General features: G+C 32.3%; 9 protein-coding genes, 1 long non-coding RNA gene and 2 pseudogenes across 14 annotated transcripts; 6 read left to right on the top strand and 6 right to left on the bottom strand.

Moving 5' to 3' along the window:
* Positions 1–11,482: 11,482 nt before the first annotated feature.
* On the top strand, positions 11,483–14,312 carry LOC137826168 (transcription factor NAI1-like). Of its 4 annotated transcripts, none has more exons than XM_068632037.1 (4): positions 11,483–11,684; positions 11,785–12,300; positions 13,407–13,772; positions 13,882–14,312. In XM_068632037.1, exons 1-4 carry the CDS (start codon positions 11,649–11,651, stop codon positions 13,966–13,968), a joined length of 1,005 nt encoding a protein of 334 aa, XP_068488138.1. In that variant the 5' UTR covers positions 11,483–11,648; the 3' UTR covers positions 13,969–14,312. The 4 variants fall into 4 exon arrangements, with proteins under 4 accessions (XP_068488138.1, XP_068488139.1, XP_068488141.1 ...); XM_068632038.1 differs by having other exon boundaries at positions 11,542–11,684; positions 11,794–12,300; XM_068632040.1 differs by having other exon boundaries at positions 11,542–11,684; positions 11,794–12,300; positions 13,807–14,312.
* Positions 14,313–23,585: 9,273 nt separating this feature from the next.
* On the top strand, positions 23,586–24,572 carry LOC137825771 (uncharacterized). Of its 2 annotated transcripts, none has more exons than XR_011083343.1 (4): positions 23,586–23,909; positions 23,991–24,140; positions 24,240–24,447; positions 24,531–24,572. It is a non-coding gene; the product is annotated as an uncharacterized lncRNA (long non-coding RNA). The 2 variants fall into 2 exon arrangements; XR_011083344.1 differs by having other exon boundaries at positions 24,221–24,447.
* Positions 24,573–27,349: 2,777 nt separating this feature from the next.
* Positions 27,350–27,455, bottom strand: LOC137827394 (small nucleolar RNA R71; annotated as a pseudogene).
* A 12,782-nt stretch (positions 27,456–40,237) lies between these two features.
* LOC137826538 (cytochrome c) lies at positions 40,238–42,595 on the top strand. The gene is made up of 3 exons (XM_068632536.1): positions 40,238–40,539; positions 41,696–41,829; positions 42,218–42,595. The coding sequence occupies exons 1-3, from the start codon at positions 40,428–40,430 to the stop codon at positions 42,308–42,310; spliced, it is 339 nt and encodes a 112-aa protein (XP_068488637.1). The 5' UTR covers positions 40,238–40,427; the 3' UTR covers positions 42,311–42,595.
* A 4,335-nt stretch (positions 42,596–46,930) lies between these two features.
* LOC137826118 (probably inactive leucine-rich repeat receptor-like protein kinase At5g48380) lies at positions 46,931–49,939 on the bottom strand. Its single transcript, XM_068631978.1, has 3 exons — positions 49,613–49,939; positions 48,384–49,343; positions 46,931–48,134 (listed from the first exon to the last, which is right to left on the bottom strand). The coding sequence occupies exons 2-3, from the start codon at positions 49,218–49,220 to the stop codon at positions 47,127–47,129; spliced, it is 1,845 nt and encodes a 614-aa protein (XP_068488079.1). The 5' UTR covers positions 49,221–49,343; positions 49,613–49,939; the 3' UTR covers positions 46,931–47,126.
* A 6,921-nt stretch (positions 49,940–56,860) lies between these two features.
* On the bottom strand, positions 56,861–61,587 carry LOC137825746 (DNA-directed RNA polymerase I subunit rpa43). The gene is made up of 7 exons (XM_068631502.1): positions 61,385–61,587; positions 61,148–61,299; positions 60,941–61,050; positions 60,215–60,300; positions 59,466–59,570; positions 59,208–59,386; positions 56,861–57,282 (listed from the first exon to the last, which is right to left on the bottom strand). The coding sequence occupies exons 1-6, from the start codon at positions 61,492–61,494 to the stop codon at positions 59,251–59,253; spliced, it is 699 nt and encodes a 232-aa protein (XP_068487603.1). The 5' UTR covers positions 61,495–61,587; the 3' UTR covers positions 56,861–57,282; positions 59,208–59,250.
* Positions 61,588–65,589: 4,002 nt separating this feature from the next.
* Positions 65,590–70,053, top strand: LOC137827120 (TPR repeat-containing protein ZIP4). Its single transcript, XM_068633334.1, has 5 exons — positions 65,590–66,998; positions 67,616–67,805; positions 67,892–67,924; positions 68,439–69,056; positions 69,213–70,053. Exons 1-5 carry the CDS (start codon positions 65,683–65,685, stop codon positions 69,834–69,836), a joined length of 2,781 nt encoding a protein of 926 aa, XP_068489435.1. The 5' UTR covers positions 65,590–65,682; the 3' UTR covers positions 69,837–70,053.
* A 1,069-nt stretch (positions 70,054–71,122) lies between these two features.
* On the top strand, positions 71,123–76,277 carry LOC137824464 (rhodanese-like domain-containing protein 4A, chloroplastic). The gene is made up of 4 exons (XM_068630115.1): positions 71,123–71,790; positions 72,959–73,061; positions 73,392–73,637; positions 76,126–76,277. Exons 1-4 carry the CDS (start codon positions 71,180–71,182, stop codon positions 76,174–76,176), a joined length of 1,011 nt encoding a protein of 336 aa, XP_068486216.1. The 5' UTR covers positions 71,123–71,179; the 3' UTR covers positions 76,177–76,277.
* A 2,565-nt stretch (positions 76,278–78,842) lies between these two features.
* On the top strand, positions 78,843–83,117 carry LOC137824560 (formin-like protein 1). The gene is made up of 4 exons (XM_068630227.1): positions 78,843–80,918; positions 81,145–81,344; positions 81,600–81,844; positions 82,176–83,117. Exons 1-4 carry the CDS (start codon positions 79,099–79,101, stop codon positions 82,914–82,916), a joined length of 3,006 nt encoding a protein of 1,001 aa, XP_068486328.1. The 5' UTR covers positions 78,843–79,098; the 3' UTR covers positions 82,917–83,117.
* Positions 83,118–83,867: 750 nt separating this feature from the next.
* Positions 83,868–87,061, bottom strand: LOC137826117 (acyl-coenzyme A thioesterase 2, chloroplastic). Its single transcript, XM_068631977.1, has 5 exons — positions 86,523–87,061; positions 85,642–85,819; positions 84,946–85,412; positions 84,441–84,569; positions 83,868–84,325 (listed from the first exon to the last, which is right to left on the bottom strand). The coding sequence occupies exons 1-5, from the start codon at positions 86,931–86,933 to the stop codon at positions 84,113–84,115; spliced, it is 1,398 nt and encodes a 465-aa protein (XP_068488078.1). The 5' UTR covers positions 86,934–87,061; the 3' UTR covers positions 83,868–84,112.
* A 5,583-nt stretch (positions 87,062–92,644) lies between these two features.
* LOC137826024 (uncharacterized) lies at positions 92,645–98,845 on the bottom strand. Its single transcript, XM_068631868.1, has 2 exons — positions 94,514–98,845; positions 92,645–94,205 (listed from the first exon to the last, which is right to left on the bottom strand). Exons 1-2 carry the CDS (start codon positions 95,097–95,099, stop codon positions 93,517–93,519), a joined length of 1,275 nt encoding a protein of 424 aa, XP_068487969.1. The 5' UTR covers positions 95,100–98,845; the 3' UTR covers positions 92,645–93,516.
* Positions 98,846–98,989: 144 nt separating this feature from the next.
* On the bottom strand, positions 98,990–100,391 carry LOC137826025 (AT-hook motif nuclear-localized protein 23-like; annotated as a pseudogene).
* Positions 100,392–101,710: the final 1,319 nt, after the last annotated feature.

Below are 101,710 nucleotides of genomic sequence, written 5' to 3'. Positions count from 1 at the left end.
AGTGTCGACTTCCGATGGCCCGGCTGCCGCATGCACCAAAAGGCCCGGGCGAGCGTGTCACTGCTCGGCAATCACTCGCCGAGAAGGAGGGGGCGTCGGCATGGACCCGGGCGATCGGGTGGTGGTGGCAATATTGCTAACGTCTGTCGGACGTTTCTTGGACCTGTGGGTGGCAATATTGCTAACGTCCCTTGGACGTTTCTTCGACTTATGAGAAGGACCAGCCGCCCCTGTAGTCGCTCGGCGGCGGGATCACCTCTAAACTCCGACGGCCCTTGCGATCGGCCTTTTGGCGGTGCTTGTCGAGTACGCTAACGGCCGTCGGTCGTTCGTTAACCATGATTTCTCGCAAAAACAAAAAAATGAGGAGGTAGAAGAAGAGGAAAAAGAGGAAGAGGAAGATGACGACGACTTTTTGAAGCGAGGAGGGCAACCGAGAGAAGGAGAAGAATGACCGGATGAAGAAGACGTTGGCCGAGACACGGTCGACATCACTAACCTTGTAAATAAATGGATGAGGTCGAACCTAGTAAAATGGGCGAGAAGTCGCTCGGATCTCAGAGCTGGGGGCGAAAGAACACTCAACTATCAGACAAAGCTCATAAATGAAGACACAGCGTCACGGCACCATGGAGACCCCTATTTATAAGGCCCATTGGGCCTCGGAATGCGAAACGTCAATCCAATCTCAACCGTTGGATCTTGCAGATCTAACGGCCCATAAACTCCCCCGTCCAAAAAACCTCTCATCAATGCACGTCACGTCACACCGTCTGAGGTCATGTCACGCCGCCTAGTCAAGTCATACCTCGAGAAATGAAACGCCCGTGCTACCAAGGGAGGTCGACCGACTCCCATCATTAAAGACTCATCGGGCATAACTTACACATATGCCCTAGAACCCCCAACTCGTCCTCACCCTCTGTCGGCCTCGGTCACTCCTTGAAATCACAGGGATTCCGAGTCCAGTATAGAGGGAACCTCGACCGACCGGCCGAGTCAAAAAAGAAGGGGGTCGCCTCGGGACTAATGACGACCTTCACAAACCTCTCCTTGAAACGTTTATACGAGAGGGCGAAGGAGTCAAACAATACCAAACCCGGCCGCCCGGCCAAAGAATGTCAAGCAGCCTTTTGGGCGGGGTGAGACTTATAATAAGAAAGGAAACAAGAGGGGGTGGGATGAAGGCACATAACATCACACAACAGGCGAAAGGCCTGAAGGGAAGCCCAGGTATTCGGGTGAACCTAGGTAGGAGCCACGTTAAGCGTCCGAAGGACGCCCATCGTAAACTCGTCGAAAGGGAGAGAAACATAAAGGTCTTTGAAAAAACAGGCATACATATAAAAAAATGGGGGACCAACACCTGGCCGCCCCATACACACGCTTTCGGCCACCCCACAAGGCAAGACGTCGAAGTAACTCGAGTACTCTTCCGCCTTTAAGATCAGATGACGGGCCAAGAACTTGGCCACAGACAACTCGGTCTCATAGAGGGACGAGATCTCGACTACTCGAGGATCCACCTACCTAAGGTCCTCCAAAGGAATAGCCGCCAGGGGAGAGCCCGGCCGACCAACAACGTCAGCCGGGATATCCATCAGAAGAGAATCTGATCGATCAACAGCGTTGGCCGAGACATCCCCCTTACAACCTCTACCCGGGGCGACACCTCGGCCACCCCAACCGAGGTAGGCTCGGCAGAGGAGGTAGAAGAAGAGGAAAAAGAGGAAGAGGAAGATGACGACGACTTTTTGAAGCGAGGAGGGCAACCGAGAGAAGGAGAAGAATGACCGGATGAAGAAGACGTTGGCCGAGACACGGTCGACATCACTAACCTTGTAAATAAATGGATGAGGTCGAACCTAGTAAAATGGGCGAGAAGTCGCTCGGATCTCAGAGCTGGGGGCGAAAGAACACTCAACTATCAGACAAAGCTCATAAATGAAGACACAGCGTCACGGCACCATGGAGACCCCTATTTATAAGGCCCATTGGGCCTCGGAATGCGAAACGTCAATCCAATCTCAACCGTTGGATCTTGCAGATCTAACGGCCCATAAACTCCCCCGTCCAAAAAACCTCTCATCAATGCACGTCACGTCACACCGTCTGAGGTCATGTCACGCCGCCTAGTCAAGTCATACCTCGAGAAATGAAACGCCCGTGCTACCAAGGGAGGTCGACCGACTCCCATCATTAAAGACTCATCAGGCATAACTTACACATATGCCCTAGAACCCCCAACTCGTCCTCACCCTCTGTCGGCCTCGGTCACTCCTTGAAATCACAGGGATTCCGAGTCCAGTATAGAGGGAACCTCGACCGACCGGCCGAGTCAAAAAAGAAGGGGGTCGCCTCGGGACTAATGACGACCTTCACAAACCTCTCCTTGAAACGTTTATACGAGAGGGCGAAGGAGTCAAACAATACCAAACCCGGCCGCCCGGCCAAAGAATGTCAAGCAGCCTTTTGGGCGGGGTGAGACTTATAATAAGAAAGGAAACAAGAGGGGGTGGGATGAAGGCACATAACATCACACAACAGGCGAAAGGCCTGAAGGGAAGCCCAGGTATTCGGGTGAACCTAGGTAGGAGCCACGTTAAGCGTCCGAAGGACGCCCATCGTAAACTCGTCGAAAGGGAGAGAAACATAAAGGTCTTTGAAAAAACAGGCATACATATAAAAAAATGGGGGACCAACACCTGGCCGCCCCATACACACGCTTTCGGCCACCCCACAAGGCAAGACGTCGAAGTAACTCGAGTACTCTTCCGCCTTTAAGATCAGATGACGGGCCAAGAACTTGGCCACAGACAACTCGGTCTCATAGAGGGACGAGATCTCGACTACTCGAGGATCCACCTACCTAAGGTCCTCCAAAGGAATAGCCGCCAGGGGAGAGCCCGGCCGACCAACAACGTCAGCCGGGATATCCATCAGAAGAGAATCTGATCGATCAACAGCGTTGGCCGAGACATCCCCCCTTACAACCTCTACCCGGGGCGACACCTCGGCCACCCCAACCGAGGTAGGCTCGGCAGAGGAGGTAGAAGAAGAGGAAAAAGAGGAAGAGGAAGATGACGACGACTTTTGAAGCGAGGAGGGCAACCGAGAGAGGAGAAGAATGACGGATGAAGAAGACGTTGGCCGAGACACGGTCGACATCACTAACCTTGTAAATAAATGGATGAGGTCGAACCTAGTAAAATGGGCGAGAAGTCGCTCGGATCTCAGAGCTGGGGGCGAAAGAACACTCAACTATCAGACAAAGCTCATAAATGAAGACACAGCGTCACGGCACCATGGAGACCCCTATTTATAAGCCCATGGGCCTCGGAATGCGAAACGTCAATCCAATCTCAACCGTGGATCTTGCAGATCTAACGGCCCATAAACTCCCCCGTCCAAAAACCTCTCATCAATGCACGTCACGTCACACCGCTGAGGTCATGTCACGCCGCCTAGTCAAGTCATACCTCGAGAAATGAAACGCCCGTGCTACCAAGGGAGTCGACCGCTCCCATCATTAAAGACTCATCGGCATAACTTACACATATGCCCTTGAGCCTGGGGGCAAGTGTAACCGGCACTGGCGAGGTTGGACCCACCTGCCTGCCGATGCCTAGTCAACCTGACCGAGAGACCAAGAGGTCAAGACCTTTGGAGACTTGGCCGAAGACCAGGAGGCCGAGACCTTTGGAACTTGGCCGAACGACCGAGAGGTCGAGACCTTTGGAGACTTGGCCGAGAGGCCGAGACCTTAGAAGACTTAACTTAGACGGCCGAAGACCACAGGTATTTGGCCGATGACCGACCTCACCATGGGAATTGGCCGATGGCCGAACCCATTACAATTAACGCTCAAACCGAGATCAGTGAAGCTAATCCATCATCAAGAATTAGGTATGCAACCCTAAGCGGTATCCACCTCGATAAACGGGCCCAACAAGGTAGGCCTACTGAATAATATAAATAGCACGCATTCAAGGAGTAAGGTATGCATTATTACTGTTCACCTACCTAAGAGCTAACCACCCGCTTTACTGACTTGAGCGTCGAAGTGCCTCGCAGGTACCCCCACCATCCGATGTTCACCCGACGACCTAGTTCCGCATGCCGAAGGATAAGCAGGTGACGAGAAGAATTCCAGCTCATCACCCAGTCACCTGCTCCCGACCGAAAGAAGAAGAAGACTTCAACAAGTTCTTTAGGTCTCATCTCCCTAGCAGGAAAAAACGTATTCTGAAAAAAAAGAAATTCAGATGCATACCTTCTTTTATGATATTTTTGTTATTTTACATAAAAATCGAGTGCAGGTTGAATTCCTTTATATATATAAAAAAGTATTTGATTGATGTAATATGATTATGTAAGTGACTTTATTAAGTAGGGTAAGAATATTGTGTTTTCGGAAAAGGTGTTAAGTTTTCACCACTTATTTGATGTTTATCCACAATATCTGAGAATAAACAACTATTTTTATCGTAATAACGTGATATCAATTATTTATAATGATTTTTTATATATGATAAGAGAATATCAGCCTCACAGTATTTAAAATTACAAAGTGATTAACCTAAATTGAATTCAGTGAGAATTCTTACTTTACTCTTTGATGGATACTTTAAAATTCTGCCTATTTATGGCATTTCTTTATGGTAGCTCTATGCATTCTTTGTTTTTCATAAAGCAAATGTTTTAAGCAAAATGAACCAATCCAATAATTCAAACTGAACTTTCTTTGATTTGCTACAGAAAAAAATTGAAGTCATTAAGCACTTTAATAACTATTTACATTAATTAAAGTAAAATTCAATGAAACCAAATTAAAATAATATAAGAAACACAAAAAGTAAAAAATGTTACTTTTTTCTCCAGACATTTATTGTATAGTTTTTGTTTTATTTAACATAAGTCGTGAAATAGATTGCGATCTTATATTAGAAAATTCCAATTGAAACACAAATTCTGTGTTGTAGTTGTTTAATCATTAATTGAAATGTTTATGTTGTGGTTTAATTTTTTTAAAAGGTTATTTATAATTTAAAAAACTGAACCAACTACAATTATTGCCGAGCAAGGTGGAAAAAAACTAAAAAAAAACTGAAGTGCATTGAATGAATAATGCTGGTGACGTAGTGAAACATGCAGAAAAAGTACTAACATGTTGGTCAAAACATTTATTGCTCCAAAACGTGTTCAAAATCATGAGTAATGATGAAAAATATTGGAATATTTAATCTTTTCAAAACAAATTAAATATAACTAAAATTCTAAAATAGTTTTTTTAAAGAAATCAATATAGAGTTTACATTCCTAAAAAAACTAAATGCAAACACTACTTGCTTACATGGATGTTCCTGAACATTTCACACAATGATTATTGTTTGATACATGTTTTATTGTTGACGTATAATTGATAGTTTGGCTTAAAAATTACTTAAATTTTTATATTGTTCTCTTAATTTATTTTAATAAATATTGAAATTGAATAATTTATAACTATTTTATTTATTGTAGACATTGAAGGTTGAAAGTGATGCTCTATCACTAAATGAATTAGAGGATCAACTAAATGACATTAGAGGATCAAGTGGAGAAAGTAAGATTAATAGTAAAAGTGACATAAATTTTTAAAAAATCTGTTATGATATCAGAACTTTTGTAATATTGTGGTTTTTTTTTTATATTTTAACTTTTCTGGGATGTTGATGTAATTGTTGGATGCATTCTTTTGTTTAAACCATGAAAACAAACTCTATGTTTTATTTTATTATAATTTTTATTGGTAATTATGAAAAACATGTTTCATTAAATTATGAGATTATAAATACTGGTAGATAATTATAAATAATTTAATATTTTAATTACAACAGCAAAAAAAAATCACATGTTATATTAATTCATATAATTATTATTGAAAATTTCATATGATAATGAGAATAATGATGTCAATATAGATTACTATTATATTAAAATTGTATTTAATTAAAATTATTACCATAATTTTACTGACATTATCTATAATTTTAAAGTATTTATTTGCATAATGTATTAGATGATGGATGTTATAATAATTTAAATAACACTGTTATTTTATACTTTATGATATGAGATGTGGAATATATTTATGTAATGCATACTCTATTATGGAATATATATTTATATTTTTTATATATTTAATATATTTTTATAATTATATAGGAAAAAATGCCACAATATTTTTAATTAGGGTTTTACTTTTTATTTTGGCATTTTTTTTACCTTTCTTTATTCATATTCATCCACACACACATATATATATATGTGTGTGGTTGGAAACAAAAGAACCCTTAATGATTAAAAGGGCACAGATCATTTTGTTTTTTACTCCATCTTCATTTTTTACTTTCAGCTATTTTTGTTCTTTTTCTCTGTTTTTGTCTTTTAATTCTTTCAATGTTTTTATCTTCTTTTCCTTTTCTTTTACATTTGTCGGTTTGTCGTGTTTCGTATTATTCATGCTTCAAAAATGTTTTTTAAAATATTGAGGTGATGCTAAATATTTAATCTATTTTTCTCTTATCTTTTTTGTCTTTTGCTTGTTTTGTTTGTTTTGCTTTTTTTTTTCTTTTTTCTCTAGACTCAATATTAACGTTTTCAAATTTTTGAGCCAATTAAACTGTCTTATTATGGTACAATTATTCTAATTCCCTACCTAATCTTCACTATTAAAATTTTTAGAGTTTGACAATTGTGATTATGGTAATGATTTGATGCAGACACAAAGTAATCCCACCCAAAGGTAAAATTAAAATGATTTTGAGATACTTAATTAATTATGTACTCTTCTATCTATCGAATATTTTAATTATACTTGGCACGGAATAAAAAATAAAGTTTTGATAATAATATTTAACATGTTAAAACCAATTTTCATTGAAAAATTATTAATATTATCTTATACTTTTATATATTAATAGATGATGTAAAATCCCACTCAAGTCCAAGTAAAATGGGTTAGTGCTTGCTTATACTTTACCATACATTTATGTAAATGTGTTTTAATTATTTTTTGGACAAGTGTGTGAAAAGTAGATGATTAAAAAGTGAAATAATTCAATTTTAAAAAATATATTAAATTTGATTAAAAGTTTGAGTGGTGTGCAATACTATAATTAGTTTAATAAAAAAATCCTAAGTTATTTTTTAGTGTAATACTATAATTAATTTATGTGTATTTTTAAAATATAAATGTTATTTTGTTAAAAAATGATATTTTAATTATTTAACATAAATGACAAATGACCCATACCAAACAAATCTCATTTTTTCTATTGTTAAAGTCTAGTCAAACATTTACGAATATTAATCATATCATACTTATTAATAGATAGTTTTGTCTTATTTATTATTTAAGAATTTAAAGAACGGTTTCACTTGAAAAGGTATTGGGTTAAGACGTACATTACACAAACAGAGCATTAAGAGAATATGTGATTAATACATGATAAAAAAATGTGCAAAATATTATTAGTCTAAAAAAAATTAGAAAAGTGTAATCATTCACCTTTGCCAAATTACCATAGTCACTAGAAAAGTCCTTTTCCCAAACACATGATATGCATGCTTTTTAAAAAAAATATTATTTTATTGCAAACCATGACATTTGATGTTTGTGTTATACATATTTTATTTTCTTTTTTATTGATGTGTGACAAATACTGGATATATGCTGTATCATTTGAAAACTACCAATATATTAATATTAAAATTATTAAATAAAAATTAATTTTAAAAATAATTAATACTATATTAATTAAACTATTTATAAATTAAAAAATTATTAATATTTAAAATAATTTCAAAATTTACACACTAATTTTAAATTGGTATTTAATTTACTTATCAAACTTTTAGTTACTAATTTTAGTACCTAATTAACTATCAATTTTGGAATTAAAATTAATTAGTAGTTAAAATTTAAATAATTAATTAGATACTAATTTGAAAATTAATTTATAAATTTTAAACTAATTTATATCAATTTTATTTAATTTTTAAATTAGTGTTTAATTTTTGTAATGAATATACTAATTAATTATTTTATATCTTTAAAATTAATTTTTATTTAATAATTTTTTAGTATATAACAGTACTGAAAAATCATTATCATCATATAAATAGAGAAATAAATGTGATAGACATCAATTACAAAATGTTTGTTGATTGAAGGTATGATATTTGAGTTTTTAATGATTTATAACTTCAGAAAAAAATGTTTGGAACTATGCCTGATAAATATAAATTATTTTATTAATTTAGAATTAGAAAAAGCAGTAGAATTTAGATGTAGAATTCATCATTAGTGAACATATATTTCATATTGTTTGAGTATATTAAAAAAAAGTGAAAAATTTAGTGGTTTTTAAGGAGGGATTTTTTTTTAAATTTTGTAAAGATCCTTTTAAATTCTTTACTTGAACTCCCCCACTTATAAAAAAATTAATTTCAATAAATAAAAGTAAATAAAAGATTATTTTTAAAATAAAAAACTCTTAAAGTAAATTATTCTACAAATCTAATTAAAAGAAAACTAAAATTTATTAAACAATATTACAAGTATATAGGTTGATTTAATAGTTTAAGTTTGGGCTATATTCATCCACAAATTTAATGTACATTAGTATTTAATAGAAATGGTTCTATTCAAATGTATACATAGAATGAATTTAAATTCAGATGTAAATAGTAAAAAATAGACCACATAACTCAAATATTGAAAAATTTAATAAATATTTCGTTATAAAAATTATAAACGATTCAAAATTATCATAATTTATCTTTGTCCGCATTATTAAAATTGTGATATAATTTGATAATGAATTTTGTTCGATTTCTATTATCTCAATTGTTATACATAAACATATTTTCGATTGAATCCTAATAAATATACTCCAAATAACTGATAAATGTTGCTCATCAGATTGCCAAAAATAAAAACATCCTAAGAATTTCGCTCAACCAAAAACTCTTGCTATATAATCACAATATACTGTAATTAACATATCTGTAAATAATAATTAAGCATAATAAAAAAATTATATATATTACTATCTATCAAGCTCAGACATTTCTTTTAAATGACGTGTCGGTGTCGGATACACATATCGGACACCGACACTCGTATGACACTCGTAAGACACATATCCGTGAAGTTTCAATTCAAAAATATTTGTTGAATTTTTGACAATTCTAACACGATTTTAACACATTTTTAAACAAGAAAAATACATTAATTTTATAAAATCAAACTTATTGTATGAATTTTTATTATGATTATAAAAATAAGAAACAAATTCTTTTAAATTAGTCATGAAAAACATCTTTTTCCTCCAAAAAGTATATGAACATACTTGTACATAAATCTTTATTGTCAATTTATATAATTCATAATTATACAATATATAGATCCATGTTTCTGTGTCCTATATTTTAGAAATTATACGTATTTTCGTATTCATATCCATGTCGTATCAGTATGTTACTATCACTCAAAAACTCCACATGCTCATATAAATATATAAATATATATATATACTAAAATTCATTCCATGACCTTTTAAGACTCATGAAACATGCTGAACTATTTTCAAAATAAAATATTCACTACTTAGGGTTTTGGCACTAAGGACACAATAATTGTATCCAACAAGATCCATTTTTGGCTACTAATGTCTTGTTATCACCGATTTGCTTAGACACTCTCTGGTCCTTACCAAACTGCACTGCCATTGATCTTTTTTTTTATCTAAAAGTTATATAAGATTTTAAAAGATGAAAAATGACTAATTTAATAGAAAAATAATGAAAAAGTATTTTTATAAATTCTAACTCAATTGCTTTTTACTATAACGATGAGACTATACATTATATAAATATCATTGAGATTATAAAAAAACGGACAACATTTAAAAAGAAAATATACAATAAGTGACAAGTCAATATTTAAAAATGAATAAATTATTAAAATATTAACATGTGAAATATTTACATATGTCCACTAGTATTATAGTTTTTTGGTTATCAAATACATGATGAGATGATGAAAAAAAAAACTAACATTTACATTTATTTTATTCAAAAAATAAAAAATGAGTTAAAATATATAAAAACAATACAATAAACTTTACAAATTTTTAATTTTTTTTTATTGCGTGTCAAACAATTAAACTATTTTTTTTTTCACAACCAAACAGGATACATAGATATAAAGATGGTAAAATGTTTACATTAACAAAAATAGTCACTTAAATAACCAATAAATAGTTAACATTATGCACGTACTTTGATCCCACGTTTTTTGTGAATTTTATGTCCCTATTTCACTTGTGATTATATTGGTGTTCCTTTTTTATATAAATTTTCTATATCAACAATATCTAAGTTTTCTAAAATGTTAAGAGTTGTATAAGTGTTTTTGTATAAATGTTTAGAGACTATTATTAATGATAGGATGGTTATTTTTTTAGATTATACATAAATTATAGTTGTTCTTACTTGTAAAAACAAATAACTTTTTTTCTTTCACTTCTCGTTTTTTTGGATCTTCTAGTTTGAGGTGGGCTTTCAGTTACACTTTTCAATGATTGAGTTTGGACTTAGATATAAATTATGGATTTTCATTTGTTGGACTAGATCAACTAGAACTCTCAAGTCTCTAGTCTCAGTATCAGCTTTTGGGTAGATATGTGTATCTGCAAGAGACGACTCCGATGATAAAGTCAGAATCGATTTTAGTTAATTCTCAGATAAAATCCACTTTACTTACCTCTTGGGTTGATAACCTATTTATAGTACTTTCTTATCAGGTTTTAGACCTAATTGAACTTTTATTTTTTAAACCTTATATTTATTAAACATATTACCCGTATTTAAACTTATTTAATGGACTTTAATTTAATTTTTATATTATTTCCACCTTTCAACCTTCTAATCACTCAGGTTAGACAACACAATAATTAATTAGTTATTATAATTGGAGTATCTTAAAACATTATTTATTTATTTATTGATAAAAAAAACTGTATTAAAAGGATTTCATTATATTGATATAATTTTTTGATGGGTAATAAATATGATACATCTAACTAAATCACTATACGTTTATAAATCTTGTTTCAATAATAATGTTCATAACTTGACACTTTTATAAAAAAATATATTTCAACTTTTTACAACTTAAAATTTAATTTAATTATTAAAATACTTTTTTTAAGATTCAATCTCTTGTATAATATTTAATTTTAATTTTAGAGCTTTTTCTCACATGAAAATGATGCAAAAATTATATAGTGCACAGTTTTTGTTTTTTTTTTTGTTAACAAGAGTTTGCTGGAAAGTAGTACTAATTTCCCATGACTAATAATTGCATGAAAGGTGTCTGTCCGAGAGAGAGAAAAAATAGTATTTATTTCTCATAAGCTAATAATTGCATGAAAGGTGAGAGAGAGAGAAAAAAACACCCCCCTAAAATACAAAAATTATCATATATAAAAGCTGAAACTTGTTCCATTATATACAATGCAATTTCCTATAGAAGTTGCAAGTGCTACTCTCTATCAGATTCACACAACCAACCACAAGAGTTCTCATATCCATAAAACATGGAGGATTCATTGGAGAATTGGATTTCCAATTTGGTAAAACCTCCCTTAAACCACATTCAATTTCATTTTCTGGATTTCTCAGTATGCACATCTTACTATCCATGAACAAACCAGAACTTATTTTTCTTCTTAGTTGTCACAGGAAATGGAAGATTATGATGCTGTGTTGAGTGATAGCAATGGTTCATTTGATGAACAACAGTTCCTAAGAGAGATCCTTGAGGAGCCACAAAATTTGTCACCTGAAGCAGAGAATCTCAGTCCCACCAACAGCAGTGTGTCCTTTGATGAGCCAATTGGTGACACTCTCCACAAAAGCTACAGTTCCAACTCCATCAAGTCCTTGAAAACATTGCCACCATCATCACACACCACATACCTTCTCTCCTTTGATACTTCATCTGCTGAACCAATCATACCTCATAAGCCTTCCCCAAAGCTTGGTTCATCACTGCAGGGATCTTCCAGCAAAAGGGGTGCTGTGGTGAAAGATGGAGCTGATGAATTTGAACCATTCATGGATCAGCCAAGAAAGAGGGTCAGAAGGCCCTCTGAGACACAACATCACATCATTGCTGAGAGGAAAAGGAGACAGGAACTGACAGGGAGCATCATAGCACTTTCAGCAACCATTCCTGGACTCAAGAGGGTCAATTACCATACACTGAACTTATTCATATTTTTTTCCACAAGTGTCATTCAGTATTATAAAAAAATTTAAAATGATTTCCTTTCATCAAATGCATAAAAATATGTTTTTTTATGACTATTTAATGGGTTTTTATATGAATGTTTTATAAAGATTTCTGTGTTTTTATTTGCTATAACTTGTGTTGGTCAGAAGGATATTTTTTTCAATCCATGAAAGACACAGTTTTTATTATGTTAAGAATTATATGGTTTCATCAATCTTGCATTTTCATTTATATATATATATATATATATATATATATATATATATGAAGTCAACTCATTTAAGAAGAAGTCTAGCTAGTAGTTATTTTTATATAAAAAAAAGTAAGATAATTTTTATTTTTCATGTTTGTTTCTTGGCATTTGCTTTCTCACCTTTATCTCCCTCATTATTCTCTTTTGCATGAACTAAACTTGCTCTCTTGAAATAATATAAAGTGATAAAATATGATGATATCGATTTATTTTATATATTTTCAATACACCTTTTGGATAGAAAAATGTTGAACTTTAGAATTAGAAAACATATTTTTTACCCTAAATCCTAAACACATAATTGACACATCTTATTATTTAATATTAAAACAGTTTTCCTGTATTATCAGTTAACTTTTGAATTAATAAAAATATTTGGTGTTTTTTGCTTATGCTTGATTAGGTTTAAGAATCCCTTAACATGTTGTCCTACTTTTTCATTTGATATTTTAAAATAAGATTTTAGACTTATAAAGCAGTGAACCACTGAAGCATTATTTTGCTAATAATGGGAAATATTATAGTATTCAAAAAGATGACACCAGCAAACTAATCATCACACAGGAAGAAAATATTAAAGAAAAAATTTCATGGTCCACTCCCCATGAAGTACTATTATAATTAGAATCTCCAATGCATTATTGTTGTTTTTGTAATGTATAACACTTAAATTTGAAAAGGATTATCAAGTATTAATTTGAATATTTCAATTTTTTATAGATGAGGGTAGCAACTTTCTTTTAGAACAAAAAAAAGTTGTATTAGTTATTTTCAATCAACTAAGATTTTTTCTGGGTAACTTTGCAGATGGACAAGGCTTATGTGCTTCGTGAAGCTGTGAATTACACAAGGCAACTTCAAGAGAGAGTAAAAGAGTTGGAAAATCAAAACAATGACACAAGAGTAGTGCATCATTCATCAACATTGGTAATGAAATCTCAAGCCTCCTCAGATAAAAACAGCAGCAATATTAGTGAAAGCAACAAAGAATCACTGTTTGAGGTTGAAGCAAGAGTTCTTGATGAGGAAGTACTCATCAGAATCCATTGTGAGAAGCAAAAGGACATAATCTGCAACATACTTGTCTTGCTTGAAAAGTTCCATCTTTCTCCAACCAGTAGCAGCGTGTTACCATTTGGCACTTCTACTCTTATAATCCACATCATTGCTCAGGTATATATATATCAAACACAGTCCATGAACCCAGATAATTATTCATTAGAATGCACTCATATGTGAAATTATGCAAATGCATGGTTTGTGATGTTCTGCTATGATGCAGATGGATGAGGAATGCAGAATGAGCACGGATGAGCTAGTGAAGAATCTGAGAGAATATCTTTTGGATGTGTATGGCATGCAACAGTGAGTTTGTGATCTGTGCTAGTGCATCAAACAAGTTATGGGATTGTACACTATTGAGAAAAAAAAAATATATCAAGTTTTTGGATTCTACTGTATGATTGACTGATGAGAAGATGAGATTTGGTGGTTTGGTTTGGTTTGTTTTTGCCTATAAAACAATAGAAACCTGTGAACATGTTTTTTAATATTCATGTCCCATAGTGTAAAGAGATCTTTAGGTTTGTGCACATAAAAATAATGCTGTCTTCAACTATGACTGCTATGAATTAGAGAAAACAACTAGGGGAAGGTTCGTCTAGTGTGTAATTTGGTGCTGATGTAAATTAATAAAAAAAACAAATTTGGGCATACTTTATTCAAAATACTTCCTTTGATCCATAATTATGTAATTTTAGTTATTTAAAATAAATTTTAAATTAACCGATGTTAAGACCTCAATGAAGTATTATTTTTAATTTTTCTGATTTATTTTTTGTTTCGATATTCTTTTATTTAAGAAATAAAAACTATTTTAGAACGAATATTCTTAATAATATACTTAAAAAGTCTTAATGGGTGTAATCGTTACCAGTAGGAACATAGACGCGTAATATGATTAAAAAACAATTAACAAATTTATTAAAATAAAAAGTATTATTAAATTATTAAATGTAATGTTTATGATTTAAGTATGAAATGTTTAGATGCCTGGAAAATGGTTTTGTTAAAAGGAAAAAGAAGAAGGAATAATTGTAACAGTGAAGGAAGAAGAAAATGGATGTGGTGTAGAAAAAAATCAAAACGTTACTATAAAAAATATCTAACTCATTGTTTGATATATGTGGAATATGGAAAATGATGGAGGTGAGAAGAAATAAAGGGAAGTGAGGAAAACAAATATTATATATATATTTTTGATAGAGAATAAATGAATTAAATTCAAAGAAGTGGTGGATTAAAGATGTTAAAATTTGTCTCGTTATAAGAGACAAATAGACAAAGGAAACTTCAAATATAAAAAAAATATAATACAAAAACTAATTTAAAGATAAAAAAATAATTAATAATTATTAAATATTATTTTATAAATTAAAATATTATGAATATTTAAAATAATTTTTAAATTAGTATTTAATACTATTAATTATTAATTATTTTTTAAATTTTAAATTTTAAAGTAATCACTAATTTAATTAAAAATTAATTTAAAATCTAAAATAATTAGTAATTGAAACATTAATAGTTACTAATTAAAAATAATATATATATATAATAAAAAAATTATGTTTTTTTAAATTTTAAAAGTAAAAATATTTCCAACAAAACATTTGAAAAAGAAAAGAGGGTATTTGATTATCTTGTGACCCTCAATCTTGCATTTAATCTTTACATGAAAATTAGATAAACTTTAGGATATGTCCAATTTATATATAAGTTGATAAAGAAAGTTTGTTTTCACTTGTTAACGGTTCTTCTTGTAATAGGGAACCAAGTTCCACAACAATGTAATCACGCTAATTTCTATAGCAAAATTACAAATTTCTTACTTCTTGTAACTATTAAAACTATAAGCATTTAAAATATTTTATATTCTTCGTTCACTTGCAACACAATCGGTCGGAACCATACAAATTTTAAATACTTCGATATTCGGTTGTGTTAATCAATAAACTCTAAATCATAAATCTTAAAGTCTAAATTCTTATAAGAAAATTAACGAGCCTAAGCAGCAAGTAAATATTATGTAATATGTTTTTAATGACGATTCAAAACACAAATCTGACCCAATAATATATAATGGTCCATAATAATAATATAAATAATCACAAAAGTTTCGAGAAAAATATACAAATTATCACATATTAATTGCACCAAACGCTTACTTGATCAATAGAACATTTTTGCAGGTGTTATCCCGACTGAGAGCCTACGAAGAAAGGAAGAGTTTGACTGAAGTAAATGATTGATGATTGACTAAGATGAGGTGAAAGTTGTTGAGTTAAGTGGAAGGAAGAAAAGTGACCGACCGATTGAAAATAATAAAGAATAGTTATCTGAATCTTGTTTTAGACAAAAACAAATACAAATAAAAAAAATCATAACAAAATTGCAACAAGTTTCTCTATAATTAAAAAGATAAATCAATTTTTTATATATTAAGATTAATTTATAAACAAGATAAAAATAAAAATTTAAAAAATATTAATATAAAAGATAATGTTAATTATTCTTCTATAGTTGTTAAATCATATATAAATGTTTTGATGTTAAATACTATTATTAAAATTAATCATTTAGGTATTCTGTACTTTAGAACTTTATAATTTTATTTTCTAAAAACATTTTAAATAATTAAAGAATATTAATTAAATTTTCTTTTGATTTTATTTCTAAATAATAATAAACTTGCATCACAATTATTTAAGATTCAAATCTCAAAAACAATTTAAATATAATTTTCTTAAGTCTTTCACATGTGTATTAAAAATAAAATTGTAACTAATCTACCAAAATTCAGAACAATTGTATTTTGGTATGAAGGTGGAAACTACTAATGTCATAAGATGGCTTGATAAGTGAAGATTTATAACTAAAATTAAAAAGTGTTATAAATAAGTTATTTGTTGGGTTTGTAATGAATAATTAATGTGGTAGAAGTTCTTAGTTCTTAAATGTGTTCCCATCTTAAAACCATCAATAGATGTACAAATAGTTGGTAAAATGTCTAATAAAATGTCTTAAATGCATTATGTTCTATATAAGACAGGTGTTTTATGGATAGCATGTGAGCAGTGGGAACTCACAGTGTGAACAAAGATGATATGACACATTGACACATATGCTTCCAAAATTAAATGCTATGTATCTTAGCAATAATGTAACTTTAAATGTTCAAATTCCAAATGCTTTTTATTTTGGAAAGTAGTTCAATTTAAAATCAATTTTCTTAAAAATTGGTATATTTTTTTTAATTTCAGAATTGGTTAATTGAAAGTAAATTACTAATATGATATACTATTTTATAAAATTAGAAGAAATTGTATTTATCATATACGAATTTGTCACAAATGATTTACATTGAACTCGAATAAAAAAATACGATTTTAATTATATTTTGTATAATTCAAAAACGAAATTTAAAAAATCAATTTATTAAAAAATCACATATATATATATAATAAGAATTTTAAATAAAATTCCTACACATCATGTATTTTTTTTAATTTATCAGGACTATTTTTATTTGTTGAACTTGATCCATGATGTCATATCCGAAATTATTATCTTCAATTAAGAAATAATAAAGATTTTCTATTATTTCAAGAAATCAATGTTAAGATAGTTTTCTTTTGATCATTGCCTAAATTTATGTGACGACTGAAATTCTTTAATTTATGTCACGACTTGTCTTTGTAATTTTTTTAAACGAACTCCATTTTAGTAAAAACAAAAAAAATAAAATTCCATCATGGTCAATCCTAATATATCTTATGATATTTGTTATCATAAAAACTTCATAAACTTAATTATTCTCATAAAATCATCTAATGGGATATTAAACTGTTTAAAGGTGATACATTAGACTATCTAACATATCTAATAGGGATTACATAATTTATCATCTTATCAATTTATAAAATTATCATGTAAAAAATTTGAAGTCTACGTCATTATAATAACTATAATATAATAGTTAACTCTGCTTATAAAATTCTTTGCCACTAAAATATCTTGCAGCCATATTCATGCTCTGCATTCAATTTTGATGTTTTTTTGGAGACTAAAAGCTCTTCCATCAGCACATTACTTTGCCTGACGTGTTTTAATTGGTAAAATTGCAACATATGATAATTTAATACATAAAGGAATTCAGGCTGGAGGGGGGATGTGTGCCATGTGTGGATCTGAGTTTGAAACGGTAAATCATCTTTGTTTCACATGTAAAGTGACTTCTAAAGTGTGGTATATGTCTGATACTTGGGCTGGTAGAGCTTTTTTACATGGTGATAATGTTATTCAACATTTCAACAAATAGATTTTACGGGTCTAAACTACTTGGAAAATTGTGTTTGGAAATGTATGTGGATTTCTATTATTTGGGCAATATGGAATCATAGGAATATGATAATTTTCAATAATGCTGTGGTGGATCCTGTTGAAATTTTTTCTTTGGCCAAAGTAAAGGCGTGGGCATGGGTAAGTTATAAATTTCCAAAGTCAAATTTCTCTTATTCTGATTGGTGTATTAATGTATATGAATGTTTAAAATCACTAAATTGATGATTAACGTCTTTTCTCTACTTTTGGCTAGAATATTGGTTTGCATGAGAGGAATTTCTTGGGGTACAATTATAGTCATAATGGATAATGGATGCTTGGAAACTGCACTAAATAGCAAAGAGACAAAGTCTTTCTTTTTAGCTGATATGCCTATATTATGGATTTGGACTAAGTTGCTAGATTCCTTAATAGATAATTTGATTTATGTATTGACATCATGATGTTTTTTAAAGAGGTGTAAGCTTATCATAATTATATATGCAGAATATGGCTATGTTTTGGAATATGGCTATGTTTTAGTATTTTATCTGTAAACCTCATTTCTCTAGCATAGAAAAATTTTGTACATGGGTTGGAGTATCCCTAGTACTTCTATTTATTAAATTTTTATTGTTGATTAAAAAAAACTATAATATAATAGTGAGTTTCTTTGGCCATTGACAAACCAAATTATATCATGAATCCTCCATTATTAACAAGAGGTTAAGGCTTTAAGCACAACCAAGAGAGTGGTTAATGGAATGATATAGTCAATGGGATGGTAGATAGTAATTTTGCATTGTAACTCAAATAACAATTTTGTAGATATCAAATAATGAAATGAAATAAAAGGGATTTTAATAGGGTTTATAAGATGATAATAATAATAAAATTATAAAATAAAAATATTGATAATAATAAAAGTGAAAATAATGAATTAAAAAAATCAATAGTAGTAACATTAAATTTATAAAATTATAATTTAATATTTAATTAAAGTTAGTTGATAATAATAAGAATAAATTATTTTTTACTTTTTGGCGATTGTTGAATTTACACACTCCTCTCTCTCTCTCTCTCTCTTTGGATTTGTAGCTCTTTCACTAGTTCTTGAATTCCTTTCACATGATTCACAGCTTCACCAACTACACTGGCCTTGTCTGTCTGAAAACATTTTTAATTCATGAATCATTGAAAAAGTCTCATCATAGAAAGTTCTAGTGCTACATGATTGTCAACTACATTTGTTTGCACATAAACATTTTTTATAATTTTTTAAAAAGTTTTGATAAGGTGGAGATGAGTTGAGAATTGTTCATTTATTTTATGTAATTGTTGCAGATCCACAACTTTTAGATGGTGTAGGTTTAGACTTTATGTTGTGAATGAAAAATAAATTTATTATTTTTATTGAAAGTAACATTTATGAAAATATTATTAAATTAAATGGATGAGAGTAATGATTTAATTAGTATAAATTATCAGTTTAAAAATCTGACATTTCAAACTAATTAATTGAAAGCCATCTTTGATATATTATATTTTTAGGAGAAAGCAAGATATATACCCATTCTTATCACGTGAATGAAAACAGAATAATTAATGAAGAAACTGACAATTGTTTTAAAAAATCAAGAATAATGTCCACGCGTGTATCCTTTGAAATATTATAAACTAAAATGTCAAGTGATCTTAAATTTTATTCCTCGAAATTATTTTGGCAAGAAACATACCCTTGAGGATGTTATGTTAGAAACTCAAATGGAAAAAAAAAACCTTACCTTTTTAACAAAGTAAATGATGGCTGAAAGATCTATAATGTTAATGTTAGTAGTCAATTTTTTTTTTCCTTTTTCTCTGTGTCATTATTTTTAGTCTTAGTCGATTTAAGATTTTCAACACACTTCTCTCACGGTAAGGTTGTTAACTTGTGTATAAGACTATATATTTATGAATGGTTTTATAGCGGATGACCTAATATGGTCAACAAACTCTTGTTAAGATAGACTCTAAATGACTTTAACATATTAAAAAGTGAACTTTAAGCTTAACTCAATTTTACAAAATTAACTCATAAGGTAAAGTTTGCACCCACTTATATATTATGAAATGTTTTTACCTTTAGTTAATGCGGAATCTTCAACAGGGAAGGAAGAAGATGGACTGTTTTCGGGAGAGAAAACTAGTTGTCAAAGAATCATGTATTTCAGGGACCCTTCTTCATTGCAATGCATCATGTGGCCCTAGTTGAAGAAATAATCCATTTTCTATCATTAACAACTGAAAAAAAATTGTGAATAATGTATTTAAGAGCCACACTAAATTGTGTTTATAAATTAATTCATGTAAGAATATTTGGTTCAAGAAGACAGTTGAATGAAGTTTGAACTCAAATAATAGATAATACAGAATAAACACAACGTCTAACCGTACAAGAAAAGCAATAGTAAAGTAGATTTTGTATTGGTTCACCCAAAACCTTGAGCTACATCCAATTTTCCATTAATTTCTCAAGAGGTTTCACTAATCAACAAGTTGATTACAAAGAATACACCAACATCTAAATTACACGAGTACACAAACTTCTCTAGATTACAAGGAGTACACAGACCTTTAGAGGTTTAACTAATCTTAATCTCCTTTTGAGAACAAGACCTCTCAAAATACAAGAAAACACTCTTAAAAATAGTACAATATAAGTTCAATGCGTAAAGATCTAAAAAATAACCTTAAAGTGAAAGTGATATATTTTAAATGATATACAAATATTTTATTATTAAAATAAAAAGAACATATAAATAAAATTTTCAGCTATTCATATTTCATTTTTAAAAAAACCACTATCTCTCTAGAATTTTTTTTTTTCTTTTCTCTTCTTTCAAACATAGCATAGTATCAAAAGGCCTCTAAAAAACAATAGTATCAAATTCTTATAAGAGCACAAGAAAACATAAATTAAGATAAACCAATTATACGAAGTTTGATGACGGTGGTGGCAGCACAAAGCTTTGAAAATGGTGGCACGAGTATTTACTGGTTAGCGAGCAACAACATACCTCCAATGCTCATCCACCATGGCAATGGTGACTCAAGCACACTGAAGGACAAGCAATGATAGAGGCAAGTGGGAGAAGAGAAAGAAAATAAAAGGAGAAAAAAAAAACAAGTGTTTTTGACAAATACATTTAATATTAAAAATAATAATTAAATAATAACTAAATTTAAAGATAAAAAATAATTAATTAATATATTAGTTAAATTAAATATTTTTAAAAAAATTAAAAATAATTATTGGTATCTAAAATAATTTGTATTATTAATAAAAATTTGTAAAATAATTTTTAAATTAGTATTTAAACTAGTTATTAAGATTTTAGTTATTAATATTTTATATTTTAAATAATCTCTAAAAAAATAATACGTAGTAAGTGAAATAGTTTAAATCTTTGTAGTTAATAATTTAATACTAATTTAGAAACTATTTTATAAATTTTTATTAATAATATAAACTATCTTAGATATCAATAAATTTTTTAGTTTATAAAATGATCTTTAATCAAATAGTAACCAATAATTTTGGTTAATAAAATTGATTTTTATTTAGTGATTTTATTTAGTGTAATGTTTAAAATGGTTATATTATATAAATTAAAATAAAATATATTTTATAATTTCTGCTGTTAAGTTAAGTTCTCTATTCATAAATTTTAGATAATTATTGATTGTTGTTACTTGAGGTGTCAGCCTAGCTGAGATCTCAAATTGCATAGTGATACCTAACATGAAAGTTTTTATTTAAAAAAAATAGATAATTATTTAAAAAAAAATGAACTGAGTACAGAGTAAATGGTTACTAGACAAGTATAAAAATTTAAAATTGATAAATGAAGTTGTGGTGGATGAACATTGATAAGTGTCTAATTTATGTAATATTTCATATTAAAATATAGACACTTATGAGGATTTATTGTTAATTTACATATAAAATAATCCTTAATTTATGAATTTATACATTCTTACATTTTTATGAGTTTTATTTGAATAAAAGCATTTTATTCCCAAATTTGGTGTTAATTGCAAATTTCTAGGGAAGATTGAAGATTTGGAATAAAAGAGAATAATTTGAGCTAAAAAGATAAAGTCGGAAGGTCCCAGAATGGAAAAAGAGGCAAAGAAAGATTGAGTCTTTTTTATGTTTTATCATTTAGCCCATTAGCGCAACACAGGAAGCAACCTAACCCTAGAAAAATAGGATAAATAACGGGCTAGAGGCTCAACCCTAGTGTGCTAGATTGAGAGAAAAACACCATAGAGTGAATTGTAACCCAATTGGGAGAATGAAAGGTGTTAGAAGTATGTGTGACTAATTCTACCCTTTGGAATTGGGAGTAATATGCTCAAACTCTTATGTATTGAGGTGATATATTATATATTAATATTCAGTTCTTGATTGATTATTGGTATTGTTGTTTTATTTTAACTTTCAGTGACAAATTGAGAATCTTAAATCTGACCAATAGGTATTTGTAGGGTTCTAACCTAAACAACAATACTTAACATATTTGAGTGTTAGGGATAGACTTGAAATGTTAATTGTCATTAACGTCTGAGTGTGATTCTAAGTTGTTTTTATAAATATGTGAGGGATCGATATTTAGGAAACATTCTTAAGGATTTTATATGCGAGAGATCGATATAAATGAATTTTCTACGGGCATCAATTTCAATCAAAGAACTCAATATTAACATACTAATCAAAATACATTAGAGTGGGAGAGATGAAACTTAATCCCTATTTTTCCAATTGAAACAACGAATTCTTTGTTTGTTTTGTTATTGATCAGTGCCAACACCATCACTTTTAAACTCTTTTTATTGTTCTGTTGTTATATTTAGCGAATATTGTACTTGATAATTCAGTGTTCCTTGTGGCATGGTGATAGATAAAAGGGGACAGCTACAATAACTACCTTGACTAACTAATATTAGGGTAAAAATACTCTTGCTTTATTTCTCATAGTGCTCACTTATATATGTGAGTTTTTAGGTTAAGAGTTATAGGCTAACAGAGGCCCAATTACATTCATATTGATTAACTGCACTCCCCTAGTTTAGTATGTAATCATTTATCCATGTGGGTTGTTTTGGTTGTCTCTTGGGTCTTTCTATAGTGTTGGGCCCTTCTCTATCAATACCATCCGCTGGAAAATTCACTTTGTCCGCAAAGTGTGAGGAAGTACTGTTGGGAATGGAGCTTGCCTCTGGTGGACCGCTAATGAGGTGGAGGGTAGCGTTATCAGCAATTGAGAAGGGGGAAACGCCAATTGGGCTAGCCAAATGTGGGCCGCTATTAGGGTTTTGGGGAGAGCCAGGAGTAACGGAATTGTGAGGCATGGGCTTTGGGCTTGTGCAGGATGGGTCACTTTTAGGGACTGAGTGATCGTGAGTAGATGCAAGTTTCTGGATGCTAGGTTGCATGTCATTAGGGACGACAGCTGGTAGCAGAGTCACGTGACCCTGAGTAAATGCGATGCCAGGCGACATGTCCTGATTGGTGGACGCTTGCGGTGGTGTCAGATAGTTTGGTGAAGTAGAGTTAGTGGAAGATGGTGAGTTCAGTAACTGGTTAACATTAGATACTGTCTCAGGAGCATTCCCTTTGAACTGGCGCAAGAGGGAAACATGAAAGACTGGGTGGACCCTTGACGACGATGGCAACCGGAGCTCGTAAGCCACTGCTCCGATGCGGCGTTCCACGCGATAGGGACCGGAGTAGCGTGGTGATAGCTTCGGAGAGGGGCGCCGCTGGACGGAGTGTTGCCGGTGTGGTTGAAGACGAAGCCAAACCCAGTCACCGACGACGAAGGAGCGGTCGGTGCGGTGGCTATTCGCTTGATCGCGCATGCGCTGGCGGTTGCGGAGGAGGTTCTGTTTCAAGTGATGAATGACCAAAGTATGCTCTTTTAAAATTTTTGAGACTGTGGTTTCTGATCGTGGTGTGTGCAGCATGTCTAGGGTGGTCGACGGTGGACGCCCATACACAGCGTGGAATGGGGAGGTGCCAATGGATGAGTGGTATGATGTATTGTACCATAACTCTGCGAGGTGGAGAAACTTGTACCATGAGTGGGGATGGGTGCTGGCGAAACACCGAAGGTAAGCTTCTAATACTCTATTCAAAACTTCTGTCTGGCCATCGGTTTGAGGGTGGTAGGATGAACTAAACTGCAATTTAGTTCCTTGATCTTTGAATAGGGTACGCCAGAATGTGCTAGTGAAGAGCGAATCACGGTCAGATACTATGCTAGCGGGCACTCCATGGAGACGACAGATTTCTGTGGAGAATCTGTGGGCAAGACTCTGAGCTGTGTAATGGGTTGGTAGTGCTAAGAAGTGGGTGTATTTGGAGAGACGGTCGCAGATTACCCAGATCACCGTATGGCCTGCCGAAACCAGTAAATGGGTAATAAAGTCCATAGAAATGTCTTCCCACACTCGGTTGGGAATAGGAAGTGGTTGTAGTAATCCTTGTGGTTTTTGTGGCAGGTATTTGTTTTGTTTGCAGATGGAGCAGTTTTGGATGAAAGCTTTAATATCTCTAGTCAAACAGGTCCGGTAGAAGGAAGCAGCGACTTTTGTCAGGGTGGGCTTGAAACCCGAATGCCCCCCTGACGGGGAGTCATGAAATTCCTGAATGATCCGAGTGCGAAAGTCATGAGCTGAGGGAACAAAAATCCGGTTGCGGAAGAAGAGCAAACCCTGTTTGGTGAAGAACTCATTTGGCAATGGTTGGTTTTGAGTGTGTAACGTCATCAAGTGGCAACCTTCCTCTGTAGTGAAATATTGATGCAGCTCTTTGAAAATGGTGGGCAGCGGGGTGGAGATGGCTAGCAACAGGGCTGGGGATGATGACTCTTGGCGAGAGAGCGAATCAGCCACCACGTTCGTTTTCCCAGGTTTGTAAATTATTTGGAAATCATACCCTTGAAGCTTTGCTGTCCATTTCTGTTGGTCTGGGGTTTGAATGGTTTGGGACAAGAGTGTGTTGAGGCTTTTTTGTCTGTATAAATTTTAAACTGGTTGCCTAATGATAAGTGTCTAATTTCAGTAATATTTCATATTAAAATATAGGCACTTATGAGGATTTATTGCTAATTTACATATAAAATAATCCCTAATTTATGAATTTATACCTTTTTACATTTTTTATGATCTTTATTTGAATAAGAGTATTTTATTCCCAAATTTGGTGTTAATTGCAGATTTCTGAGGAAGATTGGAGATTTGGATTAAAGATGAATGATTTGAGCTAAAAAGGATAAAGATAGAAGGTCCCAGAATGGAAAAGATGCAAAGAAAGATTGGGCCTTTTTTATGTTTTATCATTTAGCCCATTAGCGCGACACAATAAACCTAACCCTAGAAAACTAGGATAAATAGAGGGCTAGAGGCTCAACCTTAGTGTGCCAGATTGAGAGGAAAACACCATAGAGTGAATTGTAACCCAATTGGGAGAATGGAAGGTGATAGAAGTATGCGTGGCTAATTCTACCCTTTGGGATTGGGAGTAATCTGCTCAAACTCTTATGTATTGAGGTGATATTTTATATATTAATATTCAGTTCTTGATTGATTATTGGTATTGTTGTTTTACTTTTAATTTTCCGTGACAAATTGAGAATCTTAAATTTGACCGGGAGGTATTTTTAGGGTTCGGACCTAAACAACAATACTTAACATATTTGAGTGCTGGGAATAGACTTAAAATGTTAATTGCTATTAAACGTCTGAGCTTCGTTCTAAGTTGTTCTTATAATTATGCGAGGGATCGATAGTTAGGGAACATTCTTAAGGATTTTATATGCGAGGAATCGATATAAATGATTTTTATACGGGCATCAATTTCAATCAAAAACTTAATATTGACATGCTAATCAAAATACTTGAGAGTGAGAGAGATGAAACTAATCCTTATTTTTCCAATTGAAACAACTAATTCTTTGTTTGTTTTCTTATTGATCAGTGCCAACACAATTAATTTAAAACTCTTTTAATTGTTCTGTTTTTATATTTAGCGATTATTGTACTTGATAATTCACTGTTCCTTGTGGGATCGATATCCGTCCTTAGGGACAATTATTACTTTTGACAAACGCGGTGCACTTGCCGTAAAAAGTCATCAAGTTTTTGGCGCCGTTGCCGGGGAACAGGTTTGAATTGTTGAGTATAATTTCCTAAATATTGTAAATATTTTAAGTGTTTTGATTTGTTTTGATTTTGTTTATTTTAGATTTGATTTGATTTTAATAGATTTGCTTTTTTAAAAAAGAAAGTTGTTGTTTTTATTCGTTTATTTTCTTTACGTTATTTGTTTTAGTTTGTTTTTATTTTTATTTTTATCTTATTTTTATTTTATTCTAATTTTTCTTTTGATTTTCTTTTATTTTAGTTCTTTTTAGGTTTAGTTACGTAGTTTTATTTAGGTTTAGGTAGTTTTTATTTATTTGTTTTAATTATTTATCATTTCTAGTTTTAGTTTTTATTTTTACGTTAGGTAGTATCTTTTAAATAAGTTGGTTAGTTTTTTACAATTATAATCTTCTATTTTATTTTTATTTTATTCATATTATTTATTTGTTATTTTAAGTACGTTAGTATATTGTATTTTTAAGTTTTTATTTATTTTTGTTTTATATTTTTTATTTATTCATTTTTTTTTAGTTTTTATTTTATGTAAGTTTTATTTTTATTTTTATTTTTTTCTGTATATTTTTGTTATTTTTCTCTTAGGGTTATTTTAGTGTTTTATTTTATTTTGTTTGTGTTATTTTTATTTTCTTTTGCAGATTTATTTTAATTTGTTTTTATTTTTATCTTCAAATTTATTTTGGTTTTTATTTTGATATTTTTTTAAAAAAAGGAAAAATATACTCTATTTTTTTTTCTTCACTAATATGTTTTAGGTGAAAGCAACATGACAGAAGAACAAACACCACCTCCTAAGCGGACACTTGGAGATTATGTCATGTACCAAGGACCAAGGCATTATTCTAGTATTGCAATACCTGCTACCGCTAAGACCTTGAAAATAAATCCCAATTTTCTCACTCTCATCATTACCCATCAATTCAAAGCAATGGATCATGAGGATCCATGTTCACATTTGTCTACATTTTATGAATTGGTGGGAACAATGGGCTTTCAATCAGGTGATCTTGAAAATGTTTATATGCGCTTGTTTTCTTTGTCATTGGCAGGAAAGGCTAAGGATTGGCTCAGATCACTTCCAAATCAAAGTCTCACTAGTTGGAAGGATGTAGAGGAAAAATTTCTACAAAGATTTTTTCCAATTTCTCGCTACATCAAAGCAAAGTCTGAAATTTCTATGTTCAGACAGGGAGCAGATGAATCATTCTGTGAGACATGGGAAAGATTTAAAATGATGCTTAGAAAATACCCAAATCATGGGTTTGAAGATATTGCTCAACTGAGCATATTTCTCACCGGTCTCAGATCTGACACAAAGATACTCCTAGATGTTGCAGCTGGCGGCACAATGATGGCTCTTGATGTAGAACAAGCAACAAGGATTATTGTTGCATTGGTGTCAACTGATTATCAAGCCCAACATGATAGACAAAATACTCAGAAGGAAGGGTCGTTAGAAGATGCACTCTTGGCTCAAAATAAAATTCTGACACAGCAGATTGGGCAACTAACCGCACAAATGGCTAAATTACCCCAACAGTTATATGTCGTGCATTCATCTCAAAGCCATAGTCAATCAATCATGTGTGATTTTTGTGGAGGTTATCATCCTAATGGTCACTGTTCTTATCTGAACAATGCACCTGAAGTTGAGGATCCATTCATGCTTGAAAGAATGAGTAAAGTTGAAGAAGCCCTAACAAAGCTTGTGATAATGGAAGAAAATAGCATGGCAACGATCAGGAATATAGAGATCCAAATGGGAAAAGTGGCCAAACAATTTGAAGAAATACAAAGTGGTCAGTTTTCAGTTGACAACCAAACCAACCCAAAAGAGCATTGCAATAAGGTAATAGCTGAAAAAGAAGATGAGACTGAAGAGTTAGAGAGAGAAATGAAACGAAGTGAGGAAGAACAAAATAAAAATAAGGAGAGAAGTGTTCTTGAAAAAGATTTATCATATCCTCATCCTCCTTCAAAAACAGAGAAGGACATAAAGTTCTTTGACAAATTGCTCCCTAGGAATTATTTTGCAGGAAATCTGAAGCAAGATTCAACATTTGAAAGATTTCTAAAGAATAGGAGCTATATTGAAGAGAGAAATAGAGAGATGGAGGCTAGATGCAGTGTCATTACTCAAAGGGACTTGCTTCAAAATACCAAGAACGTAGGAGGTTTTAATCTTCCCGTGTCTATAGGTTCTTTATCTGTGGACAAGGTTGCACTGTATTTAGGCGATTTGGAGGTTCAACCCACCAAGATGCAGTTGGCAAAAAGATCCATCAAAGATCCTTATGGTGTGGTTGAAGATGTTCTTGTAACGAGGAAGAATGCATACAACATGATGCAACAAAGAAAGTTGTCCATCTTGAAATAAACAGGCGTCAAGCTAGATGACGTTAAACGAGCGCTTACTGGGAGGCAACCCAGTCCACATTTTAGTTTTATGTTGTTTTATTACCTTTGCTGATTTTATAAAAAATAAAAAATAAAAAAGTAAATAATATAAAAAAAAATCCTATATGCCTCCTAATCATTTTGCAGGTTATGTATTTTTGACCTGGGGACAGGTTCTATTATTCAGGGGGCAGATCCAGCAAATGAAGCAAGACTGAAGATAAAGATTTTAACAAAAAGCTGGATGACTTCTTAAGAAGAGAAGATTGAGCAAAAATATGGTTTTATCTTTCTAATTATCTTTTCTTTTCAATTATTTGAATTTTGTCTTATTTTATTTATTTTTTTTCGGTTATTTTGTTTTCTGTTTATTTGCTTATTTGTTAGTTTGTTTTTATTGCTTATTTTGAATAAATTTCATGTTTTGTTAGTTTGGTAATTTTAAGTCTTGAATTATCTTTCTTGACTAAATTTCAGTTTTAATTTGTTTGTTTTCTAGTTTATTTTTTTTTTCAAATAAAAAATAACTAGAATATTAATTTTGAATTGTGGAAAAAAGAATTTGTGTTTAAATATTAAATAGTGAGATGAATTAGACACAGGTTAGAAAAGAAAATATGATTGAATCCTTATTCAAATGTTGTTAAAATTATGATACATGAAAATTTAATAGGATGATTGATTAGGACAGATAATGACAAGACAAAAAGGAATGAGACCATTTAAACCAAGTGAGTATGTGAACCTGAAACATTTTTTGAGAGTTTTACTGATGAATTGACAATTGTGGTTGCTTAATTTTTATTTTTGTTGCATCATAAAAGAGCATGAAGATGATTGAGGCATTTGTTTGTGTTAATTAGGAGCCAGGGCCAAAAAGCCAACCTTTATATTAAAATTCCATTTTTTTAATATCCCCTTTGGGCCAAGAATTTTTTTGTTAATACTGCACCTTAACCTTTATTGATATAATTTCCTACCCTTTAGCATGTCTAAGGAAGGAGAGCATAGATGCAATACATATAGAAAATGAATGGTTGGTTATGATTGTGAAAGTTCAAAAAGTTGAAAATAGGAAGAATTTTCTCCTATTATTGAAAACAAAAACAATAAAAGAAAAAAGAAAGAAAGAGAAACAGAAGAAGAAAAAGAAATAGAAAAGAAAGATAGAAAAATTTCATGAAAATCATGAAAAGAAAGAAAATGAGGAAAAAGGTGATATTGAAAGAAAGTGGTAATTAGATAACATATATGTTCTCTATAATTGAATTGTAGGTATGTTCTTCTTCTTTAAGATGTGCATTTTGTTATCTAAGAAAAACAAATATTTTTTTTTGGAAGCCCAACCTCATTACAACCCTGTAAAAGACCTCAAGATTCATGTTTCTAATATGTTTGTGATTTGAAGATGAAATGAAAAGCAACTGTGATTTGTTATGATTCAGTGAAAATAGAGAGAAACACTTAGCCGTGAGCATATGAGAAGGTACTCCTTGATGAATTGTCATTTATTTGTTTTGATTTGATCCTGGAAATTGATTGTGTCTATAATTTTCTATATTTGAATTTGGAAGCATCATAAGTTTCTAATTTGATCTGTTGTTTAGTGAATTAAGCTGTTTGATATTTAAATTCAAATATATTCATTTACTTTGCTTGAGGACAAGCAAGATTCTAAGTTGGGGAGAGTGATAAGTGTCTAATTTCAGTAATATTTCATATTAAAATATAGGCACTTATGAGGATTTATTGCTAATTTACATATAAAATAATCCCTAATTTATGAATTTATACCTTTTTACATTTTTTATGATCTTTATTTGAATAAGAGTATTTTATTCCCAAATTTGGTGTTAATTGCAGATTTCTGAGGAAGATTGGAGATTTGGATTAAAGATGAATGATTTGAGCTAAAAAGGATAAAGATAGAAGGTCCCAGAATGGAAAAGATGCAAAGAAAGATTGGGCCTTTTTTATGTTTTATCATTTAGCCCATTAGCGCGACACAATAAACCTAACCCTAGAAAACTAGGATAAATAGAGGGCTAGAGGCTCAACCTTAGTGTGCCAGATTGAGAGGAAAACACCATAGAGTGAATTGTAACCCAATTGGGAGAATGGAAGGTGATAGAAGTATGCGTGGCTAATTCTACCCTTTGGGATTGGGAGTAATCTGCTCAAACTCTTATGTATTGAGGTGATATTTTATATATTAATATTCAGTTCTTGATTGATTATTGGTATTGTTGTTTTACTTTTAATTTTCCGTGACAAATTGAGAATCTTAAATTTGACCGGGAGGTATTTTTAGGGTTCGGACCTAAACAACAATACTTAACATATTTGAGTGCTGGGAATAGACTTAAAATGTTAATTGCTATTAAACGTCTGAGCTTCGTTCTAAGTTGTTCTTATAATTATGCGAGGGATCGATAGTTAGGGAACATTCTTAAGGATTTTATATGCGAGGAATCGATATAAATGATTTTTATACGGGCATCAATTTCAATCAAAAACTTAATATTGACATGCTAATCAAAATACTTGAGAGTGAGAGAGATGAAACTAATCCTTATTTTTCCAATTGAAACAACTAATTCTTTGTTTGTTTTCTTATTGATCAGTGCCAACACAATTAATTTAAAACTCTTTTAATTGTTCTGTTTTTATATTTAGCGATTATTGTACTTGATAATTCACTGTTCCTTGTGGGATCGATATCCGTCCTTAGGGACAATTATTACTTTTGACAAACGCGGTGCACTTGCCGTAAAAAGTCATCACCTAACAAGTACTTACGCCACTTTTTTATGGCCTCTGTAATAGCATACATCTCCCTCACATATACTGATTCTGCTTGGAGGCGGGGACACATTTTTTTGTTGAAAAACGCGATGGGATGATTTGCTTGGCTAAGGACTGCTCCAATGGCAACCGCGGATGCGTCAGTGTCAATGACGAATGGTTGGGAGAAATCAGGAAGACGTAGATTAGGGACCTTGGCTATTTGTTCTTTCATTGTTGTAAAAGCCTCTTGTGCTGTATTTGGCCATGTAAACCTTGGATAATGTAATAAATCCGTGAGAGGAGCGGCGAGAGTGGCGTAATTGCAAATGAACTTTCTATAGAATCCAGTGAAGCCGAGGAAAGCTCTTAAAGTCATGAGGGAATGTGGCTCAGGCCATTCTTTGATTGCTATTATTTTTTCTGGGTCTGGGGCCACGCCCGATGGGGAAATGATGTGGCCTGAGTAGCTTACTGTTGTGGTGGCAAAACTGCATTTAGAAAGCTTAACAAAAAAAGATTTGGTTTCTAACAATTTAAGAATAAGCTCTAAATGGTTGATGTGGTCTTGAAATGTGGGACTGTAAATCAGAATGTCATAAAAAAAAACTAAAACAAACCGTCTAAGAAAGGGTCTGAGGAGGTCGTTCATTGCTGTCTGAAATGTTGAAGGCGCATTAGTCAAGCCAAAAGGCATGACCAGGAATTCATAGTGACCATCTATAGTTCTGAAGGTTGTTCTGGCCGTGTCTGCTGGGTTGAGTCTAATTTGGTGATACCCTGAATACAAGTCAATCTTAGTAAAAATTGTAGCCGATCCCAATTCATCTAAAAGTTCGTCAATGGTGGGAATGGGAAAGCGGTCACGTATGGTGACTGCATTGAGTGCTCTGTAGTCTTCACAGAAACGCTAGGTGCCGTCTTTTTTTTTAATGAGGAGGGCCGGGGAGGAAAAAGGGCTAGTACTGGGTTTAATGAACCCTTCTCTCAACATTTCTTCAATCAAGTGAGTGATAGTGTTTTTCTGAGAGTGCGGATAACGGTATGGGCGCACATTAACAAGAGCTGTGTTGGGTAAAAGGGGAATATGGTGATCGTGGGGTCTCTATGGGGGTAGACCGTGGGGTATTTTGAATATGGATTGATGTTTGTGAAGGATAGCTTGAATGGATTGGGGTAACTGGTAGAGTGGAGATGAGGGTGTTTGGAAACTGTCTTTTATAGATATGGTAGTTGGTGACGGTGTGTCGACTGATAATAAGTGGAAAGAGGCTATGGTGTTAGTAGCAATGCTATGGCAAACTTGGTGGTAAGTGTCTTGGGTTGGGGTTGGTGGGGTTGTAGCGGTGAGGGTTATGTGTTTACTAAGATGGGTAAAGGCAATGCTAGGGATAGCAAAATCCGCTTGAATAGGTCCCAATGTGCGCAACCACTCAATGCCAAGAACTACATCTGCACCTTTTATAGGTAGAAGATAAAAGGGGATAGTAAACAGTGAGGTCTGGAGAGATATTTGTACTGATGGAGAAATGCCTTGACATGTTATGAAGGCACCATTTCCGACCATGACTCTAAAGGGAGGACTGGGTTGAATGGGGAGGTGTAGGTGTTTTGCAATGCGAGGTTGTAGGATGTTGTGGGAGCTTCCTGAATCTATAAGGACCATGACAGGCAAATTGTGGATGAGGCCTTGGAATTTTAAGGTTTTCGGAGAAAAAGTTCCAGTAATGGCGTGGGGGGGTAAATGAAAATGGACCATCTCTGTTGTGTCAGTGGGGTCATTAGGGTCATCTAGAGCCTCAAGAGGTGATTCAGTATCATCTAAAAGTAACAGGAAACGGGATGTGGAGCATTTGTGACCGGGAATAAATTTTTCCTCACAGTTATAACAGAGGCCTAGGGCGCGACGCTCCTGCATTTGGGTTTGGCTGAGGCGTTTTATGGGGAGGTTTGGGGTTGGTGAGGGCGTTGTCTGGTAACAGGGCGTGGGTGTAGCATTGGGGTTAGGAACAATGATATAAGAGGGTGGGCGAGTTGGTCGTGTTTTGGAATCTTTGATTTTGTCTTCAATGAGTTTTGCTAGGCCAATAGCTTGGGAGATGGAGTATGGGTTGAGAATGGTAAGTTCTCTACGAATTTCTGGGGTAAGACCAGAGATGAAACAGTTGAGAATAGTGTCTGGTGTCAAACCTTGAACACAGTTACACAGTTTTTCAAATCTGGTTTGGTAGTCCGTGACAGTGGAGTGTTGGTGAAGCTTGAATAGCTCGGCTTGGTGGTTGATATATGAGGAAGGGCCAAATCGGAGTTCTAAGGAACGAGTAAATGAAGGCCAATCAGTAATGAGGTGGTTGTGATGCAGCCACTTAAACCAGCTGAGTGCTTCTCCTTTCATGTGAAAAGGAATGATGGATAACCTATTTTCGGGTGGAATCTGGTAAAAATCAAAATACTGATCTGCTTGAAATAACCAATCCAGTGGGTCTGGTCCCTCAAAAAAATTGAGTTGGAGTTTAGGTGGTCTTAGTGTTTGGGTAGGGGGTGTTACGGTGTGTGGGGGCTCATACGAAGTAGTAAAAGGTGAAGATTGTTGTGGAGTTAAAGCAGAAACCTGGTTTTGTAACTGAGACAGGGATGACTGGATGAGGTCATTGCGGCCATCCAGATTGTTCTGGCGAGCTTCTGTAACCTCCATTTGAGATTGGATGGCTGTGAGGCGGTCCTGAATGACCTGCAGAATCTCCTCCATATCTTTGGATTGTGGTTTGCGAGCCATAGAGCAAGCTCAGTGAAAGCACCAATGATAGATAAAAGGGGACAGCTACAATAACTACCTTGACTAACTAATATTAGGGTAAAAATACTCTTGCTTTATTTCTCATAGTGCTCACTTATATATGTGAGTTTTTAGGTTAAGAGTTATAGGCTAACATAGGCCCAATTACATTCATATTGATTAACTGCACTCCCCTAGTTTAGTATGTAATCCTTCGTCCATGTGGGTTGTTTTGGTTGTCTCTTGGGTCTTTCTGTAGTGTTGGACCCTTCTCTATCATATCGATATCCTTTAGAAACAATTATTACTTTTGACAAACGCGATGCACTAAGTCATCTAACATGCCATGAGTTTATAACTATTTATTTAAGACACTTTAACTACATGAGGAGTTGTTGTCTAATTTTAATCCCATCATATGCAAGTTTTTTTTTTCTACACTAAACCAATAAAAAAAATCAATAGATATAACTTTTGGAAAAGTTTACTTTGACACTCACACAGTAAACCACACACGTCTGAAAACCAATTATAATAATATAATAATATTTTAAATTAAAAATAAAATAAATATAATTAAAATAATAATTTATTAATGTAAAGAGTGTATGTATTTTACTACGGGTCCTTAATTTTTTTTAGCAATAGTTGAACTATTTATGCCATAACAAATGAAAAAAACAATAGATGTAACTTCGAAACCCTAATTGTTTTAGCCTGGTATTATTATATATGGTGACTTTCTGAAAACAAAATGTACTAAGGTAATAGTTGGGTCTTGTCATAAAAAAACATAGTACTAAAATTATAATGAATAATCAGCTGATTGATTTGAAATGATTATTAAGGTTCCTTGGAGTGAAACATGCAATTGTCATGAACTGAAGAAGATCCCATTAAAAATTATTTTGAGGTACACTTAGTAGGGACCCTTAAAAAAGTTTCACTCGCCATACACAGAGTACTAGGTAACTTAGCATCATCAAACTTATAAAAAAATTATTCAATTATATTTAAAGTAACTCTAACTTTCTGCATTTTAATTAGAATAATGATGATACATATTCTATAGATACATTTATAATTTTATTGTAGAGTGAATGCAATTTCCATAAGTTTTATTTTAGTTTTCGATTCATTTTCTTTAAATAGTAATAAATTGGAATCATGGATAGTAATCTTAATTTTGTATTTTCAACTTATGTGCCTTTCTTTATTGTTGTAGTGTAATGTTTTTTTTTAAATATTAATTTGATTAATTTCAGTTACATTATATTCTAATTTTTAGGCTATTATAATTTGTTGTATTTGAAATTCTCAACTTTTTTTTAAAAAAAAAAAAACTAAGCAGATTTGCTGAAATTTTGTCTAAGAATCTATGTATATTAATTTTTTTTTATATTAGCTTAAATTTTTTAATTGTACTTAAAGATTTATTTATTGCTCAAATTTAGATTTGAGAGTATATACTCTAATCCTTCATACCATTTGTTTAGTTTTTATGTTTTAGAATTGTTATTTAATTTTTTTCTTCTCAATTTTCGTTTTGACTTTTTCTCGTTTTCTCTTGTTTTCTTTTTTTATAAATAGATAACTAATCAATGACATCAATTCATAAAATTAAGATTAAATTAGTGAAATTAAGTTTTGCACCATTTATCGACCACTTGTGAGTTTGTTCTTCTCTTATTTAATTTTGATTTTGCACTTTATACTTATAATTTTGTGGGTTTGAATATTGAATTTTGATTTGATTTTTATCTAATTTTGATTTTACACTTTATAATTATAATTTTGTGTCTTGGAATATTAAATTTTGATTTGATAATTATCTAATTTTGATTTTGCACTTTATAATTATAATTTTATCTTTATAATTATAATTTTGTGTGTTTTGATATTAAATTTTGGTTTGATAATTATATACGGATTAGATTTAATAATATACTTTAATTTTATAATTTTATGTTGTTATTAAATGTATATGAAGTGTTAAGAACTCATAGAATTAGAGATTGTCTAAGTATGTATTTGAAGAAAGGATATTAAATGTATGAGAGTTCCTTTATAACTTTGAACTCTATGAAAGTTTATTTTGATGCTCTGAAAATTACAAAACCAAACACAATCCAACTTATAAATTAAAATTAAAAAAACATAGTTATAGTATTTTTGGCATTTTTAGTATTTTGTTCATTTAAAATTTATTCACTTATTAAAAATATGTCATAATAGAATGAAATTGATAAGTTACTTAACCTATACAAATGAATTTAATTATTTATATGATTGGTGTCAACTTGATGAGTCAAATAATAAGTTATACTAGGTTAATTTATTATTTGTTTATATTTTAATAAATTGTTAGGGGAAATAGTGTTTTATTGAATATTTTGTAGATTATTATGAATTTCATGTTGTTTTTATTTTGCACTATATTTATTTAACTTGTGGGGTTAGCTTGCCAAAGAGCATATATGTCAATGCAATATAGTATCTTGGCATTCTTATGACTTTATTTTATATTTCTGTTTGAATTTTCTTTAGGCAGTTTCTTCGTGCACTCCTATATTTTTCTTCCTTCACCCCATTATTTTGTAAATTCCGAAACTGACCTTCACCTGTTATTTGAATTTGGGATCTGGGAGTGTGCTACGGATTCATCAATCCAGAAGTGAATCATGTTGGGTTCCGAATGAGGGGGTGTTCAAGAAGCAAAGTTTGCATAAATTGTTGATTTTCGGATTACTGAGTCCAAAAGCCTAATGTCTATTACGGATTGGTGGATCCAGAATTATTTTTTTCAATTAAGGATTTCTGAATCCGGAATGCATATTTTGAATTACGGATTGGCAGATCCGGAATAGTTTTTTAATTATGGATGTTTTGCATTTTTTTATTTTGGATTAACACTGTCATTCATGTACTACCGAAAGCACCAATCCAGGAGATTACCGGATGCGTCAATCCGAAATTTTACTAGAAGCGTCAATCTGAAAATTTACCGAATTTCATAATCCGGAACCAAAAATGAACAGTTTTATATAGGGACAACGCAACCTTGTGGGGGTGCAGGGTGAAAAATGTAGGGGTGCAAGAAGAAACTGCCTTTTCTTTATCAGTGGACTAATCTGGCCCAAATTACAATTCACCGTGAGGCAAATGCTCCCTGCACCATATCAATTCCAACATGCACCCAACCTTTTATTGAAAATGACAAAAAGAACCATTCAAAATAATGAAAATAACCTTAAATAAATGGAGGTATAAATAAAAATTACTTCCGGAACCTTTTATCTGGAAATATTCCAGATTTAGATAATACATTTTTATTTTTTGTTCCAAACTTTTTTATTCGGAATGTATTTTTTTTATTTTTGAATTATATTTATTATTCTGGATTTTTAAATTCGGAATAAGGGTAATTTTGAAAATTTAAAAAAATGATAGAGTGCAGGTTATAATTGATATGGTGCAGGAAGAAATTGCCTCACTATGATTAGATTGCTTCTGATTTTGGGTTTTGCATTCTGCAACTCCCTAAAACTCAATTGCACCTCTTATTCCTTCTGAAAAGCCAAAAATACCCCTACTTATATTTATATTTAAGCTACTTTTCTTTTCTCCTCCCCTCGTCTCTTCTTCTTATTTCGTTCACGTTGCACCACCTACACTCACACTCCTTGAGATTTTTCTTCCTCCATTTATGAGATGCTTAACATCGAGTTGTTGTCACTATGCAACTTTAGTATGAGACCATTGATAAAAGTCTCATATTAGTCTTTATTCAGAGGTGACATCGCGACACCAACATTTTCGACCTCCCTATTTATGAGATGACCATAATTTTAGATGATGTGTTCACATTGCTCCATCTTCATATTGTGGGTATGTATGTGACATTGAATTTTGGTGACGTATGACCGAGCTAGCTAACTATACCACAAATGGGGTTCATAGGTCGAGCTTATTTGTTACATTTGGTTCAGTAAACAATTTTTGCTGATAAAAGTGCAACATCAATTAACGTGTTATACTTATCACTATTAAACAATTTGAGAATGTGTGGTGGGTATGCATGAGAAGTTATCACACTCATCCACATGTACAACCAACTAAGTAAAACTTATTCTGCACAAACAAAATAGTTAAAAGGTTATGTCACGTTGTTACATGTAAATAACACACATAATTTGAACAATTTAGTTTTTTTTCAATTAAATATATGAATAATATTTAGTTCATAATAGATAAGACGTGCATATATAAATACTTCCCAATGGTGGACATCAAAGATATCACTCCCACATATTATAATCTCCTCCATCGGGCATGATGTTATGTCATCAAACGCCATATATGTACTGTTGGGGTTGTGGAGTGCAAATTGACGATATTATCCATGGTACAGTGCTCTGAACTCTTTACGATGGTCACCTAGTTTACTGGTTGAGGATACCCTTGTTTCGAATATATATGACTCGGATACGCCCAAAAACAACATTTGCTTGAGGGTGTGTTGCACCAGTTTCGAAGGAAGTGACGTTGATGATTGGTCATATTCCTCAACATGTGTAGTCAGATACATGGACTGATTCACATCAGTGTTCAGTGGCGAATGAAGATTGACCATATGTACTACCGTGTCATCAAGCACATAGTTTGGATGATGGCCAAACACAATCATTGTCACAACACAAGCATGCTTGTTTGGTGAATTATTTCTATTATTATGGTTTTTTTATTTTTTATTTTTTCAAGTGGTTAATGCATTAGTTTAATGAATGTAGCGTATATTTAGAATAATGGTTAGCATTCTGGATTGCATGATTGAATTTGGACATGTGGGGGTACTCCAATGTGGGACGAAACTCATGTTGCATGGTAGCTAGCATTGGATGTGACAAATGATAAAATTGTTTTTACCACCAATCCTATAAGAGACAAACAATAAGAATTGTTATCCAGTACTTAAGTTTTATATTTTTAAATAATATTGTACACAACTTTTTTATTATTAATATATGGCATTATTGTCATCATTCATAATGACTATTTTTGTTAAATATTATTTCTATTAAAGAAAATATTTTTTGTTTTAAAATTAAAAATAATTTTAAAATAAATAAATTATGTTTGAAATTAATTCAAATAAAATGTAAATATATTTTTAAAAATTAAAAAATAATGTATTCCAAAATGTCGAACCAGATATATAATTCCAAAAAAGTAAAAATGAATTTTCAATTGAGTTTTATTAGGTGCAGAATGTAAAACCCTCTGAGTTTTTTTATCCAATTTAAAAATGGGTCCAGCCCATTTTTAGCATGTTGAAGATGCAGTGAATCCATTTTGACCTTACTGAATTCATTTTGATAACCCACACAAAAAAGTGTCATCTAATAATCATATGAAGCTAAATTTAATATAAAAATTAAATATTTAACTCAATAAGATAAGTTTATCAAAATACAGACACATATGAGCACTAGCCTTTTATATTTATAATAATAATAATAATAATATATTTAACCTTGCGAGTATTATATAGTTATAATTATAGACTACTAATTATTAACATTTATATAATATTTTTGTAAATAGTGGTAATACAATGGTCTTTAACACAGTATAAACAAATTTAAGAAAAAGGTTTGACTGAATTTTTCCGTAAAAAGAATATGTTTTGAACGTAATTGTAATTTTGAAATGCAATAAAGAAATTTTATTTGACTTTATAGATTGATTTCCATAACTTAAGTTATTTGTATTTGAAAATTAAGTAGAATTTATTTCATCCATAACTATACATAAAAAATATTATTTTATTTAACCGTAATTATCTCTTTTCATGTCTTTAAAAATGTAGAGGCAAATACCTCTATTTCAGCGTTGTCACCTTTTTAATTTTTTTTATTAGGTGAGATTAACTACTTTTAAACTGAATATTCAAGAATAAATTATTTAAAGGATATAAATAAACTTCACCTAGTATTTTAAATTTATGGAACTAATTAAGAAATTCAAATAATTTAAAAACTTTTTACCTACGTTTTTATTTTATTTAAGATTTAGATAATTTAGTTTTGAGAAAGCTACTACTGTATTCGAGAAAGGGGTTAGGTGGGAAGTGAAAAGTGAGGTTTTAAAAAGATTTTATGTGACCGCCTTGTGGTGTAGTGTGGTGGCGTGGTGCTATAATCTCATTTCAACTTCATTTGGTTTCATTTGCATTTCATTTGGCGTTTTGCTTCTCGAAGCTTCTGTAGCACAGATCCATGGCGTCTTTCGATGAAGCTCCTCCCGGAAACTCCAAGAACGGCGAGAAGATCTTCAAGACTAAGTGTGCTCAGTGCCACACCGTCGATAAGGGTGCCGGTCACAAACAAGGTATCGTATTCGATTCGTCTCTTTTTACCCTGATTAACTCTCAGATCTGTCGCTCCACTGTTACTTTTTCATCACCTTTTCCTTCACTCTCAACGCTCCATGCTATCAGGTCTTCAATTTTAGCCATTCGCGCCTTTTCATTCAATAAAAGGGAATTCTAGTTTTTTTTTTCATTTTCTAGGTTCAGAGTTCCTCTGTATTGACGTTGACTCGATCGTTCTATTGTATGTTTGGCTTTCAGTTGGAAGAGTTCAAAAGTAATTTTGCCCTCAAAGCAACTTCGTTTTGTGGTTGGAATTCGCAGATTACTCTGTTAACTTCAATCCGAACATAGCCTTATGTGTTATTAATTTGTTATCAAGTCTGAAGCTTATTTTGATGCCTGATTGGTTTTTTGGAAACTTGAAATTGTTTGTTTGAAACCTGATCTGTCAACCTGTGTCAAGTATTTTTCTTCTAATTGGGTGGTTTGTTTATTTGAGATTTAACCGGAGAGAAGTAATAGGCGAATGAATTGGTTATGTTAGAAATTATTGGGAAAGCAATGAGGGTTTAATTTCTGTGCGTTGTCGGTGAAACAATTTTATAATTTCAACCGATAAGAAATCATAGACTTTGAAGGTTCTATAGAGAAGATTTCCTTGATCTAATGTTCCTTTTCTATCGGAATTATTATTTTTTTAATTTTGTTTTGTAATGATGCTGCTAAGGATATATAGTTTTACACACCTTTGTTTTTTTAGAAAAGGTAGGGGGAGACCTAGAAGCACAATGGATGTAAAAATTAAAAATTTAGAAGGGATATGGTGGTGTCTCTAAGAATTTGGTCTGTAAACCTAATGAAGCGTGTAAGGTTGTTGTTGTTGCCATTTCTTTATGATACTTTTATTTTTTAAATATTTATCCAAATAATTGTGATTTTAGAATAAATCTATGTTGAATTTCTTTCTTGCTTTTCCTTGATACTTGGTCAATAATTTTTACATTTCATCTTTGGTCCCGTGTGATTAGTTTATAAGTCCAATTATGGTTCCACTTATCTGATCGCACTCGACAGTTAATTCTTTAATCTTCTGTTATTTGTCTCCCCTCCATGAATAATGTCATTATGCAATATTCTGAAGATCAACTTATTTACTCTTGTTGATAACTTTAGGACCCAATCTGAATGGTTTGTTTGGAAGGCAATCTGGCACAACCGCTGGATATTCCTATTCTTCTGCTAACAAAAACAGGGCTGTGACTTGGGAGGAAAATACCTTGTATGATTACTTGCTCAATCCCAAAAAGGTAAAGCGTAAATTAATGTTTAAATTTCAAATCTACTTCACTAACCCTGCATAGTTATCACTTCATGCTACTTGTATAACCTTCATTTTGATATATATACATTTTTTCTATTATAATTCGGGTATTGTGCTGTTGAGTAATATGGTAATGTTGCAAGGTGACATACAGAGATAATTGATCACCCAAGTGTGAAATTTGCTCATGTAACCTGTTTGTGAATCATTTCATGTCACCTTTTATATAATTTTCATTTTGATTGAGATTGTTTTCTTATGTAGTCAGGATTGTGCTGTTAGATTTTATGGTAATAATATTGATGCTCGGCGACAATGAGAACTTGTTTCCACCACCATGTTACTGATTTGTCTTTTATTATCCTCTTCTGCAGTACATTCCAGGGACGAAGATGGTATTTCCTGGTCTTAAGAAACCTCAGGATCGTGCAGATCTTATTGCTTATCTTAAGGAATCCACTGCGTAATGATTAAACTTTCATACATACAACGCACTGTTCATTCGAAGTTTCCGAGATTTAAATTTTCAGACATTTAATTACGTGGTGCAGTGAGTACTGTATCAACAAATAAAGTAGACTTGATTGGTTTGCAATGCTATTTTGTTCATTTTGCATTGCTTCTTAAGAAGTTGCAATATATGGGCTAATGCCCTATTGATGTAGCAGTTGAAAGTTTAAACATTGTTGTTGATATTTAATTTGCTAGAACCACAATTTGGTCTACCTTTGCTGGACAAGCAAATTTTCAAATCTTATAATTTCTTACTTTGGTTTGCTTAGCTGAATGCAACGCAAGGGAAGTAGAAAAGTAGAGAAGTAGTTGAATATTTTTAGAATACTTGAGCAGGAGGAGGAAAGCTTATTTTCCATTATGATAGGTAGTGTTTTCCTGGATATTTTTTTTCTTTCTGGATTTTAAAACCTTAACATCTAATGATTTGGATGGTTCATTGAACGCATAGTTCTTGGTAAGATGAAACAATAGATATGTTTTGGACATGAATTTAGGATTTCAAAGAGTGTAGTGGGAGGGGAATGGTTAGAGCATTCAGATACTATGCTGGTGTTGTGCTGGAAGATTAAAATTGAGTGAGAATGGTTAATAATTCTATCTGAGCGAATTCTGTATAGAGGTGTTGAATTCAGCTGTATTATTTACATATATGCACACACACATACATGTATACCATATTCATATTAAAAATCTAGTAAGTTTGCATGAAAGGATTGCATTTATGGACTTTATAATAATTTCTTTGAAATTATGTTATGGTTTGTGATTGGTTGGTTAATGATGTAATTTGCATTATTGGTGTTTTATTATAAAATTTTATTTGTTAATTTTTTCATTTGAGAACGTTTATTTTGAAATGACATTTAGGTGAATTTTTATAAAATTTTACTGGCAAATAGAATGGCTATCATTGAGTATGTTGATTTATACCTTACTCTGTACTACATCATAAATGAATGACCAAAATAAATAATTTTATTGAAAATTATTCAGCAAATTTTTGAAATATCTTTCTCGAATTGTTATTGCATCAATTTTTTTATCATCCAAGAGAAATTTTTTTAGAATGAGTTATTTTAATATTATAGATAAGCAGGTGGAAATCAATGTTTTAAGGATCAATTGATTTGAGTTAAATTTCTGGGTTTTGATATGTTAATAAAAAAATATTAAGAATGAGTTAGATATAATATAATATAATATATTTATGAATATTTTAAAATAAATTGTGGATCTATATAGAAGTGATTTGTCAGATAAAGAAAAAGTAATGTATAGAAGAAGTTTATTATTAGAAAGATTCTAAGAAAGTGGTTTCATTACTAATGGAAGGGGTGTTACAAAATGTATGGAAAATATTAAATATAGATAAATAGATATGTTCATAAAAAAATAAAATAAGAATAATTCAACTTTTTTTTAAAATGTTTTAAATAATCTTAAATAAAGTATAATTTTAATTTTTTAAATAATCTCAATTGTATTTTTTCACCACATACTTCTCTTTTTTTTAGTTGTAATAGTTTTTTTTTTTTAATATCAGTGAAAGCACTTTCCATTTAAGTGTATGTGAGGATTGATGAAAAAATATTTTTTTTGGTTTTATGAAAAACTAAAAAAGCACAGTCAATATTATAAAAAATCACAAAATTTATCTTAATCATCAATATTTATCAGGCATCACAAAAAACTACCATCACAACTTTGAAAAAAAATCACTCTTCATCATAATCAAAGTATGGTTAGAATTAAAAGAAAATATATGAAAATACATGGAGAAGGTACGAAAGTTAGGAAGAATTTGCCAAAATAATTATGTAAGTGTTTGAAAGTTTATTTATGAATTGGATTTGAAAAACGGAACATTACTTACGTCCTTGTTCACTGATTTTTCTCGATTTCTTGATTAGATTTAGTTTCTTTTTTATTTTATTTCTAATTGCTCGTATAGAATTCGTGAACCATTCTTATTCTTTCATTTAGTTTCAAATATTACCTTTAATGTTCATATTATATAATACTTAAATAATTTTAATTTATTTTGTTTTTGCTCAATTTTTTTCTTTAAAAGCTTTTTACTAGAAAGAACTTTGAAATTATATTTTAATTCCGTTTTTTAGGTTTAAATTATTTTATGTGATATCATTGTTCAAACATTTTTCTAAATATCACGAGTGAAGTTTATGGTGTTTTGTATTTTAAAGATAAAATATTATCTTTAAAAATAATTATACTTTTTTCAGTAGATTCAATTTTTTATATGGATTTAATATTTTCACATTGAAGATTACTAGTCTAACCCTACAAACATCTTTATTTTTTTGAAATTTGAAAACTTTCGAAATTGCTCATTTTGGAAAGTATTTCGGTAACAGTTAGTCACCAAAAAATACACAGACACCATTTTTTGTTTGTTTTTGAAAAGAAACTAATTATGTACCTTAATAATGTAAGAAACCAGGAGCAAGTGTTTCAAACTAGGCAGGTGCAACTGATGTTTTAAAATTGTGATTATTAATTAATTTTCACAACCAGCTATTTATAGAGTGCAATCCAATTATTGAAGGGTCATTGGCATTTTTTAATCCCTGGAAACACCACCTTTTCAGTGGATATTCCTCACAACTTCTTTATTCATGCATCTTTTTAATCCACCTTCATTGAGCATTATGTTTATTATTGGTTGAGAGGGCCCCACCAAAAGTAGAATTAGCTATTAAGCACCCAATCAAACTTTCATTAAACAACCTCAACAACTTTAATGCAGATAATTAAGGGTACTTCTCAGATTCCATAAACATATGTTAAACTAAAACGTTTTTAATGAAAGTCAAATAGTAGTTGCTTGCACCCAATTTTCAGATCACTGTCATGCACCAGATTGCTTGTTTTGGCTTCAATTTATCTCTTTCTAGTCTGAAATAGGTGTCTACAAATTCAACCTTCACAAACATCTTTATAGTAAAAGTTGTAAATAAAACATAACAATTGAAGCCTTTGGACTTTTTGTTTGGTTGAGGAAAATGGTGTGAAGGATTAAGACCAATATTCATTTTTTTATTTTTATGTTACAAGAATATATTATTCTTATTTCAATCAAAGCACAGTGGTTACTTGACCTTCTTTTCAAAAACAGTGTTAAGTTAGGAACATGACTCAATTTCAAAAGTGCATTTGTAACTTCTGTCTCTTTCAATTTTCAAACATTTATGAAATCCATACATGCCCGTTAGGCTCAAATTGGTACAGTTAAATTTGAATCCCTACAAACATAAAAGTGGTTTGAAGAATCTCTTAAAATTAGAAATTTCTTCGAAATGTGTACATGAGATCAACTTTGCACTGACACGTATTGTTTGCAACTATGATTAACTTTGTAGCAAGGAAACTTTTTATACAAAGTGTATGTTTATCCACTATAAATTCACTGTTGTTTTGAAGACTTTTGCAATAGCTTTAAGCAATGGTGGGGAATGTTCAAGATATGATTGAGATTTGCCTTATAGAATGTAGCAAAAATTAACCAGTAGCACGTGATTTTTGTTACTGAAGATTTAAAGTTATGGGGAAATAGCTTGGAAGACGCAAGAGAAGTTTGGTTAGGTCCCAGACAGAAATGAACCTGTCTCCTTTTTCTTTCTTTCTTCTGACTGCAATATCTACAAATTCTAGATAAAGATTATTTATTTCTTCTATTTCCATGATTGCCAATTCAGAATTTAGTTGTTTTTAAGGCCTTTTATGTGTGTGTGTTTTATCAGAATTCAACTAATGCTTAAGGAACTGTCTGAGAACTCCAGCAAACTCTTTTTAATCTATTTCAATACATTATTTTGTGAAACTTGTCAAAATAAACTGTTTAAACAGCTTAATTAATTGCTTATCATTAAGCTCTCATCATTATGAGACTTTATGTCATAAATTTAACCATGAAACTCAGTACAATAAGCCAAAAAAAGCTTATTTTGATAACTTATACCAATAAGCTTAAGGAAACAAGTTAAAAAAAACTTATGAAAGTTATAAAGCATTTTCACCAACTCAAATCTAAGTTCTTCCAAACACTCCCGTATGCTTAATCAAGTTGGTTAGAATTTGTAGTCTCAAAGAAACAAACAGTGCAAGTTTGGCACAATCTTTTTTCCTTCTGATTTTACCTCACCATAATAACTGAATCCACACACATTTAATTCTTTACATTTCCAAGCACTGTAGTATCTATGTATCCATGCTTCAACGGGCCAAAACATAATGTGACCAAGAATGTACCTATTGGCCCACGTCCTACACGAAAATCCACCCATCACATGGGATTGTGGAACCAACTGAAAGGGTATTAAATGCATACTTGGTCAACTAAGCATACATAATGCAATCTAAAATGAAATTTAGCATGATGACCCTCTTATGGTTTGCATGTTTAAACCACATGAGGGGAAAGTTAATAATGACAGTAACTCACTACTCAAAATAAGGATATGCAAGGGGAAAAGCTAAATCTGCCAACATGTTGATATGCAAGGGGAAGAACAAGGAAATTAGAGCAAAATAAGGATTATAACAACGTGACCTATATATAACGAGCATTCATGATTGATGATATTAAATTGATGTTTCAATATTGATAGCACACAAATGGATCTAGACCATAAAACCTATATATTTTATATATAAAAGACTAACATTTATTCTAGGGCCACAATGAAAGAGATACTTACATATTAAAATTGATTGCATACCCTAATAAGATCTCACATACAAACCTTTTCAATCATGTCCCTCTCGAGCTACAATAAGTTCTTCTAAGTTATCAGCGTCACCAGAGTCTACAGGCAGCATTATCTCATCCTCAGCTGTGAAATTATAATTTATGCCAATGGCTCTTAGAAGCTGGTATACTTCAAACATGGTAGGCCTCTCCTTTGGCATTTCCGAAACACAATTGCATGCAACCTTCAGAAATTGGAAAAGCTCCTGGTCTACTCCATTCCCAACTAATGATTCCTCAATGACATCATGGAGTTTTGCATTGCTAGATTGCTGTGAAATCCATTCAACCAAATTTCCTTTAAAAGTTTCTGGAGCTTTAGCCACATGAGTTGCTCTTTCACCTGTGACCAACTCAAGAAGCACGATCCCGAAGCTATAAATATCCCCTTTAGGAGTAGCCACCAAAGTTTTTGCATATTCAGGAGCAACATAACCCAAATCCCCAAACTCCCCATTCACAAAAGTACTCAAATGTGTATCAATTGGGTTCATCAATCTAGCAAGACCAAAATCAGAAATTCTGGGCTCAAAATCAGTGTCCAACAAGATGCACTTAGAGCTTATGTTTCGATGGATAATACGGGGATTGCAGCTATGATGGAGCCATGCTAACCCTTTGGCTGCCCCAATTGCAATTTTGAGCCTTAGAGCCCAATCCATGGTGCACACGCCTTCATCAGGATGCAGTTGATCATGGAGGGTACCATTTGGCATATTTTTATAGACCAAAAGCCTCTCCCGTTTTGCCAGACAAAAACCTAAAAGAGGAACCAGGTTACCATGTTTGACAGTCCCTAGTATAGCCATCTCAGACATAAATTCTTTCTCTGAGTGTTGAGATTCCTGCAATCTCTTAACCATGAGTGATGTGCCATCAGGAAGGACGGCTTTGTAAACAGTTCCTGATCTTCCAGACCCAATAATATTGCTTTTACTGAAGTTATTAGTTGCCTTCATGAGATCATTCAAGTTCATTTTTGAAATTGCCTTCTCAAACATAGAAACCTGGTGTACAAATTCAGCACAGTTACATTACACATAATACCTAAGAGTTCAAATTACATGAACTATGGCTGCATAAATTTAAATGGAAATATATAGACAGATTGTTTTGGTTTCTGATTGGTTGTCAGTGAAAAAAAATCCAATCTCAAAATATTATCCAAGAAACTTTCCATAACTAAGCAATTTTCTAAAACATCGATCAATCTAAGAAATAAAAGGAATATCAGCTCCATGTATAATGTAGCTTACCTTTATTGTTTTGGTTCCCTTTAGACTTCTTGCCCACTTGTTTCCTTCAGGGTCCTCTTCCCTTTTCCTATAAGAAATACGGCGCACGTAGAAGAACATTCCAATGCCCAAACCTAATGCTGCAACAGTCACACCACCAACAGCTGCTCCAGCTATAACAGCAGTGTTTCTCGCTTGACTCTTGGCCTGGCAAGGATCCAAGGGAGCACCACACAAACCAGAATTGTTTGCATAACTTGCTGCATCAACCACACCTGCTTTAAAGGATGGAACCTGCCCTGTCAAAAGATTATTGGAAACACTAAACATCTTAAGCCGCGGGAGCTGGCTCAAGTTTGCAGGAATTTGACCAGAGAGTTGGTTTTGGTCAAGTCTAAGAGTATTAAGATAGGTACAGTTTGAGAGGGAAGCAGGTATTTCCCCAGTAAAATCATTTGAGGATAGGTCAATAGATGTCACAAATGTAAGAAGTGTGGATATATCGGCTGGAATGGTTTTAGAGAGTCTGTTAAGTGAAAAATCTAATCCTGTCATGCTTGAGCAATTTTCAACGCCGCGAGGAAACTCACCCTTGAGTCCCATGTTCGACAGTTTGAGATTCAAGACCCTATTCTCATCAGGGTGCCAACACTCAACCCCAGTGAACTTGCATATATACCCTTCTGTTTTGTTGTTGAAATCCCAGGATTGCAAATAATTGTAAGGGTCCTGAAGTGCCGCCTTTACACTTCTCAAGCAGGATATATCATTATCAGTCCCACAAACCATGCCACAGAGAACCAGCAGAAAGAAACTAACAATAACATGAGCACTGAAAATTTGGCTACCCTCTACCATCTTTACCCAAAAGCCAAAAACAACCTATTGAGATAATTCACCAAAATTTGTAACTAATGAAGCTGTGGCATTAAATCTATAGACTCCATAGCACTGCAACCCTCACATGAGCACATACACACCCTGAAACACAATAACACAAACACCATCAACTCAATTCAGCACTCCACAATTCACACCGACCAAATCAACCAACCCATGAACAAAAAACAGGGCAACTACTTCTCCCCCTTTAAGAACAAAATTCACAGTCTACGCCGAAACCCACTGAACTTACATAAAAAATATCTTTTTAAAAAAACCCTTTTGACACAAATCAACACAAACATAAACAGAAGGAACCCAGATTCAGAAATCACGTGAATTTTGCCCAGGAGCACTAAAATACCCACCTGGATATTGAGCGAGTCAACTCAGAAATAACAAGGAATAATCACTTTGCCCAAAGGAAAGGGCAAGGCACATGGAACAGAAGAAAAGGAAGACTAGACTAAGAATTGTGTAGAGAGAAAGAATCGCTGTATAGTGATTATGGGAAAGAAGAGAGTGAGTATGCGTTTCATGAATTCTGATGAGAACTCAAAAGAGAAGATATTCACGAGTCAACAAATAACACGCTTAGCTTTTTTTTTTTTTTGGACAAGTTCAGAGAGGTGTGGACTACTGATGAAGACGAAGACTTAACAAGTTTGTTTCTTTGACTAATTCTCAGCCTTTTTGCTGAAAATGAGGGGCAGAAAATATTAAAGGACAAAACTTTATTCATTTTCTTTTTAATTTTACCTTTTCAAAAATAGGGAAAAAAACAACCTATATCCTTCCAAAGAGAGAGATCTAATGCGGTGTGGAGTTATATATCACAGACACGACATGGATACGGACGGATATAGAGATAAGTAAAATCTAAAAAATATAGGATACGAAAATACGGATCTATATATTATATAATTAAAAATTATATAAATTGAAAATAAAGATTTATGTACACAAATATGTTTCAAATTATTTTTTGAAGCAGAAATATGTTTTTCATGACTGGTTCAAAAGGATTTGTTTCTTATTTTTATAATCACAATAATAATTTATACAATAAAGTTTGAACTTTTAGAAAATTAATGTATTTTTCTTTTTTAAAATTGTGTTAGAACCATACTATAATTATTATAAATCTAGCAAATACTTTTTGAATTGGACACCTCACAAATACGTGTCCTACCTGTGTCATACGAGTGTCGGTATCCAATACGAGTATCGGACACGGACACGCCATTTAAGAGGAGTGTCCCAACTTGTGTGGAGTAATTTACAAAACATTTGATTTTAGACTCTATATTATCTTGTACAACAAAAGAAACACAAGACAAAAGAATATAGATGTTGTGCATGGTATATAAAAAAAAATGAAAGGAAAATAGAATGAATGAGGATATCAATATATAGATATAATAACTTTTGAAATTAAATTTTTATTTTAGTCATAACAATGTATGATAACAATTTATGTGCATTAGAATTCAAATTTTAAAAATTAATTTGAAATATTTTTGTATTGGTTCTTTCTTCTATAAGAATACTCTTAAATAAGTGGAACGCGGTATGGTCTTGGAGTATTTTAGAAAGTTGCTTTCATTAATTAAAATAAATTTAAACAATGATACGTTGAAAATGAAAGAAATTAAAACATAATAATAATAGTATATGTATCATTATATTAAGGTCATTCTGAAAGTAATCTTTCGTTATAAAATTAATGTATGATTTGATTTTAATTTTTTTAATTTGATTTCTTAAAAAAAATTATTTGAATTCTTACTATTATGTGAGACCATTGAATTACATAGTAAAACCAACTAGTGTTTGTCGTACAGTCTTACCATATAATACCAAAATCTCTAAAATAAATATTAATTATTTACCAAATGAATTTTTGGAAGAAAAGTTAGTGATTATAAATTTGAGAAACTAAAATAAAAATTATATTTAACAGAGACGGAAACCAAAAAAATTCATTTAAAAAAATTAAAAACAGCGATTTTAAATTTTAGAAAGAAAAAAAATTATAAAGAGCAAAATCAAAACACATTTACTTTATAAGAATTAAAAATGCATTTGATTTTTCCTTAATTTTAATGAATTAGTTAATCGAGCCAAATAAATGAAGGGGTATCATTTAGTTTGAATTTCATAGCCACTCTATTTTATTTTTACGATATACCAAAAAAATTAAATAAAATCGCTTATTCTAAATTTAGTGGGAACTTATATATTATATATTATGTTTTTAATATGGCGTGTATGATTTGTTATGTTATGTTAGGTGAAATCAATGATTTGGTAGGAGAATAATATAATTAAATACTAAACATGGATAATTAGATATTGCATGAGTAATTAAAATTAAATATGAAGTTTTTTTACGCAAAGATTAGACATGAAGTTATGTACGAAAGAATAAATTAAAAGCAAAAGAAAAAAGGTTGAATCCAGATTTTTCTTTTACTTTTTTTTTTCAAAAACTTTAAGGAACCAATCGTTTTAAAGAGTGTTGGAGAGACGTATGAAACCAGAAAAGGTATTTTCAAAAGGATTAAATAATTTTTTTCTGTTTTTGATAACTGAAAAATTAGCTTATAGTTTAAACTATCTAACTAATTTATCAAATTATAAATGTTTGAAAAATTTATTAACTAAACAATATATAAAGGTAAATAATAGAATTAGAAATGTTTATACGATATTTTTTATTGTTAAAATATATTTTAGGATATTTTTAATTTTATTTCTTTAATTAATACTAAACTCTTACAATATTATATTTGTAGATAAATTATTTAATTATATATATATATATATATATATTACGTATTGTGTATTTATTATCAATCTTATACTAAATATTAGAATATTTCTGTTTAAATTTTAAATACACATAAAATATTTAAAAAACATAACAAATTATTAATACACAATGAAAATGGTAAAAAAATAAACTAAGTATAAGGTAGCGTTTAAAAAAAGTGCTTCTAACAGTGTTTACAAATTACTAAAAACATTGACCAAACACTGCCAACAGAATCACACAAGTTCAAGTGACGTGTCAAACATAGTTTTAATTTTTTATTGAAAAAATAAATTTTAATTGAAATAACGCGTTAATCATATTCTTAGTCTCTTATTTTTTTTAAAAATGACGCGTGAAAATACTCTTAGTCTTTTATTTAAAAAATTTAATTTAACCCTCAATTTTGTCTTCTTTTATTTTTATACTTTAATTAATTATGATATACACACACATATATATATAACTAAAATAATAATGTAAAAGTTTTTTAATTTTTTTTACTATGATATTTTAATATTTAAATTTTATTCAAATTTAATTATAGTCACTCAAAATATATTTTGTTTCTCAAATTTAAAAATGATTTTCGTAATTCTTCAAATTAAAAAAAAGTACTTTTTTTTTAAATTAAATTTTTTTTCTTCCAAAAATAAAGGAATCCTCGTTTGTCATTTATTTTTATGTTTTTATATACTTTAAGTCTTGAGTATTCTATTGGATAAAATTCCTAAGGTTTTCAAAAATCTTTAAGAAATAAATTTAAAATTTATCTAAAGGCTAAGGATAACTAATAATAAGTAAGAAAAAAAAAATCGGCAATATATAGAGAATAAAGAAGGAGAGCTTTGAAAAACAAATGAAATAATTATTATTGAGGTAAGTTATGCTCTTTTAATAATTTATAATTTTGGTGTTTTGGGCAAAAAAAAAATTGTATCTCTTGAAGATGGAAACTCCTTATTCATAAGTATCAATCTAATGCTGAACCATGCATTTAATGTAAAGATGTATTAATATTTTACATATTTGCATTATCTTTTGATTTGACAACAACTTCTTCAATCACTTTTTTGAGTTAAACTTTTTATTGTAAATTTTGCATTTTGTCACTTTTTCTAAAGGTTGATGATGTCATGTCTATCTCATTTCAAGAAAAGAGCATTGTTTATAAAGGCCATTTAATCGATGACTTATTTAATGGATGATATTAGAAGATTCTTTACCATTTATTAAAAAAAATATCCAAGTATTAATATTTTGTTATTCATCAAAATTTTGGAGTGTGAAACAACTTTAACTTGTTCACATATGATTGCATAATGAAATTCATTCTTTTTAGAGTTTCAGGTTGATTTATATTAGTGTTATTTTTGTTTTAAGAGAGGAAAAAGAAACCATAAATCATATAAATTTGTAGAGATTGAAAGTTAAAAAAGATGATATAGTGAATTGAATTAGATATACAATTTTTAATGTTCTAACATGAACTATCTATGTGAATTTAATCATCAAAATTTACTCACTCCATTTTTAAATTAAAATAATCCTCAAGAACAAACATAGGAGCCAAATGTAGTCTCCTAAATTGTGAGAGATTAATGTCTGTTATAGACAATGTTTCTTCATGTTGTTTTGTATAGCTGTTAAGTCTTTCAACTCTAGGTGATACAGAGACATTTGAAGTTGGGTTTTAGATGATAGCAAAACCATAACTATGAAGCCAATGTGATGGACCACACATGAACTTATAAAAACACCTCATCTTATACTAATTTTGTATGAAGATTTTAATTCCTCTAAATAATGTAGTGATTATAAAAGTGGGATATGATTCCAGAGGCTATAAATATTGGTTTTCTGATAATTTGTCAAGAGGGTCATATGGTCTTCATAGTGGAATTTGATTTATTATTCTTTGGTCCAAAGTATGTGCAAAATGTGTCATCGTGTTATAATACTGTGACTTGGATTCAAGATAATATATATGAAATGGTGCATTTGCTGATCTCACACTCTTCCACAAGCAAATTAAGTTGCTGTTTGTTTAACAAAGTTTACTTATTTCCTTAATGGGAAGATGGGAATTTTCCTTTAAAGAAAATAGTTATCTCCCACAAAAGAAATATTGTTTACTAAATCCAACACATACACAAACAAGAGAACAAGTTAATGGGCATTTATTTTGTCATGAGTTAATTTTTAATCCATCATATACATACTCTAAAATATTCAGAAATTAGAAGGGAGAAAATTGAGATGGAGTGATTATAGTAGTCGAGATAGTTATTTTCCGGGTACAAATTTTTTAATTAACTTTTGAAAAAGTAAATAAATAAACTTACCATTTAATAAAAAAAATCAGTAATTAAAAAAATAACTTACTAATAATCATAATATTTGTGGTTTTTCTTTGTAATTTGGGTTTGTTTAATAGAAAGGAAAAAGGGAGTAAACAAGGGAGCAACATAGAAGTATGACGCAGCATCCCAATTTCCGAAGACTAACTCAAAAATTGTTTGACTTGTTTAACTAATAATGAGAAAGCTGAAAAAGAGTGTCCTTGTGTTGGGTTTTCACATTATCCGTGAAAACGACATGCATTTAAACACGTTGAATGTTGAATCAAAGATGCGCGATTCTCCTTCTATACACGAGAAACGTCGCTTGCCCAACAAGCACGGAAAACTTAAAACCACTAAAGACTTAGGGTAAACACTAGGCTCTGTTTGTTCGATGATGGAATGTGTGAAGATTTAAAAGAGTGAATATGTGAGAATGTAAAAGAAAAATGTAAAGAAAGTAAGAGTGTTTTGATTCTGATATATTAGAGGAGATGTGAGAAAAATTTATGAAAATTTGTGAGTGATGTTATGATTAGGAGAAAATTTTATTTTTTTTAAAGATGTAAAATGTTATTTTATAAATTTATCCTAACCTATTAAAAAAAATTAATAATAAAATATGAATTAATTTTGTTTAAAAATAAACAACTTTTACATATTTAATAGGTTTAAAAATTATAATTAAAAAATAAATATATATTAAATGTAGATAGGTATTATTTAAAAACTATATAATTAGAAAAAAAAATGTATTCAACAAATTAAATAAAAAGAAGTAACTTGGACAAAAATAAACAAAGTGACTTAGACAAATCTTTTTTGTCGATAACCTCATACCAATCAATCGAATATTGATTAATATGTAATAGATACTTGAAGGTTATTTTGCTCAGAAATGAAATAGTCCAAATATTTTTGAAAATTCTTGCTTCCATTGGACCATTTGTATCTATATGCATTAGGATATCAATTCATAGATCTCTCCGTTCAAGAAATCAAAATAAAAGGATCGAATTATTTCTTCTAACACTTTTTCAAATTTGAGAAATATTAGTTAATCGTGTATTTAGAACTTCAAATATTTTATTAAAATATTAAACATATTCTATAGAATTGAAAAATAATTCAAATCTTAAATAAAAATATATAATTTTTTATTATTAAATACATGTAGTAATGAAAAATAAAAAATACAACAACAACAAAAATATAACGTAATTAACCATAAAAAATTATTATCAAATAAATTATAACTCGTAAACATAATAATTATTCAAAAAAATATTAATATAAACACAACAACAAATTAAATAAAAACAGAATAATTTTTTAAAATATTAAACATATATTATAAAATTGAAAAATAAATCACAATAAAAAAATATAATTTTTTAATATTAAAAAATCTTGCTTCTGAAAAATAAAAAAATATTACAACAATAAAATAAATGAAAATAAATTCAAAAATAACACATGACATGATTTTTTCTTTAGATACATATCTTCATTCTTAAGAAATAAGACATTTTCCAAGTATATCCTCTCCTTTTTTTCCCACAAATTCCTGAATTCAAATAACTAATATCCTCTATTTTTTTAACTATAAAAGGTACATTCTTAAAAGCAAAGAGTTCCTTAAAGATGATTACTTTTACACATCGAATTCAAATATTAACAGGTATTGCGTAAACACGTTTTTAACCATTAAATCAACCTCGATAGATTATTATTATCCTAATTTAACAACTTTTTAAATCAATACTTAAAATTGTTTCAAATGAATCGTACATTACCAAATAATTATGGTCAAATATATATAGCTGCAGGCAGTTTTCATTTCAATAAATAACAAAATTCAAAGATACCGAATTGATCATGGTACTCCCTACATTTAAAAATTATGCAACTACACAGGAATAATATTTTTGGTCTCCCAACTGTCCAGGTAATCGGTTGTATAGTATTCATACTGTTAGCAGATTCGTTAATGCAATGATAGATTATGCTAAAATGTGTATTTTTTTTCACTTCATAAGAGAAAACGATTTCATAGTTAATAGATCACTTTTCAACCGAAGAAACTAAACGGAGACTACCGATCGAGTAATCAACTATGTTCTCTACATTACTAGATACAGAAAACGTAGCTTCACACCTCTTCCCCAGTTATTCGGATAAGAGCCCTTCAAAAGGTAAAGCTCACTCAAATAATTGCTCCAAGTATATTTAAATTTTCATTTCACACGGCACGATGAAAAAAGGGTAGAAAGAAACTAGCAAATTGCAAGTTAGTGGTAGGTGGATGGGCAAAAATAAAAATAGGAAAAGAAAAAAAAGCGTTCCAGGGGTTCCCTCCTCCACATCAAGGGAGGTAACCTTTACCCGTGAGAAATTATAATTTATTGGTTTAAAAGGCAAATTAGCAATCATATTTGCCGTGGAAGTAACCGGAGGACTAAGAAGAATTTGTGCCAGTCAAATTGTAACAAGAGAATATAGTAATCTACAAACCAGTTGAGGAAAGTTTGGGATACTTTCAGCATATAACATCAATGTGATCAAACAAAGAAAAATAGGCAACTTTTCTTACCACGTAATCCACGCCATTCTTGCCCTCCTACCTAATTACGGGACTCACTGATATACATGGATGGGTCCCACTTCCTAAAGGACTCAAGCTATATTACCAATAGGAAAAGACTGCAAAACTTCCTTTGACTTCTTAATCATACAGTAAATTATCATCATAATCTTAAAAAATTATGATCTAAATGAAACAAGTGCACCTATGTCCAAGGCAACTTCGGGAATCCTTTCAGAAATCTAAATGCTGGAGCATCCCAATGTAATTAAGACATGCCAATTTGCTTTACCAGTCCTTGAAAAAAAGAAAGAAACATGTTTCACATCAGATGATAAGTTCAAACTATTTCATTCATAAATTTAGCTACTATGCAATGTCAATCGTCTTATTATAGTCATCATAGACTCTCCAGTGAAGAAAGTAGATATTACATAAAGTTGCACAAACATAAACACAGGAAATCTAAAGTCATCTATTGTATGAAAAATTGAATTTAGATATTTATACAAAATTCCAAAGCCTTTATCGCAAGCTATGATTCAGATGTAGCCAGCACTACCGTAAAAAATATTGAGCACAAGAGACTCCACAAACCAATGTTTCAATAGGTCAATGCAAACGGAACAACAAAGCGATGTTCTAAAATGAACAATGTAGAGAAATGCCAAGGGCTGCACTCAACATCCTCTTGCGGCATAAAAAAATATTCAATGTTACAACATTAACCCAAACATAGTTTACATTTCTAATAAAATGACAAAATGATCTTTTATAGGGTAAAAAGAGCATAAATGAAAACATACGTCAATCTGAAACACTAACAATATAATATATAAAGGGAAATTATTGTATCCGTCCTTTTCTAAAATATCTAGAATTGAGGTAGTCTGTCGACTCCTGTATCCTAAGAAAAATTTTCAAGTTTATTTTAGAAATTCAATAATTTGTTTTTCCCTTTACTTCTCTCTTTACTACAGTTCTAATGTAGGGGAATGAAATGTCATCTCTGCACTATATCTTTCCCTCGATCTGTTTATTATTTTCATCTATTTAAGTATTTAGAAAAGAGATATAATTGAAAAAAGAGAAGTGACTATAGCAACAATGTGAAAGTGACTCATCAATACCTTATATCCAACATTTTATTAAGCCTGAGTTGATAAAGATATGCAAACATTTTTTTGCATTCAATGACTGGATTTTTGTCTATAAGCTTTAAATTGATTCAAACATGTTAAAGTTTCAAGAGTTTGAAGTCATTTTTTTAATTTTTCTCCATGAAAAAGAACACAGTAAATGACATTTTAAAAATAAAATAAAATTAAAGGGCTTTGATGAAAAATTAAGATGTTTGAAACTGTTGGGTACAGCTGGTTGGAGCCGGATGCTTCCAACCCAACTTAATGGTGTCACTACAGCCTTAAAATTTGCTGAGATCAAATATATTTTTAAGCTTCTCCTTCATTATCTTCCAGGAGGTTTGCTATTTCAGACATTCAAAGAATGGCAGCTTTTCAAAGGAATCCTACAGTGAGGTGTAATGTGTCATAATGAGCACAAAGGAGTCGGGCATTTGTTCAAGATAAACATGGCTCCCTATTAAGTGTTGTCGTACTACAGAAACAAAAACCACAGAGTCAAAAACTTGATGCAAAAACGCATTCATCAGACCATCAACCACAAAATTAGAGGTGTCAGAATGAATTGCAACCAGTGAGTTAAGCAAGCTCACCATGGGTTTGGAACGGGTTGAGTTGAAAAATTGAGGAGTTTTCAATTGTGGATCAAAATCAACTTGGCTCATTTAACCGTGAGTCAAACAGGTTTGAGCTGGGTTATAAAAGGGTTGACCCGTTTTCATATTTAAAAAATAATTACAAATTGAATATATTAGAACTCTTAATATTGGTTAGCTATTTAAATATTCAATGTTATTATATACACACATATATAAAGGACCATTAATGAAAAACATTATTTTTATATTCTTTTAAATTTAGTGAGTGTTGTCCTAAGTTCCCAACCAATAGTGGATAGAGCAAAGTTAAAAAATATCTTTGCTCACCATAAAGTGAGTCGGGCTGAGCTTAACCCATTTTTAGCTCACATGTGGTAAGATAACCCATGTAAACTGAATTGACTCACTTTGACACCCTACATAAAATTTCTAGGCATTAGACACTCAATATATAATACACTATTAAAAACTTAAAATTTACCTATGGATAAAATGCACTACAAAATAAGATTCCAATGCTACATTCAAGATTCCTCCCAGTGTTTTTGCCTCTTTGCATTTGTTCTCTTTTGGACAATGTCCAAGTTTGACAGTTCCCCATCCACAGCACCTTGTTCAAGCATTATTCGTTCTGGCTCAATTCTTTTCTTCTTTTCACTCCTGTATGTTTTTAAGACAGCTAAGTATATACTTTCAAAAGTATTGTCTTGACAGGACAAATACATTATAAGAGAAAAACCTGTCAGCATGGGAAACAACTTCTAAGTTCTTGTCCAACCAATAAATGCTGCCTGTGTGATCGGGAATCAGAGATCCACAAATATGAAGTATTTCTTCATCAAAACTACAAAAGATAAATCATTGAAATTAATCATGTGATGAAATGTTCAACTCATAATCTTATTACCATCAATTCATATAAATTTTATCATCAGGAGGTTATCAGTATTTGGTCTCTAATAAAATTTCATTTCTGTGAACAAAAATACTCATAGTACTTATTCTACTGTCTACACTACTGTAGAAACAATCAAACACGGAATACATGTCCCTGAAAACAATAGAAAAGAACAATTATATGATACCCACTGCATATGCATAAGATGCTATCAGTGCCCACTTGAATCCATTCACAGAAACAAAAACACAAATGCATAATCTCATACAATGAATATGTCAAAACTGTGAAGTTTCTGATAAATTCAGATACAGCTAATAATATAATGATAAACAGTCCTGCAAACTTACGACTATTTCCAAATTACTACTCATATAAGTCTGCAAGTATGGTGTTTCTTCATTGTAGACAACCTCACCAAGTGGGAAACACATTCTGTTAAAGCTTGACATTTCTTCATTGTATCAACTAGGATAGGTAATACTATTTATTGATATTAATGTGCATCAAGATATGAAGTCACACTCAATTCCAAAGAATATACATTCTACACAATTAGTCTTAACCGAAGCATATAAATAGTATGTCACCTCTTGACTAAAAACCGTATCATGGTCCCGACCTTTATCACATGTCGCTTGTTAGACCTGCTTGCATACACCTCTTGCCCTTTTTTCTACAAAGAGGAAGAGGAATCACATAAACCGTATCAGCACCACTAATTAATCACTAAAACAAATAGAACTAATAAAATAATCATTGCCACTAATTAAAGCATGTCCGGAAACAACTTTCAAAATTAAAAATTCCAATATTTCCATATCAAATTTGAACGAAACACGCAAAAGTTAGTCATCCTAGCTTCATTTGATCCACATCAATGTTGAATAAAACTTTAATTACTTATTAGGTTCCTGTACCTCTGCAATCTTTACGTTTTAGTCCCTAAACCTAAAACTACTTGCTTTAAGTCCCAGTCATACAAAACCATAGGGACAAAATGTGTGTAGAGACTGCAATGAATTAAAATATGTGCATGTAGAGGCTACTACGAGTAGCTTTTATGTATATAGAGACTAAGTAGTAAAGATTGTGTAAGTACGGAAACTAAGTGAATAATTAAACCTTGAATTAACATGCATCCAAACACACATTCAATTGATCGCTAATCAACACACCTCTAATTGATTAATTGCTAAACCAAATCACAAACACTAAAGAATCTCTCATTAATCTACAATATAAGAACCACACAAACCATAACAGCAGCACAAATCGGTTAAATAATCGCTCAAACAAGTTGAAACCAGACTCACCGTTTTGCACACAAACTCTTCCCTGATGTCCTTCTCTGTTATAATCGCAGCGGAAAAGCCAAGCACAACAACGTGAATTGACTCTTGCGTAAGCTTAACCACCTTCCCTTCTGAAACCAACCAAACAAACCCTATCAATTGACGCGAGGCATTGATTTTTCACTAATTTATTTGCTGGACTAAAAAAAGGCAGGGAAGAAGAAATACCTAAAAGCGTGTTTGGCTTGGGACAAAACAGCAACAAATTGGCCTTGAGTTTGACGCCGAGGTAAGGGTGAACGCCGGGGAGGATCTTAGCGCACGTGTCAAGCGAGTTAACATCGTAGGCCAAAACGACACCGCCGACAATTTCGCTGAACCTGCAATAGAAGAAGTTAAAGATAAAAACGACGACAATGATTGTGACGTTTTGTTAGGGTTTGGTTTTGGTTTGGAGGCGCGTACGTGAAAAGCAAGGAACTGAGTTCGCGGAGAACGGCTTTGGAAACTTGATTGCTCTTTGAAGGGTGAATGTATACTGTTAAGTTCGCTTTCGAGACCTTTAACCATTCCATTGACGACTGTGCTCCACGCGCCACCGAGCTCGGGTGATGAAGTGACACCGTTGTTTGGCTACGAAGAGAGTGAAGAGAAGAAGAAACGGTGGGGAATTAGGTTTAAACACTTCTTAGTACCGAAAATACCCCTAACTCCCTTTCTTGGGTTGACTAATTTGACCTAATTGAAAATGTAAATTGCGTTAAATAGAACATAAAAGAAATAAGTAAAAACTGGGGTGAGTAAAGTAGAACAAAGAGGGAAACAAACTGAATATAAATATTTCAAAAACTAGGGTGAATAATTGTTTTCATCTTATTTTAGAATACTCACCCTAAAGAATCATTTAAAAAGATATTTTCAGTCCATTTATATTAAAAACTAGGAGGAAAACTTGTTTTCATTTAAAAAATATAAAAAAACACTGAGAAGCAAACATATTTTTTAAATTATTTTTTAGCTAAAATATTCTATAATCATAATCTAAACAATTATAACATTAATTATGTTGCCCTGTAATCCGTTATAGATGCCTGATATATGATATGATAGAATTATAATTCATTGTCATATATTTTATTAGTTAAATTGTATTAAAAAATAGTAATTTTAAATATATTGTTTTCTATTTTTTATAAAAACAAACGCACAGTAACACTAAAAAAAACATCTACGCTAAAATTAAAAAAGTACATGCGGTTTAAATATAAAATATTTGTCAACAATTTAAAATGAGTATATTGATAAAATAGTTATAATTCAACTTTTAATTTAAGAATTTAATTTTTTTACATATTTTTAAATTATAAGATGAATATGAAGGATCTATTCTTAAATTTGTGTTAATTTTAGGGATATAAGAAAAAATAGAGATATAAAAAACTAAAAGCATAATAGACAATATAAGGAGAAAAGATAAAGTTAGAGCATTAAAAACTCATCTAAGACTTGCTTAAGCAAGTTCACTCTGGTAAAGTTTGACTTTTTTTTTCGTAAAACTCGTTTAAACAAATAATGTTTTGCTTAAGCGAGATGTCACTTAACCCAAACTCAATTAAGTTAAATATAAAGCATGAAGCATAATCATAAATATCATTCGAAAGAACCAAAGGAATAAAACTCTAAATGATACAACCGCTACAAAATATTACAACCAAAGTCGATCATAATCGATTATGTGCCTTCAAATAATAACCACACAACACAAAATTCATCCATCTTCATACACTTGATAAAAAACATACCCTAATCGATTATACATTATAATCATAATTTATTATGTATTTATTTAAGCACATTCAATTATGTTGGTTATGTTGGTGCCTCCTAGTCAATTATCTTTTATATCGGAACACGACCATTGTGCTTAAATCCAATTTGAAGCAGCATACAGTTATTACGAAGTGAACTTTAAGGCTAACTCAATCCCATAAAACCGGCTCATATGGTTGAGGTTTGCACCCACTTATATACAATGAAAGACTCTAATCTCTAGTCGATGTGGGATCTCCAACACACCCCCCTCACGCCGAGATTGCCAACTCGTGCGTGGGACTATATATTATGGGTGGTCCGATAGCTGCCCGATAGCGGGTGGCACGATAGGCCCAACATAAATACTCGCTAGGATAGGCTCGAAATGGCTCTGATACCATATTACGAAAGTGAACTTTAAGCCTAACTCAACCCCATAAAACCGGCTCAGTATTGGGGATTTCATCCGTAGAGATGGTGCCGACTTGATTAATTTGAGTGTGAGGTGCAGGATCCTCAAGGTTTTGCTGACGCAAAATGTTGGTAAGGAATTGATACTGTTGTGATGTAAGTTGAATCCCCTTTACATCCTGTTCTTTAGGAAAAAGCTCAAAAAAAGTGTCAGTAGTAATCATATTATTGGCTTAGGATGTCCAATTGGTGAATTTGTAGCCAGGAGGGAACCCATGCTTTTTATAACAGGTGTCAACAGTGTGGCCAAGACGATTATAAAAAGTGTAGACTTTTCTAGTAAAAGAAAACTTTGAGGTTTTAACATTACCATAAGGAAAATCCACTTTGCGAAAACAAACAGCCTCAGTATGACCATATTTACCACAAAAATTGCATGTAATAGTGTGACTACTATTAAGACTATGAAGACTAGGGTTTTCATTAAACATTGCCTAAAAGATTTTTAAAACCAATCAAGATTTTGAAAGAGAACAGAAAAAAAAATAAAAAAATAACCAAGAACAGCAAAGAGGGAAATAAAAATAAGATAAAAGCGCAGCAAAACTCTTCATGCGAAAAGCTCTAATACCATATTACGAAGTGGACTTTAAGCCTAACTCAACCCCATAAAACCAGCTCATAGGGTTGAGGTTTGCACCCACTTATATACAATGAAAGGCTCTAATCTCTAATCGATGTAGGATCTCCAACAACGACAAATTTCAACCATTTTTTCTATCAACCAACATCCTTTATACATGTTCAAACGAATTGGAAACTTACTTGTTTGATCTTCACATGAACACAGAGAGCTTAATTTTATCAACACAGGAACAATTTCACACTCTAACCAACCCAATAACAAAACACAATTCACCCAAACTACCACACCAACTCATGATAAAAAACCAAGTAAGAAGGGACAACGGAGCATTTTGTTCACACATTTTCAAACAACTTTGTAAGGTCACCATGTTACTAGTCATTGGTAAAAGATTATTTGCCATGCACATGATCCAAAGCTTAAAGGAATAAAAACTTGCGAAATATACATTAATATGGAGAAAGTAAGCGTAAAACCTTAAAAACCTATTCTCCAATTTCTTGTGTTTTTCTTCTCACACATTAGAGTGACCAAAATTGATTTTCTTCCACATTTTCGTCTTTTATTTTTTTCTCAAAATAGTTGAAACAAACAACACTAATCTACCTCTTTCTGTCTATGTGAAAAGTACATACCTAAAAACAAACACAATATTAATATTTAAGTAATGAAAAATAAAAAATATGGTAGTTGAGGCATGAAGGATAAAGAAAACCACTTTTAAACTTGGAGAACACAAAATTATAATAACGACTACAAATAGAAAGATAAAATAAAAAGTTCGTTAACACGTCTGATTAATAACAACAATACATAAATTATATCTACATTTTATAGGAATTAAAATAATACAAAAATTCCAAAAGTGTTTGTATTCTTAAAGATTAAAAAATAAATTTACTCGTAATTTAATTTAAAATATTGAATTTCTATTTAAAAGTATTATTTCATACCGGACAGAATGAATTTCACGGTGAACTAAAAAAATCATGCTATACATATTACTTTGTAAAATTCAACAAGTTTATTATTTGTTTATTGGATAATAATGTAAAAATATTTTTTATACATGTAAGATTGAAAAACTTTTAAATTATAAGAGATTAAAAAAATTTCTTAAAAACGTTTACTCTGTCAAGTGTCCGATTTGATCCAAGTTGGATGTGTTCCCTTTCGATCTAAAATGTGGGAAGATTTGTAAAATTAACAAATTTTTTTTTGAAATATTTATTATAAACTCTTACATAATTATGTTATTGTATTAATATTGATGTTGTTACTCACTCAAGCGTCAGAGTATTTTATGCAGTGGAGTTCCTAAAAATTGAATCACTAAAATTTGAAGAAAACTAATTGAAACACACCCAAATTTCAACCGAACCATCTCATTAAGAATCGTTACTATAAAAACTTTATTGAATATTTATCCATAAGAAACACTTTCATTTAAAACATATTTTAATTTATATACAAAGAAGATTTAAAATCTTTGGTTGTTCGTGGTAAATTTTTCTAAAATAATTATTTGTATTTCATATAATATAGTAAAAACAAATTTAGGCATTTTGAAGTAAAACTATGAAATTATTTTGATTTCCAAATAAAAAGGAAATGAAAAATGCAAAGTAAAACTAAAATCACTAAAAACTTCATCCTTGAAAATAAATGTTTCATTTGTAAAACAATAACAATTTAGTTCTACGCATATTATGAACTAGTTAAAAATAATTTCAAAAATATATTTTAATAAATTTACTATCCATTAATAATCTATTAAATTAAAAAATGTTGTCTATCTATTGCAATTTCAAGATGAAAGGTAAATTGTACAAAAAAAGAAAACAACAAAAGACAAAACCGAAAAACCAGCCTTTCAAATTTTCCCGCCAAAAGAATGAGAATTGCAGAGATATCCTCGCCGGAGCTCCGGCCACTCCAACGAGAGACGGAGGCTAACAATCGTAGTCTATCCCATATCGAAGCAATTGTCAAGCAACTCGAAACGCTCACCGCCGACAAACCACCGCCGGAAACTACTACCTACGATCTCAGGCAATGTCTGACTCAGCTGAGTCAATTCGCTCCGTTTTCGAATTCGTTGAAGCTTCAGATCTGGAAGCTCAGCTACCGCCTCTGGAACGCATGCGTCGACATCTCCAACACCACCGCCATCCGTTCCTCATCAGCTACTACCGAAAGCCAAGCCGAACTCCGACACATCGCCGCCGACCTCCTCTCTATCGCCGGAGAAGTAGCCGGTGTTCCCTCTCCTGCGATAAAATCGGCGTCGTTCTACCACAAGACCGGTCTAATATGGCACAACCTCCGAAAATTTGATCTCGCTGCGAAGTGCTTCGAGCGCGCCACTGATATGGTCTCGAAGCTTGACATCAATTCAATCGTCGACGCTGGAGAGAGAAAACTGTTGCTGGATCTGAACCTGGCTCGGTCCCGAACAGCGTGGGAGATTCGGGACTCGAGCCTGTCGGTGGCGCTGCTTAACCGGAGCAAGAGCTTCCTCTTCGGTTCGTGCAACCACTACGCGGATCTCGCGAAGCAGTTCATGGCGTTTGGAAAACGCGCGCTGTTGAACAGTGGCGCGGACGCGAATCGCGAGGCACTGAAGCTAATGAACGAGGCGTTGGAAACTTGCGAGAAGGGATTCGATACAGCGCGAACACGGGAAGAGAAGGTAGAGATCCGAGGGTTGAGGTGGAAGACGCTTAGGTTTATCGCAGCGATTCATTTGCAGAAAGAGGAATATGAGAGTGTGATCAAGTGTGTGAAGGTTTTGAGAGACTCGAATGATGGCGGTGACGAGCATCCGAGTCTTTCGGTGTTGGCGATGAAGGCGTGGTTAGGGTTGGGGAGGCACGGTGAGGCGGAGAGGGAGCTGCGGGGTATGGTGATTGACAGGGGGATTCCGGAGGGGGTTTGGGTGTCGGCGGTGGAGGCGTATTTTGCGGCGGCAGGGACAGCTGGAGCGGAGACGGCGAAGGGGGTGTTCTTGGGGCTGTTGGGAAGGTGTCATATTAGTGCTGGCGCGGCGGTGAGGGTGGCACATAGGGTGGCGGGTGGTGGCGGGGAAGGGGGGAGAGTGAGGGCTAAGGTCGTTGCCGAACTTGTGTCAGATGAGAGGGTGGTGGCTCTCTTTGCAGGACAAGATGCTGCTAAGGATAGAGTGGCAATGCATGCTGTTCTATGGAATTGGTATAGCTTCCTGAATCTTTCATTCCTAATTTGCTTTGAATACTAAAGTTTGTGAGTTTTGCAATGTGACACGGTGGGGTGTGCAAACTTCAAATTTAGAACAGTTTGTCTATTTTATCTTTCTGTTTTATCTTCTTAAATGTATTCTTAAGAAAATATTTAGTATGGTTGAATATAATGGAATAGAAGTTATTGTTGGTGGTCAAATTGCCAACTAAGTGTGATAGCTTCGTGATTGAACTAATGTTAAAGGACATAAAGACACCATGGCATTGGAGATTAGGAAGTAGTTTCACCTAGTGGTTAATTAGGGTATGAATTTTTGTTCGAAGAGGTGGCCCCGTTTCATGCTTGATTGCACTTCAAGCAAGATTGCCTTTATGTTGAGTACCTACAAAGTCAAAATAGGAACATAAGCAACTTCTTATACTCTGATTCTTAGATGTGATATTTTATGGCTAAATTATTATTGATTTTACCTTGGTAAAAATAAAATGCACATGCTGTGGGGTTTACCGTTTGCCTGATCCAGATTTGCGTTCCGTAACGTTTTGCATTAACTAGGAAGTTCTCTCCAAATGAAGCTACTGATCTCAATATTTTAATGTGATTTGCAGTGGTGCCGATAATTTTCAAACAAAAGATTATGAGACCAGTGCGGAACTCTTTGAAAAATCAATGCTATATATTGCACATGATACAGAGAACAGAATACTTCGAGCAAAGGGCTATAGAGTTCTGTGTCTCTGCCACCTTGGTCTCCTGCAGCTGGATCGTGCCCAAGAATACATCAACGAGGCTGGAAAGGTATTGTTATTGACAGAGTTTTGAATTTGTTGCACTAATTTTTCAGTCAAATATGAAATATTATCAATGTTTTTGTATCTCTGCAGCTCGAGCCTAACGTTGTCTGTGCTTTTCTTAAGGTACACTTTCTTCTCACCGAGTGTGTGTTGGTGCTTTAGTATCCGTATGTATATAAAACATCATATAATTTATAAGGCTATCCCTTGAATTCATGTTGAACTATCCAAAATCACATTGAAATATGATTAATAATCGTGTGTTGGTGCTTGTTTGTATCCATATGCATACATCACACATCATACAAATTTATAATGCTATCCTACACGTTTGGAATTATGTTAAATAATAAAAAACATTTTAAAATATCAGCTAACTTAATATTGGGTGAATTGATACAAGTTCAAAATTGAATTTTACTTAACAAATCTTAACTAGTTGTCTTGTTTTACTAACTTGATAGAATAAAAACATTCAAACATAATATATTTAATTCAATATCTATTCTAATTAAAATTAATTTTGCTTTTAGCTGGTTGAAACTAACCCCACTTGCATCTCATTAGGATTATAGAAACACGTTTGCAACAGAAATGACATGTGAACTTACATTGACATTTACTTGTTTTAACTCAGTTCAAAATTTATCTCCAAAAGAATGACCACCAAGGTGCTATTGATCAAATAGAAGCCATGACAACGTGCCTTGACTTTCAACCAGATTTTCTCTCACTTTCAGCGCATGAAGCTGTTGCATGTCATGCTCTACCTGTTGCTGTTGCCTCTCTATCAAGTATGCTAAACTTCTACGCTTCAGGAAAGTCCATGCCCACAGCCGAAGTAACAGTTGTGCGCACCTTGCTGACAGTCCTCTCTCAAGAACCAGGTAACGAGCAGCAAGTTATCAAATTCTTAAAACATGCCCATTCTCGAGCATCAGAGATTGGTCCCGATTTCTTCTTTGGGAAAGAGGATGTTGGCAGACGGGAACGGAATTGGTTTGCTATGACTTCATGGAACTATGGTACAAAAACGGGGCAGGATAAGAATTATGAATTATCAGCTGAGTTCTTAAAACTGGCTTCTGATTTTTATGCCCTAGTTGAGGGGTCCGATGATGAGAACAATGTCATGGTTTGTAAATCGTTAGTGCTTTCTGTATCATCAATGATAGCTTTAGAGTTTGAAAGGAAGACTCCAATGTCAGAAACTGAAGTCAAGCAAGCTTTACACTTGCTAGATAGAGCAGTTCAGGTATGAACATGTAGCACCAAATTCATTTGGCTTGATGCATTTGTCTTTTAGATTGTCATGATGCATAAAATATGGTATCAAAGTAATTTTTTTAGGTTATATTTTAGTTTTCAATCCCCTTGATCATTTTCTTGCTCCCATTTTGTGTGGATGCAGATGATAAAATCAAATATGGCCAGGAGCTCAGTTAACAATGACCAAAGTAATACCATTGAGCCTGAACTTTTTTTCATATACACTTTCTGTGCTTATGATATACAAGGCAGGCTGAATGACCCAGGGTCACAATTTCTCAATGTGAGAAACTTTGCCAGTTCAAAGGCTTGCAAACCCCATCACCTCCTCCAAATTGGTCTCTCTGCCTCACAGGCACCACGGTTGAATCACGAAGTAGCCTCCTTTGCTTTAAATGAATGCCTCTCATCTTTCCTATCATCACCAGTTCCAGATTATCCAAATGTTGCTCTTGTGATGCGCAAGCTTATATCCATGGCTAGCGTTTACAAGGGTGATACTGATGATGATCTTGTGTATGGCATGTACAGGCAAGCCTATAGGATAATGGTTGGTTTAAAGGAAGATGAATATCCAATTGAAGAAGGAAAGTGGCTTGCCATGACTGCATGGAACCGAGCAGCAGTGCCAGTGAAGTTGGGCCAGATTGAAGCAGGGAAGAAATGGATGACTGTTGGCTTGGACATTGCAAAGCATGTTCCAGGCATGGAAGCTTACAAAGCATGCATGGAAGAAGTCCTAGGTAATTTGAATAAAGAACCTTGATACACATGAATCTCAAATACGGTTTCTAGAAGTATAGAATTCATACATTTTGTACAGGAAATAAGTTCAGAAAAGTGTATATTGTAGAAAACATCTGGTAATGAATTTCGTTTTGGTAATTTTCTGTAAGTTTTACAAGAGCAGGTTTCAAGTACTTCTATTCTTCTGTAAAAAAAAGCTACTCCCATTCAAATCTTGGGGTTTTCTTTTCTGGGTTTCCATATTATTCAAAGTGTGTATCTGTTTGTTTAAATGTTGAGTCGAAACACTGGACTTTCTAGATCCAAATAGATGTTTTATAGTTTATAGGTTTAGATACAAGTGAAAGTTTTTCTTCAACTACCGAACTATTAATTTTCATTAATATTAACAAATTTTGTTGTTGATGTGAAATACTATTTCTTTTGTTAATATCAGTATATTATTTTCAATTGAAGTTGCTTAAGGTTGTTTTTTAACAACCTTCATCAAAATATAATTTAAAATTATTTTTCAATCAATATTGACATTAGTATTTTTTTATTATGGACATTTTATCATTTAATAAAGCAATTCCTCAATTAATAAAATCAAAATTTATTAGATATGTTCCTATATAGAACAAAACTATTTCTCAATTGTTGTGTTTACTGATAATTAGTAATTGAAATATTTTATTCAAATAAAAATTTAAAATCCTAAAATTTTGAATTTTTTATTCAAATAAAACATTTTAAAAATAAAAACATAATATATATATATATATATTATAATAGTATTAAAATTGTAAATAAATTAAATTAAATTAATTTAAATTTTGATAGTTTATAAAACAATCTACTCTGCTATATTATTATTTTAAAATATAATTTCTTACTTATTATGATTTGATAAATATTTTTGTTTTAATTTAAAATTTCTTTTATCTTTTATTTATATTTATATCAAATTACATTTAAAAATTGTTTTTACATCAAACTAATTTAAAAAATATTTTTTAAATATATATAAACTAGATTCAATCAGTCAATCAAATTAGTTATAAAATTTTCCCTCATTTTTTAATTCAAACAACTTTACCTTTTAATTATTTTCTTTTGTACTTTTAGTTTAAAAATTTGTCCTCCATAGTATTCTCCGTGACTAACATATCCTTCTCCATCTTCCTTCTTTCATAGTCTTAAATAATTATAATTTAAAAGTATGTGAATTTAGAGTAAAAATATATTGAATAATAAGTAGATTTAATGCAGGTTTTAAAAAGTTTATTACTATAAATAAAAATTGAATATAAATTTGAAGGTTGGTGTGAGAAGATAGTGAATAACTTGGAGAAGAGTGTGTCTCTGCAAAACCACACTCTCATGGATTCTCTCTCTCTTCTTCTCTCTCCTTATCCACTTTCCCGAAAACCCCACAAGCTCAAAACCTTCAAAAGCTTCTCTAATTTCTCAACCCACAACCCAGAACACTCCACAATTCAACCTTTTCAACCCCATTCACTCCAAATACCTTCTTCCAATGCATTAGCAAAACCCTTCTTCTCATTCACCCTCTTCAACCTCTTCACTCCCTTTCCGTGCCTAGCTGACGTCGCCGTCGACGATGGCAAAATCAACATTGAGTCCGTTGTGGTTTCCATCGACGGCTTCTTCAACCGGTACCCCTTTTTCGTGGCCGGCTGCGCCTTCATTTGGCTGGTGGCGATTCCGCTGGCGGAGGAGTATTTCAAGAAGTGCAAGTTCGTGTCGGCGATTGACGCCTTCAGGAGGCTCCGCGATGATCCGAGCTCGAAGCTGTTGGACATAAGGGATGAGAAGAGCGTGAGGTTTATGAGGTCGCCGAATTTGAAATTTATTGAGAAGGAAGTGGTGCATGTTGAGTTCACTGATGGTGGGAATGAAGACGAGTTTGTGAAGAAGGTGTTGGGGAGGTTCAAGGACGCGTCGAACACTGCTCTCTGTGTTTTGGACAGGTAAATAAAAAATAGAGAATGGGAGAGAGAATAGTATTTCATGTTGCAATGATCTTGGAATTTTGCATTGGACGTAGCTCATTCTGAAATACCTATTTATGCACACTACTTTGATCTGCCATAAAGTTTGCGATGAACTGAAGAGTTGAAACGTTAATCCTTGGGATGAGAACATTTATATACGCTATTTTAGTGATGTTAGTTAACATGAAATCTCGAACACGCGGTTTAAAGCATTGTTTTCTCTGTGAAGTTGAATTCTGAACCGTGTGTGTTATTGAAGTGGAAAAAGGAAACTAGATAATAATTCTGTTTCATAGAAAAGAAGCCGACATTTGTGTTTAGAAGTTTAGAGCAAAAGTGGATATTCTGGATTGTTTAATTTGGCATATACTGGAATGGTATTGATGTTTTCCTATAAAAGTCCGTTCATCTTTAAGAGATGCTAAGTGAAAGTAATTGGATATGATTTATGTATTTCCCTTTTAAATTTTAAAGCGAGTATGTACTGAATTTAACTGGAAAGGGCAATTAAGCTTGAAGAAAGGAAATCTGAATGAAGTTATTTGACTGATTAATTGACATTATTTTGTGTTTTGCTTTCCTCATACCGGGACATAATAAATGTCTCTACAAAATTTAATTTTGCCATTTTGAACAAGATACATTATACAGTGCTATGTAATATGGGTAGTGGGTATACATTTTAATGTGGCAGCAATCCAGTTTCCTCACCATTATTCCCTTGACTTGGTTTTATTTGAATGAGAATTTTTTCTGTTGACTTTGCACTTGATAGATAGCTACTATCTACTTTGATTCTTTTGAAAAGATCTCCCCATTTCATGATTCATTATACTCCTGTGGAGTGAATAGAGGACTCATTCAAACTGTGGTTATCTGGCTTGGAAAGTGCCTGGAGAGCTCTTGCCCATCTGCAACTTTTCATTTTCATTTTCCTACAATTGAGTGATTTGTTTGAATTACAGCTTTTGTCTGGACACTTCACTTATGTTATCTTATTGGGGAAAAAAAATCTGTTTACAATATAGCTCTGACTAAGAACAAAGGAATCTTATTGTTAACGAGAATAATATAATTTCTTAAACAGTAGACTATACATGTCTGCAGAATTTCTCACCCTATTCTCTTTTTGAGTGTAAGGTAGTTTTGATGATAATTCCATGAAAGTTGCCGAGTTACTATTTAAGAATGGTTTCAAAGAGGCCTATGCAATCAAAGGTGGAGTTAGAGGCGAGCAAGGTTGGATGGTATGGCCATTCTCTTCTCTTTCACTTGTGTTTGTTTTGCAGAAATTAAGAACAAACATCTGTCTACATTCTATACATTTTTTCTTAACATTATGAAAACCTTTGAAATTGGTTGTAAGTTGGTTTTCTTCATTGTCTCTATCAAAACACCTATAATAGAGCTATACAAGATTCTTGCTCTTCAGAGTATTAGAAATATCTAAGTAGTGGATTCAAAAATAAAATTTTTGGTAATTCAGTTTCAGTTAAACTTGATGCCAAAAAAGGAGTTTACGAATCTGTTACAGAAAATCTGTTCAAAGTAAGGTAAAAGAGTCTTCATGGTTGCAGGCTATACAGGATTCCCTTTTGCCCCCTTCTGTGCATATAAGGAAAAGGGTAAAATCTTCAAAGGAACTCAATACAAATGGAAATGGACGTATCCAGCAAAATGATAGTAAAAATAAGAGTTCGTTATCCCAAGAGATCTCCCCTGTTGAAAACCAAAAGGTGGACAATGGTAATGTGAAAAGTTCTGCAGAGTCTATTCCAGAAGTGAAAACTGGGGCTGTAGTGTCCTCCTCTCCTTATCCCAATGTATGTTATCCTCAACTCTCTCGTATCTTGTTTCTTCATGTTCTAAAAGGGTATGTTTAACAGTTAAATTGAGAACAGTCAATTAGTTAATGTTGATCGATGAGTTATGCTTATGCAACTCAAATTTGTTCCAAATTACTGTTATTCAGCTCATGTGTTACTGTGAAATTATTACTGTGGCAAAAGTGTATTGTATTTGGGTTCACACTGATAACATCAATGTTCAGGCCAAATTAATTATGCCAATAGTTTTCATTCTTTTCAGAAATTTACTCACAAATTTTCACACTTTGGCTTAATGTGTTTGTCTGCATATATATCAGGTTGGCTTAAATGCAGGAACAACTTCTTCACTAATCTAGTTATACATATTTGTTGCAGTTTATTTTGTTTTGAATTTAATGTGATTTCTGAATAATTAGTTGCCAAATGACAAGAATGCAATGTTTTAATGAGGTGTAGACTTTAAGGTTATTTAGGCTTTGAAAGATTGGACTAGGTTTAGTACTGTGCAAGTAACCCCAGTATAAATAATATTAAGGATTTGTATTCAGCATCTATTTGTTGGTATTATATTTTTTAGATCTTAATACCTTTGTTATTGTTCCACTTCAATGTATCTCTATTTCTTCGTTTAAGCATCTGTGCTATATCTTCCACCGCACGAGCCTTGCAACTGGTGTTTTAGGTCCATTGTTTTGTTGTACTGATTAACATGACAACTGATCCTAGGAAAACACAGTTGAGGTATGTTGATATAGTATTGAAATACTCTCAAAAAATATTTTCACTATCAATCATGTTGGAAAGTAATGCAATCCCAATATTTTAACTTTCGAGTACTCAAGTTTCTTTATGGCTAATGAGTGTGATGTCTGAGAAACCCATTTTACCTTTTTCCTCCTTTGGGGGTCTTATCCCTATTTACATTAAACGAAACCCTGTGGGCTATTCACTATGCCTCAGTTAGCTTTTCTTTCTTTCCTTTGGTTACAGTGAGCTACATCATTGTTCCCTTTTTGGCTGGACAACATTGTGGCATCCTTTTAATGATTGAAGTAATATCTCGAGTCATGATGAGTTAGAAGATGATAGAAAATGGTTTAAGCGGGATATATTGAATTAGCTTTGGCAGTTTATAAACCTCTCATATCAGAAATGATAACAGTAAGACTGAAAGATTCTGAATACAAATCCCTACGATTATCTATAGGGTTGTTAGCAATTAGCATTTTACCAAATCCACCAATGTCCCATCGGCAGAACTAACTACTGACGTGTGGGGGAGGGGGGCAAATATATTAAAATGTCAAAAACTCCCAATTATTTTCATTCTTGTTTTTAGAGAATATAATTTTAGCCTCTCTATGATTTTCCAGTTCATCATTTGCAAAGATCATAGGTATATAAAAAATAAAAACAAAACAGATATGAATAACTTAAAAGACACAGAATTGATGAAGTTACTCCTGGTGTCTTGAGGCTAATCGAATAGTGAATACCCTCCTTCCAGGAATTTAAAAGAATCCTGGGAAGTAATTCTCTTGATGGGCCTTTTCTTACTCCACTGGGATTCCAAGCATGCTTTTTACCACCTTGATTGGTAGTAATGATGGAGTAACTTATTGACCTGTTCTTTTTACCTTTTAACTGCACCTCGTTATGCTACAACCCACTGGTATCGTGGCAGTGGCAGCAACTTTATTTATCATTTAATGTCATAATTCAAATTTCAAAGTACCCTACCCAACCGTCTCAATTGTTTTTAGATATTAAGAAAGGGAGTACAAGCGTTCCAAGCCAGCTGAGTATAAGTAGTTGCATCCATGACTCATGGGTGCATATGATAGTTGGAAAGAACATTGTAATTCTGATGGTTTGATATCATATCAATTATAGCAACCTTATTGGATATAAAAATAAAAGAGGAATCATTTGCGTGCTTTTAATTTGCTCTTTAATTTTCTCTCTATTCTGATGCAAGTTCACAACAACCTTCAAGATTCAGAAGTTATGGCTATCTACGTTTGTAGTTAACAGTTATGCAATATTTTTAAATAGTGAGAAGAAATCATACCTTTAGATTGAAGTGTTGAATATTGATAGTAATTGTATCTCAAGCAATCACATGCACAGAACTTTGTGTATCTCAATTGGTGGTGTCAATATGAAAATATAAGAATGAACTTGATTTAGCTGATTTGGGATGGAAAGGTCCATTGGAGTATAGACTGGTTCCCACAATGGTGATTCCAACTTTGTCAGTACATGTGTGTTCTCTTTTATATATGCTAAAAATGGAAGATGTCAATCTTTTTTTTATAAATTTGATTGATTTTGTTATTAAGATATTTGCTTGCATGATTTGAAAACATGAAACAGAGCCACAGTAAACATCAATACTTGTGAAGTGTGTGTACTACTGTTTTCTTACATTTTATGTTTTAGAAATAAAAATTCTCCTAATTTTTGTCTTTCTCATTTGCAGTACCCGGATTTGAAGCCACCATCATCTCCAACTCCATCAAAGCCACAATAGTTTTGTTGGTTATAGCATACTTAACTGACGTTTGTATGGCAGAAATACAATTTGGTACTCTTAAATTGTTTATTTCTAATTTCACAATCATTCTTTTTCTACTTTTGAATTTTAGGATGTAAAATACGTAATCATCAAACACTGCACAAGCAGAATCAATCTGGATGTTTAGTATTTATACTCTGAACAAAATTTTGGCAACATCAACAATGAAAGTGAATTAGTTAGTTTAGGAGACTGGCCAAAAAAAGAAGAGAACAAAATGAAGAAAAATATTACTAAATGTTTGCATCTTTGTCAGGACAAAAATTAAAGACGGTGGACATTCATAATATCTACGAACTAACATATAATAATGATTACGAATAATTGTTTGAATGAATTTTTCCATAATCTTATTCTAGAAGTGAAAAATAAGAGAAAAAAGTTTGATTAAATTTTTATAAGTTAAAATTAACTTACGCATGAATGATTAAAATGGATTTACTGTGTCTATTCTGTGTTTTCATTCAATCATTCCTTTATGTCCTTATCTTTATAGGAGGAGGCAACTTTCAACAGTGGAAAATCTTTTTTGTATCGATGAAAGTATTTTAAAGCTTCCACCAAAAGAATGAACATAGCATAAGGTTAATGAGGTAGGCTTACTGCTACCCCACAAGTAAAAAGAAAACACTATAATCCACAAGCATTTTATTTCATGAGACTTTTATTATTTAAAGGGAAAAAAAGTGTACCTGATTTGAAAAATAAAGGGACCAATGCTTTCTTAAAAGATGTTAATATGACTTTTTTATGACCTTTTTTTACATTTCCCTAATAAAATACTCCAACTTTTAATCACCACTTTATCGTGTTAATCATTTGGTTCAAAAATTTACTTGGTGAGACCAATAATGAAAAATAGTGAAAAACATCCTTATTTTAAAATTACAGGTTTTCACTGCACCATCCTTATCATGGTCAATGAAACATGTTTCCCCGGACTTTAAGGAAGTTTGTATATTTTTGGCTTTCTTTCTTGTCATTTTGTCAAACTAAATACTGCTTCCATCTCTTCTTTTTAAGGACTTGAGATTTTTTTAATTCATGCGCCGCGTCAGAGTAACACCGAAAGTCCATCTTTTTTTGTCTCTAATCAAATTACAATTTCACACTTTTCATTTCCGAATATAATCCCTGCATCACCATTATAATAACCATTTTTAAACTAACATCAATTATCCTGTTTCTTAATGCATTTTTGTTTTGTTATTTCAACATGTTTATAGAAGTACGAAAACAAGACAAATAAGAATAACATAGAATCTTAACCTTCCTTAAACTTTATCCTTTATCATTATCACATCTTTTTATCTAATATTATATTCTCTATACGTTTCGATTTCAAATTTGTTGAGATAGTATTATTAGGGTATATTTAAAATATTGTCTGCTTTGAAGTTTGGAATTTCGTGTTCCATTCTCTTAGGAAAGAGGATTCGTTTTTTAATCTCGTTTTGTTTTCATAGACGGTGTTAATATTCCAATTTTAAGTTTTTTGAGATAACATTATTAGAATCAATCAATGCATTTGATATATTGTCCGTTTTGAAGCTACGAGTCTCATCACGAGACACTTCAGAGGATTAATGGTGAAAAATGTATATAAACTATAATTGACATTTTAAAATTATTTGTATTTAAATGTTATTTTTAAACATTAACTATTTTTACTCATTTATATATTTATTCTCCATCTAGTTTTTAATTACATCATATAGATGTATTTATGGTAACGTAGCAATAAAAAAATCATAAATATTTTATTAAAATTAAAATAATATTGCATTTCTTGTTTTTTTTAAATGAAGGGAAAGATTAACCAACAAATTTTAGTTAAAATATGGACATTAATAATTAAAAGATTATGAGAAATGCTGAGAAGTACTTATGAGAAGTATTTATACAACTCATGGAAAGTTGGTTAGTTTAATTAAATTAAGTTTGAATGTCTGGTGTTACTTATATAATTATGATTTGTAAAAACAAATCTTAGGAAAAACAATACGAATTTATAGATACAGTAAATGAATTGCAACATCAGAATTAAATGTTACTGTATTAATTTCCATTCATAATTCGTATGTTATATTTATTTCGATTCATTTTTTAATAATAATTTTGATACGGCTAATCTGTTTTTTATGCTGTAAAAGATTTAACATTCACAAACAATTAAAAACTACCATTAAAATTAAATTTAATTCAACTCTGTCAACTGAAGTGTAGGTTCTGTTCAAGCATTTAGGATTTTTACATACTAATTAAGTTTATATTGGGTTATAATCCGATGAAATATTAAATTTACACTGTACCATTAAGTACATAACTCTTATCTGTTTGAACACTCATTCTAAAAGCAACTCAAATCTCAAGATTAGAAAATTACTTTGGTTGTCCTCATACTGAAGGAAGAACTGTGAATGTTGCATACCAAATATTCCTACAAAAATCTTCATCAGTGTGGCCTGTGACACTGTTTCCATGTACCAATTAACCAAAAATGTCAAAAGGTTAAAAGGAAAGAAAAAAGATAGGAAAAAAAGTGAAAGAGAAAGGTGAAACAATGATTGGGTTGTAGTAGTGGCATGCACTAAAATTAAATCACCCAACTCAAACACAGTGTGAAGAAGTTCCATAAGCATAGAGTATGGAACAGTGGAAGTGCAAAAGCTTCAAGTAGTGAAACAGAACGACCAAGAGAATCTTAGCTGTATGCAACACCCTTTTCATCTCTTCATAAATTCAACCTTTTCACACTCTCTCTTCTTTCTTTCTTCTCTGCACCAAAAGTCCCCACTGCCATAACTACATATCTCACTCTCTTTCTCTTTCTCTCTCACTCATCCACTCACTCACTCACTTCACACAACACAGAAAATGCAAATCTCCTCCTTCTTCTTCTTCTTCTTTTACTTGTTTTTGTTGTGTGCATTGGCTTCTTCACAACCCTTGTTCTTCAACAGAAGGATCCTCCATGAACCCTTTATTCCTTTAACCTCTCTTTCTCCTTCTGACCCACCAAAACCACCACCTTCTCATCCTTCTCCTTCTCAACCACCAAAACCACCACCTCCTCATCCTTCTCCTTCAGCCTCAAAACAAAAACCCAAATACCCTTCTTCATCCACCATCCCCACTACCACCATTACCACCACACCAGAAACAGCAACCACAACAACAACACAATCACCATTTTTCCCATTATACCCTTCTTCGCCTCCTCCTCCTTCTCCGATCACCTTTGCCTCCTTTCCTGCCAACATCTCCTCCCTCATTCTCCCTCACTCCCCAAAACCCAGTTCCTCCTCCAACAAACTCCTCCCAGTCGCTCTCTCCGCCGTCGTCGCTGCTGCACTCGTTATCTCCATCTCCACCTTCGTCTGTTACCGCCGCCGCCGGAACGCTCCCCCCTCCCCAGCTGGCAAAGTACTCCGTTCCGAGACCGGCCTCCGCCCGCTCCGCCGCAATGCCGAAACTTCCGTTGAAACACGCAAGCTCCGGCACACGTCCTCCGCCAGCTCCGAGTTTCTCTACCTGGGCACCGTCGTGAACTCTCACATGGTCGAGGAAGCCGAAGTCGGCGATGGTGACAGGAAAATGGAATCGCCGGAGCTCCGGCCGCTTCCGCCGCTCGCGCGGCAGCTTTCGGTTCCGCCGGCGCCCCGCGATGAGGCGGGTTTCATGACAGCGGAGGAGGACGAAGACGAGTTTTACTCGCCGAGAGGTTCGTCGTTGGGAGGCTCCGGCGGAACCGGATCGGTGTCACGGCGAGTGTTCGCCGCCGATAGAAGCGTGACCTCTAGCTCGCGTTCTTCCTCTTCTTCCGGATCGCCGGAAAGGTCTATCACGAACTTGCTGCCGCGGGCGAGTTCGAGTTATGGGAACACGCTGCCAAAATCGCCGGAGAATTACAACCACCAGCACGTGCATTCTTCTTCTTCTTCGATGTGCTCAACACCAGATAGGGTTTTTGCTGAACGTGATAACGATGCATTAAGTGCATGTGCACATGCAGATGCAGCACCATCATCATTACACGAGGGAACACTGGAGAAAAATGAAAATGCATTATCTTCACCGCCACCACAGAGACTATCTAATGCTTCTTCGTCTTCCGCTTTTTCTCTTCCATCTTCGCCGGAGAACGTGACACGTCATCACACTTTCGATCAGTCTCCGAGAATGTCGAGTGTTTCCGACGGACTAATGTTACCTGGCTTGTCATCGTTGCCTTTGTCACCCGCCCTGCTTTCTTCACCGGAAACCGAAAGAGGTTCTTTTGGCGCGCAGAGAAAACACTGGAGCATTCCTGTACTGTCAATGCCAATAACAACACCGTTTGATGAAATTCGAAGCATTCCAGCTCCTCCACCTTTGCCACAGAGGAAGCACTGGGAGATTCCAGGCCCTGCTCCGCCACCACCGCCGCCATTGCCACGGCAGAGGAAGCAGTGGGGAGTTCAAGCGCCGGGACCGTCAACACCGGTTGGTCAACCCGTGTCAAGGCCACCGGAATTGGTGCCTCCTTCGAGGCCTTTTGTGTTGCAAAACCAAGCAACCAATGTTGAGTTGCCGGGGAGTTTGAGGGAAATTGAAGAGACTGGTAGACCAAAATTGAAGCCCCTGCATTGGGACAAAGTGAGAACAAGCTCTGAACGTGAAATGGTGTGGGATCAGATGAAGTCCAGTTCATTTAAGTAAGATTCTAACCCTAACGTTTGTTAAATTTTTAGCCTTTTAGTTTTAGATATCAGTTTGCTATTTTACCCAAATTGGATGTGATGATTTCAAGATGGTGTTTTGCTGTGAAGTTTCTTAATTCCCTTTCCTTGTTTTGTGGATGGAATTTAGTGGTTCATAATTGTTGTTTATGTGGCTATTGGTGTTCTTGAATTGAGTAACATTGAATTGGGTTGGCTGCAGATTGAATGAGAAAATGATTGAAACGTTGTTTGTAGTGAACACACCAAACCCTAAGGGCAAGGATGCAGCTACAAACTCTGTTTCTCACCCGCCAAATCAGGAGGAGAGAATACTCGATCCTAAAAAGTCGCAAAATATTTCAATATTGCTGAAAGCGCTTAATGTCACTATAGAAGAAGTGTGTGAAGCACTTTCAGAAGGTATATTTTCTAATTCCCACCTTCAGTTACAGAGTAGGTTTTTTAGTTCTATTCCTTATTTTCTATTCTTACTCAAAGCATAGATTTGCAGGATAATCTCTTCTAAGATAGTTGCATAATTTAGTTCATGGTTATCTTTAAATAATTATGTTGCAGAAGAGTTGCTTAATGGACCATAGTTAGTTCTGATAACCACTTTCAACTATGTAGTTGTATATACTGATGATGCACCTATTTCAATTTACCTCTCTACAGGTAGTACTGATGCACTTGGAACAGAATTACTTGAAAGCTTACTAAGAATGGCACCAAGCAAGGAAGAAGAACGTAAATTGAGGGAGCATAAAGATGAGTCACAAACCAAGCTTGGTCTGGCTGAGAAATTTTTGAAGGCAGTGCTTGATGTACCCTTCGCATTTAAAAGGATTGAAGCAATGCTTTTCATAGCCAGTTTTGAGTCTGAAGTGGAGTATCTTAGAACATCCTTTCAAACACTAGAGGTAATCTAATCAATCTCACACTGATATTATTCATTTCTTCAGGATTATTCTTGCTGCTGTCAAGATGATAGATTGATGTTCTGAATTTGATACACGTCTTTGTTGGTAGGAATTCGATGCATATATAGAGTGTACTTCAAAAACTACCATTTGAAATTTCAATTCCAGCAAAATATATCTACAATGTCTTACCTCTTCCCTTCCTTGTTATTCTTGCCTTATTTCAACATAGTTTGTTCATAAGAGGCCAAGAAGAATTCAATTATGTTTCTTGTATACATTGGATATTATGATTTAAAGTTTCTTCCTCTTCTGATCGGTGCTTTTCCAGGCTGCCTGTGAAGAGCTGCGACATTGTAGAATGTTCTTGAAGCTTTTGGAGGCTGTACTTAAAACTGGGAACCGCATGAACGTGGGAACCAACCGTGGGGATGCAGAGGCATTCAAACTTGATACACTTCTCAAGCTGGCTGATGTAAAAGGCGCAGATGGCAAAACCACTTTGCTGCATTTTGTTGTACAAGAAATTAGTCGAACCGAAGGTGCACGTCTCTCTGACACTAATCAAACTCCAAGCTCTAGTTTGAACGAAGATGGCAAGTGTAGGAGGCTTGGCCTACAAGTTGTATCAAGCCTGAGTTCAGAGCTGTCAAATGTGAAGAAGGCTGCTGCTATGGATTCCGAAGTTCTCAGCAGCGATGTGTCAAAACTTTCCAAAGGAATTGCAACCATAGCAGAGGTTGTGCAGTTAAACCAAAGCAGTGAGAATTTTACAGAATCAGTGAAGAAATTCATCAGCATGGCTGAGGAGGAAATTCCAAAAATTCAAGCTCAAGAAAGTGTTGCTTCCTCCCTTGTGAAGGAGATTACAGAGTATTTTCATGGGAATTTGGCAAAGGAAGAAGCCCATCCATTTAGACTCTTCATGGTTGTAAGAGACTTTGTAGCAGTTCTTGACCGTGTCTGCAAAGAAGTTGGAATGATGAATGAGAGAACCATGGTTAGTTCAGCCCATAAATTCCCTGTGCCAGTTAACCCAATGCTTCCACAACCACTTCCTGGATCACCTTAGCTACATCACTCATTAAACTCACTTTTTGGCTGCATCTTCTCCTAAATATCTGGTACCAGTTCATTTTTTATTGATCTGGCCAAAATTGTTCTAAGTTATTTTTTCTTGTTAAATTGTAAAAATCCTTGTAAGAGACTTCAGTTTATATATAGTAAAAGTTTTTCTTTGGGGGAGAAAGCCTCCATATCTACTACTACATAAGCTTGTAGTAAGCAGCATGTACAAAGCTTTTCAATTATTTCCAAGCAAACAAATTTCAGTTAGAACTTGGGTGTTTTGTATATACATTTTCTTTGAATTGATATTTATTATGGCGACTCAGATTATAACACCTCTATTTAAATGGGCCTATTAAATTTTTAATATTTTTTGAAAGAGATTAAAGACTATTTATAATACTATAATGATGACAAAATCAATATTAAATATATCCACAAAATAGGAATAATAACTACAAGAATAGCAATATATTCAACTTAATATATAACGTCACGTCTGTAATATTGAAATTAATAGATAAAAAAGCACAACTAAAAGGGTCACAAGTATAAAATTAATACGCAATAATTCTTTTATTGTGGATTGAAAACATAAAATTAGACAATAATTCTTATTATTGTGGATTGGTATTGGAACCTCATTCTAGTTTTGCTTGCATAGAGAAAACCTCCTTGGAGTATTTTCAGTGCATATAACATGGGATTGTAAGTCCTACAAAGATATATATTTTTAAAATCTCATTTTTTCAAGGCTCCTATAAAATTTTATTTAATGATATGTTATTTATATTTAAAAAAGTATTTATTATTATAGAATATTTTCTGAAAAAAAATCTTTCTATAATCTAAGATTTTATTTAAAACCTAGAATTTTATTATCAACTTACAATAGACACAATGAAGAAGCACAAAAATGGTTTGTATAACTGCTATGTGAAAGATACAATGAGACTTCTAAGAAGTAATAATATAATTTGCTTCATTTCATATGCTTAACAAATGTAGCAGAAGTCATAGTACAATTTCTTTCATTAACTTAACTATGTTTTCCTCATACTACTTGCACAATAGTGCCCACTGAATTCAGATTCATATACTTGTCTAAGCACCAATTTCCTTCTAACAAGTCATGATGCTAGACATAAAAGACACACTAGTGCTCTCTAACATGAGGCTTTGAAATTTATTATGTAAGAGCTAATCTTCTGAACTTCTGCTCACATTATTAGCTAATTGTTGTTTTTCCTCTTGTGTTCTGAAGAACTCATTCAAGTTGTCAGCATCTATGCGCTCTAATATGCGGCATGCTTCCTCCTCCGTCGCCGGCACTACATTTCGAAGCTTAAATCCATTTTTCGTCACCTTGGCTTCTGGACGCACTGTGAAAGTGAAATGGAAAGTATTTGATACCTGTAAGAACGGACAATGGTGATTACAATCTTTGATAACTTGGAAGTTGCAAGAAGAAAAAGTGCAACTGATAATGATTGTGTATTTTATACAGTTCATTTTTGTAGAGACTAACCTCACTAGAACGCAACTCAGGTCGCGTAACATGAGCAACAACTTCAACATTGATAAGTGGCTGATCTGGATCATGAACCTCCGTGTACAGAACACAAGATTTGAGACGCAAAAAGTCCCCCACATCAACCTGCTCAAGGGTCCATTTTATCACATAGAAGAGCAGAATGTGTGGAAAATTGTATAGCACACATAAGGTCCGAGAATAGAACTACTCAAAAGATCACAACTTAAAGGTTTTATTTCACCCCAAAAACACTGTTATAAAACTGTAATACTTCCCTTCCCCTCTCTCACTTCCACAAACTTAACACGCAATTACCCTAGAATCTAGATTTTGGATGTCAATTCAAACAATTTGAAACTCCTGTAACAATTTTTTTGTAACTGTAGTTGATTGAAATTGGTTATAGAAATATCAAAGATTGTGCCAACTGTGCATATGATACAGAATCATGTTAACAGTTAAATTTTGAAATTTGTAAAAGAATGGATAAAATACTCACAGGTCTTAGGAAATCAACATGGTCAACTTCAAGAAAGTAAGGAACTAATCCAGCAAAGGCATAGGTTGTTGAGAAAGCCAATTCAAATGCACGATGCATCAAGAAACCTCCAAATATTCGACCATGGATGTTCCTTTGCTGTGGCTGGCATATTAGAGCATTCTCAAGACTGGTATCCTTTAGAAGAATACTGTTTCTGTCAGCTAAAGCTGGCATGTCGCAAAAGATTCTTCCCTCTGCCAAAAGGGCCTTGAGTCTATTTTTCTCCCCATTCTCAAACTCTCTCTTTTCCCCTCCCCTTTTCCTTTTTCTCAAATTACTTCTTGCTTCAGCTTGTTCAAAAAGAACTTTTTCATGATCTGTTTCTGGTGAAAGTCGATTCACTGGAGCAGCTTTCCCAGTTTTTGAGTCTCGAGCAACAAATATGAAGTTGGCTGTTAGTGCTACGGAGTCTGAATCATTGCCCTCTGCGCATATTTTGACGAGGCATAAGTTGTGGAGCAATTTTGGTAAAAAAAGGAGTATTGGAGGATATTAAAAAGAATGAAGATGAGATTCTATTATGAAGGTTTGTATAATTTTTATGTGGAAAGATACGAGGAGAAATTTAAGGTCTATGCAACATGATGTACACTGTTATGAATAAACCATCAACTACTTATATTGTCATAGCCGCATAAGCCCTAAGAAATGTACCTTCATTGGACTGAGTAACCTCCAGTTGAATTTCTATCGAGGAGTGCCCAACCCATATAACAGAACCAACTATTTTGAGATCAATGTTAACACTAATTGGCTTCTTCAGCACAATCTTATCAACAGAAGCAGTGACAACTATAAGTGGCCTCGTTGTGCTAGCTTCATCAGAACAGTGCTATTCCACAATCAAACAACAAACAGCACAGTCAAAAATAGGTACATCAAATGAAATCTTCATTAGAATTTAGAATGTAGTTAAGTACCCCACTTAACTACGTGTAAATGCCAGTTCAGGTTTCCAAATTTAAATTAACGTTCATGTGAAAACTTCCTGTCTTCCAGAATACAAACAAGTATCAAACTACATTTGACCTACTACAAAACAAACAAGTCATTCACCACAAATGCCAATCATCAAAGTACAACCTAGTTTGAACTTGAAAAGTTCTGCCTTATCATCCCCATTTACCTCTTTACACCACACTCAATGAACGAAGTCATATTACAAACATTACCCAGATACCCGATTCTTACAAGAATTTAATTAAAGTGCTATGTGAATCTTTATACTATCATTCAAATTCAATTATAGATGATATAAGTTTATTTCAGTCATGAATTTTGACTGTTTTTCCGTGTAAAAGCTGTCTAGAGTGTACACGAGAATTTAAATCTTTCCATAAAACCTAAAAAAACCAGAAAACACAGCACAAAATAATTATAAAAAAAATCTGAAACCACAAGTGCCTCAGTTTGAGTCCAACCCCATCACCATTGACCTTCTAATCACATAAGAAGCAATACCCAAAAAACAAAACTCCACGAACCCTTTTAAAATCCCAAAACCACAAAGAAAAATTGAAACTTTAAAAGTGCACCTTGACAGAAATAGTTCCAGCGAGGGCATCAAGATCTTCAAGCAACTTCCCAATTCGGACCTCGTTCCAGGGATCCCTATACTGCTCTCTGAGCACAAAATCAGAGGAGAAGTTGTACAAGATGCTGGTCCTGCTCTGCGAGGGAGTTCTGGTGAGCAATTCACTCTGTGGAGGAGCGTCCCTCGGAGGGTCAAGAAGCCTCTCGAAAATCTGGCCTCGCGCCTCCCACAGAGCCGTGGTCACCGGAGAATGGTACATCCCCGGCCACAGAGCAATGGGTTTCCGGTCCCCCGAACCGTTCGCCGGCAGAGCATTCTCCATCGCCGCGGTGGCGCTGGCGAAGGTGGAAGCAACAGGGATTGTTCCATTCACAGGAATTGTGTAGTTGGAAGGAGAAGAATTCAAATCCATTGTATTTTTTTTAGTCTTTTGAATGTTTACTCCACTTTGAATTGGGATGAATCAGTTCTTCTACTTTCCTCTCTTTCTTACAATCCTTTTTCTACTTGTTGTTTGGTAACATCTAATGTTTCGGAAATAATAATAATAATAATAATAATAATAATAATAATAATAATAATAATAATAATAATAATAATAATAATAATAATGTGTTAAGAAACATTATTTTTTAATTTAATGATACATAGTGTAAATCAGTAACTAACTAATAAACTAATAAACTAATTATAAGTAGTTAAGATAACTATTAATCAACAAAATTAGTATATATGGTAGCTTTGTAATCAAATAAAAATATATAAATAGCATAAAAAATGAAAATGAAAATAATTTCACGTTAAATGGATTTAATAATGAACAACAACACTAGTACAAAATCATTTGTGACCAGATAAAAATATTTTTAATTAGACATGTAAGAAATATGAATATATATATATATAAATTATTTGGTTCATTAAAAAAATATTTATTAAAAAATTAATAGTAGGCTGGTGAATGGTGCGTGTGCCATAAATTTGAAAGGAATTAGGCATACCAGATTAGCTTTCAGGTCCTATCATATTTCTTTTCTAATTTAATAATTATAACGAATCTCTAAGTATATTTTATATTATATTTATTAATTTTTATAAAAATAATTAGCTTGAAAATATCCTTAACAGTTTTAGCAATTATTGTATAATTCAACACTAAAAAATTTGATGTTAAAAGCATGTATGTTAATAAGTTATTATCCATTTTTTAGGGACAAGAAATGAACAAGTCACTACACACATGAGAAACAACAGACATATCATAAAAGTGTTGACATATTAGTTTAAACAATTATAACTAAAATTGATAAAGTAATAGTATAGGAAAGTTATTGTTCTTCAAAATAGTAATGTTAGGTTATTATGCCAAACATAAGTAGACACAATATAAAATATTATTTTAGATATATGATTTTTTACAAATTAACTGAAAAAAAACAATTAATATTGAAATTATATTATATTTTATTTATATTATAATTTTTATAATACTTTTTACAATATTACTATTTAATATAAATTATTATTTATTGTCTATCTTTATGTTCATCAAGTCTATACTAATTATTTGTTATTTTTATAATTCGTAGTGTGTGTTAAGTGTCCTTTTAAGTTTTGTATTTATTTTATTGTCACAGTATCGATAATAATAGTATCTCTTTTCGTAGTCAGCACTAATTTAAGGAAACTAATAAGTGACATTGTATTGCATATTTTATATTCAAGTTATAATTAAACTTGACAGAAAATTAGTTACCCATATTTTATTATCTACATTAGTATAAATTGTTTTTGTTTTTTTTCCACCATTTATTGACATCTATGAGACCGAAATAAGTAAACACCAAAATATGAAACAATACAGATATCTTACCTACATAAAGTTTAATAAGAAGGATGTTATGCTTTGTGTAGTTAACTTTTACCAACTTTATCCAACAACTTTTAAGTGTGATTGCATAAGAAACAAATTTGCATAAAGAAAGATCAGTGATGGAGTAAAGAAAATTGTATCTTAAATTCACATGGCTTAGTGTGTGAAATGCATTAATATCAAAATTTAAATTAAAGGTTCAACAATAAACCAACTCATGTATGATTGGAATCATAAAAAAAATTATTTGTTTACTATAGACTCGAGAAATAAAGAGAAGATGTGTATGAACGAGATATCCAACAACAAGAAGGAAAATGATTGAATAGAAGAACTATTGAATCTTTAGCGATCTCAGATGTGTCGATATCAATGGTAATTCATTATTTCGATGAGCCATTTATTTGGACAGAAGAAGATTATGAAAATAATTACCCTGAATCTCTAGATTCTATTGTAGATGACACAATGAAATCTGAAGAATTCGCTATAATATATCTGACCCGTACATAATATCATGAAAAGTGAATACAAATCGACAATAACTCTGAAAAAATATTTAAACGTATAAAATTTAGATATTTAAACCTTCCCTATATCACAGTGATGAGTTAGAAGTGTGCTAATATAAAAAATTATGTTAAATATTTCATCATCAATATGTGATTACACTGGCATAAGTGTGTTAATATAGAAAAAATTGAATAAAGTCCAACTACATAAGTGTGGTTGAGCCCACATGAATGTGAAAGGTGCAGTCATAAAAATCAGTGGATCCACATGGTGTGATAAGGACTTTTGTAGAGAAAAATTTATACAAAGAGATTTGGTCACAAATATATAGTTGCACCCATGTGCAGTGAATTTGTCATGACTAACATACTTATATCATGATTTCTAAAAGATATTAAAAAGTTATCAATATCATTTTAATAATAGATTAAGTAATTTTAAAAATATGTTTATAATTATTAATATAATTTTTTATATCAAAATATCATTCTCAATTTTTCAATACAATAATAAATAAATAAAAAATGAGATAATTTTTTGAAAAATTTATATTAATGATACAATTTGAGTTATTTATTGTGAATTTAGATAATTTTTTTATTGCCTATATAAATAAGTCTGTACAATTTCATTTAATAAAAAATAAAGTCATTAAAGATTAAAACAAGTGTGGGATTAGTTGGGAAGTTGTGATAAACCTTCACAACCTTATGGTTGGAGAAATTGCAATAAAGTTGTAGATGTGATGACAACTCCAGCTTTAAATGATCTTATTCAATATAATTATTGCTTAATAATTATTTTAGTTCCTTCAAATCAATTTTTCTCGATTTAAAGTTCTGCATGTTTTTTTACAAAAAATGTTTTTTAAATTATTAAAAATTAAATTCTAAATCTAATTTAATTTTATAAAATTAGTGCTTCATGGCCTTACACGGTTAGCAACTGCTGAAGTATTACACTGTTTATTAACTGTGCATCACTCTTTCCACACTTTTAATCATTCTCATTGCTTCCTTTTAAACTAAACAAAGTATTTGTCACAACCTTTTAATTAATATCAAAGTTTAAAAAATTTTAGAAAATTCTAGAAAGAACTTTGAACTAAAGTGTACTTAAATAAAAGCTTTTTCTAAAGTTGTCTTTTTGTTAGATAATTTTTTAAACTTGTCTTAGTAATGTTGGTTTAACCTCACCCTAGAAACTAAGTGTTTGTCTAACACTTAAATTCACTGTCATAATTTTCATCTCCCCATATTTCTACAATTCTTTATGTTTTCACAATAGTACTCTTCATTATCTGTAGAAGATATTCAAGTCAAAACAATGAAAAAATCTACAAATGAAGATGCAAGCTAGCATTTCATGATAGCATGTTCTTCATCTGAAATGAGTTTTTCTTTGAATTTTGGTAAGAGTTGGCGGAAACTATTGGAAGTAATGTGTCAAAGATGGCTCCATTGGAGCTATGAATTCCTTGAAATTACCATGAAGAGTCTGAATAGTGATTGGTTTGACCATATCACTTGGAATAAGTGAAAGATGAGACCAAAAAATGTCTATCCTAAAGAAGTTTACACAAGAGAGTGCTTAGACTTGCAATTTATCAACATAATACTCATATATTTGATTTACTAAAACATGAGTCAAGCATATGTCTCCTTTCTTTCCTCCCAAACCACTCTCAATTCATTTAATCATGCATAAACAATATCCATACTTTCTCAGCACTCAAATTCCACCAATAGTAAATTGGCCCAACCAAACAAAACATTAATATGACTTCTAATTATTTTTGTAATTTATTTCCATGTGAGAATATTATACTTATATTTTAATAATGTATTATGTAGTTGTTGATGAAAAAAATATTTTAAAACAATATATAATTTTTATTTTTATGTTTTAAAATTATTTTTTAAATTCAAATTATTAAGTTAAAAATAATATTAATATATTCTGCTTAGAATATTTTATAAGACTCAAATTTTAAAATTTGAATTCTAATTTTCCTATAAAAATATCTGAGAATCATAATTAAATGTAAATTTAAAAAATTTGTGAAAACATGTACTATAAGAAAATAATTAAATAAAGACTAATTTTAGATATAAAAAATAACTAATCACTATATTAATTAAATTAAATATTATTTTAAAAAATTAAAAAAATATTGATCTAACCTAATTTCTATTATTAATAAATAATTTTTAAATTGATATCTAATTAACTATCAATTTAGATATCATTAGTTAAATAGATACTAATAACTTAATTAATTTTTATATATAATTTAGTTAATATAATAATTTTTTTTTTATTTATAAAATTAATTTATATTTAATAATTTTTGTTTAGTGATATAAAAAAAAATATGTGCCTACCACTACCATATTATTCAACCTGTCTCATTATAAAATTTTAGTCATGTGTGACGTTTGAATTTTTTTTTCATTTATTTTTAATTTTCTTTGAATGATTTTACTTTAAAATTTTGATAACTAATTAAATATCAATTTAGTTTTGTTTAATATTCGTGCTTTAAATGTTACACAGACCTAATTGCTTCCAAATCCAAATAGTCAGGTGTCACTCTAGTCTTTTTAAATTTTGTGCTCAACGTTGTGTTGGAGAGAAACATCCCAAGTATATTTTTGCATTTTTATAGTATTAGGTACGGAGACCGAGTATGGTGGTTATAATTAATTGGTTGGTTGATTATCGTACGTATTATATCTAAAGTAGTTTTTATTATTAATAAAATTTATAAATTGGTATTTAATTAGCTACTAATCTTTAAATATCAATAATATTTTAGTCTATAAAATAATATCTAATTTAGTCAATATAGTGACTAATTATTTTTTATCTCTAAACTTGATTTCTATTTAATGATTTTCTTGTAGTGATATGTGATATTTTTTATATCCATCACTACAAGAAAATCATTAGATAAAGATTAATTTTTGAAACAAAAAAATAATTAGTCACTATATTAACTAAATTAGATACTAAAACAATTATGAGTAAGTAGTTTCTATTATTAATAAATAATGTCCAAAGTAATTAATTAGATACCAATTTAGAAATTATTTATCAATAATAGAAACTATTTTAGATTCTAACAATTTTTTTAGTTTCTATAATAGTATCTAATTTAGTTAATATAGTAACTAATTATTTTTTTTCTCTAAATTAATTTATTATTACGAAAGAGTGGACTTTAAGCCTAACTCAACCCCATAAAACCGGCTCTGAGGTCTGCACCCACTTATACACTATGAAAGGCTCTAATCTCTAGTCGATGTGGGATCTCCAACACACCCCCCTCACGCCGAGACTGCCAACTCGTGCGTGGGACTATATATTTTGGGTGGTCCGATAGCGGGTGGCACGATAGGCCCAACACAAACACTCGCTAGGATAGACTCGAAATGACTCTGATAAAAGAAAAGTAGAAAGTTTTGCGTACCATTGACGACCAGCTTGACGAAGACCATACAAAGACCGTTGAAGCTTGCAGACATGCTGGGGAGAAGGAAGAGAGAGGCCAGGTGGGGGGGTCATGTATACCTCTTCATGGAGATCACCGTGAAGAAAGGCATTATTGACATCAAGTTGTTTTAAAACCCAATTTTTGGTAGTGGCAACAACAAGGAGAAGGGGAACGGTAGTGAGTTTAGCAACAGGTGCAAAAGTGTCTAAGAAATCAAGTCCTTCAACTTGGGTGAACCCTCCATCAGAATGATATTTGATTTTATATACCCATTTACAACCAATAGTTTTCTTTCCTGGAGGGAGAGGGGTAAGTTGCCAAATATTGTTAGCAGCAAGAGCTTGAAGCTCAACTTGCATGGCAGATTGCCAAGAAGCATGTTTGGAGGCTTCGGTATAGGTGCGAGGTTCAGGATGAGAATTGATAGAGGAAATAATATTTCTAAAATTAGAAGATAAGGAATTGTAAGACAAGTAATTATGAATATGATATCTACTACTTACAGTGTTGGTTGCTGTGTGGAAATCAGCAAGATAGGCAGGTTGTCGGTGAGGACGAGTTGATCTTCTTGGAAATTGGGGTGAGGTGCTTCCTGGAGGTGCAGGAGGTGATGATGCTGGTGGAGGTGCAGTGTTGGATGCAGAAGCAGAGACATTATTTGCTGGAAGATCAAAGGATAATAAGGCTGGTGGAGGGGCAGTATTGGGTGCAGGAGTAGAGGCACACAGCTCGGCAAGAGATGCAGGAGTAGAGGCACACGACTCGGCAGGAGGTGCAGTATCAGAAAAAAAATCAAGAGCAGAATTATATGCGTTAGAAATAGGAAGAGATAAAGTGTTGGGGTCCCTAGGCAAGCCACCATCCAATTTATATGGAAAATGGGTTTCATGAAAGATTACATGTCTTGATATCTTTATGCGATGAAACTTTAAATTTAAGACAATATAACCTTTTGTATTTTGCGGGAAACCAAGAAAAATACCTTTGATAGATCTATCATCTAATTTCTTCCTATGTGCAGTAATGGTACTAGCATAACATAGGCAACCAAACACTTTTAAAAAAGAAATGTCATACGGTTTTCCAAACAATTGTTCATGAGGAGTGATGTTATTAAGTAATGGAGTAGGAATAAAATTTATTAAGAAAACAACATGATTTACAGCAAATTCCCAAAAAATAGGAGGAAGATTTGCTTGAAAAAGTAAGGCCCTGGTTACATTTAGTATGTGTTTGATGTATAATTCCCTTTGAAGCATAAAAACTGGACATAGCAAACTCAACACCGTTGTCAGTACGAATCGTTTTGATATTAGTTTGGAAATGATTTTGAACAAAAACAGTGAAGTGAATGATGTGCGAACGCACTTCAGATTTATTATGCAACAAAATAACCCAAGTATAACGCGAGTAATCATCAACAATAGTTAAGAAATAACGAAAACCTTGCATAGAAGTTATGGAACAGGGTCCCCAAATATCAAAGTGTACAAGATAAAAAATAGCAGAGGTAGCAGTAGTACTTAAAGTGAAAGGAAGTTTTCTCTGTTTTGCACGACTACAAGTGTCACATACATGATGAGTATCAATAGTAATAAAAGGGTATTGTTTACGTAAGACATGTAATCTTTCATGTGAAGGGTGCCCCAGTCTATAGTGCCACAGTGTTTTGTCTGTGATATTACAATTAATAAGAGGAGCAAAGTTATGTGGTTTAGAGCGACTAGAAGCAGACAAGGTAGTGACAGGGTACAAGCCACCAGTGGCTTCAACTGTACAATCCTCTCTTGGGTGAGATTGTCCTGTATAATGCAGTGAGTTAAAGTGAAAGTTAAAGTGCATTTAAGTTGGTGTGTGAGTTTAGAAACAGATATTAAGTTTAATTGAAAATGAGGCACATATAACACATCAGACAAATAAAACTTGGCCGAAAAGTGTACTAAACCAGAATATGTGGCATAAACAGTTTGACCATTTGGGAGACTAATTAAGACATGTTTGATTTTAGTCCAAGTAGTAAAAGCGCTCAAATTGTGGCAAACATGATCAGTGGCACCAGAATCAACAAGCCAAGATTCTTTTATAGCAGATAGTGAAGAGAAAAACTTACCCGTTGAAGATTGCTCGGTATTGGTGATTTTGTCCGTCGAGAAGGTTCCGACTTGATTAATTTGAGCGTGAGGGGCATGATCCTCAAGGTTTTGCTGACGCAAAATGTTGGTCAGGAATTGACACTGCTGTGATGTAAATTGAATCCCTTTTACATCCTGTTTTTTAGAAAAAGACTCAGAAGAAGAGTTAGTAGTAAACATATTGTTGGCTTGGGATGTCCTATTGATGGATTTGTAGCCAGGAGGAAACCCATGCTTTTTATAACAGGTGTCGACAGTGTGGCCAAGACGATTACAAAAAGTGCAATTTTTTCTAGTAGAAGAAAACTTTGAGGTTTTAACATCAGCAGAAGGAAAACCCACTTTTCGAAAACAAACAGCTTCAGTATGACCGTATTTACCACAAAAATTGCATGTAGTAGTGCGACTACTGTTAAGACTATGAAGACTAGGGGCAGGAACAACAGTGGATAATTGTTGAACAACCAAGGAAATTTTTTTGGATATGGCAGGAATGGGATCCATGAGCAAAACATGAGAACAAATATTTTTATACTGATCATTTAATCCTCTTAAAAATTGCATAGCACGATCCTCACATTTTCTTTGATTTATAATAGAAATGATAGAACAAGAACATTTTACTGGGCATGTGCACAGGATTAGGTCTAAAATTCTCTAATTCGTCCCAAATAATACGCAATTTTGTAAAATACTCTGTGACAGACATATCCCCTGGTTTAAAGAAATAGCTTCAAATTGCAAATCAGAAATGCGAGATAAATCCCCTTGTGAATATCTAACTTTTAAATCATTCCAGATGTCAAAGGCTATGTCCATCCAAACAATGCTTTGCCTAATAGGGATTGAAACAGAGTGTACTAACCAAGAGACAACCATGTTGTTTGTGGGATGGGATTTGCATTAGCCATCGCCTCCAAGGATTTAAAGAAAGAAAAAAAAAACAAAACAAAAAAATAACCAAGAACAGCAAAGAGGAAATAAATACCATATTATGAAAGAGTGGACTTTAAGCCTAACTCAACCCCATAAAACCGGCTCAATGGGGTGAGGTCTGCACCCACTTATATACTATGAAAGGCTCTAATCTCTAGTCGATGTGGGATCTCCAACATTTATATATAATAATTTTCTACTGCATATAAATCTCATAATATTAATTAACTTGAATCCTTTAAAATTTTATTTGTTTTGGATTTATGAATTATATCTAGATAATATTATTTCATTTCTCTATATGGGATTTATTTTAGGTATCACAAATAATAGTTACCTCTTGAAAGAAAAATTGTAAATAAAGTTTAACACTTTTATCAATTCACAACTAAAAATAATTGTGGCAAATTCATCCAAGTCGTGACGTATTTTAAATTTGAATAGAATTTTATACAACTCATTTAAATTCAATTATGATTTTCTTAGCAACTTATTATTTATTGATTAATTATTCCAAAAATTAATAAATTTAAAGTAATAGATTCTAATAACTCGTGAGTTAGGATGTTTTACATTAACAAACAAATTAATATTTGGCACCATATATATAGGATCAAATCGGTTCATTCCTAAGATGGTTTTTTTGTGCTTTAAAAAGCTTATGTAGCTCGTCATTCTTTTACTTGAGTTCTTCTTGTACTTTCAAATTGTTCTTCATACGTCGTCGTCTCGATTCCTCGTTCTTTGTTTGTAATTTTTCATAAACTTGTTGTTTCATCAGCTCATATAACCTTTTCATTTTTGTTGTTGCAAATCATTTAGCCATAATTGATAGAAAGGTAAGAGATTTTTCATCTACATCCTCCTGTGGTATTACACTTCTAGATCCTCTTAACTATTTCTTCACAACCTTCTAATTTTTTTTATCAACAATAAATAAATAAATAAAATAAAATGGAACATTTCAGGTGTGTTCCAACTCTTATAAGATTCACACAAAAAAAATTATCATAAAAAAACAAATGAATAAATAAGAGGTATTTCAAGAATACATTAACCCTTATACAAAAGATCAACCTAAGTCTCATTCCCTCCAACCTCCTTACACATGCAACTATAAGATAAACCAATACAATTAAGCCATTAAAGTCTCTATACTCATTAGCTAGACCTCCTAATAATTTTTGACATGCAAACCAGTAACTCAAGACACCAATCATAATAGGAAAAACATATCCCACGTGTTTTAGACTTTACCCAAAACCAAGTCTTCAACTGTGTTAAAGTAAATTTTTTATTATGATCTATCCTGCCACTATTAAAAATCATCTTATTCATGTGTTTTTACAATTCTCCAACAACTACTATCCACACAACCCTTAACTTAAAAAAAAACTTAGCATAACAAAGATAAATGTCATGAAATTCTAGGATTTCTAGCACCTCTCCCATTGTCACTACTTAAGAGAAAGTTTATTATTGAATTTTGGGAGACATTGGTTAACTAGAATTAGTTGTTGGAGGATTATTAGGAGATTAAAATCCTCTTAATTATATTGTACATTTAAGACTTTTTATAATAACTTCGGCTACATCTAATACTTCTATTAATTCTATTCTTTTAATAAAAAAACTTGAGTTAATTGTTTATTTTTGACCTGTTATCTATTTATAACTTCTTTTGTCTTTCCTTTTTCCTAACTAATAATATGTTGGAAAATGATACCGTATGCTTGCTTCCGAGTGACTATCCCAAATAATTCTTAAAAATCTCTTCTAATTTCTCACGTGATTTCCATAAGTAAATAATATAGTTTTGCATAATAACAAGTTAAAAAAAAAACATATTTAAATAATTCAATTAATATCTAGAACTGTCCAAATCGGTAGTTATTCAATTGACAATTCAGTTAACACCCCGAACTTTCATGCTTTTATCATATCATCCGAATTCAACATGGGTTAATGTACAATTTTTTTATACACATATTTTGGAAGCAAATTTTGGGTAGGGTTTCAAATTTACATAAATATTTGAATCTTTTCCTCCAGGATGTGATATTAATTTTATGGTAAGATACAAAAGAATGCATTATAATTGTTTATAAGAAGAATGCATTGAAAATATGGGAATGTTTTACAATGGAAAAGGAAAAAATAGGAGAAAAAAATAAATGGACAACGATAAAGCCAAGTTGTCTGAACCTACCAAGGATAATGACAGTGGATTAGAGGTGATGCAAACAAGGAAAGGAGAGAAGGAAGGTTAATTCGGTGTTTAAATCAAAGAGATAAATCAACCAAAGAAAAAGATAGCAAATCTAGTGAAACAAGCAAGGTAAAATATATAGAAAGGGATATAAAATGTTGTTTCCATAATTAAGTTTTTTTATAAGGAAAAAATGAATTAAATAAAAAAATAACAGTTAAGTGTAACCCTTATAAAAAAACAAATTTATCCATTATTAAGTTATAATGTACAAAATGTATATGTAAGTGTCAAGAATATGTACTTGAATGTCTCTTTTATATAAATATACTTGAATGTTTCTGTGAACTTTTGGGTGAATTTTATAAATTTTCATGTCATAAGAAAAGTTTCACAAAATATGGAAAACTTGTAATAGAGTTCATGTTATGTTTTTAACATAATCTGTAGATAAACATGTGTTTTGTTAGGTATGAGAAGTCTGAATTAGGTTAAATCCTATCTTCAGGAATTTCACGTATAAAACTAAAGAATTGAATTAGTGGCTCAATCTAGCAATCAAAGTTAGTTCATCCACTGCGGGAGAAGCTGCAAAATATTCTCAGTTTCGTAAAGTATTTGCTTGCACAGGTTTTGTCGCTTTTAAGCATTGGATAATGGTAAATATAATACAGAAGAATCTATTTAGCTTCTAACAAGGTTTGTTTTAAAATTACATAATGTCAAACCAAACACTTTTGTACCCTAAAATATTTTATAACACTTAGAGATCTATCACACACACTTTCCTTTCCTCTCACTCTTGGTTTGTTTTTCTTTAATCTGCTTTTCTTTTTCCCAACTTTGATTCGATGGATAGTTTAGAAGGATGAAGGTTGATTAAGCTTTAGATTTCACATGTTAGAAAGACATTAATTAAGCTTATTTCATGTACATGACTTCAACAACCGGCCTAATGAATGAAATCATGGAAACAGAAAGAAAGAAATATATATAATTAGTTTACCCCACTTGTTTGTGGTGGAGTTACTTAATTATAAGAGAGAGATGTTCAACTTCACTTGGTCAAAAGCAATAATGTTAGGATTCCCTTAATTAATTATTCTCTAATACCAACAAAACAAGATAAATGATCCATTTGTCTTGAATATTTTCTGAGGCAGTTGCTTAACAAAATCTTGAACACAGCTTCAAGATTGAGTTTTTGTTATAATGTTTTCACATGTTAGGGTTAAACTAACGAAAATTATGTTCCTCCCGAGATGCTAAATCATGGAAACAAGGAATATGTTAGATGGAAAACAAAAACTGAACTTCGTAATCCAAAAGATATATATAGATATTTGTGTTATTGATTTGAGCCTATGATTTATTCATCTCAAGGTTAATGCACAACAGACTAAACAACCAAGATAAACCGTTTTACAGTTGTTCCTAGAAACTGAGTTCTTACAACATACCTAGCCAAACAAAAGGAGTTCTTGAATAGATAAATATGAGTACTTCTTCTTCACAAACAATTTCAAAGGAAAGAAGGAAATTTAGAGAGAACCAATATGTATGTGTGATATGAATTCAACTTCTCACCTTTGTGCTCCAAAAGAAGCTGAATCAGTAAGATTGTCTTCCACCAGAGTTCCCACCCCAACCATCAACAGGTAACTGAGGCATGTTTAAGGGCAAATTGAAGAATGGAAGCCCTGAAGAAGGGTCAGGGAAAGAGTTATTACTAACTCCACCACCACCACCGCCGCTACCACCACCTCCGGCAGATGATTGTCCCTGTTGCATCTGCATAGAATCTTCTTCATCCAAAGGCAATCTCTCGTATGCTACATTAGTGAAAGATGAAGCGATAACAATAACAGGCCCAGAAGCAACCAAAGGACCAACAACGTTGCCTCCGACAACCTGGCCCTGTCCTCCACCGAGAAAAACAGTTAAACTGGTGGCGCCTGGTGGAGCAGGAGGTGGAAGGAATGATCCCGACAAGGACAGGATCTCGAACCTTCCGTGAAGCGTGACAACGGCGCCGGCTGCGGCCGGCTGCCGCAACGTGACATTGGTGACGGTGCCACTCCCACTGAGGACACAGATCCCTCTTTGTCGCTTCCTGGCGTAGGTAGCGACGGAGTCAAAGACATCACAGCCACTGCTGACTTCAAGGATGTGAGCCCTAAGAGTGTTTGCACTCTCTCTTGTGATGATAACAGGTGGTTTAGGCTTGTTCTTTGAACCTGGAGGTCTTCCTCTTGGCCTGCGAGCGACAATATCACCAGGACCTTGATTCGTGGCGACTAGGTCAAGCCCTTCGTGGTTGTTAACGTTGTTGTCTTGGTCTTGTTGGTTGTCATCGTCTTCAAGGTCGGGGCGTTGAAGGCGATGATGAACAAAATGCGATGCTGAACCCAAGTCTATGCCGGCCATACACACAAAGCTCTAAAGAAGTGGAAACAGAAAAACAAAAGGAAATAAAAAAATTGGAGCAATTAAAATAACAGAAATTTAATTAGAATAGTACGATGAAGAATTAAATTATGCACAGGGAATTTTAAAAGAAGTATTAGGAGTGCCCAATGATTCAAACCTCAAAACGAATAGAAAAACAAAGGGATCAATTGAGTACTGCAGAGAAAATGGAATGGGATGAGGTTGGAAGGGAAAGAGAGAGACAAATAAAGTGGGCAACATGCAGCCATTCTCACAACCAGAAAAGTATACGGAACAATAAAATAATGATCATGGGATTAAACTATGTTCTTATTTTATTCATTTCTTTGAAAACCACATTTATATAAAGTTTTTAAATCATGGGGTGAAGTTAAAATGTTGTGTCTATATCTTTGGAGGATGTGGGGAGTGGGTGAGAGAGAGAGAGAGAGGTTGGATGATTATTTAGGAAACCTAGGTTACCTTTCGACAAAGAGAAAACCTAAAATATTTGAACCCTTAGCTAATAAGTAATTCTTGCACATGTTGAACAATTACTTTACAAAAAGTAATGTAGTGTGTGTGTGTGTTTTTTCTCTAGGTCATCAAGGGCTACAAATACTTCTTCCTTCATCAGTTTATAACAGTTTCTTTACTTATTTCAAGAGGTTTTGACTCCATGCAAATCTTCCTATATATCTTGTTAATTAGGGTTTTATTATTCCCATTGATACCTTGTCATTTTGCTTTCACATACCACCTGCCAAAACTAAATTACTGCAAGTTGTCAAAAGTAAATGACTAATTTATTTTATATCAATTTGAAATTTAAAGTTTTTAATATAAAATAGGCACAAGACATTATCCATACAATATATATTCATAGAATACTAGACTTTGGCCTACACAGAAGCTCACTGCTAAAAGAATATATATGTATATATACAGTAAAAGAGAACTGTATATATAAGAAGGAAAAGAAAAAAAAAATCGTAAAGTGTATTTTTGTTTATTGAGTGGACTTTAATTGTCACTTTCCATAAATAAAACTTAAACGATCCTTTATAATAACATATTTTTTACCTACTTATTATATGTTTCTTGTTATCCGTTATTGGAATATATATAATTTGATGAGAGAAGTCAAAACCTTTTACTTATAAGCTTAGATTTTGTGTGTATTTGTTTGGATACTGTGTTTCATCTAAACAATCTAGATTAATTCTTAAGCAGATCAAAGCCCGGCGAGCATTATGTTTTGTTAATTTTAGGCATATTAATTTATTATTCTTCCACAAAAAGGGTTATAAAACCATTAGAAAATCTTTTATTAGTGTAATTACTAACTATTAAAACATTACTAATTTGACATGTTGTATTATATATTCTCTTTCAAATATTTAATATGTAATATGCATGTTTTTTTTTTATAAAAGCTCTCATGTTAAAGTATTATAAAATTAACATCTTAACTAGACTGACACATCAAGTAACAATCACCTCAAGTAACAATAATTATCTGCCACATGAAAAAAGTATTATTAGTATAAAGAAGAAAATCCAAGCAAATATGGATATATAAAAAATATAACAAAAGCGA

This window comes from Phaseolus vulgaris, chromosome 8 (assembly GCF_000499845.2).
Source record: "Phaseolus vulgaris cultivar G19833 chromosome 8, P. vulgaris v2.0, whole genome shotgun sequence".
Taxonomy (NCBI): domain Eukaryota; kingdom Viridiplantae; phylum Streptophyta; class Magnoliopsida; order Fabales; family Fabaceae; genus Phaseolus; species Phaseolus vulgaris.
The sequence above is the reverse complement of the archived record's forward strand: the minus strand, read 5'-3'. Positions and strand labels throughout refer to the sequence as shown.

Excerpts from the sequence above, each read along its gene's own strand:
- LOC137826168 (XM_068632037.1), top strand. The coding sequence starts at position 11,649 with ATGGAGGATTCATTGGAGAATTGGATTTCCAATTTG. Across the intron at positions 11,685-11,784 it reads AGAATTGGATTTCCAATTTG|TTGTCACAGGAAATGGAAGA; the intron begins GTAAAACCTCCC and ends TTTTCTTCTTAG. Across the intron at positions 13,773-13,881 it reads TAATCCACATCATTGCTCAG|ATGGATGAGGAATGCAGAAT; the intron begins GTATATATATAT and ends GCTATGATGCAG.
- LOC137826538 (XM_068632536.1), top strand. The coding sequence starts at position 40,428 with ATGGCGTCTTTCGATGAAGCTCCTCCCGGAAACTCCAAGAACGGCGAG. Across the intron at positions 40,540-41,695 it reads GGGTGCCGGTCACAAACAAG|GACCCAATCTGAATGGTTTG; the intron begins GTATCGTATTCG and ends TGATAACTTTAG. Across the intron at positions 41,830-42,217 it reads ACTTGCTCAATCCCAAAAAG|TACATTCCAGGGACGAAGAT; the intron begins GTAAAGCGTAAA and ends CCTCTTCTGCAG.
- LOC137826118 (XM_068631978.1), bottom strand. The coding sequence starts at position 49,220 with ATGGTAGAGGGTAGCCAAATTTTCAGTGCTCATGTTATTGTTAGTTTC. Across the intron at positions 48,135-48,383 it reads AGGGAACCAAAACAATAAAG|GTTTCTATGTTTGAGAAGGC; the intron begins GTAAGCTACATT and ends TTTGTACACCAG.
- LOC137825746 (XM_068631502.1), bottom strand. The coding sequence starts at position 61,494 with ATGGAATGGTTAAAGGTCTCGAAAGCGAACTTAACAGTATACATTCAC. Across the intron at positions 61,300-61,384 it reads CTCAGTTCCTTGCTTTTCAC|GTTCAGCGAAATTGTCGGCG; the intron begins GTACGCGCCTCC and ends CTTCTATTGCAG. Across the intron at positions 59,571-60,214 it reads ATACGGTTTTTAGTCAAGAG|TTTTGATGAAGAAATACTTC; the intron begins GTGACATACTAT and ends TATCTTTTGTAG.
- LOC137827120 (XM_068633334.1), top strand. The coding sequence starts at position 65,683 with ATGAGAATTGCAGAGATATCCTCGCCGGAGCTCCGGCCACTCCAACGA. Across the intron at positions 66,999-67,615 it reads CATGCTGTTCTATGGAATTG|TGGTGCCGATAATTTTCAAA; the intron begins GTATAGCTTCCT and ends TGTGATTTGCAG. Across the intron at positions 67,925-68,438 it reads TTGTCTGTGCTTTTCTTAAG|TTCAAAATTTATCTCCAAAA; the intron begins GTACACTTTCTT and ends GTTTTAACTCAG.
- LOC137824464 (XM_068630115.1), top strand. The coding sequence starts at position 71,180 with ATGGATTCTCTCTCTCTTCTTCTCTCTCCTTATCCACTTTCCCGAAAA. Across the intron at positions 73,062-73,391 it reads GAGGCGAGCAAGGTTGGATG|GCTATACAGGATTCCCTTTT; the intron begins GTATGGCCATTC and ends TCATGGTTGCAG. Across the intron at positions 73,638-76,125 it reads CCTCCTCTCCTTATCCCAAT|TACCCGGATTTGAAGCCACC; the intron begins GTATGTTATCCT and ends TCTCATTTGCAG.
- LOC137824560 (XM_068630227.1), top strand. The coding sequence starts at position 79,099 with ATGCAAATCTCCTCCTTCTTCTTCTTCTTCTTTTACTTGTTTTTGTTG. Across the intron at positions 80,919-81,144 it reads ATGAAGTCCAGTTCATTTAA|ATTGAATGAGAAAATGATTG; the intron begins GTAAGATTCTAA and ends GGTTGGCTGCAG. Across the intron at positions 81,345-81,599 it reads GTGTGAAGCACTTTCAGAAG|GTAGTACTGATGCACTTGGA; the intron begins GTATATTTTCTA and ends ACCTCTCTACAG.
- LOC137826117 (XM_068631977.1), bottom strand. The coding sequence starts at position 86,933 with ATGGATTTGAATTCTTCTCCTTCCAACTACACAATTCCTGTGAATGGA. Across the intron at positions 85,413-85,641 it reads GGTTACTCAGTCCAATGAAG|AGGGCAATGATTCAGACTCC; the intron begins GTACATTTCTTA and ends AAATATGCGCAG. Across the intron at positions 84,570-84,945 it reads ATGTTGATTTCCTAAGACCT|GTTGATGTGGGGGACTTTTT; the intron begins GTGAGTATTTTA and ends ACCCTTGAGCAG.
- LOC137826024 (XM_068631868.1), bottom strand. The coding sequence starts at position 95,099 with ATGCAATTTTTAAGAGGATTAAATGATCAGTATAAAAATATTTGTTCT. Across the intron at positions 94,206-94,513 it reads TACCGAGCAATCTTCAACGG|GACAATCTCACCCAAGAGAG; the intron begins GTAAGTTTTTCT and ends TGCATTATACAG.